General features: G+C 38.6%; 3 protein-coding genes across 7 annotated transcripts in view; 1 reads left to right on the plus strand and 2 right to left on the minus strand.

Moving 5' to 3' along the window:
* Positions 1-6446, minus strand: part of FGF6 (fibroblast growth factor 6) — a 10973-nt gene extending 4527 nt beyond the window's left edge. Inside the window, exons 1-2 of the mRNA XM_019756924.2 lie at positions 6101-6446; positions 5024-5127 (exon numbers count right to left, since the gene is read on the minus strand). Of these exons, the coding sequence (XP_019612483.1) occupies positions 5024-5127; positions 6101-6446 (450 nt within the window). The remainder of the gene's footprint in view (positions 1-5023; positions 5128-6100) is intronic.
* Positions 6447-41758: 35312 nt separating this feature from the next.
* Positions 41759-87333, minus strand: FERRY3 (FERRY endosomal RAB5 effector complex subunit 3). 3 transcript variants are annotated; one of them, XM_019756940.2, is made up of 14 exons: positions 87109-87333; positions 85546-85748; positions 84008-84153; positions 79208-79389; positions 74643-74742; positions 74420-74541; positions 69326-69432; positions 68806-69003; positions 67851-67979; positions 63220-63294; positions 59406-59608; positions 43574-43631; positions 42934-43001; positions 41759-42324 (listed from the first exon to the last, which is right to left on the minus strand). In XM_019756940.2, the coding sequence occupies exons 2-14, from the start codon at positions 85721-85723 to the stop codon at positions 42232-42234; spliced, it is 1659 nt and encodes a 552-aa protein (XP_019612499.1). In that variant the 5' UTR covers positions 85724-85748; positions 87109-87333; the 3' UTR covers positions 41759-42231. The 3 variants fall into 3 exon arrangements, with proteins under 3 accessions (XP_019612499.1, XP_019612498.1, XP_019612497.1); XM_019756939.2 differs by having other exon boundaries at positions 87043-87124; XM_019756938.2 differs by having other exon boundaries at positions 86906-87114.
* Positions 87334-87419: 86 nt separating this feature from the next.
* Positions 87420-110056, plus strand: RAD51AP1 (RAD51 associated protein 1). Of its 3 annotated transcripts, none has more exons than XM_019756922.2 (9): positions 87420-87576; positions 89813-89862; positions 91100-91241; positions 93587-93696; positions 95089-95175; positions 95687-95842; positions 102080-102244; positions 106133-106204; positions 108850-110056. In XM_019756922.2, exons 1-9 carry the CDS (start codon positions 87560-87562, stop codon positions 108981-108983), a joined length of 933 nt encoding a protein of 310 aa, XP_019612481.2. In that variant the 5' UTR covers positions 87420-87559; the 3' UTR covers positions 108984-110056. The 3 variants fall into 3 exon arrangements, with proteins under 3 accessions (XP_019612481.2, XP_019612480.2, XP_074181355.1); XM_019756921.2 differs by having other exon boundaries at positions 87421-87576; positions 106055-106204; XM_074325254.1 differs by lacking the exons at positions 87420-87576; positions 89813-89862 and having other exon boundaries at positions 91113-91248; positions 106055-106204.
* The last annotated feature ends 11840 nt before the right edge of the window (positions 110057-121896 follow it).

Raw genomic sequence — 121896 nt, forward strand, 5'->3', positions numbered from 1 at the left:
ACTCTAGAAAGGAAATCAAATCTTGGGGCAGAGAGTGGGGGAAGAGGAGGGGAAGGAGGAGGAACTGAGCGATTCTGGCAAGAAACTGACGGCATTCACTCATATCCTCTGTTCTAGAATGTTTCCAATTTCAGAATCCAGCCTTTCCTAGTGTCTGGGTCTCCTAAGACATATTTGTTTAAAAGTGCATGATGGTGGTTTATACATTTTGTGTTTTGTTCTCTGCTCATCAGATTTTGATTACTCAAATCCTCATCACCCCCTTTTTTCAAGTTTCTGAAATTGTGTTTTTTTTCCCTATTCTGTTCTTTTCATCTAGCTTATCTCATATTCCTAGCCTTCCCCAGCATTCCGTACAAATCTAAAATGAAACAAGAGAAACAGATGAAGTTTACTGTAGAAGCCCTCTCTGCCTTTCCCTTGCCCGTTCCTTTCAGCACCACGCCCCACCCTTGGTGTTCAGGGGGCTATCAGGCGAGACCTGTGGTAAGAGGCCAAGATGATTTCCCTGAACTCTTTGATGCATCCGATGCTTCAGGCTGGTGGGATTTTCCTGCTGCCCAGATTGCTGCTCAAGCTGGTATCATGACCCAGCCCCTTAATTCATGTCCAATGTTTCCCCAGCTCTGAGCTCTCATGGCTTAGGAATGTTGGCTCCTCAGCTCTAGTGAGAAAAACACTCACGCCAAATGAACGCTGTGATAATAAAAGTAGCTACCGTATATTATTACTTGAACAAATGAAAATAATTCCACTGGATCACATTTCCTGGGCCTGCCAGGACTCAAGCCCCAGCGTGAAAACGTCTTACATTCCATATAGGTCTAATCAGATTTATGTGGAACCAGACTCTAAAGCATTTAGCTCTCACTATGGAGAAGGATATTTGCAGAGGGTTAGATATGTGGGTGTTTCGGCATGAGTTACCTCTGGCAGAAATGCCCCTTAAAGTCTGGGGTGGACCAGGCATCCATCACTTGTTTGTAGGCAGAGCTGAGTCACCCAGACTGGTGGAGGTGTACTCTTACGTTTAAAGTTCTTTCTCTAGGGCTGCCCTGGGCCACTTGCCCCTATTACTCCTGGCTGTGTGTGAGCGTGGGGTAGGGGTGGTTTAAGGAGCTGGGCAGTGACGGAAAAAACAAAAACAAAAACAAAAACCAAACCCTTGTCCTGAGACCTTTCCTCTTGCAGCCTCTGACGGTTTCTTTTCCTGTTCTTAGCTGAAATGGAGAAATAACATCTCCCACCTCAGAAGAGGTCTGTATTCTCCTCCCCTTGTCCCTAACACTCAATTGCATTGACAATTTAGAAGTGTTTGAAAATGTTTTCACCAAGTCACTCATTCTTCTCATTCCTGCATAGCTTGTTGTAGCTGACAGGCCACAGACAAGGCCATTTGTGAGACTTGTCTGCAGGACCCCTCATGAGCAAGGTTTTCTCTGAACCCCAGTCCCACTTCCCAGCACTTCCACAAGGGCTAAGCTCAGGGACGCTTGCACCCATCCCTCAGGAGGCCTGTTCCCTGCCATGTGAGAGACGCCCCTAACTGAGCACTGAGTGAGTGAGAGAAAGGCTTAGTCCTCCCCTCCCCAGGTAATTCTCAAAGACCTTTCTGGATGAAGAAAATCACGTGTTTTGCACATTGTCATACTGCTATTGATTAAAATGATGCAGACACAATTACAATTAGTAAAACTAAAATCACTTAAAAGCACAACTGAATTTCTAGTACCTTTTTGTCCCCATGTATTATTCTCAGCCAAAGGATTCTAATAGAACCACTGTCGGATAGAGATCTTTGATTTTATTTTTTCAATTTTAAAAAGGAGATTAGAACTCACTGATTTCTGCCTCAGCCTAACCTGAGAGAGCAGAGGTCCAGGCCCAGAGAAGATCAGTGACATTGCAGTGACTGGAGGGTAGGCGGGGCAGGAGCTGGACCGCGGGTCCCAGTCTGCACACCAAATGCCCTTCTGCTGCAGGTCTTACACGCGTTCCCTGCAGAGAGAGCCCTCACAGGGCCACACACAGCCATGACTGACAGGAGACCTGGGAGACCCGTGTCTCAGTTGTAAAGTGAGGATGAAGGTCCAGTGCGCCTCCCAGGAGGGGTGCGGGGGGCGGGGGGGGGTAACGCTGGGAAAGCACTCCGCAGGGCACCGAACAGTAGGTGCTCAGTGTGGGGGAGCTGTGCACGGGGTCCAAGGAGGACGAGGCACCCTGCCGCGAGGCTCTGCAGCCCTCTTTCCTAGGGCGGAGACCTGTGGGGAGGACACTTTCCCTCAGGTGGGCTTTCTTGGCACCAATTCTGGGACCACAACCACGGGTTGTCCCCTATCCTCCGCCCCAGAAGGGTTCCCCTCCTCCCAGGAGGAATCCCATTTAGCGGCAGTAGCAGCTGAGCTGCAGGGAGATGAGGCAGCTCAGGGGGCTTAAAGGGAAATAGTGTGAATGAAATCATCACCCAGCAGGAGTCTTCCTGGCTCTGCGGATCAGTTGGCAATTGTTTTTTTAGACCGTGATAACAGGGCCAGAGGGTTGGCGGGGGAGGGGTGGAGGTGGTTCCGGAGCTTCTGGCGCTCAGCGGCACAAAGCCTCAGGTGCCCAGGCTTGGGGCACAGCTCAGCCCCCTCTGTACACAGGCTGTCTGGCCCTGGGCTCCAAGGAGGAGACATCCCACCTCGGAGAAGGTGCTCCTGGGCCAAATGCTTCGGGGAGGGTATGTGGCGTCTGGGAGAATGAAGAGAGGACAGTCTTCTCTCCCCACAGTCCCCCTTCTTCCTGGACTGCTCAGTAGTGAGCCCTGCTTGTCCCCTTTGCAGGGTGAGGGCCAGGGGTGTCTCTGACCGTAGGAGTCAGCCCACATTTCAGAGATGTGTCCCTTCCCTTGGTTTCTCTGAATGCTTACCCCTTTGCGGCCCGTTCTCTGATTATTAAATCTCCTGTTCCCAGCCTCCCCCAGCTTCTCCTACCAGTAGCATGACTTGAAGTGGAAAGTGGATAAGTTTACCCTGCATTTGTGGTCTTTCCCTGCCTCACAGGTGAATCCTTTCTGGGTAAGGAGAAATACTAAACAGCTTGTTTATAAAGGTGGCCAGGAGAAGGGTTTCTGTAAGGAGTGCTTCCTTCCAGGAGATTTACCTGCCAAAGAGGCTCTTGCATAGAGTCCCATAGCTAACATCCCCATTACCTGCTCTCCAACCAGTGGGACCCCAGGTGTTATGCAGGCTGGTGAGGAGGGGCTCTTGGGGTTGGCTCACTGCACAGAGGGGTGCTCACTCCACAAAACCTAGGCTGTTCCTAGCTGCCTCCTGTTCTCTCCACCACCTTTGCAGAGAATGATAAAATCTCCCAAGCCAGAGAGGCTTTCATCTCCCCAGCCCTCCAGCTTTCAGGGCTGGTGTCATTCTAGGGCAGAGCAGAGGCCATGTAGCCTGGCGTCTCCAAGCCTGCTTGTGCCCCAGAAACACCAGAGAAACTTAAAACACAAAAACAAACAAACTGATTTCCAGGTTCCCAGCCCAGTCCTACTGGATAAGCATCTCTGAGGAAGGTCCCTGGAAAGCTGTACTTTTTCACAAGTTACCAAGGTGATGTGAACAACGGTCTTCCCACAGGTCTCCACCCGAGGAAAGATCCTCACGGCAGGGTGCCTCGCCCTCCTTGGACCCCGTGCACAGCTCCCCCACACTGAGCACCTACTGTTTGGTGCCCTGCGGAGTGCTTTCCCAGCATTATCCCCCAGCACCCTGGGAGGTGCACTGGGTCTTTATCCTCACTTTACAATTGAGATGGTCTCCCAGGTCTCCTGTCAGTCATGGCTGTGTGTGGCCCTGTGAGGGCTCTCTCTGCAGGGAACGCGTGTAAGACCTGCAGCAGAAGTGCATATGGTGTGCAGACTGGGACCCGTGGTCCAGCTCCTGCCCCGCCTACCCTCCAGCTACTTGTCTTACTTCAGAGACCCACGGAATTTAATGCATGACCCATCTCCACATAAACCCTCCTGGCTGAGAGATGTTAGTGCTAAAGATGAAGGGCACAGACTACCTGAGCACCACATTCAGGTATGTAACAGAGCTCCTGTGTTGGGGTCCTCTCCCCAGAAGCTGGCACCAGTCCCAGACCTCTCTGTTCACTTGTTGATCCTCAGTCTGTCTCCAAGGAGAGGTAGAACAACCCTCCACACCCTCCCCATAAATAACTCTGGTATTCCTTGATGATTGCTCAGAGGTCTTCCTTTTTAGCCTTCTTATTTCTGTCACAAGAACTCTCAGTTTCTTCAACATCATAGGGAAAGCTTTCCTAGTCCATATTTTGGAATAAGCCAAATCATGGGCTGAGAGACCCAGGATGGAGGGGCTCAGAGATTTTGGTAAGTGTGCTCAGGAGTAGGCAAGGTGAACCTCGCAGGGGTGATCTGTGATGGAGAGGAGGAGGGGTGGCCTGGCCCACCAGGGGGACATGATGGGGAGGATGCTTCTCCAGTGCATAGGATCAGGGATCAGAGGACTTAAAACCTTGCACTAAAATTTCCATGCACCAATGACGGTGAGGGAAAGAACCTCCATTTCTCCTTCCTATGGTGCTCAGGCTCCAGACACCTCTCGGAGCGCGGGTTGTGGAGAACAGCACACTCAGGCTGAGAGATAGACTTGCTTCTGTGGGCCTCTCCAGATCAGGGAATCAAAGCTGACCCATAGCCTGCATGACAGCTGTATGCTAAAATGCAGGTTTCCCTCAGACCCAGTAGCCCTCTGAGCTATGGTTTCTGTGTAATTGCAAAGGCTCTGGCAGGTAGGATCAGAAAATCATGGCCTGATGCAGGGGCAAATACACTGTGAAGCTTACAAAGCCTGAGCTCTGAGGCCCCTCACCTGCACAGGCTCCTTCCACAGCCCCCTTCTTTTCTCATTCTAGATGAATATTCACTTCTCTCCTCAAGAGTTTGCATTATTTTCCTCATTGCGTAAGCTTCAAGCCTTGTACAGCCTGGGGCTTGCTTCCCCTGGCCTGATGAACTCACCGTGGCATATAGTCTTCCTTTACTGTTCATGGCAATGAAGAGGGCACTTTTCACTCCAAAGAGACTCACCACACCTCTCTCCACTGTGGAAATCTCCAGGAGGCCTGACAAGGAAATGGAGGCAGTGATACCTAAGGCTTGTGCAAACCAGGTGGGACATCAATCTAAAGATGACCCTGCAAGGACATCTAAGCCCATCCCCCTGCTCCTAGAAAGGCAAACCCTCCATCATCTTCATCCCCAATCTCTCTAATTTTAGGAGCTCCAGCAGCTAGATTTGGCAAGTCTTGCCACTATACTGTCAAAAATCCAGTTCCGCAGGGGACTGTTGTGACATCAGAGTTAGAGATCACAGTGGCCACTTAGGTATCTAAAGATTAGCTTTGAATCTGGGCTTTCACTGACTTAATCACATGAGGTCCTTGACTTGTGCAGCAAAAATGAATTCTGTTTAGTTTTGTTCAAAATATATACTCTACATGTTTCAACAAATCTCAGCCCATTTAATCTTCCAAACGCTGCAGCCACATAGAGGATGATGGCTTGCCTGGATCCTGTAGACCCCCAGCCCCTCTTGGATGGGATGAGCCTATCCATCCAGCAACCCATCAACTTGTAGAACGCAGATCTGGGGATGAGGGGGCAGGTTGAAATACAAAGAAGGATGTGCTTCAGCTAGAAATTTTGCAAACCACTTGCTTTTCCTTCTCAAAGGGAGAAGCTAAATAAAAATAAGCTGTGTCTCATTTGGTCCTCACTTTTCTCCCCTTCCTGGCCTCACAGCTTCCTAGGCTGAGGTTCCCTGTGGTCTTTTATGGCCATGGATGGGCCCATAATGATGAAGTAATTAGGGCTCCGTGGGATGATGGCCAAGCCCACTGGGATGCTTGGGCCTCCGCATATTGAGCCTGCCCCCTGACAGGGTCACGGCGAGTCTGTTATGGGCATCCAAGTGGAGAACACCATTTCTCCCCCCTTTATCACAGGACCCCATGCATCAGAGCAAGGCCCCTTCATTTTCTCGCCCTGCCTGAGCCCAAGCCCTCAGCTTCCCAACTGGCTGCAACGGGCACTCACTGTAGGGGTTCTCCTCGTGGCTCCCGCTGATCCGGCCGTCGGGGAGCACCTGGAGGTGAAAGCCGATGCCCACGTTGCAGTAGAGCCTCCGCTGCCGCTTGATCCCCACCAAATAGCCACTTTCCCAATTGACCCCAGCGATCTCTCCAGCTAGCCCAGCTCGGGACCTGGACAGCAGGGTGCCCCAGCCCCTCGAGTCCAGCAGTGTGCTGTTGGCACGGGTGCCCGCAGGAGAGGGCACCACCATGCCCACTAGGCTGCCCAGGAAGACCAGAGCCTGCAGCGTGCCCTGAAGACGTCCTGCTCCCCAGGACATAGTGATGAGCAGCCTCTGTCCCAGGGCCATCCACCTTGCCTCTCAGGCACGTGGTCAGAATTAATGGCCCTAAAAATACCGCCCTTCTTGTTTTTCTCCCCTCGGCATGGCGGCAGGGGCTTATTTTTGGAAGGCAGATGAAGCCTGCTGACATGAAACCAAAGCCTGCTTCGGGCACTTGGGTCGGGAGCAGAGGGACCCAGGCTGAGCCGCGGCTGGTAGGGACCATGGCTTGGGGACGCTGTCCAGTTCTCCGGCTGGCTCTGTCCTGAGTTGATTATATTTGATTTGACCTATCTTTATAGTTCAGCAACCCGGCCCTCCCCTCCACCGATCATCACCCTGACGTTAACTGCCCAGCTCACTTATCCAGGCTGTAACATTAACCTGCTCCTGGGCTGGCTGCCTCCCCAGACCCCCATCACCCTCCCCAGGCCCCAGGGATTCTGGGAGCCACTGTCATTCCAACTATGAGGCAGGAATGAAGTGAGCATCTCTGAGGGAGGGAGGGGTTGGCCAGGGGCCCAGGGGAAGCGGGAGGCGAGAAGCTACCCAGGACCCAAATTGGGCAAAAGTTCTTGGCCTGAGAGCATGGCTTCCTTATTTAGAGGGCAAAGGGTAGAGACAGAGATAGGGGAAGGCTTGGTGGCAGGTGACGACTGGGCCTAGGAGTTACCCTAGAGATCATTTCATGGAAAGAGTTCACAGTTGAGAGCAAGAGAGGCTCTGTATACACTGAAAGTCTGGACCCTTTTAGCAGGAGAGGACAGAGATTGGGTGGGTGGAGGGGTTGTTCAAGCAGCTTTAGGGTCTTAGAGGGGGAGAGGGCCGGGTCTGGCTTCTGCTCACTGTGCCGGCCGTGGCTTTCCCACACACCAGCCCCCCACCAGAGGGGTGGGAGTCGTCTCTGGCCCATGACATCGCCCACTGGCCATTTTCCCACGCGGGCTCATGCTTGGCCTCTCACCTATATTATTCCTATTTTTACAGACAAGAAAGCTGAGGCATAGAGAGCTTAAGCGACTTGCCTGAGTTACCAGAGCTAATTAGTGGCAAAGCCAGAACTTATAAAGTCAGCTTGAGTCCAGCCTTTTAACCTCTGTATGATTGCCTACAGTAGAAGTTAGATTTCCAGTCTGGCCCAGAGTCTACTGAGCTAATTACAGGCCAAGAGTCCATCATAGAACTATTTCAATAGCGCAAAATGATGAACCCATACACATAGGCTGGAGGCTGCAGGCAGCTTGGGGACAGCTCCTAGGATGAGTCCCACTGCTCAGGGAGTCTTCCAAGCACCACACTTTTCTCTCAGATTGCAAGTCTCCTGCTCTGGCCTGGGTCTCAACCTCCAGTCTGTGACTTCTGCCTTCTGCCTCTTTGCCTAGTTCACTTACAGTGGTGCTTTGGTTAGAATTTCTGCCAAGCCAAACATTCCAGTTTCGCCCGCTCAGATCTCTTGGAGCCCAGACATCTTCTGTCATTACTCTCAGCTGGTAAACTGAGTGGGGAGCAGGGTGTGTACCCCTGAGTGTGTACCCCTGCTTAGTATCATTCTCACCAGTGAACCCACAGCTTCCGACCGCCTTTCCCTTCCCTGTTACCTCCATTGCCTTATGCCCAGCCTTACCATCGCCAGCACCACCATTTCCCACAAGGAAAGACTGGCACCTTGTGGGCACAGATTGAGTCTACTATGTAGAACCTGTTGGAAAATTGATAAATGGAAGGAGAGAGAGAGAGAGAGAGAGAGAGAGAGAGAGAGAGAGAGAGAGAGAGAGAAAGAATCTCTATGTAGAGTAGGAGAGTGGTGAATAATCCAAAGACAAAATTGTCAAAAAAAAAACCAAAAAAAAAACCACAGCCCTTCACTTTGGATTTCTAGCTTGATTGCACATATTTAAGCTTTCGTGTATACAAGAGCAGTAGAGACACTCTATCTATGACATTCACTTGGGACCCTTGTGTTAATTATGCTTGCTGGACTGACTTAGGGAAAACGCATCCCAGAAGCATGTTGGATGGTCAGAAGAAGTTAGTCTGAAATGAACACTTGTCTTGGATAATTGGAGAGGCACTCATCAGCAGACGTCAGAATCTCTGTGGAATTCTTCTTGGAATCCATTCACTTTGGGACCTCCTTAGTGGAGAAATTAAACTATAACAAGGTCCATGCTACATATCAATAAAAATGGTAAATCTCTAGATTCACCCCATCCCGGATTCCTTTTTGTGCAGAGGTTGTGGTTGATGTCTTAAAAGCAATGGGCTTTGGGATGGGGGACACCTGGATTTGAATCCCAACCCTACTACTTATTAGCTGTGTGGCCTTGGGGAAATGTTAACCTCTCCAAGCCTCAGTTTTCGCTTCTGCAAAATGAGATCATTACTTCATAGGGTTCTTATAGGGATTAGCAATAATATATGCAAAGGGCCTGGCACATAGCGCAATAGAACTCTTCGCCAGTCTTTCTCCCAAGTCTCTTCTCTGAAACATGTTGCAAGTCTCTTACCCAATTAAAGGAGGACAAACCCAAAGTGAGAAGGACCCTCTCTCGTCTGAAGGGGTGGGAGAGACACATGGGCTTCCAGTTCTTAACTGCCCGTCACCAGAGCATATGTTGTGATGGCTGTTAACATATGCAGAAACAGGCAGCTCAGATTCCTAAAATATTCTGAAAACCAGCAACAGCCTTGGGATCGTCCCCTGTTAAATATAAAACTTAAGTAATTCATTCTATTAAAAAACCTGGGTCTTATTTTTATCAGGTGATGTGATGAGGCCCTGTTCTAAATGCGCCTCCTGGGCCTGTCTCTATAGCAACTCCACCGTGCTCATATAGCCATATATTTTTCCTGAAGGCTAATTAAGTTGACAACTGCTAGGGCTTCTTGGTTTACCAGATTTGCACTTGACCCTTCTCTTGGGGCTTAGGGACCCCTATGGATGTGAAGTGATAAAGAAAAGAGTAACAGGTGGAGGCCTCTCTGTGGACCCCTCTTTCAAATAGTTGCCCAGCAGCCTTTGGGGTTGTCAATCACTTTCTCTGGATGAGCCAAGAGTTAGTGGAGGTGAGTGGGAAAAATGCTAATGTTTGTTTCCTTCCATGACAGGGTCCTTGTCCCCGAGTGGGGTGCCATGCAATCTAGATTGTCAACTTGTTCTGCATGTGGAACGCCCTGTGTTGCAGCCAGGCAGGTTGCCTTCTGTGACCCATGTTTATTACATAATAAAGGTCATGCACCTCAGGAGTGACCATAAAAGAGAGCACAGGAAGCTCGCGTGGATTGTGAAAAGCTGTGTTTACTTGTACTTTTTGCATTTAATTTTGCAAAAGCAAGATTTGCCTTTTTCTATAGATAATTTGGAAAATATAAGGTAGGAAATAAAATAGCTGTTGTGTTTAATGTCTATCTTTTGTCTTGGTCTTTTTTGAGCTACCTTGGCCCAGGGGCCTGACTGCTTCCCTTAGTTTCTCCCTCCCTCTTGCTCAGACAGGCACGTGTGCACCTACAGGTATTTAGTGGTAGAGTTTGTTCAGGGGACTCGACCAGTAGGAGACAGGCGTGCACAGAAGAGGGGGACTAGGAAGAACCTCTGCGCTAGAGCTGAGCAAAGTGGGGCTTTTAGCTCGCCTAAAACTTGCTGTAAGTGGGAAGATGCAAGACAAAAATTTCTATTAGAATAGAGGGTCTCCAGGTTGGACTTCTGTAGCGAGGAGTCAGGTACCATTTTGCTAGCTCGTCCTTGGCCGAATCCATACTTTGCACTTTCTTAGCGGAGCTCAACTTTCCACATGTCTCACCTGTGTTTTAATAAGTGGGACCCCATTAGCAGTAATAATCCAAATTTCCTTAGTTCTTGCCTCTACCAGCTCATGTGGAACTTCACGCCACGACAAATTGCCCCACGTTATTTCTGAAGTTCCAGAACACGTCTTACTTGTGTTGGTGAACGTGTGACTGCTCCTGCCTGGGACTATTGCAGTGAATCTGTGTGGACCACGCTGCCCACCAGTCTTCCACCTCCTGATGGGTACCCAATGGGTGTAGTCCCCCCTCATTTGCACTTTCACTTTCTGTGATTTCAATTACCCGTGTCAATTTTGGTCCAAAAATATTAACTGGAAAATTCCAGAAATAAACAATTCATAAGTATTAAATCACACACTTGCGTGCCATTCTGAGTAGTGTGATGAAATCTGATGCCATCCACACCATTCCTGTCTCCAGATGCTCCCGCACCTTACTCACTTAGCAGCCATCTCAGTGATCAGATCAATTGTCATGGTATCACAGGGCTTGTGTTCAAGTCACCCTTATTTTACTTAATAATGGCCCCAAAGTGCAAGAGTAGTGATGCTGGCAATTCAGATATGCCAAGGAGAAGCCATAAAGGGCTTCCTTTATGTGAAAAGGTAAAAGTTCTCAATTTAATAAGGAAAGAAAAAAAAATGGTAAGCTAAGGTTGTGAAGATCTATGGTAAAAACAAATCTTCTATCCCTGAAATTGTGAAGAAGGAAAAAGAAACTCATGCTAGTTTTGCTGTAACACCTCAAATTGCAAAAGTTACGGCCACATTGTGTAATAAATGCTTAATTAGGGTGGAAAAGGAGAAAATTTGTGGGTGAAAGACATGAACAGGAAATGTGTTTGATTGACAGCAGTGTGTTTTGAGCCTATAGGAAGACTTCAGCAAGGGAGCCCCTGAAACCAGTGACGCCAGCCATTTACTGCAAGTAAGGGATGGTTACAGATTCAGGGATAGGTTTGGACTGAAAAATATCAAAATTACTGGAGAGGCTGCCCTGCTGCTGAAGAAGCTGCTGCCACATTTCCGGCAGAGTTGAAGATGTGAATTAGGGTACGGTACCATCTGTGGTTTTAGGTATCCACTGGGGCCTTAGAATGTAGCCCCCATGGATAAGGGGAGACTACTCTATTACATTTTTCATGATAGCTGAGGACGTCAAGACCTTGAGGAACCAAAGCTGCTTTATGTTGTTTCAAAGCAAAGACGAATATCTTAGTCCCCTTCCTCGTAGTGATGCTTGTCAAAGGAACGTCTGATTGGTATTCCTTGTGCCCTCGTGATTTACTCATTTGGATTTTATTTTCAGACTCTTTGCCTGCAGAGGACTAAATCTTTGTTATGGGTCAAGGTCATCAGATTGGATCCCCCTTTCTTTCAGAATGGATTATTTCTCAGGAGCTCCTCTACTTTCAGGCAAATAGACTTTGCTGGGGCCAGCCCGTCAGTTGTCTAGCTATGTCTGAATCCTGGCATAAGTGCAGGCCCTGCTCCACTCCCAGCAGTCCTTCCACTGGGGAGAACGGAGGCCCTGGACGATCGGTGCTGTGGCCTGTTTATCCAGGGATTTGCAGTATCTGCTGGGAGGAGGCCATATTCTCCTCTCCACCCCAGAAATCATCTTCTTGGGTTAAAGTTCTTCATGATCTATTTCTTCAATCTGAGCCCCCACCTTTCAGTCTCAGTGTGACTTCCTGTCTCCCAGCTATGTCTTTCTTCTCTCTCTGTCTCTCTCACTCTCTCTTCTCCCCACTCTCTCTCTCTACTATTCTCTAGCCATCTAGAAAAGCCTAGAGTAACCCTGCCAACAAGGCAGCACCTCAGGATTGGCTGACCACCATGGCCGCACATCTTAGCTGAATTTGCAAAGGGGCAGAGGAGTCAGATAACTTTCTGGAGCCTCAGAACATAAGGGGTTTTGGCTCAGCTCAGAGTTTTGCGGTTTCTCAGATTTGCCTTTCATGATCATCATCTAATAATACCTACTGCGTGCTGAGGCAGTCATGCCCCTGCCAGCCACCATGCAGAGTTATGTAAAAGACTCAGCCCTAATGGCAAGCTCCCCAGTGTGGCATGACAGGCCCTCCGCGTCCTGACCTCTGCTGGCCTCTCCAGCTCCATCCTCTGCCTCTCCCTCTCTGGGAATTTTTGCTTTAGCAACCTCACATGGCCTGTTGTTCTCAGGCATACTTTGTGCTGCTTCTGCCTTTATGTCTTTGCTTTAACAGCCTTCTCTTTGCCTGGTGAATTGCGTCCCATCTTTAAAGACTCAGCTTAAATGTCACCTCCGGAAGCAATCCCTGACAACGTTCCACCTGTCTCTAAGCTTATCTGGTGTCCCTGTCTCCTCTCCCTGCCTCATTAATGTTTTGCAAGTCTCTCTATCACTGTCCTTACCAGGTTATAAGAATCTGATAAGGAAATCCTTGAGGCAGCAATGGTGTCTTATTCATTTCTGCATGTTCAGAACCTAGCACAGTGCCTGCCACAATATAAGGTCTATGAAATGTTTGAATAAAGGTTGTTGAATTAAAGGCTTTGAATCTATGAATTTCACTAAACAAGTAATTCTCAAAGAAAGGCCAAGCGCTCTGTTAAGGGGTGATCAGAATTTTGGTGGGGCCCAGAGGTCACAGTGAGTTGAGGTCACAGAGTTTAGGGAGACTGAGGCAGCCAGATTTTGTAAGGTAGAGTACCAAAGAAGAGGGTGTATGTAGACAAAGAGCTCCAAAAATCTGTATACCTTTACCCATAAATCAATTGTTGAATACTAAGCCACACCAGTATAAGGTAAAATGCTATGAGACCAAGGAAAGCACTAGCAGGGAACTGTAAGTTCATTTCCAGAACTCGCACAGGGCTTTTGCGTTCAGACTGGTCAGAGTGGAGAGAACTAGATTTTCTCAGTAGAGAACAATCAGTAGAGATGCCAGAAGAGTTACACCTTAGTAATAGCAATATAGAAGCCCCAAAGTGAAGCTCTGGACCCTCTCCTCCCAAATTTTAAGATTTCCACTTCTGTCCAAGATGTAATAACAGGAACTAGATTTATCCTCCTGCTCGAAACAACTACACAACTGGAAAAGATATACCAAACAAATTTTCAAGACATTAGATGTCAGGTAACAAAAGACAGTGATCCCTGAGAAATGAGAAATAAACAAGGTGAATCCTATGACTGCCCCTAGCTTGCTGTCTTAAGAGAGTTTTCAGGCATGACACAGGAAAGAGAAACCTAAGTGGAGCCTGGTAAACAGCTTGAATTGAGGATAAAGCTGACTGAGGGAGACTAAGGCAAACAGAGATTTCAGGGCAAAGTACCAGAGAAGAGAGAGCTGTACAGAGAAAGAACTCAGAGATATGCAGAGGAACAGCCCCTAGTAACTGTCCCTAGAGACAGTCTAGTGACCTGAGTGGTCACTAGAGTACTGATTAGCACGTGTGCAAGTTACCTGAGCCTAGGGAAGGAGCTAACCAAAATGGTTGACAGAACGCTACTCACAAAGGACTAGAAACAGTGCCCGTTCCCACCAGACATCCTGAAAAATATAATAATTCATAAGACATTGGTTTGAGTACTTAGAAGGATCTTGCCTTAAAAGTGGGGAATAATTATTCTCAGGACAAATGCTAATTTGGTCCCTCCCAACAAATATTAAAATGAAAACCCAAAAGGATCAAATTGTTTTCAAGCAAGTCAAAGTCATTGCAGGTAAAAGCCAAGAATATTTATAAAAATACAAAAACATCCAGATCACAACAGGGCAAAATTCAAATGTCTATAAAAAATTACCAGTCATATGAAGAAAAAGTAAAATGTGAGTCATAATAAGGAGAAAAAATTTAAAAAGTGGAAACCAACCCAGAACTGACACAGATATTAGAATCATCAGACAAAGACATTAAAACAGTTACTATAATTGTATTTTATATCTTCAAAAAACAAGAGGGAATATCAATTATGTTAAGTAGAGACACAGATGATATTTAAAAGACCCAAATTAAACTTCCAGAGATGAAAACCAGAATGCCTGAGATAAACAAAACAAACAAACCAAACAAACAAACAAACAACAACAACAAAAAAAACACAACCCACTGGATAGGATTAATGACAGATTAGACACTGCAGAAGAAAAGATTAGTAAAATTGAAGACATAACAATGGAAGCTATCCAAGACAAATCACAGAGAAAGAAAAATGTTTAAAAAGTATCATTCAAGCAACTTAATATATGTGTAATTGCAATCACTGATGGAGGGGAAGGGAAAGAAAAAATGTTTGAGAAATTGATCACTGAAATTTTTCCTAATTTGAGGAAAGCTATAAAGTCAAACTCAAGAAGCTCAATAAACCCCAATATGAAGAAAACTACAAGGCAATCATAATCAAATTACGGAAAAACAGTGGCAAACAGAAAGTCTTTAAGGCAACTAAAAGAATAAAAACATTATGTACGGAGAAACAAAGGTAAGGATAAAGCAGATTTCTTTGTAGAACATATTGCAAATGAGAAGACAGTGAACCAACATCTTTAAAATACTGAAGGAGAACACTGAATCTTGAGTTCTATAGTCAGCAAAGTATCTTTTTCTTAAGGCAAAATAACATCAACTTCAGCCCAGAAAAGCTGAAAGAATTTATCACTAGCAGATCCATACTACAATAAATATTAAAGGAAGTCCTTTTGGGAAGAAAAAAAATGGTATCCTATGGAAGTATGGCTCTACATAAAGGAATGAAGAGCACCAGGAATGGTAAATATATAAGATTTTAAAAATCTATTACATAAATCTCTTTAAAAGGTAATTGACTGATAAAGCATAAGTAAAAACAATGTAGTATATACTTTATAATATATGTAGAAATAAAATGGATGACAACAATAGCAGAAAGGCCCTAGAGAAATGTTGTGAGGTTCTTATGCTGTAAATGAAGTAGTATAATATCACTTGAAAGTAGTAGACTATGTTAAGTTAAAAATGTACCCTATAGGGTGGCCAGTTGGCTCAGTGGTTGGAGCACAGTGCTCACAACACTAAGGTTGCCGGTTTGATTCCCACATGGACCAGTGAGAAGCAACAGCTTGAGCTTGGAACTGAGCCACTGGTGGGTGGGCTCAGTGGTTAGAGCACCAAGTGCTCATAACGCCAAGGTAACTGGTTCGAGTCCCACATGGGCCAGTGAGCTGTGCCCTCCACAAATAGGTTGAAAACAATGACTTGACTTGGAGCTGAGCTGTGCCCTCCACCCCCCACAACTAGATTGAAAAACAACGACTTGACATCCTGGAAAAAACATAGTGTTCCCCAATTGAAAAAAAAAAAAGTTAAAAAAAATGTATTGTATAAACCCTAGAGCAACCACTAAAAAATAATAAAAATAAATAAATAAATAAATCAAAGTTATAGCTAATAAGTTAACAAATGAGTTAAATGGAATCCTGAAAAACATTCAGTTAACCCAAAGGAAGGCAGAAAAAGGAAAAAGAGAGCAAAGAAAACAAATAGCAAGATACTAGGTTTAACTCTGTGTCAATAATCACACTAAACGCAAATAGTCTAAATATGTCAATTAGCAGGTAGAAATTGTATTGGATTAAAAAAAAAAAGCATGACTCACTGTATACTGCCTGGAAGAAAACTACTGTAAATATAAAGATACAAATACATTAAAAATAAATCAAAATAAAGCTAGAATGTCTATATTGATACTAGAAAAAGTAAATTTCAGATCAAAGAATAGTATAAACAATAAAGAAGTTCATTTCATAATGGAAAAGGGGCAACTAATTAAGAGACATAACAATCATAAATTATTATGTACCTGAAATTAGAATTTCAGAAAACATGAAGCAAAAACTGATATAACTACAAAGAAAAACAGACCAATCTATAGTTACAGTCAGAAATTTCAATACTCAACAATTCATAGAACGAGTAGACTTAAAATTAGTAAGCCTAGAGAAGACCGGAACCAACATGATGTAGTTGACATTTATAAACCTATCCATCCCAAAAGAGCAGAGTTCCCATAATTTTCAATGGTACATAGTACATCTACCAAGACAGATTATATTATGGGCCAGAAAGCAAATCATGATGGGATTCAAGTCATAGAAAGTATACTCTCTTTCCCTGCAGTGGGATCTGGTAGAGCATCTTCAAGTCCTTCCCATTCGGTGACTTTATAACTTGACTACGGTATCCTCTTTAGTCTCAGGCCTGCTTTTCTACATAAATGTGCTCAGCACAGCTTTCCTCCTGAGGGCTACTGCCTTTCCTACAGAGCCCCCCAAGTGGAATCTAAGCTTTAGTTACTGGATGCTTGGCAAACAAGACAGAAATCCTGGGGGGTACTAGCATTAGTTCTATTCTAAGCAGGAAGTGTAAGTATGCATTAGAGCAGACTACTGTCAGCTTCCATTCTCTTAACCTTCCTAATGTTAGGGAATTAAGAAACTACTGCAGGAGAATCACATTTGTAAGGGTCCAGTTTTGAGGACTCCTTTATAGCATACTTATCTGAAATGGCCTGTATTCTTCTCTTGAATGTCATTTCTGTAGCTTGTACACAGTGACTAAGCTAGTGCAACATGCTATTCTTACTGCCAGGTGGTTTGGACTACAGGGGACATGTGTTTTCTTCCGCCTTTGGTCAAAGGTAGGTCCGACCTTTTGCCTTAAGGCCACTCTTAATCTTTACACTCTGTATTTTGCCACTTCGATGGAAAGCAAAAAAAAAAAAAAAATGGTTATCTGACAACAATATAATTAGTAGTCAATAACAGAAAATATGTAGAAAACCCCCAAGTATTTGAAAACTAAATAACTCATTTCTAAATAATCCATGGGTAAAAGAGTAAATCCCAAGGGAAATTAAAAAGTGCTTTGAACTGAATGAATATGCAAAGGACCCAAATAACCAAATTTTGTTTTGAGGAAGAACAAAATTGGAGGAATTCTTGATTTTAAAACTTACCATCTTGATTACAAGATTAGCTTCTGAGTAAGTTTTTTTCCCAAGGATATAAATATGTCAATAGAATAAAATTGAGAGTCTGGAAATAAATTAGTACATTTATGGCCTGTTGATTTTAGAGTAAGGTGCCAAAGAAATTCAATGAGGGGAAAGGACTGTCTTCAACAAACGGGTCTGAGACAATTTGATGTCCACATATGGGAAAATGGATTTAGACTTTTACCTCATGTCATACACAAAAATTAACTTAAAAAATTAATTACTTGAACTTCACCAAAATTAAAAGTGTTTGTGCTTCAAAAACACCATTAAGAAAGTAAAAGGAGCCACAGACTAGAAGAAAATATTTGCAAATCATATACCTGATAAAGGACTTATGCCCAGAATATATAAAGAACTCTTACAAAAGTCAAAGACAAATAACCCAATTTAAAAAACAGTGAAAAAAAAAGGTGAAAGATTTTTGTAGGTATGTTACCAATGTAGATATAAGAATAGCCAATAAGCAAATGAAAAGATGCTCAAGATTATTGGTCATCAGGAAAATACAAATTAAAACTACAATGAGATACCCATCCACACACACCAGGATGACACTATAATAAAAAGGACAAACAACAAGGATTTGTGAGATTATGGAAAAACTGGAACCCTCATATTGTGATTTATAATAAGAAATATATATAATATATATTTATATATACTATACATTATATATAATATATAATATATAATATATAATATATAATATATAATATATAATATATTATATATATTATATATGTATTATATATATTTCTTATTATAAATCACTATATATATATATATATATATATATATATATATATATAGAGAGAGAGAGAGAGAGAGAGAGAGAGAGAGAGTCTTCTTCCTGTCTCTGGCACAGAAGCCTTTGAATTTCCTAAGTGAGGAGAACAGCAATGGTGTCTTTTGTTATGTGAATAAGGTGAGTTTGGACCCCACGTATAGATGGAGGCTGGTTGCCAGTAGAGCCAACCATGTGATACCCATGTGATAATCATATGACCTCTGAGGAGTGAAGAGAGGCTGGTGATTGAGTTCAATCACCAATGGCCAATAATTTAATCAATCATGCTTGTGTGATAAAGCCTCCATAGAAACCAATAGGACAGGGTTCAGAGAGCTTCCAGGTTGGTGAACTCTTGGAGATTCCATGAGAATGGCTCACACAGAGAAGCCATGGAAGCTCTACTCCCTTTCTCCAAACTTGCCCAGGCATCTCTTCCATCTGACCATTCCCGAGTTACATCCTTTTGTAATGAACCAGTAATCTACTTAGTAAAATATTCCTCAGAGTTCTGTGAGCCACTCAAGCAAATCAATTGAACATGGGGGTGGGGATTGTTGGGACCTCTGATTTATAGTCATTCAGTCAGAAGCCCAGGTGACAACCTGGACTTGCGATTGGCATCTGAAGTATGTGTTTGGGGGAAGGGGTGGAGGGGTGAGGGCAGTTTTTCTTGCAGGACTTAACCTGTGGTATCTGATACTAGGTAGATAGTGTCAAAATTGAATTGAACTGCAGGACAGCAAGGTGGTGTCTGAGAACTGCTTGGTGGGATGGGGAGACCACTCCACTCCACACATTGGAATTGGGAGACCAGAATTTAGACTCATACACTGCTGGTGGAAACGTAAAATGATACAGCCTTAAAAAATAGTTTGGCAGATCCTCAAATAGTTTAACATAAAGAGAAATGAAAGCATATCCATGCAAACACTTGTAAATGAATGTTCACAGCAGTATCATTCATAGTAACCCCTAAGTGGAAACAATCAAAGGCCCACCAATTAGTGAATGCATGAACAAAATGTGGTCTCTTCTTACAATGGAATACTATTTGGCACTAGTATTACAAAGAGTTACACGGTTGAAGAGCCTCAAAAACATGCTACATGAAAGAGGCCAGACAAAAGAGACCACAGATTGTACAATTCTATGTAGCAGAAATGTCTCTGAAAGGCAAATCTATAGAGACAGAAAGTAGATGAGTTGTTGCCTAGGGTGGGAGGGTGGGAAAGGGGAGTTACTGCAACTTACATTAGGGGTCTTTTTGGGATGGTGGAAATGTTCTGCAGTTGAATTGTGATTGTGGTGATGGTTGCACAATTCTGTAAGTTACCGAAATTCTTTGAATTTTATACTTATGAGTAAATGTTGTGATATGCAAATTATATTCAGTAATGCTGTCAAAAAACGGGAGGGCTTTTCATAGAAACTGATGGTTTGCCTCTAAAATTTGTAGGCAATGTAAAGGTCCTAGAATAGCCAAAATGTTTTTGAAAGAAAAGAACAAAGTTGGAAACTTCCATTATCTGACTTCAAGATTTGTGTAAAGCTGCAGAAATCAAGGGGATGTGGTCTTGATGTAAGACAGATATATAGGTTAATGGGGCTGAAGAGAGACCAGAAATAGGTTCACACATATATAAACAACTGACTTCAGCAAAGATGCCAAGGCAATTCAATAAATTGTGCTGGAACAATCCATGGGTATGGTAGGCAGACAATTTACACATACCTTGCGATCCCATATTTTAAAGGAAATGTTAGAATAGATAAAAAATAATAATCTATAATGATGGAAGGCAGATTAGTGGTGCCCTGAGCCAGAGTGATGGGGGAGTGACTATAAAGAGTGAGAGGGAACATTCTGAGGTGAGGGAAGTGCTCCCTGTCTTGACTCTGGTGATGGAGGTTGCACCTTTTTCAAAACTCATGGAACGGTGTACTTAAAATGACTACATTTTATTCTGTGTGAATTATATCTTAAGAAAGTTGATTAAAATATGACTGAAATTCTACATAAGAAAAGAATGGTCATAAAATGTTAATTCTAATTGAATAGAAGCCCTGACTCAAGATATTTGGGAAATACAGGGAAGACACATTCTGTGTCACTTCAACTCCCATATTCTCTGATTTCATGAAATAGGTTGAAAACTCAACAAAAATAGTTGTTTTAGAACAGGGACAACTTGGAGTATCTGGACTTATGGGCTGGGTACAAAGGGAAGAAAAACCTCAGTTTGAATCCTTTGTGGGAAAAATTCAATAAATCATCAAGTGGGGCTCTAAGTACTTGTAAGGAAAGCAGTTGTGACCAAGTACTGAGGAGTAGATTTCGGTCCTAACATAAAAGGACTGTCTCCCTGTGTTAGTTGTTATCTATTTCTGTGTAACAAATCAACCCAAAACTTAGTGACTGAAAAAATAAATATTTATTATCTCTCATAGTTTTTGTGAGTCAAGAAGTCAAGAATGGCTTGGTCAGGTGTTCTGGCATAAGGTGAATCAGAGGGCTGTCGGAGCTACAGTCTCTGAAGACTTGGCTGGGACTGGAGGACCCACTTTCCACACATGAATGACAAGTGGGTGCCAGCTCTTGGTGAGAAGCCTGCTACCAGGCACAGGGATTGTCCCCCAAACAGCATGATCTCAACTTTTATGTTTCTTACAGTTCTGCACTCTGACCAAAAGGCTGCATCATACATTTACAGTGCCCAAGCTGAGTTACTACAGTGAGCAGAAACCTTGGTATACGGCTAAGTTCCCTGGAGGACAGTTACGAGTACACCATTCATCGTACTCAATTTAGAGTGTCACATGTACACATATGTGATGTTTCTAAGGCAAGCACTGTTAGCTGGCTTCCTGACAGACATTCCTTTCTTTCTGCTTTGACATGCAACTGTGTAAGCATGTAATGTGGGCTGTGCCAACCATAAAAGAAGAGCCAAGAAAATTTCAGAAAGGTTGAATAAGAGCCTGATATCACTGAGCTGCTGAGTTAACCAACCCTGACACCTCCCACCTCTTGACCCTTTCGTAAGTGAAATAAATCCTATTTCACAAAAGCAGCTTTAAATTGGGCGTTGTGTTTTGTTCTCTTTCTCTAGACAGATGCATTCTAACTGATCCAAATTCCCAGGCCACCGTCATATGCAGATAGCAGACTGAACCAGACACACGTCACCTCTTCCTTTTCTTCCCTTTCTTCTCTATTCTTTCTAAGTCGGTCGTTTAGTCTTTACTCTAAAATCATCCAGATTTTTCAAAGTTAGTTCTTCGTAGTATTAAACCACTTGGTGCAGGAGTCAGCTAACTACATGCCACTGACCAAATCCAACATTCTGCTTGTCTCTGTAAATAAAGTTTTATTGGAACACAGCCATGCCCATTTGTTTACATGTAGTCTCTGATTTTGCACTGCAGAGTTCAGTAGTTGGAACAGAAACCACACGGCTCATAAAACCTAAAATATTTATTATTTGGCACATCAGAGAGAAAGTTTGCAACCTCAGACTTAGGGTTTCTAATATTTTGCATTGTGTGCTACTCTTTCCAGGGCTTCTGTGTTGCAAAACTCGAGGGGAGGGCCAGTCACATGTCTTCAGGAGGCAGCATTCATTCACCTTCACAATCTAGGGAGTCTGTTACTCTCAGGCTCTCATCTCCTGTACTGTGAACATCAGCACATCTCAGCCCACCCTACTTCAGTTTTTCTGCTCTGTTGATACTGCAGTTCTCAATCCATGTGTGCAGTTGTGGGGTGGGGGAATGGTTCTTTCTATTTCCCCCCTCCTTCCCTTTTTTCCTTCCTTCCTTCCTTCCTTCCTTCCTTCCTTCCTTCCTTCCTTCCTTCCTTCCTTCTTTCCTTCCCTCCCTCCCTCCCTCCCTCCCTCCTTCCCTCCCACCCTTCCTTCGGTAAAGATGTGTGAAATGGCAAAAACATTTTAATTTATTATATATGGATTGAAAAACCATGTACAGAGATGGGAAACTTTTGTTCTGGAAGCAGATACACACACACACACACACACACACACACACGCACACACCAAACCAGGCCAAGCAAGTTTGGCATGGAGATGTCGTACTCTGAGCCATAATCACAGAGCACTTCTCAGCTCTGGGCCCTTCACAGAGGAAGAGGAACAAGGGTAATTCCAGCTATTACAGGCTCCTGGGCACCAAATGAAACATTGCTGTAAATTGTATATAATCAGTGAGGAAGACTTTTATTTCTCCGTGGTTATGAATGGGACTTTTCCTTCCTCTTGTCTAAGACGAAAGAAACAGGTTTAGGTCAGTCTGGGGGAGTTTCATTTGGCTGAGATGACCAGAACTTTCTCTGAATCCTAAGAGAGCCCTGGTCCTATATTCAGGAACTGTGTAAACAGACATTTTTTTTCTTTTTCTTATACCAAAATGTCCCTTCTTCTTACCATACACTTTCTGTCCTTAGAACCAAGCACATCAACCGTAAGGTGGTGGAAATTTTCAGATGCTTAGAAATGATAGATACAGAGTATCAATTACTGGTCATCCTTTAACATTTTTGCAACTTTATCCACATAGTCTCTGCCCTCTGGAAACTCACAGTTTTGTTGGTGAGGCCGATTACTTTAGGCAAATGCTGAGTTCCAGAGGTCTGGGTCCTTGAGAAGCACGTGGGGAAGGGATCACCAGATACCATATACATTTTTGTCCGTTGCCAAGGCAGGTGAGACCAGTTCCTTCTACATTAAGCTTTTAGACAAGAACCTTGCAGGGGTGATTGGTGACGTCCTACAGGGTGGTCGTTGGAGTTTGGAGTGGCCCTACGATTCCCACTTCTATGCCAGGACTGTCCTTCAACAGTTTCTCTCAGCCCCACACTGCGTGGGGTAGGAAGACAGTGGAGAGCACGGGGGACCCTGTCTCCTGGGATGGAGACCAGAACGACATACACAAAGCAATGAGAAAACAAGACAGAAGAAAATACATTTCTGAATTGTAGAGAACAAAGAACAGGGAGGTCCCAAGGGGAGGAACGCGGCCTGGAAGTCCGAGAAGATGGAGCGGAGCTGCGTGCGAGTGGGGCGGGCAGAGAGGACCGGGCAGGGCGGCAGGCGGGCGGCAGGCGGACGGCAGAACCCTCCGCCCCGCAGACTAGAAGTCACTGTCCGTCCTGACGCGGTCTTCACCTCCAGCCTGTCTTTCGTCTGCCCCTTGTGCTTTTCTTTTTCCTTTCGCACGTGACACTGTTTTCTATATTTCATTCTGAGTTTGTCATCTGTCTGTATCAGTTCATCTTTCTCACTTGTATCGTTTTATGTTACTTTTTGCCACCATTTTTCTACCTCTGTTGTTCTCATTATGTCATCTATTTCTCAATCTCTTTCTATTTTCTATTATCTATCTATCTATCTATCTATCTATCTATCTATCTATCTATCTATCTATCTATCTATCTATCTTCTATTGTCTGTCAAATGATCTATTCTCTATCCCTATATATGTCTTCATCTTTTTATTTTACTGTCCTTTCTCCTTCATGTCTAAATGCTTACTTACCTGAAGTCTTTCATTCTTAGTATTGCCACTCTTCTTCATTCCCTCTACTCTTTTCCCCACACTAATTTCCACTTAGTTCCTTTCCTTTATAGGTCGACACACCTCCCTCCTCCCAACTATTTGTTTTCCTCTCTTTAATTAATAATAACGTGTACATAAGCATGTCTTACGTGCCACACAGTGTTAGAACTGTTTTATACACGTTCGTCCACTTAATCCTAACAACTCTATGAGATAGTTGAATCTCATTATCCACATTTTGAGGAAACCTAGGTACAGAGAGCGGAAGTAACACGCCCAAGCTCCTACGGCTAATAAACAGCAGAGCAAGGCTCAATCCAAGACAGTCTCTAGAATGTGTGCGACTAAGCATGATGTTACACCAGCTCACCAGAAAGCCCACAGTACTTCAACTTCTTTAAGTGTGACTCTGAGGCTGCCTAGCCGGTGGTGAAGGCAGCCTCATCATTACTGGGGCCCCCCATCCCCCAAGACAGGGCAAACTCCCAGGACTTTTATGCAGAATACAATGCTTAGGGGAGAGGCTTCAGCGCACTTAGAGCGGACATGTTTGCTGTGCCACACGTGGGTGTAGGAGTCATTCTGGGGCGTGGAGCCCTGGAGCCCTGCGGCCTGGGGTCAAACCTTCAAGAGATAGCAAGCTGCACCCATCTGAGATCCCTACTACCCTCAGGACCAGAAATCACTGGTTCTTCAAAGTTTTGGAGATCCTCCCTCCCTGCTCTGTTCTCTCCGCTCTCTCAGCTTCAGCTCCCATTGCCCCCAAAGGATCTCTTTTCTCTCTCTCTTCCCCCAACATAACCCCAACATTGAGTTCAGACCTCTTAAAGCAGAAGGGTGGTTGTCCACAGGCAACTCGCTTTTAGCCTTGCTCCCCAAATGGCTTAGGCTGGGGAACCAAACGTCTATGACCTTCTTGGGACGAAGGAGGCCAATGACAAGGAGAAACAGACATAGATGATCATCAGCAAATCATCCTGCCATGAATCCCCTATCACGGATGAAGTGGGAACGTTGTTGACAAGAGGTGCAGCGACGCCCGTCCTGGCCCAGCTCTCCAAGCCTGTGAGCCTTTCAGCTGGCCTCCGTGTCCAGTTTCTTTCCACGTAGTCCTTCCTTCTTTGGAGGCTGGGGTCATTTGCTTAAAATACAATTTTTGTCCCATGAAATACTGCTCAGAAATATTCAAAAAGGATATTGTGTGTTCTGGAATTGGGTCATGGTGATGGTTGCATAACTTTGTGAATATACTAAAAACCATTGATTTTTGTACATCAAAAGTGTGAATTTTATGGTATGTGAATAAGAGCTCAATTAAAAAAGAGAGAAGGGTATTATCAGCTCCCAGCTTAGAGTTAAATGCTCCACGGTGTTCCACAATACGATCCTTCATTGTCTCTCTAGACTTATTTCCCACTGTGCACTTCTCTGCTCCACTCTCCCTGCTCAGTTCTCCTCCCACCTCTGGTCACATTACGTCCTCTAACTGAAATCCTTTTCTCTTTCCGTTCGTTAATCTCTATCCCATACCATCCTCAAGACAAGCTCAACTTTCACCTTCTTGGTGGAACTTTCTCTGACAACGTTGCTTTTATTGATATCTTCAACTCTAAGCCCCCTTTGTGTTTATATATTCCCACTCTGGCATAAATGTTAGTAGACTGACAGTTCCCTGACTGAACTTTCCATCTTTGTGACTCAGCATCCCACACAGCGCCTGCCATTGAGTAGGCACTTTAATAAGTGAATGAGTGAATGAATCAATGCATTTTGCTAATCTCTAAATGGTTCATATGTACTGGTTTTATTAACTAGATTGTAAGGTCTTGCAGGAAGGGCTGAGGTGTTTACCTGAAATTTAGCACAAGTTCAGAACAGGATGCACGGTTGACCCTTCAGCTACTTAATGGCCTGATGGCTTGGCAGAGGAAGTGGCCCTTTCCCCATTTTATTGGTGACGGGCTGGAAAGGCAGCACACTGAATAGGCGGGGAGAATCCCAAGGATGCCTGGCTGAATGGTGGTTGCTCCACCCTTAACCACAAATGGTTTATTGTCCACCGCCTTTGGCATCTACAACAGCCTTTGGAAAGAGATGTAGCAATTTCCCCCTCGGGGCTTATTTTTAAAATCAGTGGCTCAGAATGCTTGCCGGAAGTGGGGATCAGACAGCTCTGAGCTGCCTGGTGGATGGGATGGGTGCTGCCTCAGAGGAGATACAGTGGTTGGTCCTTAATTTCGGACCTCTACTGCCCTGGAAGAAGAAGCCAGGCCAAAGGAAAGGGATGGCTTGCCCAAAACAGATCACAGCTTCCGTAGAGATACAACCACCTAGTCAGGCAGTGTTTTCCCAGTCCTAAAGTTTTAAGACTAGGGCTGGGTCAGCCAGAGAGCCTTCCATTTACTCAGTGGAAAAAATAGAAGTTTTATTGAGTGCTTATACATGCCAAGTGCTCTGCTAGGCACTAGGGATTAAAGTGTGGACATGACATAGCTTCTCCTCTCCAGAGGCTTATAGAAAAGTGGGAGGAAACAGATAAGTAAACAGGTAAATACATTAGTGTGGTAAGTGCAACAATGGAGATAGAGGAATAGAGAGTCCAAGGAAAGAGTCTTCAAAGTAGCTACACTCAGGTTGAGATCTGGTGATGAATTGAAGGTAGCCAGGCAAAGGAGAGAGGCATCCCAAACAGACAGTAGATTGTGCAATACTCAAGAGATGTAAGAAAATGCCGGGTCCACAGAATTGTAGAAAATACACTTGTGTACCCACATAATGGCCCATGGGCCATATCCAGCCAGCCACTTGTTTTTATTATCAAAGTTTTATTTGCACATAGTCCCAATATTTATTTACCTGTTGTCCGTGGTTGCTTTGTGCTACAGCTACAGAGCTGAGTAGTTGCAAGAGAGGACATACAGCCCTCAAAGACTGAAATATTTACAAGGCAGGTATAAAGAGCATACGAAGTTCAGGGGCTGGGACTGGAGATAGGCAAGAAATGAGGCTCGAGAGGTGATCAGGAGGCAGACAATGAAAGGTCTTCTAACCAGGCTACAGAGTTCACTCTATTTTAAAAGCAGTAAGGGAGTGACTGATGTGTTTTAAGCAGCAAAACAACAAGATGCTATTTGAATTGGAGTAGAATGAAGAAAGTAGAGGAGGCAGAACCAGCGCCAGGGAGACCAGTTGGGAGGATTGTATGTAGATAAGAAATGATGCCTGGACTATGAAGGCACCAATGGGATGGAGAGAAATGGACAGATTTGGAATAAATTAAGAGGATTCAACAATTGTTTAGATGTAGGAGTGTGTGGGAGGGATGGGCCATTAGGCAAAGTTTCCATTTGGAGTTTTTCTAAGGTGAGGGAGAAGCAGTCACGACCCAATGTCCTATGGTACAATTTGACTTCCTATTTACTTGAATGCATCAGACACATTTCTTGTCTCAGGAGTTTTGCTTCTTTGCTTGTTTTCACAGTGCACTTAGATTCAATATTACCACTTCAGTGGAATGCAGAAACCTATCATCATATAGGCCCCTTTATACTCCTCCCTTTGTATTGTAGCTGTTTTGTGGGCTCCATCTGCATACACTGAAAACCTCATTAGACTATGTTATAATTTTTGCTTTCAATTGTCAAATATACTTTAAAGAACTCAAAAGGAGAATAACCTATTGTATTTATTTAGACATTTACCATTTCTGCTGCTTTTCCTTCATTCTTGATATTCCAAGTTTCCTTCAAAAAGTCATTTTCCTAATGTCTAAAGAACTTCCCTTTTAAAGCATGTCTGCTGGTAACAAATTCTCTTAGTCTTTATTTCGCCTTCATTCCTGAATACATTTTCATTACATTTGATATAGAATTCTGGGTTGACAGACTTCTTTTAGCATTTTGAACAAGTTGTTCTACTTCCTTTTGCCCTCCATTTTCTGATAAGAAATCTCTGTCACTCAACGTGGTGTTCCGCTATAGGTAATGCATTGGTTTTCTCTGGCTGCTTTCAAAATTTTCTTTGTCTTTAGTTTTTAGCAGTTTGGTTATAATGTGTCTGGGTGTAGATTTTATTGAGTTTTCCTCTTTGGGATTTGCTGAACTTGACTCTATTAATTTATTATATCCCTCACTAAATTTAGGATGTTTTTAGCTCATATTTCTTCAAATATTATTTCAGTACCACATTCTTTCTTCTCTTGGGACTCCAATAACATGAATGTCAGACCTTTTGGTACTTTCCCACAGGTCCCTGAGGCTCAGCTCAATTTTTTCCCAATCTTTTTCCTCTCTGTTGTTAGCATGAAGAATTTCTATTGATCTATCTTTAAGTTCACTGACTCTTCTTTTTGTCACCTCCATTCTGCTTCTGATCCTATCCAGTAACTTTTTCTTTTTAATTTTGGTGATTGTGTTTTTTATCTCTAAAATTTCCACGTGGTTCTTTATATCTAGTTCTTTGCTATCTAGTTCATTTCAAGAGAGTTTGTACTTATTTCATGAAGTATTTTTATAATAACTATTTTAAAGTTGTTAAATAATCCCAACATTGTGCAATCTCAAAATTGGCTTCTGTTGATTGTCATTTGGCAGTTGAGATTTTTCTTGTTCTGTGTGTAATGAATATTTTTAGATTGTATCCAGGACTTAACAATCTTACATTATGATAGTCTGGGTTTTGTTTAAATCCTATGGAGAATGCTGATAATTTTCTCATAGCTGGCAATCAACCCAGTTATTTTTCAGACCATTAAGTTCAGACCAACCTTTTGTGGGTTATGATATCAATGTCAATTCCATTTTCAAAGTCTTTGCAGTGCTATTTGAATTTTTCTCACATGTGTGCTGTTCAGTGGACATCTAGAATCTGAGGGTGGTGGGGCAGTGGCGGGGGGAGGGGAGTCTATCTTGTAGTTCAATTCTCAAAGATTAATATGACATACCAACACATCTCTGGAGTAAGCTGAGGAGTTTGTAAACAACTTAATGGGGTAGTTTTCAAGCTCTCCTTTCCTATGATTTCCTTAATACTTCCCCTGTGTCTCACATATTGGTCTTCTAGCCAGAAATCTGGGGCTTTCGTTTCTCCAATGGGTTGTGTACTTTTTAAACTACTGTTTTTAAAATTTTGTTTATTTGCTTTTTGTTTTGTTTTATTTCCTCAGCCTTGGAAAACACCTTCCTCAAGCCTTTGTCTAACTAATTACAATTAATTTTTCAGGTCTTAGCGTAAATGTCATTTCCTCTTTAAAAGCCTCCATTATTTTCATATCAATTATATTCCTTTTGTTATTTCCCCATAGGAACCATCACAGTTTATAATTATATATGTATTTGTTTATTGATTTAATATATCTCCTCTACTAGGCAGGAGATGGGATCATATCTGTTTTGTTCACCATTATGTCCATTTCTAGTATCTAGTATCTATGACATAAAACAGATACTCAATAATATTTATTTAATGGATAATTCTACCTTCTATCTACCCACTCACCCATCCATGTCCTGTGTCATCCCCTCCCAACAAAAAATGAAGAACCTCATAGCCAAATATGACCCTGACTCTTAAGAATCAAATTAAATCTTATTTTTTTTACAACTTTATCATTTGTAAAGCATTCTCACAGCTAACTTTTTCTTACCTGATTCTGTGAAGTTGAGAGGAAAACTGTATTAATCATACTGTATAGACAACTAAACTGAGAGTCAAAGAAATAAAATAATTTGTCCAAGGTCACAGCTAGTTAGTAATGGAGGTGATGGGTAGGGCTGGTAATAGGATGAGGCAAATGAGTTGCCTAGGGAGCAAAATTTCAGGAGGTATTTACTGTCAGGGTTGTAAATGTTTGCACAACCCTGAGCGTAAGTATCTCCTTGAATGTCACATTCTTGGCATCTCATTTGCCTCATCTTAGGCTTGGCCCTGCTGGTGGGTCAGTTAAGATCTGTCTGACTCCACAGTCTCCTTCATTATTTTGACCGAGAGCTCTGAACAACTGTAACCACTGTGTATTAAAATCTCCCCTTCAACAGTGTTCTGATACATTTTGGAGTCACAGAGTCCTAACTCCTCTCTACTAACAATATTACCTTGGGCAAATTACTTTTCCTTAGACACAAAATGGATACAGTATCTATTTCATAGCTTTGCTGCAAAGATTAAAATGATATAGTATAGGCATGGCAATCTGCTGGTTGCCTTTAATATTTGTTCTCCTCTTTTTCTACAGACATAGGAACACCAGTTTTTAGCTGGGACATGGCACCCAAAAAAAGGGACTCCATTTCTCAGCATGTTTTGCAGCTAGGTGTGAACACATACCTATGTTCTGGTCAGTGGGGTGTGAGTGATGCTAGCGTGCACAAACTTTGGTTTGTGTCCCATTCTCACTTCCCCCTTATTGACTGGAATGCAGACATAGTGACGGGACGTCTTGGACCATGAAACGTTAGCAACACCCTAGTGACGGTCGGACAAGATAGGATCTTGGAACCCTAATACCTTTCTAGGGCAGAGCTGGCATTGTAGCTTGGACTTGAATTTTAAAATGTTATCTTGCCTTCACAAATTTAATTTTGAGACTTGGTCACAGAAACTGAACTTACATCCTAAATGTATACAGTAGGTAAAGCAGTATAGGACTTAGAAGACACTATTTAATAATTGGTAACATGTTGATAAATATTTATCTGCATGTATCTGTTAAAACCTCATTTATTAACATAAACATAGTTTGAGCTCCGTGGGTGTGTGGTAGGAAGTCCATGCCATGAGTAAGTTTAGAGTTCAAATTTACACTATCCATGTGTTTTGGGGATGACCAATTTCAATAAATTAACATAAAATTTGTTACTAAACCAAGAATACTCTTGGACAGCCAAAAAGAAACATATGTTATATCTTTCTGGAGGGACATACCTTTAACTCAGGTTATATAGATTTATTATAAAGATTAATGAAGTTAGCCTCACAATAAAAAAATTACAAAACAAACAAGAACGCAATCCATTGTGTATGAGAATGTGCAGACTCCAGAAATAGAAGAGAACTTAAATTGAATGGTTTTAAAGAACTTAATTGAATGGTTTTAAATGGCTACACTAAGAAAAAAGAAAGCGCAAACAAGCAACTGAACTTTACTCCCCAAGAAACTAGAAAAAGAAGCACAAACTAAGCCCAGAGTTAGTAGAAGGCAGGAAAAAAAGATTAGAGTGAATATAGATGAAATAGAGACTAAAAATACAATAGAAAAGATCAATGAAATAGAGCTGGTTTTTAAAAGAGATAAACATAATAGAGAAACCTTGAGCTAAACCTACCAAGAATTCCAATAAAATTAGAAATTAAGAGGAGACATTACAACTGATACCACACAAAGACAAAGGATTGTAAAAGACTACTATGAACAATTACATGTTAAAAAAATGGACAACTGAAATAAATGGTAAATTCCTAGAAACATACACACTACCAAGACTAAGTCATGAAGAAATAAAAAACCTGAACAAATTACTAGTAAGGACATTGAATCAGTAATAAAAAATCTCCCAACAAAGAAAAGTCCAGGAGCAGATGGTTTTACTAGTGAATTCTACCAAACCTTTAAAGAAGAATGAATACCAATTATTCTCAAACTCTCCCCCCCAACCCCCCCCCCAAAAAAAAAAAGAGAAGGGAACACTTTGAAACCCATGAGGCCAGAATTACCCTAATGCCAAGCCAGAAAAGGAAACTACAAAAAAAGAAAATTATAGGCCAATATCCTTGATGAACATAGATGCAAAATCCTCAACAAATTATTAGCAAACCAAATTCACAATACATTAAAAAAGTCATACACCACGATTAAGTGAGATTTATTGCAGGGATGAAAAGATGATTCAACATCCACAAATCAATTATGTGATATATGACAATAACAAAATGAAGGATAAAAATTATATGATCATCTCAATAGATACAAAGAAGGCATTTGACAAAACAAAACATTCATTCATATAAAAACTCTCAGCAAAATGGGTAGAGACAACATCCCTCAACATAATAAAGGCCATACATGACAAGTGCGTAGTAACATCATCCTCAATGGTGAAAAGCTGGAAGTTTTCCTCTAAGATCAGGAGCAAGATAAGGATGCCCAGTCATGCCGTTTTTATTCAAAATAGTACTGGAAGTCATAGTTAGAGCAATTATGCAAGAAAAAGAAATAAAAGCCATCTAAATCAGAAAAGAAGAAATAAAATTGTCTTTATTTCCAGATGACTTGGTATTATACATAGAAAACCATAAAGACTTCATAAAAAAATTGTTAGAACTAATAGATGAATTCAGTAAAGTTACAGGATACAAAATCAACATACAAAAATCAGTTGCTTCTCTATAGATTTACATCCCTATACAATAAACTGTCAGAAAGAGAAATTAAGAAAACAATCCCATTTACAATTTCATCAAAAAGAATAAAATACCTGAGAATAAATTTGACCAAGGAAATGAAAGTTCTCTACACTGAAAATGATAAGACACTGATGAGAGAAATGAAAGAAGACACAAATAAATGAAAAGCTATCCCATGCTCATGGATTGGAAGAATTAATATTGTTAAAATACCCTTACATCTGAAAGCAAATACAGATTCAGTGCAGTCCCTGTCAAATAGTACTTTTCACAGAAATATAAAAAATAATCCTAAAATTTGTGTGAAACCACAAAAGTCTCCAAATAGCAAAAGCAATCTTGAGAAAGAAGAACAAAGCTGGAGGCATCATACGTCCTAATTTCAAACTATGTTATAGAGCTACAGTAATCAAAATACTATGGCATTGCCATAAAAACAGACACATAGATCAATGGAACAAAATACAGTCCAGAAGTAGACCCATGTATAAATGATCAATTAATTTATGACCAAAGTGCCAAGAGTATACAATGGAGAAAGGATAGTCTCCTCAATAAACAGTGTTGGGAAATCTGGACAGCCACATGCAAAAGAATGAAACTGGACACCTCTTTTACACCAATCACAGAAACAACTCAAAATGGATTAAAAACTTGAATGTAAGACCTGAAACGATAACAGTCCTAGAATAAAACATAGGATGAAAGTTCCCTGAATCATGGCAAGGATTTTTTTGGATTTGACACCAGAAGCAAAGTCAACAAAAGTAAAAATCAGCAAGTAAGATTAAATCAAACCTTCTGCAGAGCAAAGGAAACCATCAACAAAATGAAAAATTTACCTACCAAATGGGAGAAAATATTTGCAAATCATATATCTAATAAGGGGATAATATCCAAAATACATAAAGAACTCATACAACTCAATGACAACAAAACAGTTTGATTAAAAAATGAGTAGAGGAAATGAACAGACATTTTCCAAAGAAGACATACAAATGGCCAACAGGTACATGAAAAGGTGCTTGACATAATTAGTCATCAGGAAAATGTGAATCAAAACCACAATGAGATATCACCTTATAGGTCTTAGAATGGCTGTCATCAAAATGGCAAGAGATAAGTGTTGGTGAAGATGTGGAAAAAGGAAACCTTGTGCACTATTAGTGAGAATGTAAATTATTGCAGCCACTATAGAAAACAACATGAAGATTCCTCAAAACATTAAAAATAGAACTATCATATGATCCAGGAATCCCACTTCTGGGTATATATACAAAGGAAATTAAAACAAAATATTGAAGAGATTTATGCACTCCCATGTTCATTGCAGCACTATTCACATTTCCAAGGTTATGGAAACCTATATATATGTTTCATTGTGTGTGTATGTATATGTAATATGTATGTATATATAATACACATACACACAATGAAATATTATTCAGTCATGAGAAATAAGGTAATCCTGCTATTTGTGACAACATGAATGGAACTTGAAGGCATTATGCTTACTGAAATAAGCGAGACTGAGAAAGACAAATACTGCATCGTATCACTTATATGTGCAATCTTAAAAAAAAGTAAGACTCATAGAAACAGAGAGTATAAAAGTGGTTGCCAGGAGCTGGGGGTTGGGGAAATAGGAAATGTTGGTAAAAGGGTACAAACTTTCAGCTATAAAATGAATAAGGTCTGAGGATGCAATGTAAAACATGGTGACTATAGTTGATAATACTGTATTATATAATTGAAATTTGCTATGACAGGAGAACTTCAATGCTATCACCAAAAACTTAAAAAGATAATTTAATGCTCTAATAGAAATATATAATAAATGATTAAAGTCAAAGGAATATAAAACAGAAGAAAAGAATAAGACACTATGGAAAAAGACCAGGAAGATTTAAAAAGAATTTCTAGAGTGAAAATAATATAGCATTTCTATAATAGAATTTCTAGATGAAAAATTTTATGATACTTGACATTGAGATAAATGGAATTGGAACAATTAAATAGCAAATTAGACACAAGTTAAGAGGAACAGTGAACTGAAGATAGATAAAGGACATTGACTTAGAATGTAGCATAGGTGGAAAATATGAAATAAATATTTAGAGACTGAGAAATTCTGATGAAGGAAATGATATCATTTTGATTTAACTAACAATGGATGTGCCAACAGAAAGATACTAGCAGACATTACATAGAGACAGGCTGCCATGTGTGCTCCATGGCTAAACACTTCAGGTATTTCAGAAAATCTATAAATAACTAAATATTTTTGTTGATGACCTGGTTAACTTTCTCTTGGTCTTTTGTTTTTTACATGAATAAAGCACATGTTCTCTCACATCTGATACATTCTCTCTTCCTTTGAGGTTAAATTTCCTTCTTCCTGAAGTACAGTAAATCTTTGGGAAGATTTTTAGTGAGCTCTGTTAGTTGAAAACTCATCCTTTAAGTTGTGTGTGTGTGTGTGTGTGTGTGTGTGTGTGTGTGTGTATAAACACAGTGTGTTTATAGCTTGAGTGATGCTTTAGTTGGGTATAAAATTTAAGTTGGCAGTTATTTTCTTTGAGCACTTTGATCGTTTTTTGGCATATGTTGTTGATGCTAAGAATTCTGCTATTTTTGAAGTTGTCATTCAAATCTCTTTTTGCTTGATTAAAAACCATTTTAAAGATTTTTAAGATTTTTATCTTTGTTTTGGGTGTTCTTCAGTTTTACCATGAAGGGTCTCAATGTTGATTTATTTTTGCTTTCCTGCTCAGATCTCAGTGATAAATTGTACTGCATGAAAATTTAATACCTCTGTGAAAAATAAAACGTAATAAAAAGTGAAAGGAAAACTATAAAGTGGGAAAAGAGACGTGCAAGAATAACTTATAAAGGTTTAATGTTCAGAATATAGAAAGAATGTCTAAAAAAATCAATATAAAAAAGACAACCCAACAGAAAAAATGGAGTAAGCCTTCAAATAGAAAATTCACGAAAAGGGAAATCAAAGCAGCCAACAAACATATTCTGTGCTTCTCAACATCACCAGTAACAACAGAAATGTGAAACAAAACAGCACTAAAATACTATTTCATATTTATCAGAATGACAAAAATTAAAATTCCTGAAAGTTCTTGCCTAATTTATATGAAAATATGGAGAAAAAGGAGTGTTCATACAGTGCCATTAGAAGGGGAAGTTGGTACAACCACTTTGCAGTTAAATTTGGAACTATCACATTCCACTTATACTCTAGAGAAACTCTAACTCATATGCACAATGATACATATATAAGAATGTGGTTGTTGTAGCACAGTATAAAATGGCACAAAAGTGAAAGTAACCTCATTGTCCACCAATAGAATAAATAAATAAAATGGACTATAAGTATATAATTCCGAGTTTCAGAGTATTCAAAATAATATTTTTAATACTTTGAATACAGCAGTTAAAGTTAATGAACTAGCTCTATCTATATCAACACAGTTAAATCTTAAAAGCATGACATTGAATTTTCAAAAAGCAAGTTGTTGAATGATATGTAGAAAATACTTTCAATATGACCCTTTGGGCACATTTCAGTATGACACTTTTTATGGCTATACTATATCGATGTGGATATACATTATATAGATATACACTGAAACTATAAATAAACCTATAAGAATGAAAAACAACAAAATTAAGATAGTGGTTACTGCTGAGAGAGACAGCATTATACATTGATTGCAAAAAATCCTCAATTTTCCCCCCCATACCATGTCCATACTTTTTTCAATGTGACTTTTGTAGCATTTCTCATTAAAATGTGGAGTCTATTACCACACTTCTTGACTATGAGGTGGCTTTGTAACTTGCTTTAACTGGGAACCGATAGTATGTCAACTCTGAGTCTAGGCCTCAAGAGGCATTGCATGATTCCACTCTCTTTTCCAATCCTGCTACATGTGAACATGCCTAGGCTAGCCTTCTGTAGCCTTCTGGAGGATGGGACCAGTGAAGGAAAGACCAGGTGTCCCAGCTGAGGTCATCTTATTCCAGGCAACCTCCAAACATATAAGAGACTAGCCAAGGTTATCAGAGCCGCCACCTTGAAGTAGGTCTTTAGAGTGGTTTGTTACTCAGAAACAGCTGATCTAAGGAGGGAGAATAGAACTGGGAAGGGGAAAAAGAGAGAAGGGTTCAAGTGCACCTTTGATGTTTTATGTCTTATAAAGAGAGACCTGAAGCAAATTAAAACTTAACAAATATAGGTAGTAGATTCATGAGCATTTGATATGTAATCCTTCTAACTTTTCTGTACATTTGAAGAATTGCACAATAAAAGAACATTTAGGTAGAAGAATAAATGCATCAATGTGCTACACTAGACAAGATAGCCAAGGTGATTTTTAAAACAGAACAAAAAGATGTACTTTTCCTATTTCCCCCTCCCCCTCACCACCACCGCCACACACAAAGTAGACTAAGTAAACAAACTAGTGATTTCTGAGTTCTAATCCTCTTCTCTTACCCCTAGGACATCTTCCCTGTACCTTCCTATTGCTAGCATTTAATCCTCTGGCCTCAGTCATTTGTAAAACATCTGACCAGCTCAGTGACAAGAGATGAACTAGGGAAGCATTATAGGGGTAAATTCTATACAGCTGCTACATGGGGTAGACGACTTTCAATTTCATAACTACTTCATGCTATTGTTATGTCTAAAATCTAAGATTCACCTGATCAAAATGTGATAGTCCTTCCCGTTCCACTCAAATCCAGGGTTAGTCGCCTACCTTGTGACTTCCTCTGACATTCTAACCTGCCCTGTCCTTTGTATCTGTAGTTGCTGCTACTGGCACAGGTGACATTCTGTCTGCCAGGAGGATTTGTGCTTGACCTACTGAGAGTGGCAAGGGCTCCCAGAGGATACCCACTCGGTGCCAGAGAAAGGCAGGGCTGAGCAGCCTGCTCTCGGGGGTTCACATCCCTCTTGGCCCAAAGCATGGCTCGTGTTTCTAGTCTGACTTCCACAGCACTCCACGCACAGCTTGTTCTGCCCTTGACTCTACGCCCTTACTGGCTGGTACTGTGAGTTGCCATGTGTTGTTTTCCCAACTCGATTAGGCTGCAAACTCCTTGAGGACACGGTGTTTCAGGCAACTTAGTATCTTTACCATCTAGTGAAAGGAAGGAAGGAAAGAAGGAGAAGGATCAGACAGGAAGGAAGAAAGGAAGAAAGGGGAGACAGGAAGGAAAGAGGGAAGGAAAGAAAATAGAGGCAAGTATTTATAGAATGAATATATGCCAGGTAGTGTGCACTTTCTTATTTAATCCTTCCAACTACTCAGTGAGCTAGATACTATTATTAATTTTTCCTAGCTTACAGATGAGGAGACATACTTAGGAGGATTAGGTAATATGCTCAAGTAACCAGCCACAAGGAGTAAATCAGGAAGGCCACACTTAACCAGGCTTGTCTAACTCTAGGGACTGTGCTCCCCATCTCTGAGACTGTACGGATTTGCTGAGAACAAACCAGGAATTCATTATAACGAAAGAAAAAGGAGAGAAGGATAGAAAGCAGGAGAACGAAAGAGGGAGAAACGCACGAATACATTCTCTTCTTGTAGATGTCATACCTAACCTGTGACAGCTTGGTTTCTGCTTACTTCCTAAACATCTCCAGGAAGGATCTGTTTGCTTCTCTGGTAACGTGTTCCAGGTTTCATTCTCCATGTGCCAAAGATATCCTCTCTATCCAGATACCTCTCTATGCTCACTTGCCTGGGAGAGAAGTGACTCATACAGTTGGTTCTCATGCTGTGAACACTGAATTAGCAAATGCTGAACGATTACTTCCAGGAGAAATACAAGGCTGGGTTCCTGCAAGCCTCTCATCACATTTCACCAGCCAAGCAACCTATAATTTTTTTTTATGGGTTTCTGTTTAAAGCACCTTATATAATAGATTGTTGATTCATTAACATTGAACTCACGACGAGCAGCACTACAACTCATGCCTGGACCAAGCTTATCTAACACATATTTTCTCCATAAGGCACATCAGTCTTCCTACATGCAGAACACTAGACAGCACTTCAGCATTGCTTGGGGGCTTGGGGACTAAAAAGCAAAATCACTAACAAAAAGTACAAAAATGCAAAAAACATGGCAGGAAATAAACTGTGAAAAGGACACTTGTTTATGTTATTAGCTGAAAGCAAAAGGCAGAGGGTCACCTGGCTTCTCTCAGCTGGGAATGTGTGTTGGGCGACTCAGTTTTCACTGCTCTGTGCATGCCCACAAATGATGCCAGAAGTGCTGCCAAAGGTCCTCCGATTCATTCTGTGGGCCAGTGACAGTATCCGCACAACTTGGATTTGATAAAACGATTGCTTTTGTAGATGACTTTATTGATTCATTTTACAGTTACAAATACATGTTAGCAAGTAGGGAATTTGCAAATATAGAGTCCACGATTGATGAGGGCTGACTCTCTAGAGCATGAAGCTCAGCCAAGACTGAGTTGGATTTGTCAGAAAGCCCGACAGAGCTTAGATTTGGGTATATCAGAAACCCAGTTTTCCTCTGTGGAAACAGGAAAAGAACAGCAGGAGAGAGGTGGAGTGTGTCACAATTTTAGCTTTGGGTATTAAATAAGGACGTCGCAAGCGCATTTGTCCTGCAGGAAACCTCAGGAGGCTCCCCAGCCACTCTCCTGCTTGTTAGGATTTTGTACTGGTCATTGGAGATTGTCAGCATCACAGATCACAGAGAAGCTTGCCGAGTCTTAATCGAATAGCTTCTCAATCCCATTGCCTTTGTATAGCCCTCTAGAGGCTGGATCTCGCTTAGCACTGTGTTGCTGTGTATGGAAGAAACTCGGCAAACACTGGTTTATTGAACAGAGTTCTCAGGGTCAATGTGCTACTTAGTTGTCCTTATCGATGCCTTTCCTTTGTGATGTACTCTCATACAAATAGTTCTGTCTTAAGCTGTGGTCCCCAGCGTGGGCTTCCTGGAATTAGTGGTCCTTAAAGTTGTCTTAACTATGTCATTGAGATATTTTAAAAATCTTTCCGGAAATACATTTCACTAGGGTGAGACCTCACAGGTTACATAAAATAGCAAGGTTTTGTTTTTGTAAATTTGCCTGGAATCATCCGAGGATAATTCTATGTGATACGATGTATCACTTGCTAATACTGTCTATCACTCAGCTCCACAGACATGTGTGTGATGAACAAAAACAGATTACTGCTCAAATGATTTCAATTGTTTACTAAGTAAAAGTTTTCAGGGAAACATGGGGAAGATAATGGAAATGGTTCTTTGGTGGTTACAGGATAGAAAATCTTTGATCTAAATGGTTCTGAATATGTGGTATTTTGTGTAAATAGGTGTTGTAAAATATTTTTAATTATTTCAAAATTATGATAATGATTTTTACACTGCTGTAACTTCTTTTGAGCAAAGCAGTCCACTTTCATCTAATTGGGAAAACTAAATAAGAGAAAAGCAATCATTTTCACCTATACACTGAAAAATAGCCCTGAAGATCCCATTTAATCTTTGTCCGTCCTTTCAACACAGCTCTGCTCCTTCTCCTTAGGGCCTCCAGAACACGAATGTTTCCGTGAATTCCTCTTTCCTTTATGGAACATTTTTTTCTTGTTGAGAATTAGCCAGGATCCAGCTGAAGTGACACAAATGACAGTGTGCCCCATGCCAGCAAAAGATCTGCCAACTCCCAGGCAAGCTGTTTCTGTTGGAATTCTTTTTCATGCATTTCTTCCATTCCAGTCACATTGTCATGCTGAGAACAGCTGGTCCCACACCTCCTGATCAATGGCAAGGATACAGACTTGTTTGGTTTTGTGCTTTGAGAAATGGGAGGAGGGGAGGAAAGGTGGAATGGAGACCTCAGGCTTAGTGCCCCTGCCTGATTTCCAATGCATATTTTTAAGGCCTTGAGGATGAGACCGTCGTGTATTAGGAGTACTGGTTTATACAAATAGAAAACTTGCTGCTCACGGAGACCTCTTCACCAGCGCCCTCCATTCCCACCCCAAAAGGCTCCTGTGGTCAGCTTCTCTCTACTTCAGACCATTCGTCACTGCCTCTCTTCATTCTATTCCTGCTCCCATCAGCACCTTATACCTAGAACGTCCCTTCTAGTCTCAGGCGACTAAGGTACCTCCTCCACGTCAGTCGCGAAGGGCCTGAAACCACACCCCTCCAAGAAACCCCCTAGAACACAATACAGAATAAGGTCGTAATCTCATCCTTCCTGGTCCAATCACAGAACTATAGACTGCCTCATCTACTGCTTCACTAAAATCCCCATTATTTAAATGCATATAATTAGTTCCTTAAATTATATATTTGTTATTAGCTTAGTTTTTGGTGTGTTTTCATATCAGTGATAGGTAACATCATAAGCACTTTTCTAATCTTCTCTGTATATCTCATAATATAGTACCATGTGAAAAATGAATATTTAATAAATTCATCTTGATTTTATAAACAGGGACTTTAAATTGCCCTGGAGGGAAAGCCTTGAGGTGACAAAGGAAGAGATTGGGCAGCCGCATTCACCAACTTTCTGTGAATGAACTTTCCTCCTATTCCCTGCCCCTGGATACAACCTCCACGCTGTTGGCTGTACACTTAGTTACAGGGATTCTGTGGAAAGATTCTTAGTACCTCTCTTTCTGAATGCCTTTCATTGATTGATCCCACTACACTCTCCTCCAACCTGACCTGTCATGTTATAAACTAAAACAGCCTCTGACAGGGCTTTAGCACACCCTGATTTTCTACTTCTGTCAACCCTGCTTTGCGTTAGAATCAGTCTTCATTATTAGCAATGATGCCTGGAAGACAGCATCTCACTCCCAGGGCAGAATACCTACCTTCTTCTTGGTGGGATTACAGGTTCCCTGAAAAAGGATTGGGAAAGTGTTAGTGTGCTATGGACTCAATCTTGAAGGGGTATTCTCCTTAATGTTGTTACTTAGACAGGCATTTCCTTGAGTAGAAAATCAAGACATTTCCTATGTTATGGGAAAGCAGTTGGCATGCCACAAGAGTTTCTATTATATAAGGTACTACATGTAGGCATATCAGCAGAGTGCTTTTTGTTTCTTTCACGATGTCAGAAGTCATCCATTTCACTCTATTAGCCAGTTACAACATCCATACGATCTGAATTTAACGAAACTATTGCTTTGTAAATGCCTTTGGGCAATGTAGTCACTGCTCATTGCAAATGTTATACATGGGACACGTCGGTGATCCACAGCATCTGAGGACAGAGTTCTACAAGGACAGACGATGGAAAAGATGAGGAAAAAGAAGAGCAGAGACAGAAATGGGACAGTTACCAGCAAAGAAATGCAGTAGGAGAATGGGTAAGGAAACTGAGAATGCAGGAAGCGGGGTGGAGCGAGAAGGATTCTCACTGTTTGACTGTCACGAAGTTGACGAGCAAGGTGCTGGTTTAAACTAACTTCCATCGGGCTTGCAAATCAGCACACTATCCTCCCAGCCCATGAAATGCTATTACCAGACAAGGGTGAGGTGACCTAGGGAAGATGGGACAGAGGTAAAGGATCCAGCCTTTTTCTGACTTTCAACTTATAAAACCTTAGAAAGAATACATTAAAAGCAAGTTTTTGAAATAGAATTTAAAACAATAAGTACATCTGTTTCATGTATTTGTGTTTTTACAAAGATTTTCACAAGACAGCCATACTTGCAATACTTTTATACTTCAGTGCTTTTTATTTTTCAAGGCAAAGAAGATAGAGGGAAGGTTTTACTTGTTTGCTTCATTAAGCCTTGCACCTGATAGGATTCAACTCTTTGGGAAAAGACAAATGTCTCCATGAAAATGTAGTGAACAATTCCCTACATCAAGTGTCCATGTGTGGTATATAGAAAGTTTTAACTTACTAATATTCAGATAGGACATTACAATAAAAAAAAAAAGTCATTTTTTTTTTTTTTCCAGAAAGAGACTTTAAGAATAACTGTATAAGGAAGGGGCTAATCACTGGCCTGTACACTAGATGAACTTTTAGAATGTTTAACAGACATCTATCATGATTTGATGTGTGGCTTGGGTCGCAAGTTCTCTTTCTGGGCATCTTCTGCTTGACCTTATCCCAGCAGAGCTTGAGTTTCTGGAGAGTTTAACAATCCTCTTCCTCCAGCATGTTGATCTATGAGGGTTTAGTGCTTGGATGTCAGAGTAAGTGTTGATGATACTCGGAAGATCTGGGGAAGCATGTTACTAAGTTGATAAAACATTTCTTCAGAAATACTCTGTAAGAGGTTAAAAAGAAGTTTGTATTTGTTACATCGTCATTGATTTTTAAACAATTTTTAAATATTTTAAATTATGGAACTAGTTCTAGATACGTCGTGCAATATGTAAAAATTATCATTCATGGCTGATTTAACTGCCCGGCTTTGGGTGGGGTGTTTTCCTGCTCTGTCCGTCCTCTGAGAACCTATGTTGTTTCTGTCAAATAAGAGGTGTGATTACCAGAAAAAACCCTAGATAACACCAGGGTAATGAATAATAAAAGTTCCACTAACTTTGCTAAGGTCTATACAGAAGACGGAATCATTCTCTGCTAATCAATGCCTTTATTTATGAACTCTTCAAGATCTATGTAACATAAATGTGGGAAGAACAGAACAAAGCAAAGATGAGTCAAGTTTGGTTTTGGAGTGAAATAAAAGATCCTGAGTGGAGAGTCTGAGATCTTGACAATAAACTAAGTGCTTTATGGCATCCAAACACTTCTCCCCTTAAAAAACAGGAAGCTGATAGCATTTTTTAAATATTAGGGGCAGTGTGCTCACTCTATCAGTGAGGAATATAATAACAGAGATTAAGTTGGGGTGAGCCCTACTCAGATAACACACCTGTGGTACCAGAAACTGCACTGTCCTAGAAATCCCTCCATCCCACGAAGCCATTTCCATCATGAAACCTAAAACAGAACAATAGACTTTGCTTAATTATGAGTGCTGGTCTTCAAACCTACAAATCCTTTACTGAAATAAACTGAATTTTCGTTGTGCATCTTCATATCTTGACTTTTGAGGTAGCCGCCTGCCTGTAGGAGAGGCTTCTGCAATCCTTGGTTCTCCATACCAAAGAGGTTTAACATGGTTTAGTCAACACACGCTTCCTTATGATTTCTCAAGTCCTGTTTAGTCTCCACACGATGAAGCCAAAACAGATTATTAAAGTCTAATTAAACACGTGGCTCATGTTTTGTTTCTTTTTAAGAAAGTAAAAGGCAATAGAGAACAAGCTATAATCAGAGCCAAATATAAATAATGTCCAAATATCCTGTATGTCAAAAGGGCAGGACACTTATTTTGCGACGAGAAAAAGGTAAGTAAAAAAGCCCGTTATGAATTATTTCCTTATTAAACCCATTTAATTGAGGCACCAGCTAGCAGGGGTAACTTTCACATTCTTTCTCCTGGGTTGCTCTGCTTTCAATATTTGGAAGAAAGACAAATAGGCCGTTGTTAAATACAACGTTATGCTCACCTTTAACACACTTAAACACAAGCTCTGCTCTCCTTAAGCACCACGGGATAGTCATTTCCTAAAAGCAGAAACAAAACAAATCTTGTTTTCAATAAATTAAAAACAATACATATAGTCAGATCTTTATTTATCTATAATGTGGGTCATCCAGTTTGTGAATAGATTTGGGCAACTATTTGCTCATTTCAGCTGGATTTCCTTGGATTTTCAGGCATATGACTTCTTCCAGCTGTTATACTATACTTGTGAAATGTTAATTTAATTAGCCTAGTAAATATAATTTTAAAAATGAACATATCTAGTATAATTCTAAACAAAAACATAAATGATGTAGATACTCCAACTACTATTATCAATATGTTAACTTGAATAATTCTATTAAATTGTACAATATTTGAATAAGCAACACATTAAAATGTTATTATCTTATTACAAAAGTAATAGAAATAAACAACCACCCCACCCCAACCACCTCACAAACCAAATGCACTTATTTTTCTATATTCCTGTCTAATCTTGACTGAGTGCCCGTGTCAGACTCTAGCCAATACATTTTATAATTTTTCCTAATTATGATCAGCAATTATGCCATTTTAAATTCTATTTCTTTTCACTATATCAGAATTATTTTCCCATGTTGCAAGTCCTCATAGTTATAACGATAAAATATGTTTACTATTTTATTACAGTGATTCTCGATCTTTTTGGGTCTTAGGATCTTTTTACACTTCTAAAAATCACTGAACACTCCGATGAGTTTATATCTCTAGATATTTATTGCATTAGAAATGAAAACTACTAAAATACTAATTTTATTTAAAGACGATAAACATGTTAACATACTTTTTTTAAATGGAAAGTAACTATATTTTCTAAAACAAAAAATTTTACCAAATGATGTCATAAAAATGGCGCCGTGAGGTGAGCCTCTGTAAATCTCCCCTGGAATTTACAACTAATCAAACAACAAAAACTCCACAAAGGATTCCCTGCACAGCAGACAGGCAAGACGAAGAGGCCCACTACCGACTGAAATCACCTACAGGTGGGAGATTCGCGCGAGCGGGGGGAGGAGGGAAGGGAGAAGCGCAGAGAAGGGAGAAGCGCAGAGATGGAGCCACACTGACGCAGGACGCAGACCCAGCTCAGTGCTCCGAGCTCGCTGCTTCCCGGAACCACCGCAGCTGTGGGAGAGGGAAGGACTTGGACTGCTAGGGCTCCGCTTATGGCCCACAGGGCAGAGGGAGCAGCATATAACACGGACGAACCCAACGCTCACGGCAGAGACCTCGGAGAAAAGACTGAGGGAAGAAGGCTGAAAACGGGGGTTTAAGCCCGCACTGCCGAGCAGAGAACGGAGCCTTAGGCACTGAGACTAGCCACCCCCTCCTACCCTCCCAGAGCTCGCCCCGCCCCCACCTGCCCGGTGCTAGAAGCAGAACAGTAACAGTGTCAGAGCAAAATAACAGAATATTTGCTGTTCTGAAAACTGGACTGCAGACACAGATTTGCAGCCCAACTAGTTCCGGCAAAGGGGAGGGAGCTGTGGAAGCAGGACCGGCTGTGGTGGTGGTCGCCGCCATTGCTCTGGGCCACCTCTCACAACGCACCCCACTCCTGTCCTCACTTATCTGGGCGGATCCCTGCAGGAGTAAACAGAGCTGCTGAAAAACACGGGCTCTGAATCTGGTGCAGGAAGAGCTTTGGAACTTCAGAAGCTCTCCACATCCCCCCATGGAGGTGGTGCCCTATGACCCAGGCGAATTGTTGACAGAGGAGAAGCCCGCCTTCCATGGAATCCCCCCATTATGTGAGAAGCCAGAATAGTGCAGAGAAAATATAACACTACAGTGTGAGAGAGAATAAAAGGCTGCAGTCGGAGAGAAAATAAAACATTCTACCAACCCTACTGGAAAACAAAAGAAAGACCTCTTTCTATCAATCTTTTGGAGAACCCACTCCTGTAGATGTCTAGGAAGAGAAATAATAAATCATTAATAGCCATGAATAACCAAGGTAATAAGACAGCTCAGAAAGAAAATGAAAAGTCTCCAGAAAATGAACTTAAAGACATGGAAATATGTGACTTAAATGACAGAGAATTCAAGATTGCAGTTCTGAAAAAACTCAAGATGCAAGGAAACACAGAAAGGAAGTTTAATGAACTCAGAAACACAATCAAAGAACAAGATGAACATTTTACAAAAGAGACTGAAAATTTTAAAAAGAACCAAATAGAATTTCTGGAGATTAAGAACTCAATAAAAGAAATGAAGAATGAAATAGCCAGCTTAGATAGTAGAGTTGACCAGATGTTGGAAAGAATCAGTGACATCTAAGATAGAAATCGGGAAATGACACGGATGGAAAAAGAAAGAGACTTGAGACTTAAAAGAAATGAAAGAACTCTACAAGAACTTTCTGATTCCATCAGAAAGAGCAATATAAGAATAATGGGCATACCAGAAGGAGAAGAAAGGGAGAAGGGAACATAGAGTATATTCAAACAAATAGTCAAAGAGAACTTCCCAAACTTGTGGAAAGAACTGGATCCTTAAACCCAACAAGCAAATAGAACACCTAATTACCTCAACCCCAACAGGCCTTCTCCAAGGCACATTGTATTGAAGCTGTCAAAAATCAACGACAAAGAAAAAATCCTCAAGGCAGCCAGGGAAAAGAAGACAGTAGCCTACAAAGGAAAGCCATTAGATTATCTCAGATCTCTCAGCAGAAACTCTACAAGCCAGGAGGGAGTGGCATCAAATATTCAAATTATTGAAAGAGAGAAATTATGAGCCAAGAATAATATATCCAGCAAAGATACCCTTTAGGTATGGAGGAGGAATAAAGACCTTTCCAGACATACAGAAGCTGAAGGAATTTTCTAACACATGACCTGCACTACAAGAAATGCTGAAGGAGGCTATTTGGCCAGCACAAATAGGGATAATTTATGACAACCAAAACATAAAAGGGGGAAGAGTAAAGGTCTGAACCGGAAAATGGGAATGGAGAAAGTAAGCGTGGTGAAGAAAATGGAATACTCTAAATACGAAATTTTCTTTTACATAAACGTAATGGTAACCACTCAAAAAAATTCAGAACTGAAATATATACTGTAATAAAAGAAGAAACAGGGAAAAATCCTAGAATACCACCACACAGAAATAATAGACAACAACAAAAAGGCAAAGAAACAATGGAGACACAGTCTTACCAGAAAACTAAAGACAAATGAGATAGAAAATCCTCACATATCAATAATCACCCTAAATGTAAATGGACTGAACTCAGCAACGAAAAGGCGCAGAGTAGCAGATTAGGTAAAAACTCTAAACCCAATCATATGCTGCCTCTGAGAGACACATCTTAGCTACCAGGACAAACATAGACTCAAAGTGAAAGGGTGGAAATTGACACTCCGAGCAAATGGTATCCAGAGAAAATCAGGTGTAGCCATACTGATATCAGATGAAACAGAATTCAGGATAAAAAAGGTAACAAGAGACAAAGATGGACATTTCATAATGGTAAAGGGGACTATACAACAAGAAGACATAACAGTCATCAATATTTATGCCCCCAATCAGGGAGCACCAAAATATACCAAGCAACTACTAACAGAACTAAAGGGAGAAATTGACCAAAACACAATTATAGTAGGGGACCTAAATACATCATTGACAGCTATGGATAGATCATCCAAACATAAAATAAATAAAGAAATAGCAGCCCTAAATGATACATTAGATAAAATGGACATAATTGACATTTATAGAGCACTTCATCCTAGAACATCAGACTATATATTTTTTTCTAGTATACATGGAACATTCTCAAGGATAGACCATATATTGGGACATAAAACTAGCCTCAGTATATTTAAGAAGACTGAAATCATACCAAGCATATTCTCTGATGACAAGGCTTTGAAATTGGATTATCAACTGCAAAGAGAAAGCAAGGAAAACCACAAATATGTGGAGATTAAACAACATACTTTTAAGGAATGAATGGGTCAAAGAAGAAACAAGAGATCAAAAAGATACATAGAAACAAATGACAATGATAATACACCCTACCAAAATTTTTAGGATGCAGCAAAAGCTGTTTTAAAAGGGAAATTTATATCATTACAGGCTTATCTCAAGAAACAAGAAAAATCCCAGACACATAACCTCACATTACACCTTAAAGAACTAGAAAAAGAAGAACAAATGAAACCCAAGGTCAGCAGAAGAAAGGAAATAATAAAAATCAGAGCAGAACTAAATGAAATAGAGAACAAAAAGACAATAGAAAAAATTAATGTGACAAAGAGCTGGTTCTTTGAAAAGATTAATAAAATTGACAAACCTTTGGCTAGACTCACTAAGATAAAAAGAGAGAAGACACTAATTAACAAAATCAGAAATGAAAAAGGGGAAGTTATCATGGACACCACAGAACTATAAAGGATCATCCAAGAATACTATGAAGGACTTTATGCCACCAAATTCAATAACCTAGAAGAAATGGACAAGTTCTTAGAAACATATAGCCTTCCTAGGCTGAATCACGAAGAATTGGAAAATCTAAACAGACTGATCACCAGTAACGAAATTGAATTAGTCCTTCAAAACCTTCCCAAAAGCAAAAGTCCGGGACCAGATGGCTTCACTAGTGAATTCTACCAAACCTTCAAAGAGGATCTAATACCAATCCTGCTCAAACTCTTCCAAAAAATTGAAGAAGAGACTATACTCCCTAACTCATTTTATGAGGCCAACATTACCCTGATACCAAAACCTGGTAAGGATAACACAATAAAATAAAACTACAACCAATATCTCTGATGAATACAGATGCAAAAATCCTAAACAAAATTCTAGCAAATCAAATGCAACAATGCATTAAAAAGATTATTCATCACGACCAAGTGGGGTTCATCCCAGGGGCACAGGGATGGTTCATCATACGCAAATCCATCAATGTGATACATCACATAAACAAAATAAAGGACAAAAATCATATGATTATTTCAATTGATGCAGAAAAAGCATTTGACAAGATACAACATCCATTTATGATTAAAACACTTAATAAAATGGGTATAGAAGGAAAATACCTTAACATAATAAAGGCCATATATGACAAGCCCTCTGCTAATCTCATAATTAATGGAGAAAAACTGAAGCCCTTTGCTCTACGTTCAGGAACACGACAGGGATGTCCCCTATCACCTCTGCTTTTCAACATAGTGTTGGAAGTCCTTGCCAGAGCAATCAGGCAAGAGAAAGAAATAAAAGGCATCCAAATTGGGAATGAAGAAGTTAAATTATCACTCTTTGCAGATGACATGATGCTATATATAGAAAACCCTAAAGACTCCACCAAAAAGCTATTAGAAACAATCAACCAATACAGTAAAGTTGCCGGCTACAAAATCAACGCACAAAAGTCCATTGCCTTCCTATATACTAACAATGAAATCTCAGAAAAAGAAATACAAAAACAATTCCTTTTGCAATTGCAGCAAAAAGAATAAAATACCTAGGAATAAACTTAACCAAGGATGTGAAAGACCTATATGCTGAAAACTATAAGACATTTTTGAAAGAAATTGAAGAAGACACAAAGAAATGGAAAGACATTCCGTGCTCATGGATTGGAAGAATCAACATAGTTAAAATGGCCATATTACCCAAAGCAATATACAGATTCAATGCAATCCCCATCAAAATCCCAATGGCATATTTTAAAGAAATAGAACAAAAAATCATCAGATTTGTTTGGAACCACAAAAGACCCTGAATAGCCAAAGCAATCTTAAGAAAAAAGAACTATAATGGAGGTATCACACTTCCTGACTTTGGCTTGTACTACAGGGCTACAATAATCAAAACAGCATGGTATTGGCAGAAAAACAGACACATAGACCAATGGAATAGAATTGAGAACCCAGAAATAAAACCACATAAATATGGACAGATAATTTTTGACAAAGAAGCTAAAAACATACAATGGCAGAGGACTTGAAGAGACATTTCTCCAAAGAGGACATACAAATGGCAAATAGACATATGAAAAAATGCTCAACATCACTAATCATCAGAGAAATGCAAATCAAAACCACAATGAGATATCACCTCACCCCAGTCAGAATGGCTATCATCAACAAGACAAATAGTAACAAGTGTTGGAGAGGCTGTGGAGAAAAAGGAACCCTCATACACTGTTGGTGGGAATGCAGACTGGTGCAGCCATTATGGAAGGCAGTATGGAGGTTCCTCAAAAATTACGAATAGAATTGCCATATGACCCAGCAATCCCTCTCCTGGGTATCTACCCAAAAAATCTGAAAACATTTATCCATAAAGACACGTGTGCTACAATGTTCACTGCAGCTTTATTCACAGTGGCCAAGACATGGAAACAACCAAAGTGTCCTTCGATAGATGAATGGATAAAGAAGTTGTGATATCTATCTATCTATCTATCTATCTATCTATCTATCTATCTATCTATCTATCTAATCTATCTATCTAATCTATCTATCTAATCTACCTATCTATCTATATATCTATCTATATCTATATCTATATATCTATATACAATGGAATACTATTCGGTGGTAAGAAAAGATGAAATAGTACCATTTGTGACAACATGGATGGATCTTGAGATTATAATGCTAACTAAATAAATCAGACAGATAAAGTAGAAAACCATATAATTTCACTGATATGTGGTATATAAAACTGAAAACAATAAAAGAACAAGACAAACAAATGAAAGAACAAAACTCATAGACATAGACAATAGTTTAGGGGCTACCAGAGGGTAAGGGAGGAGGGGGCTCTAGAAGAGGGTAAACGTGGTCTAAAAAGAGGTGATGGAAAGAGAACTGACTCTGGGTGGTGAACACACAATGTGAGATATAGATGATGTATTAGAGAATTGTACACCTGAAATATATGTAACTTTACTAACAATTTTCACCCCAATAAACTTTAATTAAAAAAAAATTTAGTGAGAAGAGTGGCAATGTTTTACATATATGAAAATCTCATTAATGCCTTTCTTAATAGAAGACATTTGGATTCTCACATCTGCCTCTGCATTGAATCTGTTGTGTTATCATATAGCATGTAGCCTCTGGAAAAACTCACTGATGCTCATGTAAGAATGAGAGTGGAAAAGGCAAATCATGTCTTACTATTGTGAAAATATTTTTAAACTTGCTGAGCCCCAGAAGGGGCTAGGATCCTGGGGAGATCATCAGAACACAATTTAAAAACTACTGTTTTGTTGAATTAATGTATCATAATTTATTTAACAGCCCCTTATAGTTAGATTTCCACTTTTTTTGTTAATAATATTGCAGTGAACATATTTATGTATATGTATGTGTATGGTGTATGTGTATGAGTCTGTCTCTTTTTTTTTAACAATTTCTTGTGATACTTATTTCTTTTGATTAGTGAAATAAAATTTAGGTTCTTCCCCAAAAGGTTAGATCACTTTACATTCGCCGTTAGCAATGTATGCACCATCCAATTTTACCATATGTTCACCAACACTTGGACATTTAAATACTACTTAAAATATTATTTAACAGTATTACAAACTTAAAAGATCCAAAATGGTACTACCCTGATTGCTTTTAAAAAAGAGACTTTACTTTTTGAAATAGTTTGATGTTGACAGAAAAGTTATGAAAACGGTACAGAGAATTTCCATATATTTCCACGCTCACTTTCCTCTATTATTAACATCTTACATTAGGATATTACTAAAATGGAGGCTGTCTATGTACCTACCAAGAAGAAAGAGAACAGACTGTATGAAACAACTGCAGGGAAAATGCTTCAGAAATTCTAATTCATGCTGGGTTTTCAATGATTTACACGTATTCATTTAAAGCAACAGCAGACTACAACTGAAGTCTTTTCTATACTGTAAAATAATAGTTGTGGAGTAACAGGAACAGTGGTCATGATATTACGGTGAAATAACCAACACACACACAGGTCATTTTAACAACTGACATGAAAAAAAATTTAACAAGAGAACCTAGAACTTCATTTTGGAAATGTTTCCCAACAAACAAGGGCTTTCACCCTATCATTTAAGGAGGCAGATGAATTAGAAGCCATAGAAAGAGGCAAATGTAGAATGTGATCTTCCAAGTACTTTTACTGCATTTAATCATAATATTGTCAAATTGCTATGATCTCACTAAAGGATTTCTTTTTGCTGTCAATGAAAAATAAAACCCCAAATATATTTTTATTCTTTGTATTATTTTTATCCTTTGTATTCTTTTATTCTATTGTCTGTTTTCTGTAAATGCTGTAAAATAAACAAATCATTTAATAACCAATGATTTAAAAAAAGCACTACCGATACATTATTAACTAAAATCCATTAATGCAGGTTTCCTTAGTTTTTACCTGATGACTTTTTCTGTTCCAGGATCACATCCAATATACTACTCCTATATTGAGTCACTGTGTCATCTTAGGTTTCTCTTGCCTGTGAGTTTCTCATAGACTTCCCTTGTTTTTGATGACCTTGACAGTTTTGAGGAACACTACTTAGGTATTTTGAGGATGCCTTCTATTGGGATTTATCTGATTTTTTTTTCATTAGACTTGAGCTATGGGTTTTGGTAGGAGGACTACAGGGGTAAAGTGTCATTTTCATAACATCATATCAAGGGTGTACACTGTCAACATGATTTATGACTGTTGATATTGAGCTGGATCACCTGGTTGAGGGTAGTGTTTTTCAGGTTTCTCCACTGTACATTTATTTCCCTCACATCTAGATCTTCCCACATTGTAATCTTTGGAAAGAAGTCACTCACTATGAACAGCACACACTTAAAAGGTGGAGATGTTTTGCTCCTTGAAAATGGAGTATCTACATGAATTATTTGGAATTCTTCTTCATGGGAGATTTGTTTCTTCTCATTCATTCATTCATTCATTCATTCGTTTATATCAGTATGGACTCATGGATCTTTACTTTAGATGTTGGGTTATAATTCAATGATTATTATTTACCAAACCGTTTCTCAGTGTTACTCTAATTGACCTTACTGGCATAATTCACATTAGTGACCACTCCTTTTTCATTAAACTTGCCAACCCCTCCAAGAGGCTGATCTGTTATTGAATATCCTAGTTCTTCACCAAACTCTGATGGTCTTTGTACCTCATGCCTAGTTATTGCTATGGCTTCCTACGTAGTTTCGTGGACTCCAATATTTCCCCTCCAAAGCACTGATTTGGCTAATTTATCTTAAGTACATTTCTGATCATATTACTATTGCTGTTTAATAACTTACAATTGTCTCCTACTGTCTCATGAATAATATCTAAGACTTTCTTTTAGTATTCAAGGCTATTTACATTAAGGCCGAAACTACTTCAGCTTCTATGATGTTTAAATAAAAAAATGAAGGTTTCACTCAAGCACATCTGTCCACCTTTGCCTAAATGTGACCTGCAATGCCTGTCATCCACTTCCTCCCACTTCTCCGTAAGCCATTTCTTCTGCCTAGAATGCCCGCCTCTTAGTTCCATCTATTGAAACCTGATCTTCATTCTTCAGTGTCCAGCTTAACTGCCATCTCCTTCATAAAGTATTTCCTATTTTCCTAGCTACGAATGGTATTGCTATCCTCTGAACTCCCAAGTATTAGTTTTTCTTTTGTCTCAATGATCACATTTTACCCTGTCTTTCTTTGGGAGGGGGTGTGGGAGAGCAATCGGTAGGGAGATGTGATTTATGTTTTCTATTCTTAAGTTGTGTGCTCTCTAAGGGCAGAAACCACTTTTTATTCACCTTTACTACCTTTTTGATGCCTTCTACAACACTGAGTGAGCACAGCGATGCTCAAAAAGACAGGCTGAGTGAATCATGGTTTTATCCATGGGAATTTAAAAAGAAAGTGCTTTTCTCTGTAGCAGAAATAGACTTTGATAGGAAACTACTTGTTATGTCCAAGATACTTTAAGACCGGTAAATAAAAGGGGTCTAGTTGCTGAGAGGGCTAAAAATAAAGAATCCTCTTTTCCAAAGTTCTGGAAGTTTATAAAGATGACTAGTAGAATTTTATGATGTTTAAATTTTGTTTCCAATACTTCTCAGCTTCAAAGTCCCCAAAGAGGAAGTGTATTCCGTGTAAGTGCAAAGCCTGTTGCAAGTGAGCCGCAGTGCCTTACGGGGATGCGCACACGCGCAGCAGGACAAGGTTTTGTCTTTTGACTCATTCTCCTGAGTTAAAAAAAAACAAAAACATTTCTTAAGGTGAGTAAGAAATATCTACCTACAGGTGAGAGAGATGCTGATAGCTCTTAAAATTACAATAATAATGTCTTATGTTTACATGGAACTTTACAATGTACATAAGTAACTTGTATCTCACAAGAAAAAAACCTTTATAAATAAATTTAAAAAAAGGACAACCAGAAAGGTACAGTGAATCACCCAAGGTCATGCGGCAGTCTGCGACTTGCATTTTCTGTCTTAAAAGCATCTTATGCTGAACAAAGGTTTTCAGTTTTAATGAAGTACAATTTATTAAGTTTTTCTTTTATAGCTTTATGTTTTTTGTATCCTAACAAATCCTTCCTTAACCTGATGTCATCAAGGTTTTCTTTTACGTTTTCTTCTAGAAGTTTTACAGTATTACCTTTTTCGTTTAAGGCTATGATCCTTTTTAAGTTAATTTTTATGCATGATGTTGGGGGAAAGTCAAGGTTGTTTTCTTCTATACCAATATCCCATTCTTCCCATACCAGCGGCTGAAACCACTACCCTTTCTCCCATTGAACTGCCTTGGCATCTTTGCTGGAAATCAAAGGGTCAGACATGCATGGATTTATTTCTGGATTCTGTACTTTGTTCCTTTGACCCATAGTCTATTCCCCTGCCAAGGTCACACTGTATTTGGTTACTGTAGCTTTACCATCAGTTTTGAAATCAATTGGTGTAACTTTGTTCTTTTTCAAAATTGTTTTGGCTGTTTTAGGTCATGTGGCTTTCACATAAATTTTAGAATTAGCTTGTCAGTAGCTTCCAAATTGCCTTATAAAGATTTTGATTAAGATTTAAATCTATATAGATCAACTTGAGGAGAACTGATATCTTAATAGTATTGAGCCTTCCAAACCATGAACACTGTATCTCTCCACTTATTCAGGTCTTAAAATTTCTTTCAGCAACTAAGCTTAGTTCTGTAGTTGCTAGGTCATTTTTCACAGCATTTTTTTACTTGAAGATATTTTAAGCTTGTCTTCAAGTTCTTTAAAGACAGTAATCAAATATTTCATGGTCTGTGTCTCAAATCTTTGTGTATCTGTTTTTATGTGTGGTTGTTTCTGCTGGTTTTGAATCATGGCATTTTATTTAGGACATACTTATCTTTCACTTATGTTAAATTTTTTATTAAAGGATCATATGTAGGAACAAATACTAACGTATAACCGAGTATCTGTATCACCTTAAAATGCTACTCTAAAACATACCACTTTCCAAAATACCATGAAAATAATCAAAATCAAGGAATTATAACTATTTATATTATTATAAATAAGGCACTCATTTTTATATATAGCAAAGCATTATCTGACAGTGTCTTATAATTATTTGAGTTATTTCAGGCTGAGGTCAAGCCTAAGCATCACTACTCACATGAATACAACTAATGTGAGCTGTAAGCGCAGAGCTTCAGCAGGGCTAGCCTTGAACTCCAACATATGGAATATATATTATCCCAATGTGTTAAAATAAGGATAATAATGGTAATGGTGAAAGACTGAAGCACAAGTTAGAGTAGGGGATAGATTTAACGGCTGACTAAAAGTAGATGGGAAAAAAAAGGATCATCACCTTTTACCCATTAATACCATGCTTTCTTGCTTTTTGTAAATGTGTGGTTAATGGTCTAGAGAAAATATCTAGTACAGAAATTGAAAACTTCGCACTCTTCAGAATGAGGTCAATGAATGCAGTTTCATCAGTGCTGTAGAGAACACACCAAGATACCAACTCATGGCAGGATCCCACGCTATCTTTGAAGTCAAAGACAATTTAATTTTCATATGATATAAACCCTCATATTCCATTTACTTTAACTTAATGCTGCTTAGCAGCACTTGAACCTGAAAGAAAACGCAGACCGTTGCAAGCACGTGCATCTGTGTGTACACGCATCCTCGTTGTTTATAAAGCCCTCATTTGCCTACACAGAGACCCCATCCCAAGCATTCTTATCATTTTTTCTCTGCTTAAAACCAGCACCTAGAAAGAATGGCTTTGTGTACTTGGAAAAGGTAAACCGTGAGCTTCAGAAGTCAATACGGTCACGAGAAGACATGACTTCATGAATGTCATCATGGGACATGGCCTGCTGTCTGGAAGCTCTCCCTGGAAACAAATCCCAGGCTACACGATACAGCAGGAGTACACGGCATAGTTGGTCAGATGTTTTTGATCATGAGTTCTAAGTAATGGCCAAGTGACGAAACCTTACTGTCACACCTGTGAGAACATACTGCCAAAGAAATCCATTGAAAAAGTGGAACGGATCACGTGGAACACTTCAGACCTTGGAGCTCAGGCAGAAAAGCGGGCCCTATGTCTGGCTATACTTTAGATGATAAGTGAGCACTGAACACACAGAATAAATTCTACACTTGTGAAATTGAAATTAAAATGTCAGTTCTGATTGTAATTGCAGATAGCACCGTCTATCGGAAGTTCATGGCCATACTTTGACTACTCAACTTGAATCTTCTGATTAGGGTAACGCTGAACTGCTGCGGTGATTAGGATTTAGTTGGTATATACTTTAGGTCTTCACTGATTGTCTTGGAAGTTAGATAGAATTATTTTCTGAGTTTATGTGCCCATGAGGGAAATTGCAAGACTAGTCTTTACTCTCAAGTATGTGCCTCTGAGCACCTACAATACTTGTACTAATACTTGAAATACTTGTATTGATCAGTTTCATAGCCATTATCAGAAGGGGAGAACTAGTATGGCTTTCTCATTTTTCATTCAAAGACAATGAGGTAAGGACAACCACTGTGGGAAACTATTTGGCTGTATCTACCAAAGCGAAACATACGCACACCCCGACACGTAACAGGTCCATCCCTAAGTACACACCCGATAGAAATGCCAACACATATGTAGTAGAATGTTCACAGCAACATTTATGATAATAGTCAAAACCTGGAAATATAATCCATAATAATCAAAGCTTAGGCAAATGTCCATAAATAGTAAAATGGTAAATAATTGTGGTCTAGTCACACAATGGAATGATATATAGCAATGAGAATGAACAATTTACAACCACAAACAATAATATAAATGAATTTCACAAACATAGTATTGACTGAAAGAAGCCAGATACAGGAGTATGTACTATATGACTCATTCCACTTATATACACTACAAAAACACATCTAACTAATCTGTGCTTTTCAAAGTGAAAATCCTGGTTACCCTTTTGGAGGGACTGCAGCTTACGTGACTGGAAGGGAGTATAAGGGTGGCTTCTGGGTAAGGTTCAGTTTCATAATCTGGGTACTGGTTACATTGGTGCTCAGTTTGTGAAAATTTGGGCTATATATTTATGATATATGTATTTTTCTATATGGGTATTATACTCTAATAAAAAGTTAAAAACAAACATCTTCACCAACCACGACAATTACAACTAAAACCAGTAAATCACAAATTATTCAACAAGTTAATAGTAAAAATAAAAGTCAGGAACTCAGGATTCTTGACTTGCAGGTTCATTCCGTATCTATCAGGTTAGACTGACTCCAGTAAGACAGTATCTTAAGATCACAAAGATCTATAAAGATAAAACTGGTGATATTAGTTATCTTTCTTCTTGATTATTGTTTCCTTTCCTTTCTATTTTTTTTAAACTGCCATTAATTTTTACAGTCCTTTTTCTTTACTACAGGACATAGACTGTTTCAGACATTTTTATCATTTTGCCCACACTAAGATGTGGTAAATGAGTGTCTAGCAATTGTCTATTAGAGAAAGAAAGCAACATCTGAAAATGCTTTGGGATCCTTGCAGGAAGCCTGAGACAAATATTACCGCTATATCCTGTAGAGTGTTGTCTGAGTTTGTAGAGTAAACTTCTTGACCTGAATGGATGTTTAAATACAACAAACTGTAAGATCGTGGCTCAATATACTTTTGTGAATTAAAATGGACACTTGGGAAACAACTTAATGTTCTGCAGCTGGCTGTCCCAATTTAAAACATGTAACTTTTGTAACCTTGTGGGAGAGGGAATGCTGGTCATATCAGATGTCTGGAAGTAAATCCGAACTTAGCGACTTTTGGAAACACTGTTTTTTGAGGTTGTTTCCCACCTACATATGACCATTTTTATAAACTGGTTAACCAGGAGTCCAGCTGCAGGAATGTTTGGATGTTTCCTTGTGGCTGGAATTCATCACAAACTTTCTTTGTTACTCCCCAAAGACTCTCTTATAGATGGCCTAGGATGATAACTTAACAATGGCTATAAATTCCAGATGGAACTAAGACATTATAAAGCTACAGTGGAGAAAAATAAAGCATGTTTATGTCAATCTCTCCTGATACCATATTAGGTAGGACTGAGGCTACAGAAGCCAATGGAATGAGAGACTAACAAGTCTGATGCTGCTTTCATAGGATGGAGCCAGAACGCTCTGAAAACGATAATGTGTCTGGTGAAAACACAAATGGATTACAAGTGGGAAACCATTTAAAATCTTCTTGTCTTACATGGCATTTTTTATGTGTGTGTTTATATAGGGGATTGCATTTAAAAATGAGGCCCTTTATAATCAGTCTCAGTAAACACTTAGTCACTCTAAAAAGTAAAACATAAAATCTTTTACACTGTACTTTGTAATATAGCATTAACACACACCTTTTATTGTGCAAAACAACTTTTAAGGATCAAACGTCCCTCCTGCCAGTCACAACCTGCACTTACTAGTTAGCATTTTGCTTTTTAAAACAACACCAGCAGGTACCAAGCTGCTGACATGGGCCCTGCACCACCAGGCTGACCCTGGCTGTCCCAGGACCTGTGTGCCCCATTGGCTGTGAGACTGCTCTGTTCCTCCAGACTATTGGAAGCTCAATTTTTAGTCTTTGTGTTATTTCCACAACTATTATTTCCCCTAACCAGTTTTTATGTGGGTGAGGGAAGAAAGCAGGAGAGAAAGCAGTCATAAAAAGAGATTTAAAAAAAAGTAAAATAAAAATAGTACTTAATAAAATGAATGCATGATTATGTCAAATTTTAATTGTAGAAGCCAATACTTGTATTGTCCAAAGAGCATCCTTGAGAAAATGTTAAAATGAGGCTGGCTTTTTCCTGTCATCTAGCATCTCTTTCCGTTGCCTATCAAAGCACACACAGCAAATGCAAACTAATTTTAATGTTAGCCTAAGCCAAATATAAACGTGGAGGCAGATCTAATGCTACTTAAGACAAAAATGAAGGCGAAAAGGAGGAGAGAGAGAGGGGGAGGAGTAGGAGCATATACCTTATCCAAAGCTATAGATAACTTTGATTTTCTAGTTTACCTACCACAGAATAATGTTACAATTCTCTGAACATAACGATTAAGGATTATTCACTGTTTTGTATTATATGCCACTCAATTCTACTAACCAGATAAGAGATACGAAGGTCCATTAGTAAAAAAAAAAAAAAGTGCTTTTAAAATGTAGATTATTATTAGTGTACAACAGAGGATTAACATATTCATAAAATTATGCTATTTTTCGATGTACTCACCTCTGACATATCATGCACCAGCAAGAGTGGAATGCTTATGGTTGTGACGTCATGGGTACAGCAGACCTTGAGGATGTTTCGCAATCCCATAATGGCAGGGTCGCGAGCAGTGATGTTCCCGGATTTCACATTGTCATCCACACAGAGATGGAAAGCAACATGGATTTCTGAGAGATTAGAATGCCGTGTAATATAAAATTCTCCTGTGAACAACAAATACAATTGTGATTTTCAAATGCATAAATCACAGTCATCAGTGGACTTTATAAATAACGGAAGGGACAGTCAAGGTGTTGAAATAGTAGAGGTGTATCAGGAACCTATGTTGGCCGGGAAGAATATGATTACTGCTTCTTACTTCTTGGAAAGAAGGCGATGAAAAAGAGGTGATAGCCAATTTTGCATTAGGTTCACAAACTAATCATCGAGCAGTAAGTAAATCCAATGAGTACTCATCATCTGTATTTTGATGTAGATGCTTAACTCAAATTTAACATGTAAAAACGGGTTACTTGATTATTTGTCACCCCCACACCCTAAATCTGCTCTTCTTCTCCATCTCAATTTATGGGTCCAATCTCTGTCCAGTTAGTTCCTTAGGACAGAAACATAGACGTTTGCTCTTCATTACTGTTTTTCTGTCAATGCTCCCTTCCCCAATCCCCAATCCAATTCTCCACCAACTATTTTCAGTAACATCTCCAACAAACATCTCAAATCTGAGCACTCCATTTTTATTGCTATTATCCTAGTTCATGCCACCATCATCCGTCACCTAGGTTTTTGTGACAGGTTTTCTTAATTAACCTCTCTGCTCCCATTCTTGCCCACCTACAAACCATTTCCACATTGTAAACCAAATGATTTATATGCATATATAAATCAGATTACATCAGTCCCCTACTTAAAATCGTCTAACAGGCTCGCACTATATTCAGGAAAAGGCCAAACTTTTGACTGTGGTGTACAAGGCCTGTAAGATCCAGACACTGACTATCGATCTGTTCCAGCCTCTCCTCCCGCCCAGACACACAGGCGTTTGCTCAGTTCTTCAAACACGCAGAGCTCGTTCCCAAGTCAGGGCTGCATCCTGAAAGGCTTCCCCAAGATTCCTGTATGGCTGACTTCTTTTCATCAGTCATGCCTCTTATCAAAGGTCTTCCTTGACTGTCCCATTTGAGAGAGGACTCCCTCACCCCTCTTATTCTCTTTTACATTGTTCTGTTTTATTTTATTCTCAGCATTACAATTATTTTATTTCATTATGAGATTAGTTTAAAGAGACCATTGTTTACATTCCACACCTGTAGGAATTTTGTCTACCTTGATGAATGTTCTATCTCTAACACATAGAACAGTACCTGGTACACAGAAGGTAGTCAATAAACATTTGTTAAATGAATGAATGAACAGATGTTTTAGACTGAATGTTAGAACAGTGTTTGTCAAACCTTAAAATCCATGCTTGCTACAACCATTCCATTTTCTATGTAGCCAATTAGGCAAAAAAACTCCAACAGAACCAAAAAAACTCATCCGCTTCTATATCCTGCAGTTTCTCTCAGTATAGATAAGTAAAATACAAAACATATAAAGAATATGTTTTTACAAATACACATTGCTCCCTGGAAATTCTGATAAGTCCTTCTAGGAAAGCTTTGTTCTTCTTAGAAATACTTTTATCACTAACCCCTGCCCTTACAAATTCTTTTCACCTTTTCTTCAAAGTCATTACCTTAGGATTTTACTCATATTTACTGATAAACATATAGTATAGTTAAAAGTACTTAGTATACCTTAGCACAATGTTTAACTCTTTCTAGTTACCAGTGTGCATAAGCCGTACTCATGGATGCCACTGACAGGCCCCAGGCAAAGGTCTTTTGTTTCTAACTTAAGATAAAAGAAGTACACAAGCAGAAAAAGAAATTAAAAAAAGGATAGTGCCTGAAATATCAACGTAAGCTAGACAAAGAAAATTGTCTGATGAGAAATAGTACAGTTACAATTTCCCTGGAAGGCAATAAAAGACACAGACAGCTTGTCAGAAACCTAGTACACTCTATGAGATAATGTCCTTTTGGGCCCAGTGAAGTGTATTAGCTCCTAAAATCCTACTGATAATTTAGGTGATGGAAGTTGTAGCATTAAACCCAGGCTATGGTCCAGTGGGGAGGCAGATGACTTAGTGAACGGTTCAGGTGTTCCTAATCCCCAAACTGGCACTGCTTGGTTTGACCTTAGATGACTTCTCTCTTGGCCTCATTTTACCCATTAATAAAATGGGCGTCCTGGTTGGCAGTAGTAATCAAAATACTATAGTAGAAACAGAATTAGATTGGGATAGGATAGCTGGTCTCTAGCATTTACTGGCTGAGTGACCTTGGGAAAATCAATCCAACTTATAGATCCTGTGTACTTTGTGTATGAAATGGGAAAATAATGCCTGACTGCTTTCCTTACAAAGGTGTTGTGAGAATTAGCTGATATAAACTGTAACTATTTAGATGATAACAAAGCAAAACTATCGGTTAATAATTATATATTGGGTTTTTCTGCAACTTAAAAATTTGTGATTTGAATCTTTTCTCCTGTCCTGTTTACTTCCTAGCTGTGCAGGCATCCTTTAATGAAATGGAAATTCAGCTGCTACCAGCATATCCAACTGAATAGTTTAACATCCCTTTTTAAATGCAGACTTATGATATATCTTCCTGACTTGGTGGTGATAACAAGATACTAACCCTACAGGCTTTTCCCAAAATGGAACAAGGAAGGTAATAAATATAGCAATAAAGAGTTAAGTTTAAAAAGAAAAATCAGACATCTGTACTTCCGGAATAGATAATAAGATTGACACATTTTAAGAAAGCCACAAAATATAGATGATTTAAATTATGGATCTATGAAGAGAAATACAATAAATCCTGTCTCAATGAAGGTATTTTTAGATGGAGAGGAGGACAGTTTCCTGTTCCACAAAGTGAAGGAAACAGCCTGTGGTGACACAATCCTGCCTCTAACATTATCCACGAAGGTAGGAGATCTGAAGGTGGAAGATAATTTGGAAGCTGATGACCACAAGCTAACTGACTGGGCCTGACAAGATGAACACCAGAAATGGGTATGCCATTTGCTAGATTAAATGGAATGTGATCTATGTGTAGAAAATCTGGGGAAGGAAATGTGAGGAAACAACCATGGTTATTTAGGAACGGGCAAAATTTACCATTTAGTTGAAAAGATGTTACACTTAAAAAGTAAACAAATAGCCCTTCCTTGTATACCCTGTCATACAAACGCTACTAATGAATTCAATATAGAAGAGGATGAAGAGACTGAATTTCTGATTTCTAAACAATGTATCCAAAAATAAAGGAAATTAAAGAAATGGAAAACAGGAAAATTCATGGGGGAATGAAAGTAAGAAAGGTTCTAAATCAAGTGACCTATGTTCTTTCTACACGTTCAACTGTTTACATCTGTATGTACCATTGCTTATATTTTAGAGTAAAAACTATTTCTTGGTTAATTTAAGAAACTAAGAACAATGTATAAAAAAGGAAATCTGAAATAGCAAATAACAAAACATATGCAACAGCTTGAGCCATTTTTCTTCTACGGATTTAGAAAAAAGTCAGTATTCGTACAAGATTTAACTTGCAGAACATCTGTGAAAGTGTATTATATAGATACAATATTGTTTCAAAGTGATACACTGAAAAACTTTTTATAAAGTACACCATAAGAACTTAGATTTAAAATCTATGATTTCAATGTGCATAAGAAAATTGCAATTTAAAATAATACTTACCAGGTAAAATATTTAAATAGTTTCTATCAGCATTTTTAGTCTTATCGTCACTTTCTCCACTTGGGTTTCCAGAATCTATTAATAAGATAATGCAACATGAAAGAACATAACAACATATGAAAACACTCCTCAAGCAACCACAACAGTAAAAATTTACTAAGGGTCTCTAGGTGCCAGGCATTCTGATGCATGACACATGCTTTTACATGGATGATCTCATTTAATACTTACAAAACACCTATAACCACAATCTTATGAGGCAAGTACTATTACTACTTCTTCATTTATATATGAGGAAACTGAGGCTTAGGTAGGTTAATTAACTTTACCAATGGTGCACAGGTAAGTGGTAGAACCAGGTCTTGAACCCAAATACTCAGATTTCAAATCCTATGATCCTAACCACATTAGACTTGCCAATACCCTATTTTTCACCTGGGAGGTTCAAGGCACTAAGTTAACGACACATAACTTCATTAGATAGTTGTCGTGTGGCCATATTTATATTTAGAATGGAGTCACTGTTGTTGATATAACTGTTCAGGACTACAAATGGTTAGTAGCACCAGGAATCACTTGATATTCAACCCATCCCTAAAATGTGTTATTTATCTGACATTATACTCAATTTCAAACAGATAATGTGAGATTGTTCTAAATGCAGTATTTTAAAATTCAGAGTCACTAGTTGTTGTTTTTTTTCTTTTTAGAAGACATGATATTACTTAAAAGGATAAATGTTGGTAAAATAAGATACGTCACAATTGACCACATATTACTATGTTTGCACACTAATTATTCTACATGCATACAAATATTTTTAATAAAAGACACATCTGAATTTTATAAGAATCCTATCAGAACTCAAAAACGCAGAATGAATATTAGCATTCAACGTAGCTCTCTTTAAGAGGCTGAATATTTATTTCAGTTAAATACAAAACTATTTGGAATGGCCTCCAGCATTAGAAAAGCACTTGAAAAGAGTCAGAACTTCAAATGAGTAAACTGCAAATACCAAGGGAATATTGTGGTTTCAAGAATGTTCTAAATAAAAGTAATTTAATATTTTCACCTATTGACTACTTTGATGAATTGATTTATAACACTATCCCTTGTAAATGCATACATTTTATAAGTGAAGAGAAAGAGGGAGAGAGGGGCACAAAGAGGAGCTCTGTGTTGCCAGAACCCACATTTGATGTAATAGTTCCTCATACAGAGCCATTGATTGATAAGCTTTAAATGTTTGATCATAGTACAGAAAACAAAAGACAATAAGGACTCTAATTTTTTTCACAGGGGTTTTAACCAACAGAATCCCTATTAAGTAAACAAAAGAGAACAGTTCATAGTCCATTTCCCTTTCCATGTTTTAATGGTAATACTTTGTAATAAGAAAATGGCTATTTTTCATTTTTAAAAAGTGTATATATATATATATATATATATATATATATATATATATATATGGATGGATGGACCTAGAAAACATCATGCTAAGTGAAATAAGTCAGACGGAGAAAGACAAATATCATATGATCTCACTTATACGCGGAATCTAAAGAATAATGAACAAACTAATCAGAAACAGTCTCAGAGATATAAAGGAAAAACTAAAGTTGCTAGGTGGAAAGGGGGTGGGGATGAGGGAGAAGGTGAGGGGATTAGAAAGCACAACCGGTAACTACAATATTGCCATGGGGATATGAAAGTCAGTTTGGGGAATACAATCAATAATGTTGTAAAGATTTTGTAGGGTATTTGATGGACACTTGTCTTATTAGGGAGACCACTTCATGGACGGTATGGGTACCTGATTGCTGTGGGTACCTGAAGCTGAAGCTGAATAATAATGAATGTCAACTATAATTTTATATATATATATATATATATATATATATATATATATAGTCACAGGGTGTGGAGCACAGCATAGGGAATAGAGTCAGTGGAATTGTAACAGCTACATACGATGTCAGAGGGGTAGTGGATTATCACTTTGTGAGGGGTGTAAATGTCTTAACTATTACATTTTGTACACATGAAACTAATGAAAAAATGTATACAAAATGTGCACAAAACCAAACTGTTTTTGTAGGACTATAAAGATGCTTATATAATAAACACAGTAAGGAAAACAATGGAATGCCTTAGAACAAACAGGCACTTGTGCATCAGGATATAAACATGTAGAACAAACACGTGGGAACGCACAGAAAAGGAAAAGACGGAGAAAGTATTTTCACAAAACTCTCTGTAACAACATGCTGGTTCCTTTAAGAAAGTTGTCTTTTATAAACCTACTTGTTTCACTGACTCATTTAACCACAAAATAGTTGCTTGAACAAGAACAAAATAATACCATGATGTACACACATTGCCTTAACCGTATGTGGTTTAAAAACTTCCTGTCATTTACTGCAGACTTTCTATCGCTCGTAAATATACTTAGAATCCTCCTCCCACACCTGTCATGATCTCAGTCTTCACGCTTTAGTCACTACTAAGAATAATAGTAAAATGTTACTGATCACATCATTGCTAGTTTGAATGAGATGGAGGAAGACGATGGTAGGCAAATAAGAGGACACAGTGGAATTTTCAAATGGCCGTTTGTTGGGCTATACTTTCCTGATTTCCTAGAACTCAGCCTGGTTCTGTCAAGTATAACACATCCAGCCACAGCAAAGCCACCGTCACCTTTAGTGAGACTATAAACTGGTGGAACTGCTACAGACAGCAATTGCTGCACTATTAAATTATAAATGTATGTGTCCTTTAGCCCAGAAATTTCTCTTTAGGAATCTATTCTACAGATGTGGTCATGCACACAATGATATATGTGCAAGGTTATTCATGCATTATAATTTATAATAGGAAAAACTTTGGGAACAGATTAAATATCTATCAATAAGGAACTGACCAATAATAGCTTATCCTGCAATGGACTACTATGCAGCAGTAAGAAGTATGAGGATGCTCTTTATGTACTGACATGAAATGATGTCCAAGAGAAATTATTCAGAGCAAAAAGCAGAGCACATAAACATGTGCAGAGAAAGCTGCCATTTGTGTAAAAGGGATAATAAATACACAGATACACGTGCTCGTATATACCTAAACACATGTCTGGGAAGTACATGTGAGGTAGCATTGGCTGCCTCTGGAGTAGGAAACTGGGTGGCTGGTGGGCAGGTTTACAAAGACCTTCACTGTATGTTCTTTTGTACAGTCTGAATTGTGAATCTTGAGATTCTTTTACCTATTTAAGAAATGATTAAAAATAAGTATCATTTAAAATCTGTTGAAGAAGGAAACTATAGTCAATGCTAATCAAGCTGTCTAGATAGCTACAGTCTAGCATCAGAAGGAGGAGTTATACAATTTATATGGGAGAGAGGAACCAAGACACCAAGCAAAGATATAACAATACGAACCAAAAGTACTATAATGCTTTCTTTTAAACATTGCAGTTGCAAAACAAACGAACAAAAAAGATATCTGAACTACCAGAAGCAAATTTAAAGGTCTGATCAGCCACAACTTAAAGACCTGTCATATTTTATTTCCTGGGCAAGACATCAAGTTTTTATATGAAATAATTAAATACTAAGTATGCATTCAAGCCAGAGAGGAACATGCATTATGATTTTATGCCTGTGACATAACATAAAATGTCAGAAAACGAAGAAAATCACATGTTACATATATTTTTGAATAAATATTACCCTATGTTTTGATCCAACTAAACAAATTTATGGTACCAATTTAATTTTTAAAAAAACTTAAAAATTTTCATTTTTCCAAATATATGGTGATGCAAGAACTGACTCTAGGTGGTAAAAACACAATGGGATTTATAGATGATGTAATATGGAATTGTACACCTGAAATCTATGTAAATTTACTAATAATTGTCATCCCAATAAACTTCAATTAAAACAAAATTTTCATTTTTCAATTAAAAAAATAGCAGAATTAATCTGTAATTTAAGACAGTTTTTTCTTTTATCTATGTCTTCCCTTAAGTTTCTCTATGAATAGATAGAAATCTTCTGAAGAAAGAAGCCATGAACTTTTTCTGTAGCTTTAAAATCGTTTTCTGGCAAATCTCCTAAATAGTTAGAAAGGATGTCCGTGTCATGGATAGATATAGAAAAAGCAGGACATAGTTCTGGACATAGCAATTTTTTAAAAGAACACCTGAAAACAATTCTGGTAATTGACTTCATGTTACCTAATGAGTCAAAGATATAAAAAGTATATATTTGTGTGACTGTTTACTCTGTGATTTCAATGCCTCCTATAGTAATAATTATGTCCATTTTAGAGGTACAGAACTTGGGTCAAAAGATCACCTACTTTCCACTGAATGCCTATGTCAAATATAACTATAAAATCGACATTTAAAAACAGTTTTTGCTAAGGATCTTAAATAAGATCATGCATAAAAGGGAAACTGAGAACAGAGTCCAAGCTTCTAAAGATCTTGAATTTTGTTCATTTCTTCCTTCCACCCTTCCACCAACCCAACTTAATATATTTCAATGATGGCCCATATGCTATTAGAATGCTTAGGGACAGAACATACTGAAAGCGAAATTTTAAGAAATTTGAGTTTTACTGACCATGTGATTCTTTCAATTTACTCCTGCGCTGCGTTCTGGCATAAAGTACCACCTGCTGGACAATTTCCAGTTGCTCTTCAATTCGGGGAAAATGGAAGTCAGTGCATTCTTGGCAAACTGTGGCAAAATCTAAGGAATCCAAAACATTGACAATCTTCTAAAGGTGAACTATCAAATGTTTAGTATTTACTTATAAATAAGGAGATCTGGTGAGATAGAATAGAAAATTCAGAAGTATGACTGCTTATACTTGTCCTTTCAATAATTGTCTTATTGTTAGGGTACAACAATTTTGTTTTGATCAGAAATAATCTCTCAAGCACGCAAAAGAGTAAACAACAAAGAAAATGTAATATAATTCCAAGGCTTCTTTAAATAAGGTACTTTAATCATAATACAGTCCCAAAAAGTGCTAAAAAATACAAGAAGTGTCTTATATTTATGATAGGAAACAGACTCTATTCATGCTTCTTTTAAAAAAGTTATACACTTTAAATATTTAAAAAGTTTTAAATAATCATAAATGTGATTTGTACTATGAGGGAAGGTAGAATTTTACCTAGTATATTTAAGAAATAGGATGTTTAAAAAAACATAAAAGGATAAATGGATGAATTAAAATTCACCGAGCCAGGATCTGTTTCTAAATTGAAAACTACATTTATATCTTGATTATTCTTTTTGTTATACCTTGAAACAAGAATGCTGTAAGAGTATTATTTATAATATAATAGAATTTTAAGAAAAAATTAAATATCCTGAAGCATTCTACCCATGCCAAAGTAAGAAACACAAATCTAAAATGGCCATGGCTGGGCATGTGTATTTTTTCATTTACTTGAATATTGGGGTAACTAAATTTTTTTTCAAGTTTTCCATAATTTAATTCCTTTCTTTGTAAGAATGGTAATAAAGGAGAAATTTAATAAAATAAATATGCATAATGTTAACCTACCTCTTTTAATACCACTGTATGAATTGATTCGATTATCTACTAGTAAAACCAGGCCACAGAGAGATGTGGAGTAAAGTGACAGAGCTGTCTGGAGCCGATGGAGTTTCACACCACTTCTATGATTTCTTTTGTGCTTACAGAAATCCAGCATGTCTGCTCTCAGCAATCTCAAATTATGCATGGTCTTCAACTGGGCTCCTGGGGGCAGGCAACAATCCCAGAAAGATACTTAGCTGCAAAATCCAGTATAACAGGATGAAATCTCTATGACAAGAATCCAGATCAATCTGTACTATAAATAATTAAAAACGGCCTTGCCATTTCCCATTTTCATAACTGTTAATACTTCATCTTTCTGTTTGCAAAAGTAATATTTAAACTAGAACAGAAGGAGCAGGATATACTTTGTAATTAAAAATAATTGGTATATTCTACTCATGCTAGTAATTTTTCTCTTATAGCATAAAAAATGTTTCACAATTTACAATAAATTACGACTGCAAAAAATTAATACACTTACCTAAGTGAATGGTAAAACTTTCTTCTAACTTTCTCTGTTCCTCGTAAATCCTTCCATTTGCTTCTACAGATTCTCTGAACTGACTTGGTTGAACTTTAATTTCTTCACTGAAATTAATAAAAGTACTGATTTTTTTTGAAATGACTGTCAAGAACTTTTTTTTAAAGGAAAGAAAGCTTTATAATGAAATGACACAAAAGTAACAGCTGAAAGTAGAACTTAATTTATTCCTAAACTTCTCTTAAATCCATGGTGACAAGTAAGATCTAAGTACCAAGAGGTTCGAAAATCCTACTTGTTCTTTCATTTCCTCACAGTAAGTAATACATGTTTTTCATCTTCAATCTCTACAATATCAATTCATATATTATCATTTAATATTTCCCAGTGGCCTAAGAGAATGATTAAATGAAGTTACTAACTTACTACTTTAAAATGACATTTTAAAAAATACCTCCTTTATCAGGGCTGGCTGCAGGCAAAACTAGAAAATAGGTAAAATGACTGAAACAAAAATTAAAAAGTAAAATGTCAAACAAGGAACAATAAAAAAAGATGAAGTTCATTTTGATGTGTTCACATCCTCTTTTCTTTTTCTTACCATTTCCTGCCCCCGTCCCCCACAACATTCTCCTCCCATTAAAAAAAACACAAAAAAATACTTCTCTCTGCTCTACTCTGTTCTTGTATTTGCTGAAAAGGTTTCCATGGAGGCACTATAATTATACAGCTGTTCAATTCAAATTTCATGGTTTGCTGAAGATGATAAAAGCTGTAATAGTCATCCATTCCCCTGACTACATTTTGGGGGTTAATCCAAGCAATCTCATTAATCTCACTGACTTTGTTAGTAAATATGGCAAATTTAAACCTAAAAATAAATTTGTATTAGTAAAACATCCTCATCTTAGGTTGTAGAAAGACACAAAAGAATGTTGTTCCCACTCTAACAAGAAAAAGCCAGATCATCTATAAAATCATAATTTTTCTGGAGCCCATCAGAGATTTGAGGTAACAAGGCAACCATGTAAACTAAATTCTAAAGTGTGACACACCTCTCCCAGGAGAGGAAGGACACAGTTTTCACTTTTGGCAGAGCATGGCAGAAATGCATTGGTGTAACATAAGGGGATAACAGGAAATCAGCCAAATTTTCAACCAATTCTTAATGGTCAAGTATGGGCTAGTGTGGAAACTTAGAAGAGCTGCGAGTGCCAAGCACGAGGGCAGTTTGCATACATTTGCAAACTCTTTTCGACTGGTGTCCACCAGGTGCTTCCAAGAACACAGTGAGGGCAGGGCAGGAGGCATGGCTAGAAATGCTGTAAATGCCCCAAGCCCAAGACCCACATATACAGCGTTTGCCCCAGACTGAAGCTGGACAAACACAACGGACAGCTGTCTCCCACCCTCAATGATAAGCCTAGCACCCAGTGACAAATGACAGTCTACTGTTGGGGGTGAGCAACAGCAGAGGCAGCGACTTCGTGTTGTGGCCAGGCCTGCAAAGACTTCCAAAGGCGGAGGATGGAGCAGAATGACTGAGAAACCCCTCTAGAACCCAAAGCCCCACTCTAAACATGAAGTGTTAGCAGCTTACTACTGCAGAAAATGAAGCTTGTGCTGTACTGAAGGAATAAAACCAAACTCAGCTCAACTGCCACTGGATTTGCATGACCTTCCCATGAATGGCCTGTTCATTTCTGCACATAAATATCAATCACCTCAGTGTCTACTTTTCTAATATATGCAATATCCAGCATTCAGTTAGAAAAAAAGAGAGACACCAAAAAAAGGCAGGCAAACAAACAACCCCATTGTAAAGAGACAGATAAAGCAATCAACAGAAACAGACTTAGACAGAAACAGATTATCGGGACTATAAGAAAGGGACTTTCAAATAACTGATTAATATGCGAAAAGATCTAGTGTAAAACAACACAAGGACAGATAAGAATTTCAGCAAAGAGACAAAACAAATGGAAGCACTAGAAATAAAACATGATATCAAATCAATGGCAACAGTTATCAATCCCTTTGACAGAATCATAGGTAGACCAACCACTCACATTATGATGCCACCATTACCCTGATAGCAAAACCAAATGAAGATATTATAAGAAAAATAAACTGTAGACCAACACACACACACACACACACACACACACACACACGGCATATTTATTTATTTATTATTTTATAGTCAATAATTTATTTGTATTTATATTTTATACATGTGACATAATACATTATTACTTATATATGTAAGTTTTAACTATAAAACTTCTAGAAGGAAACAGGAGAAAAATCTTTGTAATCTTGGATTAGGCAAAGGTATCTTAGATAAGACACAAACAATTTAATAATTGATAAATTGCACTTAATTAAAACTTTGCTCCTCAAAAGACACTATTAAGAAAATAAAAAGACAAGCTAGAGGGTGAGAGACAATATTTGCAAAACACTTATCTGATGATGGACTTGTATCTAGAATATACAAAGAACTCTCACACCTCAATTAAAACAAACAAAAAACAAAGGAGACATATGGATGGAAGATCAGCATATGAAAAAACTGTTTGACGTGACTAGCCATTTAGGAAATGCAAAGTAAAACCATGATGAGACATCACTACAAAACCTACCAGAACGACCAAATATCAAGACCAAGTGTTGACAAGGAGGTGGAGCATCTAAAATCCTCACACATTGGTGGTCAGAACGGAAACATGGACAGGCACTTAGGCAAACAGTCTGGCAGTTTCTCATAAGGTTAAGACATTTACAATGTGATTCAGCAATTCCATTTCTAGGTATTCATATATGAGAAACAAAAACATATCTATATACAAAGACCTGTTTATAGCGGCTTTATTTATAGTTGCCAAAATCTGGAAATACCTCAAATGTCTATCATCAAGTGAATGGATCAACAATAACAGAATATTAATGATCAATAAAAAGGAAAGAACCACTCATAAATGGAACAACATGAATGAGTCTCAAAAGCATTACTCTAAGAGAAAGATGCAAGACACAAACTGCTACATACAGTTTGATTCCATGTATATGACATTCTGGAAAAATCAAAACTATAGGGACAGAAATCAGACCAGATTGCCAAGAGCTGGGCAACAGGAAAGGAGATTAACTGTAAAGGTAGAAAAGGAAAAAAAAGGTGTAAAGGAGAAATCCTGTATCTTGATTGCTGTAATGGTTTCATTACTAATTAACTTTGTCAAACTCATCAAAATGTAAATCTAAAACAGATGATTTTTACTTTATGTAATTTATCCTCCAATAGATCTGACTTTAAAAAAGGCAAAATTAAATGAATAAAAATAAAATACAATTTTTATCTATCTCATATAGGAGTTCTATATGTCTTTGTCTTGAAAACAGATTTCTGTTGCCCAAGGAAACCCCTACCAAAAAAAGGAAAGCAAACCAAACAAAGTCATAGTAAAAACATTCCTTCCAGTGAACATTTGGTTTTCAAAAGCAGCAGCAGCTAGAGGCCAATATTTACACAGTAGAACTGATACTATACATTGAATTTCTGAAACTGTAGCAGCACGGTGAGAGAGAATTTTTACAGCAAGGGGTTTTCTCAGCTTCCCTAAATTAGTTACTTTCCACATTTTTGACCACGAAATACAGCATATATTTTACATTTTGGCTCAATACACACATTCACTTATAGAAAGCTTCAGGCATGATATGCTCTGATATTTATTTTTCCCTATTCTACTCTACTCTGTTCCATTCATTCCATTCCATTTTTTCGTTATTTTACAAGTCTGACTGGAAAGTAAAAGATCTAGAATGATCCCTAGCTGATGGCAACCAGCAGTTTGAGAAACACCACTGTACATTATAGCATATGGATGTTCCCAACACATCTTTCCCTACAGCTCTCCCTCATCACTATTTTCATTTGAAATAAGGAGTATAGTCAGCAATTTAAAAAACACCATTGTGTAGTATAGCATACAGACATTGGCAGTCCATCTTTCCCCTTTTCATCACTACTTTCATTTGAAATGAGGAGTACAGTCAAACATGTTATCATCAAGAATGTTACCCATCTCAATATAAAAGAACATTGTTTAAATATTTCTAAGGTGTTGACTTGGGGAAAAAATAAGGCAAATGGGAGATTATAATACTTAGATAAGAGGTGACAAATATCAGGTAAACAGTTAAATGATCATCCACTTGCCCGTTTGTCCACCCAGCCCATATTTACTGAGTATGTCTTATGTGCCAGTGTCAAGAGCCGGACACTTGGCAAGGGTCAGGGTATACAACAGCAGAAAAAACAAATATGGTTTTTGTTTTCAAGGCAAGACTAGTGGGGGAGACTGACATGATATAAATAAGACGCTATTTCTAAATGTTTATAGCACATATCTGAAAATGCTGGAAGTAGGATTATTATACTGTATTAAATATATTTCCAATTGAATATACTTTAGGATTTGAAAGAAGAAAAAAATTCTCCAACGTGTGAATATACAGCCAGGAAATAACACAGGCACTGTCAAGCTCTAGGGCAATATATGAAACATAATGTATTTAGGCCCTAAGGCATCATACAAGTTATGGGTGATGGAAAGTCCTCTGTATTATTTTTGTACCTTGTACATGCTTCTATTACTGCACATATAACTCTATACAGTATTGTTTTACTTACAGGTCAGTCTCTAGAATATAATCTCCATGTGGGCAGATGTCATTTTTATTTTTTTGCTTAGAGAGTGCTTAGCATTTAAGATGCAGTCAACCAATGCTTATTGCACTGACGGAAACTAATTCAAAGAAACAAGAGATAGTACATGGGGTATTTAGGTATAAGAGATTTATAAAACTACGTTCTAGAGGAGAAATCACTATTTAAAACCAACCAATTAACCCCCCTCTCAAGTAATCCACATAAAATCCATAAAACAAAAGATTTTAAAAGAAGTATAAAACTATCTTGAATTTTCATCGGTAACTTAAAAATATCTACAAAAAGGTTCAATTTTACAATAAGCACAAATTATTAATAACACTGAATTTTCATCAAATAAGAATACATATGATTAATACCTGAGGGAGCTGTTGTTGGGGTTTTTCAGGTCTTGATGAAGTTTTATCACCCATTCTTGATACTCTTGCTTTTGGATGGCAGTTGATTGTTTTAATTCATTTGACCATTTATTTTCTAAGACCTAAGAAGAGACAATATACCAACTGGTTATTTTTTTTTACAAAAATAAATAAGTGAAAAAAAATGTAACTACATTTCTAAACATCGTTGTACTTCACTTACCTGCTGGGATTCAAAATGCTGAGCAGCCAGTGAATTTACATCTTGATCTGTCCGTGACTTTCCCAATTCCTGCATCACTTTTTCCATTTCAATGCCTTGTCTGAAACATAAATCAGCAGATCAGATATAGTCATCAAAATTTTAAGATATACGACCATTCCAGATTCATTAAACAATCTCTGAAAAGTGGACGTAAAATTTTTTTTATATTATTGGAACATGTCTAACAATGGCAATTATAATACCCGGAAAGCACTTTGAAGCCTTGGAAATGGAGATGTGGAAAAAACACTGATAATTTCATTTAGCATCAACAACATCATTTATACAGCTAAATTTTAATCTAAGTTTAATATGTGAGTGAAAGCAGTCAAAATCTGGGTGATCTTTCAATTTCCATGGCAGATGTTTACAAGTGCAGACCCCTTTTCATCTGCAGATTTCCCTAAAGAAGATACTCTGCAATTCCAGCTTAAATATATTTTCCATTTACTTGTACATGAATTAAAGTGACTTCAACTTTTGAAAGTTAGTTTATATTATAACCAGAAGCTGCCAGTTAGGTTCTAAGAATCAAAGTGACAAAAGTCACAAAGTTCCCTTTACAGAGGAACATACTATTAGGTTGGTGCAAAAGTAATTGCGGGGTTTGCAATTTTTAACCTTTTAAACCGCAATTACTTTTGCACCAACGCAATACTTCTGAAGATAAGCTTTCGTCTTACCTTCTTCATTTATTCAAATAAATAACGTGCATGAAATAAAAAATGGTTTTCCTTCCAGGAAAAACTCATCGTATTAGAAGTTTCTATTTTAGTTATTTATGAGAGAAATGGGTAGTGATAGATGGGCCTGGGGGAGCCTTCATCAGTGCTGGAAATATCCTATTTCTTGCTCCGGGTGGTAATTACATGGGTGTGCTTACTTTGTGAAAATTTATTGATGTGTACATCTACAGTTTGTTGCCTATTTTGTATGTATGTTATATTTTAATAAATTAAGTTCATTAAAAATTTTCAAATTGAAAATTATCTTCTAAAACAAATGTGTTAAAGATGTTTGTTCTAAAACATATTTTTAACACACTTAGAATGAAACAGACATCTACTTAAAAAATTTCACTATCATTTTGGTTAAGTAAACTGCTCTTAGAAGCAAATTTACACTTCTTTATAACAACTGATTAAGATATGTATATGAGTAATGAAACTCATTCACATGTTATACATTTACACATTTCTATACACACCTTCTAGGATTAAATATTCAATACCATTTAGTCCCCACTTAATTCTAATGTAGGTGACTCACATTAACTTTTTAATAACTATTAGAGGTCAGGTGAAGATTATGCTTGCAAGTAAGATTTTTATTTAAAACAGGATAACTGCTAAATATTTATACATACAAACTTTGATATGAATATATTCATATTTTACATTACACATGTTCCCTCTAGTGGATAAAAGGTATCATTGCCATTTTTAAGTTTAAAAAAAAAAATAACTTCAATCTGGTTTGCTAAAAGGAGCAAATTTCCAGTGAGACAAAGAAAGGCTAATAAATAAGAAATCTACAAATAAAATTTCATGAACATGTATTTTACCCTAAATGTGTAAGAAGTGAAAGTAGCTAATGATATAGTGAATAATACAGTATATATTTTTGATGATTAAGATAAAAGGAAATTGTGTTATATTTCAGATGAACTACTAACTATGCATTGACTTAGTGTGTCAGGCATGACAATTCTGACAACCTGTACATTGTTTTGAAGACACTTTGGGAAAAAGATCATTATAACTTTATTGATGCTGTGCTGAGAAACTGCCTTTAAAGATGTAAAATGAAATTTAAAGGAAAGGAGAAATAAGGAATTGTGTCACTTCTGCTCATGAACTGGATAAATGAATTAAGCACCAAAATTTTGGGTGAAATTCCTCAGATACCAGTGAATTCCAACTTACTTTAAGTTACACTGTTCAACTTTACAATACTGGTAAATGTTATCTACCTTAAGACAAACAGCTATTTTTCCTTTTCAAGCTAACAGTTTGGATATGTGAAAGATAAACTAAAACACTGGTTTTTAAATAAATGTTTTCAAATATTGTTTATATGTTTAGAAAGAAAAAAAAAAGCAAAGCCCCTTCAAGAAGTCTGGCCAAAGGACATTTCAAAAAATACCATAAACCAAAAAAAACCTCTACTAAAAAATATTCTACGAAAGAAAAAAAAAGCATAAATTAGCAGTAAATGCAAAAATTAGTGAATTCAGCTTCCCAAAAGGTCCAAAGAATCATGTGGATAGGAATCTGTTTCAATCAGAGAAAATAGAACCATTACAGAATATTGATATGAAATTTTCTGGGCGGTGTAGTGAGTAGGCAGTAAAGTAGACCACAATTTAGAGCAGCTCAGCAGCTGAAAGAAAGGACTAGTAACAGTATTAATATGAACTAGATGGCCAAGCTAGGAAGTTTTTCATATCCCTAACTATAGGCAGAATGAGTGCAGTCCCAGAAAACGTGAGCTCCAAGAACAGATTCAGAATGAGTTTAAGGTTATATAGTTAAAGCCCTACTAGGAAAATGAAGTTCAACAGAAGGTAATTAATTTGTATTAGGTAATTATATTTTTATGTATTTTTTAAAAATAAAATCTTTATTTTGTTCTTATTTTTAAAATATATTCATAATTTTATTGGCTACATAATAAAGAACTAGAAAAAAATGGAGTTTTTGTCTCCCCCAGGGACACAACTTCGACTATTTACCCGGTGGCACCTATCCATACTGCGTGTATCCCACCCTAGAAAGGAATAAACTGCCTCAATACAGGTAATGAGCAAACCCAAGCCCATGAAGAATGACAAATATCTCAAAACATCATGTTCTTTTTGACACAGAGACAGCTCTAATATCTTGTTAAATATGAGAATAAAAGGTCCAGAGGAATAGCATTATTATGAAAATTTACGAATCTATGCAATATAATAAAAATGCTGATCTGGTACACAAGAAAGTAGCCCTCAGGAAAAATGATTAAATCTATTTACTTACGATTTTTGTGTTTTAAGTGTTCTTAACTATGACAACCCTCAAAACAACACGCTATTCTCATCTTGCTAGTGCAATGTTTTCTAATGCAAAGCTAACGAGGGCCAGGAGCAAACCAGTACCTCATTTTAAATTTACTTCTTTGGGACTGATTTAATAATCAGTCCCAAAGAATAAGTGTGATTTGCTGCTAATGCATTTTCACAATCAACGAAATTTTACATCAGCAACACCAAAAAAATTATCTTAATGCTATGTAGACCTAAGTCTTAAGTAACTGTTTTTAAGGTAATAAATGTTATTAGATTCAGCTAGATTAAAATGGATTATCTGGAAAGAGGAGAGTGTCCTGAATTATTACTATAATTATGAAATTATTAGGAAGCTTTCTGGAAAGTCATGCTTTAAGATAAAAAATGCTAGCAATTTTTTACTTACTCTGAAGGAAAAAAACAGGTCATAAGAGCATCGTTTGCATACTATTTTAAGTAATTCATACAAAATGAATTCAAATTAATTAATATTTCTTGGAATAATGCCAGTGTTTTTTGTCCTAATGCAAATAAGCTTATAATATGCACTGAAAGAGACCATGGACTGAGCCTCAGCAGAGTTTTAAACAGGTTCTGAACAGGGAGGCAGTGTGGTATAGCGGTAAGAACTTTGGAGTCCCCTTCTGGTTTCAAATTCAGTTTGTCCTTAGACAAGTTACTTAAGCCTCAGCTTTCTCATCTGTACAATGGGGATAATGAAATGACAGTAGGGTTGTGGTAAGGATCAAATGAGGAAAGGCATCTGGTATGAATTGCATGTTTGTATCCCTTCCAAATTCATATGTTGAAAGCTAACCCTCAGTGTGATGGTATTTGGAGGTAAAGCCTTTGGGAGGTAATTATGTTTAGAAGAGGCCATGAGGTTGGTGCCCTCATGATGGAATTAGTGCTTAGAGGAAGAAATGTTAGCGCTCTCTCCCTAGAAGAGATGCACTGGAAGTGCGCACTGAGGAAAGGCCACACGAACGCACTGCAAGAAGGCACTGTCTATAAGCCAGGAAACGGGTCCTCCCCGACACTAAATCTGTTGGCACCTTCATCTGGGACGACCCAGGCTCCAGGACTGTGAGAAGTCAACTTCTGTGGTTTTACCTATCCGGTCTATGGTTTTGTCATCGCAGCCCGAGCTGACTAAGACAGCATCCAAAGCACTTTGCACAGTGCTTGGAACAATGTAAACCTTCAGCAGAGGTAAGCTATTCCTTTTTTAGAAATAAGAGTAGATAAGGCCACTGGAATTTACTTAGGTAATTTTTGAGAAGTTTTCTAAATCTACAAGGACTTACTTCCCAGTTGAAATTACAGATTTAAACACACAAGAAAATTAATTTCTAATATCAAAGAATTTTTTCTATTTTATTCAATTTTACAACAATAAGAACAAGTTATTCTGCAGGCCGTCATATCTGACAATATAACATTTAATTATGATAATGCGAGAAATTTGAAATACCTCTCTTGTAATTTTTTCAGCTCCACATCTCTTTCACCAATCAGTTCTGAGATACTAACAAAGTAATTATGTTCCAGATTTAGGAGCGTTTCAGAGGCAGGAGAATGGATTAGGTCATGGTACACATCTGCAAAATCTTCATCCCAGCTGGGCTCTTCAGGCCTTGCATGCTCTAATGTGGTCTACAAGATAATACACAGACATTCTTAAATCATGACACAGAATTTTTATTTAACACACTACTAGAAATGTACGTATACAGTGATTATATTTCTGTACATCAGACAAGGACAGAAAACCCCTCTATTTATATGTGTGTATATATTGGTTATATAGGATTATCTGAGTACCTCCCAAAATAGAAAGATACAAACGGTGTTATTTATATGGTTTACCTGGTGGCAGGGATGGGGAAGGGGCAATGTGGAGGCAGGCACAGAAGTGTCCACAATAGAAAAAAACAAAACAAGTATGCTATGATCCAATTTCTGTAAAACAATATATACATACATGAAGGGATGTTCAATAAAATGCTAATGGTGGCTATTTCATGACAGTGAGGTTTCTGATGACCTTTACTTTCTTTATAATATACTGTATAATACAATAGTCTGGATGTATTAATTATGTAATCAGAAAAACTTTTCATTATTAAAAAATATATTGCTAAAAAATGTTTTGTAGGCTATATATTTAGCAAATGAGGTTACCTAAGTGGTCACCTGTGTGGTGATGAAATGACCTTGAAAACCCAATTCATGCATAGGATTTTATATCATGATAAACATATGCAATTTTCATATTTTGATCTTTTCTAGTATTCTGCTTTCTTCTTAAAAATGCAAGTATGCTTTTAGGTATATGAGAAGAGTAGCTATCCAAATAATAAAGGGACTGAGTAAACACTGATTAAGAAAAACAGCAACACTGAGAGATGCGAAACAAGGACACCCGCAGCACACAAATCCACTCAGGGCTGCCTGTCCCACGGACGTGTGAGGGGGCGACTCAGACCGACACCGTGCTTTACAAGTGAGGACACCGATACGCTAAGTCCCTTGTCAAGGATCATACAATTTGATGGCAAAAGTGGAAATAACACAAAGATTGGTATGTTTTTTCCATTACTGTTCTTTGTTAACAGATCACCTATAAAAAAAAGGACAATCTGAATTTTCTCCTTTTCTTACCAATGAAAATATTAAAAGCTGCAATCTATAACATAACTGAGTAATAATTTACCTTAAAAATAAAACGAATGGATAAATCACAGAAACAGCTATCTTGAACTTGGTCAATCAATAGGTGAACTTTCCCCCTTGTTTCCTTCCTTTCACTTTAGTCACTTGCCAGATCAGGAGGGAAGAGTTTAAAATGACTAGCTGACCCTAGAACACGGACTTCATCTACTCTGTGCCTCTGAAAACCTGAAACCACATGCTGATACCTGCTCCCTATCATAAGACCTGGCACTGCTCTAGGAATTAAAACCAGCCCATGTAACTTAACCTTGGTTCAAAATTCACTTCAGGCTCAGGCTAAAATTTTGTAGGAAAGAGCCAGTGCCAGGTAATAGGGATATGCCCGGCCACACACACATATGCTTGGCCAGACGTTCAGTAACCCCACGAGCCATATCAGCTGTCTATAATAATTTGCAGCGTCAATTGAAAACTCAGCCTAGCTTTGTGAATGGGCAGAGGCTACCTACGTGAGAAGCACGAAACAGTTTCTCCTTGACCTAACTGCCCCGTGGCCTCAGGAAAGATGAAACTAGAACGGGCGTTGTGAGCGCTGAGAGCAATGGGGCGGAGGGAAGGCCTGCTGAGAGAATAGTACTCAGTGCCCAGGCCATTCTTTCTCCACTGCCACATCCAGGCATAAAACTCTGTTTGGGGCTCAAACCATTTGGCACCCCCGATTTTTCTTGGCCATCATTATCTAACAGCCTACCCATCACTCACCCTCATTCATTTAAAGCTTTGGCACTGAGTTCACACCCTTCCTCAGATGTGTGATGACACACATCCTTCATCAAGCCCGGTCACTTTGATGTCCATGTGGATAACCCACAATGCCTTGCCTTCTTACTTCCCTGAACTCCATATCTTTAATAAGTCCTCCACTCCACCTCAGTTACCCATTCTGTATCATCACCAGCAACAGCTCAACTTGGAAAATTCAAACATTCGGTCTCTGACTATAACCTTCAACCAAGATTTCTCATTCAATGACTCCCAGGTAATTGTTTCTTCCACCTCGGCAGGACCTCCGCTCCACAGATCCTCTACTTTTTCATTGTTTCTCAGCCATGGGCTCCCACCTAGCTTCACCTCCTTTCCTATGCAGCTTCCATTCCACAGACCAGCTTTCAACCACTATCTTGCCAAAAGCCTCCACTCTCCTTACTGATGTTCTTTCTCTTGCCCACCTATAAGAACTCTAATCTTACAGTCAGGTTGTAGAGGGCTACAGCAGAGTAACTGCAAACCTCGGAAGTTTATGGCGGCAGATTGGTGTGACTAAACTTTCCCCTCAGTGATGCCTGGCAAGCCTATCTTTCTCTGGTCAGTTCTCTCCTCAAACATCCAACTATCTCATTAGCCCCCCACTTCATCCAAACAAATGACCTGTCTTTATTACTTCTCAGATAAAGTAGAAGCAGTTCTTTTACCATAACGTCTGCTACTCAAGTAGTAAAATTGTCTTAATTTATGTCCATCCTTTTCTTTTTCCTTTATGCTAAAATGGAAGAAGTGTCCCTCTGCCCAGTTAAGGTTACTTTCCTACTTGAGCTCTGGATTCCATCCCTTCTGGTCTTCATCTCTACCATCTGAAAAGAACAAACCTCTGACCCTGTGTTCCCAATCTGAAAGTGCCTCATCCTTCTCCTCTGTAGAGCCAAACTTCTTGAGTTATCTATTCTCATTCTCTCTACTTCCACATTCCCACACATTCTTAAAGTCACGGAAATCTAATTTCTGCCCCTAATCATTTAAAGTGATCTTGCCATACGAAGATTACTTGATAAACCCAATGGATATTTTCTGAGTCTTTCCTCGCTTGACCTTCTTTGCAGCATTTGACACTGTTGACCATTCCCTCCTTCCTGGTGACTCTTGTTTTCTTAATTTTCATGAAACCATAACCATTTGCCTTCTTTCTACGTCTTTAGCAAGTTCCTCTCTTTCCTTTGCAGGTTCTTTTTCCTCTGTTAATACCTTATGCACTAGTATTTGTTCATTCATTTGTGTATTCTCTCATCCGTTTATTTGCCACCCATCTCCCCAACACATACCAAAGCCCTATTATTTGCAGGCACTGTACTAGATACCAGAGCTGTAATAAAGTAGACATTTCCAGGTGGATATCCACAAGTAGGAGATACAGGTAAGCCAATACACAATTATAATACAGAGTTTTGTCAGGATTCTGTCTAGGCATCTACTCTTCTCATTCTACATAGTCACCATGTACAATTTCATTCATTCCATGACTTTGAAATTTATCGATTGCAGTGTTATAACAGTCTGTGTCTTCCTACTAGATTGTAAGCTTCCTGAAGGCAAAGACTCATCCTCAACTGCATACCCAATCCATTTTAGAGGTACAAAGAATACTGGTTAAATAAATTAGTGGAATTATTATTTTAATGAATCTTACAGCTTTATTCTTTTTTATCAGCAGAAAGATCAGGTTTCTTTAATTGTAATTATCACAGATATATCTTTTTTATGCAAATATTTAAAATAATATCTGTAAATACTGTCATCTTTTAAATAAACTAGGAAACCTTTCTTGGCACAGTGCAAACTACTTTGATTAACAAATATGACCCCATAAAATGGATTTCTTTCAAATTCCCATAGACTGAACTGCTTAAAATAGGATGTAATTCACTCATTAAAGCTTGCAATTATTGAATTTATTTGTCTGTTTACATAGTTCTGTATCTGGCTCTCTAACTAAAATGTAAATTTCAGTTTTTTGTCTGTCTTACTTCTATTTTACACCCAACACCTAGTACAGTACATGGCATATAACAGATTCTCAACATACTGTATCCATCATAGTTTAATTGGTGGGGGTATTTATGATCAAGGGCATCTTAGACTTTATGAAATAAGGTATAGTATTTAAATGGAAAAATGATGATGTTATATAACTATGTAACAGCAGTGAAGATAAGTGATAGGACAAAAGTAAACCAGACTAAAATGAACTACTACTGTTAGTTAAGGTTGCCAGATAAAATACAGTAAGTATACAATAAGTATACTTCTTATGCTAAAAAATTATTCATTGTTTACCTGAAATTCGAATTTAACTGGTGTCCTTTATTATTAATTACTAAATCTGGCAACCCAAGGCTGGTTAGAAACACAAAAGTAACCTCTCGTTTTATAAAGGCATTACACAAAATATTGTCTTATATGCTAACCCTCATACAGGAAGGAAGCACTCAAGCATCGATATAGAGTGTATATTATGGAATACATTTTTGTATGTAAAGAAAAAAGGATTCTACAATTGTTCAAGTGTTATCTTATAAATTTAAAAATCCTCATCAACTATATGGTGATGGAAGGAGAACTGACTCTGGGTGGTGAACACATAATGGGATTTATAGATGATGTAATACAGAATTGTACACCTGAAATCTATGTAATTTTACTAACAATTGTCACCCCAATAAATTTAAAAAATAAATTTAAAAAAAAGAAAAAGAAAAAAGAAAAAAAAAATCCTCATCAAAGTCCAGAATATCCTTGAAATTTACAATCTGATCTGTTTTCTTACCTCAGCATAAGCTTTGGCCCATGTACTTGCCAGCTGATGTAAATCTACTTCACCTGACTTCACAGATTCCAGCGAGGCTTCAGCATCTCTATCATAATCTCTGAGAGATTCTCCTTCTATAAACTGGCTCAGAGCCTCTTTTAAGTCTGTAACAGGGACAAGAAACGCCATCATCAGCGAAATCCAGACATAAATAGGGAACATCTTACCTGACCAAGCATTCCAATGTGAAATTTTATTTCATCAAGCTTATACTCTTCATACAATGTCTAAATAAATAAAACAAATGTAGGGGATCATTTAACTAATTTCACAACTATTTTCCTTTACTATTACAGGTTATTGCATGGACAATGGTCAAAATTCTTAACTCTTATGTACAACCTTGATACTAATTTGAAAGGTTAATTTCTTAAGCCTGATGCTTCAGTTTGAAACTGAGTAGGTAAAAAAACGTAAAGAAAAATCATCTACAGATTTCAAGGGTTAAAAGGTTACTATATTTAAGTGAAAGTTTCCTATATACGTATTGTTATCTTTTGAATTTGAAAGAGAAATTGAATAATTAATATATTAAAACTGATTTAATTCAGATGATCAATAATTCAATTTTAGAGACACAACTTAGAGGCTGATATAATGGAAAGAACAGAGACAGAAGTCAGGATACATGTTCTGATCTTGGGAGGTTCATAACGTTTGTCACATTAGACCAGAGGTTCTCAGTCTTTAGCATGCATCAGAATTTAGCATGCCTAGAGGGCTTACAGAAATAGATTGCTGCATGCTACCCTCAGTTTCTGATTCAGCTGAAATGGGGTGGGGCCCAAGAATTTGCATTTCTAATAAGTTTCTAGATGATGAGATTGCTTCTGATCAGGGAACAACTTCTGAGAACCACTGCCTCAGGCAAATAATTTAACCCTTTATTTATAGGTTTCCTTATTTGTACAATGAGGTTGTGCTAGAAAGATTCTAGGTTCTCTTGCAACTTTATCTTTCTATGATCCAACAGTCTCAACTGAAAATATTTCCCTTATCTGTGAGATAGAACATAGACTTTTAAAAATGGTTTAATACACATCACATCATGGAATTAATTTAGGTAAGCAAAAATTCTGCAAAAATTAGTATTCCTTCTCCTCCATGACATCTTAGGAATTGAGAATCAGATTATTAAAGGGGCAATACATTTAGCAACATAATTCAATAATATAGAAAGTGATAGCTGAAATGCCTTATGAATGCACCAACTGAATTAAGAGGTTAAAAGTTCTAATCCAGATTTTGTAACTAATTTATCATTATATAATTTACTTTTTATACTAAACTGCCTTATAAACAATACAAGGGTTATAAGAAAAAGCACTAAATAAAACAAAGGTCTGGGGAACCTTTTCATTCTTAAAAGCAGTTAAACACTTCACATTTTATGGCTGTTTCTAATGCTTGCTGGGTTTATGCTTTCTAATGTGAAACTTCTAATGACAGAGACTATAGGAAAATAATAAAGTGGTATTAAAAAAATCAGTCCTCACCTTTTTCTATAAAGCATGGTAAACTGTGCAGCAGCATCAGACGTCCATGTAAATAAGTGGCATCCTCTTGAACAGGAAATTTGAGGGGTACCCTCAGTTCAAAGCACTGACTTCCTACTTTGAATTTATACACAAATTCCCTCTCTCTGTTGCAGAATCTTTCTCTGTTTTTCTTCATCTTTTTTGGCAGGATATCTATAGAACTAGAAAATAAAAGCAGCAGGTTACAAGTCCATAAAAACATGATGTTTTCATTGTTCCTGTTACCACTTCTAAGAAAATGGCCCATCACTCAGAGATTTTATTTGTGTGACTCTGAGCATGTTTTCCTACATTTATCCCTGCATTTTCATTTTCATAGTGAAAATGAAGGGCTTCTTTTGAAAATGAAAAGTTTCTTTTAAGCCTTATTGAAGAAAAAAATTATGCCCATGGAGTTTGCATTCCTAGGCAGGGTTCTCAAAAACAGGGAAAGATTACATGGCGAAAAGAGCAGAGAGAATTCTTCGGAAGAGCTACATAGGTGGACAGATACAGAGCTTATGAAACAGCTGACGAATACAAAGTCAAAGAAATAGATCAGGGACCAAGAAGTGATCTTGGAGATCTTAGATGTGCTAGATGGGATTGGGGGTAGATGAAAGGGAGATGGCGCTGGAAAGGTTTCCATGTGGGGAGAAGATATACAGAAAACAAAGTACGAGATACTCCACAAGGCAAACTGGGTGATATTCAGAAAGAAGAAAATCTGGTCAACAATAGAGAGAAATAACATCATATAAAGATTTATTTATCAGCCTCCTTACTAGACTTCCTGTCAATAGGCGCCCCCCGCCCCCGCATTAAACCCCGTCTTATGGGACCTGAGACAGAATAGACTCCAACACTGAAGTCACAGTAATCTTTCCAAAGTTCATACCTGATGGTGCTCATCTGCTTAAAACCTTTCTATCACATTCTATTGGTCTCCGGGTAACAGTCAAACTCCTTAACCCAGCTTACAATGCCGCTGCTTACATCTTCAGACTTTTTTTTCCAGCACCTGCACCCCTCTTCCCCAAGACACAAATTCGCAAACTTTTATCTTCCAGCCATACTGAACTCGTTTCTAAACCAAACCTCTTTTTCCACTCCCAACCTTTCCGAATGCTTTTCCTTTGCTTAAAACACTCTTACTGTTCTTCTTGGCGAAATATTTTACCTTTGGTTTCAATCGGTTCAACATTTAGACTTATTATGTTTCAACAAATTGATTCTTTAGTTCCCTCCCCCCCCCCCCTTTTTTTAAGCAGGGGTGAAATCAAGGAAGGATCTCATGCAAAAACGGGATAGGAGGAGGAGTGCTGTGCAGAACTCACACCGCCAACACAGTGAGGATCCTGAGGCTCAAATTAGTCACGCAAAGGAAGGGCAGAAGCTCCAGCCGAGAGAGGGGACAGTCCCTCCTTCAGGGGTTTCATTCTAAAGGGGTGTCCTCACTCTTGGTTCTGGGCTCACCTCCTCGAGTTCCGCACCCTCAAAGCTGTCAACGAGCCGCCGCTTAGGGACCATCAGCTGACTTACCGACTTGTTTTCACAGCCAGCAGATCCGCTTCAGCAGATTCGCGCACCCCTTTTCCTCTTTCCTGCCACCCCGGAGAAAATTCCTCGGTCTAAGTGCCCTCTTGTTCTACCCTGCCTCAATTTAATCATTCAAAAGTGTAAGAAGGTATATTTCTACTGTTACTGTATTTCAGACACGGCACAAAAACCATTGTCGTGACGAACATGCAGCGGCAAAATACAAACTCGGCTCCGGTGGACCGGAAGCGGAAGGGCAATGTCTTGGGGGAAGGGAGTGAACAAATTAGCTCTTCTCAGAACGCATGCGCGCCGGTAAGGATGGCTGGTAATCATTGGAGGACTGATGGCAGGGGGCGGAGAGCTCCGGTGTCTGTTTTTGGGCGGGAATTGAAACCGCCACTGCTGCCAACTAGAACATCAGAGCTGCAAGTATCCAGGCTTGAAGGGAGCCATGGTGCGGCCTGTGAGGTGAGTAATTCAAGACATCAGGCGGGGATGTGGAGGAAAGAGGAGGAAGACGCTGTAGTCAGCCTCACCTACACACGATTGAGGGGAAAGGGACGAGTAGGACGGAGGGTAGCGATGGTGCGGTGGGATGGACGGTAACTGGGAAACTGTCCAGTTTCCACTGAGGGCCATCCATTCTCCAGAAGTATCCTAGCATTCTAGCCTTTCCCTTCTCTTTTCCTCCCTCCGCAGCGATTGCCGTTTCTTTACCCACCCCATTCAGATAAGACCTTGTATAGTAGCGTACGAACAGCACTTTACGTTGCACCAAGCTCCTACTTATGTAGTTATTTGATAACAGCAGTGTAGGTATCCCTATCTTATCTATTTAAACTTCTAGGCCTAAAGTCCAATTTACCTGAGTCACAAAGCTGGTGAGTGGCAGGATAATACTCAAACCTCAGCCACCTGGCTCCAAATCCTCTGTGCTTCCATTATACTATTTGAAGCTATTCCTCTACTTAACCACAGTTGAGTGCTATGGAGGTGTAGGGTCAGCCATTCATTTAGTAAAGTGATGGAATATAATATAGGTTACATTCTAGTCACGGGGGGAGGTTAGGGGACCAAAAATAAACATCGGAATGTGAGAGAGAGTAAGAAGGAAGAAAACCTTAGTTTAAATAGGTGTTGCCTCTCTGAGGAGATAACACATGAGCTGAAGCATGAATGACAAGAAGGAACTAGCCAATGAAAATCTGGGGGAATCCTGGTAAAGTAAAGGGAACAAGAGCCACGGCCTTGAGCTTGACCATGTTCGAGGGACAGAAAGAAAACCACGAAAGCTGTAGCATTTCCAAGCAGTGGGGAGAATTGTGGGGGATTGGGTTACAGAAATAGGCAAAAACCAGAGCAGAGAGGGCTTGTAGGCTTTAGATAGAAAGGAGTTTGGATTTTATTCTATGTTCAGTGGGAAGTCAGGGGAGAGTTTTTAATAGAGGAGAGAAATCTAATTTTGGTTTTATAAAGTTTGCTTGCAGCTATTGGTGGAGAATGAATGGCAGACGGGATAACCAGAAGGGGAGCAGGAAAACCAATTAGACTATTGTATCATTGGGTAATGTTTGGAGTGGACATGGAATGGGACACATGAATTTGGGATATATTTTGGAGGAACTGCTTACAAAACTTGCTGATGCAGTAGATGTGGAAGCAAGGGAAAAAAAGAATCAAGAATGACTTCACAGTACTTTAGCCTCAGCTACTGAATGGATGATCTTTCTACTAACTGAAGTGTGGCAGACTAGTTAAAGGAACAAGTCCAGAGGGGGATCAAGAGTTCCGTTTTGAGCATGTTAATTTTGAAATGGGTATTGAACATCCAAGCAGCGAATACATAATACCTTTGTCTGGAATAGCTTGTCAAAGTATGGTTTGCAGACCCCTACAGGTCACTGAGACCCTCTTGGGAGGTTCATGTGGTCAAAACTATTTTCATTATAATACTAAGGCATTACTTGCTTTTTTTATTGTTCTGTTATTGGCACAGCAGTGATGGTCAAATGACTGGCACCTTAGCACGAAACAAGGCAGGTGGCACCGAACTGTACAAGTAGTCGTATTCTTTATTGCTACAATTCAGAGTGAAAAAGAGAGAATGTGCTTGATAAACAGTAAGAATTATATCATTATAGCTTAATCGTTGAGCATATTTTTTTTAAAGAGTTTTGATTTTATTTTACTATTATTCAATCTCAGAATTTCTTCTAGTGTCCTCTAAAGTAGTATAAAGATTTGTTTCAGGTGGCAAATACAAAGTCACTCGCCATTTTTTAAATGCCCATTGCATACAGAACATTATTTAGTATTGTGGTGAGATTTAAAAAAAGAAAAGAAAATGGCTTTTAGTGTCAAGTTTATAATAAGGAAGACAGAATGCGCATATAAAACAAAAGAATACGTACAATAGAAACTTTTAAATGCCCAACAGCAATTAAACAGTATATAAATTGTAAGTGTTTAACTATATTGATTATTTTAACTTTGTGGGTTATCTGAATTAATTTTTTTCTTATCAGGCATATCAAATAACTATTTCAGCTAATGTTAAATCCCTGTAAAATCCAAATCGTGTTTTAAGTTTAAGTATTCTCAAGAGAATACAAACACATTTTTCTTTACTCAAGACAATGGTTTTAAGGATTGGGGTGAGAAAATTGATGTTTGTATAAATGAAAAATTTCTGTTTTGATCATAGGCATAGAAAACCGGTCAATTACTCACAGTTTGAGGACTCCGACAGTGATGGTAAATAGAGATTCTTATTTTTACTTTAAAGATTTGCAAATTTGTTTCCTCAGAAATGTATATGAGACATATATATATTTATATTTTATATTTATTTATTACATATTTACATATTATATATATGTGTGTGTGTATATATATATATTTGAACATATTACCCAATTGCATAAGAGGTAGGTCTGCAAAAATAATTTTTAAGCATTTGGGATAATTACGCTGATAATTATACTGACAAGAAGTATGTAGGTAAGTAATAAATGAATAGATCCAGGTGAAATGTTTCCTTAGGTCAAAATTACTCTAGGACCATGTTTCTCAAGGTGAGGTTTGTCTCCTCTCCCTTCCCCTAGGAAGGGACACACTTTTTTGAGGCACAAATGTGTTACAGAATATAATGTGAAATCCCCATTAATTATACACTAAGACCTTGAAGAAAGGTTAGGCTTAAACTGTGTATACCCTATTGGGTTATATATTTATATATATATATATATATATATAGGTTATTAAGACAACTTTGGTCAAAAAGCTTAAGAAACATTGGGCTAGATTACATTCACTTTGAAGTAGGTTTTGTATTTCTCAGACCACCAGAGCTTTCTGTGAGTCAAATGCTTAGGAACTCTGAGGTTTGAAGGAATCTGTTTTCTGCCTTGGGCACAGCCTTAATGTGTGTAAGACTTAGGAGAAAATACTATAAAATATAATTTGCAGCTTTTTATCACTGTCATCCATCTGTCACCGAATATTTATAAATTGCCAGTTGTGTTATAGACACTGGGGTAGAGACTGAGGCAATCACAAGTTATATTTCTCCATGAGGAAGCATAAAAGAGACAACATGTACTAATAAATGCTAAAGTATGTGATTAGTACTACATGTATCCTGAAAGTATGCATACCTGTGTCATGCATACATGATACATGCTGCTTTTAGCTTTAAAAGCTAAAGCAGTAGTTTTATGTTGAGTATGAACAGAACTATATCAGTGACTTCGTTTTTGATATGTTGATATTTTAATAAATAAGGCCACTAAAACAAAGTTGAAAAACATGAGTGAGAATAAAGACAGTATACCAACATTTTTTAAATTATGGAAATTAAACAATTTGCTTAATCTTTAAAACTTGAACACCCACTGTAATGAATTTCAACTGCTAAAAAAAATTGTATTTATTTATTACTTAGAAGAAGGAATTTCATATATTCTTTTATTTTTAATTCACACATAAATAGATGATTTTGTTTCTGCAACTGGACATTTAACTAAGAAATCTAGAACAGCACCAAAGGAGTTAAAACTAGAAGAACCAACACCTAAACTGAAGAATCTCCAGAAAGAAGATATCCCATTGCAAGAGAAAACCCCTAAAAAAAGGTGAGAGGTAAGACATACAGTGAATACCTGACATTAGATGTGTTAAAAGAGAGACAGATGCGGCTTCTGGTTTAAATTAGAGCTCGAGCAGAGCCATAGGTGTTATTTTATTTAGTGCCTGTAGGAGACTGAGGATGTACCATTAATCCTCTTCTGACTTTCTGACTTAAAGAAATTCATAAACATGTAAGGAAATACCCATTTAAATATTAAGACAATCATACTTGTAAAGTTCTGAAGTTATAACTTACTTTTACACGACCCCATACCTGTTTCTGAAGTCAAGTCTCACAAAACTACTTTGTTAAAAATTACATTTGTAAGGACAGTTTTATAAAATTTAAAACCATGTGTTTTTCTGCAGAACAAAAATATTTTCTCTTTATATTGTTGAGACTTGTCCAGCAATGAGAAGATCTTGTAATATTTAGACTAACTTTGGGATTCCATTAGTTAACACCAACAGAGAAGAGAGTGAGGGAAGGAAGCCCTGAGAGGCCCAAAACTTGTCGTGTGGAGAGGAGATGGGCAGAAGAGGGATATTAACAAATGGATCATGGGTCATGTGATGGTTTACTGCTACAAGTATGAGAAAAGTTAATTAACATAGAGAAACTTAGTCCATGTCATTCTCTTTACTTTTCTCTCTCTATTTTGTTTTTAATTTCTGTTTTTGATCATTTCACTATATTTCAAATATAGTGAAAATACCCACATATGGGATAAAATATTTGCAAATCATATAATTGAGGGACTTGTATCCAGAATATTTAAAGAACTCTTACAACTCAACAATAAAGACTAATAATGCAATTTTTAAAATGGGCAAAAGATTTGAGTAGACATTTCTCCAAAAAAGATATACAAATGGCCAATAAGCACATGAAAAGATGCTCAACATCCATAGCCATCGAGGAAATGCAAATCAAAACCACAGTGAGGTAATACTTCATACCCACTAGGATGGCCATAATAAAAAAGACAGACAATAACAAGTGCTGTGGAGGGTGTGGAGAAATTGGAGATTCTTCATGCATTCCTTCTGCAAATGTAAAATGGAACAGCTACACTGGAAGACAGAGTAGCAGTTTCTCAAAATGTTAAACACAGAGTTATTGTATGACCCAGCCTAGGCATATAGCCAAGAGAAATGAAAACATATGCCCACACAAATATCTGTACATGAATGTAGCAGCATTACTCATAATAGTCAAAAGGTGGAAGCAATCCAAATGTCTGTCAGCTGATGAAAGGATAATGTGGTCTATCCATACAATGGAGTATTATTCAGCAATAAAGAGACATGAAGTACTGATAGAACTGTAACATGGATGAACCTTGAGGGCATTATGCCAATGGAAAGAAGCCAGGTACAGAAGACCACATACTGGACGATTCCATTACTGTGAAGTGTCCAGAGTAGACAAGTCCATAGAAACAGGAAGTAGTTTAGTGGTTGCCAGATGCTGGGGAGTGAGTGCTAATGGATACAGGATTTCTTTTTTGGGGTGTTGAAAGTGTTCTGAAATTATGTAATGGTGATGGTTTCATAACTCTGTGAATATACTAAAAACTGCTGAATTGTATGCTTTAAAAGGATGAATTTAATGCTATATGAATTATATCTCAGTAAAATTGCTGTTTTAGAAAAATAAGAAATCCTTCAAGGTACATCTCAGTATTTCCTCCTTCATGCAACCTTCTCTATTTTTGATTTCTCTTCCTCTTACACACCATAGCACTTTTGACCACCTTGAACAGGAGACATAATCTGCTTATATGGGATAATTATTAGTCTGTCTTATTTCTCTACCCGCCTCATTAATGGCAGACTCCTTGATGGACCTTCGTGTCCTATGTAGTGCAGTGCCTCATACACAGTAAGTACCTGGTGAACTATTTGCTGAAGTCTAGATTGGAAGAAACAGATGTAAAAACATTTTTTTAAATTAAATATAAGACCTATAATAGCTGTCTGAGGAGGTGTGAGAGGTCATTTCTAAGTGAAAAAAAAAAAAGTGACCTGTGAGCCAAGTCTTATTCCAGGTTGAGCAGGTAGGTGCTTCCCACATGGGTGAGCTGGTGGTAAGGACAGACATTACAATGAAAGGAAACAGTAAGTGCAACAGCACGTATGTCAAATCTCTTATGCTAGATACAACATGACATTGCTACCTTTTAGAAGTCTCATCCTTAAAAGTCAATGAGGATCATGATTATCATTTAAAAACATTTTTGTGAGGTTAGCAACTCTTAAATGGTAATGCAGGAAAATCTCAAATTTTTCTGTTTAGTTGAGATTGATCATTTAAAAAAACTCACTATTATTTGTGTATCTACTCCAGGATGGCTTTAGATGACAAGCTCTACCAGAGAGACTTGGAAGTCGCACTGGCATTATCAGTGAAGGAACTTCCGACAGTCATCATTGATGTGGAGGAGTCTCAAGATAAAAGTAACTTTATTTTCTATATATTTATCTTTCTAACTTTCTTATTGCTTTTATAATTTCTTTGGATGAGACTTCCCAGAGGAAAGAGTACAATTTTAATACTTTGGACCATAAATGGCACAATTTGCAGAGGGTATGATTGGATTCAGTTTATTCTGCTGCATAAATCACGTACATACATACATACATCTCTGCTTAACACCCAAAGTGAGCTTGAGGATGGACCTGGCCTGTGAGCTTGGGGATATTCAGATTACATTTTTGTATACAGTGAAAATTTAATTTCTTGATCAAATGCATTAATCTGTACAATCGTAACAATCCACCTCCGTTCTCTCAAAATTCAAGTTAAACATGACCTAATGATGGTAATTTTTATTATTTACAAAGGTTAAAGGTAGTAATTTGGTTGGCAAGCTCAGTAGACTTAAGGGATATATGATTTTTGGATTTCTCTATGGGTTTTTCTCCTTTGATTTTTCTGGTGACTGCGGCAGATGTCAATACTTATTTATATTCTGGATATGCAGAAGTTATTCCTGGAAAAGACATCCAAACTGCTAAAATGCTTTCTGAATTAAATTGTTTTGGTTTAACTTCCTTTATGTTGGAGATATTTTTAGCCCATTAGTTTATTTAGGTGTATAGATATTTAAATCAGTATTGCCTCCTATTTGAAAATAAATGAGACAGTGTTGATTAGGGGACCTTTTGGTAATGAGGAATCAAAGAAACTTAAAAAGTGAATTGTCATAAATTATATCTAAAATTGAGAAAATGAAATCCATCTCTTGCCCGTAAGAGGCTGTGGAATGTATAGCAGGATTTCCTTGGAAGTAACACTTCTCACAGAATAAAGCACTTTGTAACACTGGGACTTAACAGTACCAATTATCATGACTTAAAGCCTTCTTAAAACACTTTAGATCATTTTAAGATTATTATACTGATTGAAGAGCCTTTATGTTAGTAAAAGCATGGTCCTGCCTACACAGAAATAATAGTCAATACTTATTGACTTCCTATGTGCTGGGTACTACAATAAGCAATTTCCATATCCCACAATAACCCCACTTAATCCCCACACTATTTTTATTTCCGTATTATAGACAAGGAAATTAAGTCTTAGAGAGGATAAGCAACTTTCCCATAGTCATATAAGCCAGTTTAAGCAGTAGAGCCTGAATTTGAACTTAAGTCTGATTAACTGTTTCATTTCAGAGCCCAAACTCCTAAAAATATGCTAGCCTCTCCAAGTAAAGTCACTGTCCTAGTTTGAGTTTAAATCATTTATCTGTATCTGGATGCTATTACATTTTAGCACTAATCTTCCTACTTCTAGACATTGGTTGATTAATGAACACCTGTTCCTTCTTACCTCTTCCTTATATTTAGGCACTGAAAAATGCAGCAATAGTAAAATAGAAACAATGGATAAGTCTCCCCATATCTCCAATTGCAGTGTAGCCAGTGATTATTTAGGTAAGTTTTTTATAGTAATAATAATATTTATTTATTACAACAATGCTGTTTTTCAAATTTGTATTTAAATTTCTAAAACTGTGGCTAGAACCAAGATCTTTACATTTGTCAAGGTGCCCTTCATCTCTCGCCTTTGTTTCTTTCTGTTTTAGTTTTCTTTTACTGTAGACCCAGTTTCTTCCCTGGTGAAGGGTCGTGACTACCCATGGCTTATAATCGACAGCAGTTGACCACTGAAGAAAGGGGCTGTGTCTTCCCAGCTCCAGTTTGAAAATTCTTGGGGAGAGACTCTCATTTTGGGTCTTGGACTTATCCTTCAACTAGACTGTGTTGCCAGGAGACTGATGTATTATAGTTGGCCCAGGTTGGGCTATGTGGTCTATTACTAGAAGCCGGGGAGGGATGAAGCTGGGCCAATAAAAACAGCAGACTGAATAGGAGTCTACTCTCAGCTCTTTAAATATTGCCTGTCACAAAAAGTTTTCCATTGATTTTTATACCTCCCCTGAAGATTTGGATAAGATTACTGAGGAAGATGATTTGCATGGTGCTCGAGGGAAAAGAAAAAGAAAAGCAGCATCTAAAGCTGGGGTACAACAAAGGAAGATTCTTCTGGAAGGCAGTGATGGCGATAGTGCTGATGACTCCAAACCAGACTTTGGAACTAGTAAGTGATATCCTACCTCAAAATTAATCCTATGGAAATTCAGTGAAATGTTCTAAGAGACATTAATGTATTCAGAGCACTCTGCTAAATATGTGGTGTGTGCAAGTTGGAGGAACACACAGGATGGTTAAATTGCATTTGGGGAAAAGCTTTATCTGGAGGTGACCTTTAAGTCATGCCTTGGAAAATGAGTAGCATTTAGGCAAACTACAGGGAAAAGCAGCATTTCTGACTGATAGGCATGAACAGTGGAACAGGCAAGTACCCGGGTGAGAGTTCAGTGAGCCCCGCAGGGAAGAATGTTGTAGGAGCCGCTCACGAGGCAGGCTGGCACTGAACCATGGGGGTCTCCGGCCCATTCTAAGAAGTGTACACTTTTTCTGTAAGTAGTAGAAAACCACGAAAATATTTTGGATAGAAGTGATAGGAAACCTTTATTGTGACAGTTGTTTTCAGACTCAGAACTTAGGACAAATAGGAAGCATAGTGACCTTGACAGTACATCATGACATATTAATTAAAAATTAAAATGAATAAATGCAAAAATTTATGCCAAATCAGATGCTATATTTTGATAGATTATAACATGCTGTCAACAAACAATAACAGATTTCTTCATCAGCATTTGTTCCACAAGTATTTGAGTACCTGTTATGTGCACTGTATTCTGGACACTAGGAATACAGCAGTGAGCAAATCAGCTCCCTCCAGGAGCTTAAATTTGAGTGAGAGGACATGGACAATAATCAAATTGGTAAGTTCTCACGTAGCGTCGTTGACAGGTTCTATGACTTTAAGTGAAACGCTATATAACAAAACCAATTTTACCATAGGCTAATTGTTGATATAAACAAGAATTAAGTTCCTACGGCATCTAATCAACCTTATAACGAAATAACGTTGAACAGACTGACATTATTCGAGGACCTGTTGTACATAATTTGTCAAGTGTCATAGAAGAGCTACGAAGACGGGGAAAGCAGGATAGAGCCTAAAAGTCTGCTTTTTAACCCAGACCTGCCCCTCTACGTGATGCAGGTGATCCCAAGGCAGTTGGTCAATGGATCTTACTTTGAAAAACACTAATGTAAGTGGAGCACAAAAAGCAGGAGCCAGTGAAAGAGAATACCCTCAAGAAGCATAGCAAAGCATGGACTAAATGCTTCCCAACTTAGGGTTACTTAATATAATACCAAAAACAACACAAAAGAAACAGTGTAGTCAAAATAACTCCTTGGCAGTTTCAGTGTCTTTTCTAGGCATAATTGTAGCACCCCCAGCATGGTAGTATCATTATTTGATGCATGCCTGTCAGAGAAATCAGTAAGCAATTCTAAAGTTATTGACAGACTACTTAGCACACTAATGAAATTAATTTATCTTTAATAAAGGATCAGAATGTTTGCTATCTAAGTGGAAGTGAAATCACGTGTTTATTTGCTGGGTTTATGGAATTCATGGGTTATGTTTAGAGGTATAGATATTTAAAAAGAATAGCATTGTGTTATTTGCATTCCCATGTCCGGTAATGTCTCCTGAACCATTTTATAATAGGAAGTTTTATGAAAATCATGATTTGGATACTGACTTTAAAATTGCCCATTTGCTCTTAAAAGTACTTGAATAGACATTTCTCCAAAGATGATACACAAATGGCCAAAAAGCGTGTGAGAAGATGCTCAATATCACTGATCATTAGAGAAAGGTAAATCCAAACCACAATGAAATATCACTTCACACCCATTAGGATGTCAAAAAAACAAAATAATAAGTGTTGGTGAGGATGTAGAGAAATTAGAATCCTTGTGCGCTGTTGGTGGAATTGTAAAATGATGCACCCGCTATTGGAAATCAGTATGGCAGTTACTCAAACAATTAAAAATAGATCTACCATATGATCCAGCATTGAAAGCAGCGTCTCAGATATTTGCACACCCACATTCATAGCAGCATTGTTAACAGTAGCCCAGAGGTGGAAGCAACCCAAATATCCATGGACGGATGAATGGATAAGTAAAACGTGATCTATATATACAGTAGAGTATTAATTCAATGTTAAAAAGGAAGGAAATTCTGTCACATGTTACACCTTGGACGAACCTTGAGGACCTTATGTTAAGTGAAATAAGCCAGCTACAAGAGAAATACTGTGTGATTCCACTTATATGAGGATCTAAAATAGTCAAATTCATAGAAACAGAAAGAAGAATGGTTGTTAGCAAAGACTGGGGGGGGAAGAATGGTAAAGTAAGTTGTTTAATGGGTGCAGAATCACTGTTTTGCAAGCTGTAAAAGTTCTGAAGGTCTATTGCACAGCAATTTAAATATACCGTGTCTCCCCGAAAATAAGACCTAGCCAGACCATCAGCTCTAATGCATCTTTTGGAGCAAAAATTAATATAAGACTCGGTATAATATATAATACCAGATCTTATGTAAGACCGGGTATAATATAATATAATATAATATAATACCAGGTCTTATATTAATTTTTGCTCCAAAAGATGCATTAGAGCTGATGGTTTGGCTAGGTCTTATTTTTGGGGAAACACGGTACGTATTTAACACTACTGATCTGTACACTTAAAAATGGTTAAGATAGGGCCGGCCTGGTGGCTCAGGCGGTTGGAGCTCCATGCTCCTAACGCTGAAGGCTGCCTATTCCCACATGAGCCAGTGGGCTCTCAACCACAAGGTTGCCAGTTCGACTCCTCGACTCCTGCAAGGGATGGTGGGCTGTGCCCCCTGCAACTAAGATTGAAAGGACAACGACTTGACTTGGAAAAAGTCCTGGAAGTACACACTGTTCCCCAATAAACTCCTGTTCCTCTTCCCCAATAAAATCTTTAAAAAAAAAAAGGTTAAAATGGTAAATTTTATATTATGTGTTTTACCAAAATTCAAAAGCTTTTTAAAGGAAATCATTTTTCAAAAGTAAATAGCTTGGTTCCAGGTTGTTACTCAATTCTACATAAGGAAATATTTTTGAGATGAAATACGAGCCAGAGGTTTGAGAGAAGTATAGTTTTTTAAGTTTTGTACAGGTGAACAATGATTTATGATATGGAAAACACAAGTAGGAAGGAAAACATTTATTGAAATATGAGTGCTCTGAAGTTATGATGGATATGAGGACTGCAAAAATTATTTCTAACTGGAAATTATTCTTCCTTTAGACAGATTCAGGACCTATAGTTGTTTGGGGGAAATGTGGTTGTCAAATGGTGATTTTATCGTGAATTCTGATAATGAGGGTTGCTATTGTAATTAGGACAGTAATCACAACAGGAAGCCATTGTGGTAAAAATAATTTATCAATAAATGGAATGTCTGAATTCTTGGACGTTAGACCGGATAGGACATTGGGAGAAAGTAATGCTGGTGGTTTATGTTGTAGTAGATACTTAAACATTCTTAGGTTCTGTTGTGCAAGATGCAGTAGTTCTCACCTTCGTGTCACTTGTGGACTAAAATGACTGCTTCTCCTCTAGCTCTTTCACAGCTGATTTGGTTTTCTTCCATAGTACATTATTATGGTTTGCACTAAACTCCAAGTATGGCTATTCTCCCTATAAAATACATATGGTCCAGCCCTGAGAAGCAGTCCTTCAACCCTTACAGGGAGCTAGCTCATTAGCTGAGAGAGTGAGAACTGCCATCTAGCCTCCACTGTGGATATACAAACTAAGCTTTAAGCAAAAACTTTGCCTTGCCTCTCTAACTTTCTGACTCCTTTTCTGTCCCCCACCCCAGAAGTACAAAAGCCTTACACTGTCTTCCGGCCGTGTAAACCTCCTTAATCTACTCCAGCCAATCCTGCTTTACCTTAAATTGAAAGACAGACATATTCCTCCGTGCTTAGTGAACTTTAAGGAGCAACAGTTTATTTTCATTCACCCTAAGCCCAGAATGACTAACAACTCTCCAATCCCCTCAAAGGTGATTGTTTATTATACTTGAATGTGCTACTATCATTTCACACAACCTCAAGTTTGGAGCAGGCTCCTTTTCTTTAGGTAACATGTCAGAGCTTTCCCCCAGCATCAGCTCAACCTAGATAAGAAGAGAAAGGGTCATCTGTGACCTTCATTTGGGAAAAAAAAAGTGAAAATTGCAGAGAACATTAGACTTTTGTTAAGGACATCTAAATATTCCCAGAATCTATAACCTAAGTGTTTGGGCCTTCCAGATTTTCCAATACGGTATGCTGATGACTTGGGATTCTGGGGGGTCCATCTTCCCACCTCCAGATTATTTAGACTGCTTTCTCCATTAACTCATAAAGCTCAGTTGGACCCCATCTTTAGATAAACGTGTTCAGTAGAGTTTTGCCCAGTTCCTACTATTTATCCTCTCAAGCCAAAAACACATGCAATACCAGAACTGTCCTAGATTTTATATTCCGAAATTTTGGAGACACTTCCCTACTACTTGCCGTCCCTGAACCTAGATCCTCTTAGGACTCCAGAAATAATTACTTGATTTTGCAAGGTACCATTTGTAACAGTCTTTGTGTGATCTGCTGGCCTTATTCTATATAACATAGTAATCGTTATGTGAATATGTGGGTTGATTACTCTTTTGTTTTTTAAAAATTTTATTTGTGGAAAAAATGATAGAATAAGGAAATTACAATTTGAAGATCATAATGACCATCGTTAATTTAGGCAAAGATCATCAATGGAAGGCTGATGAGCATCTTTACAATGGAGAATTCAGGCTGGCATCAGCTGAACCAACACAGAGTGGGACAACCGTACATTATGTGCTTTCTGATATGATATAATACGAAGTACAGAGCATCACCAGGAAGTGTATTCTTGTCCCCCCTAAATAATAAGAAGGTGAGCCTGATTCTAATTGAGTCTTCAGAAAATTCCAGCTCACAGAAAATGCAAGAGTAAATTAAATGACACCATGAGGAAGTAAACAGACAAATCCAGAATGTGGGACATTTTATAGAACAACTGACTTGGTTATTTCAACAAGTCAAGGACATGGTTGGGGATATTGCTCTACATTGAAAGTGATTAATATGGACTGGATAGATGACACACCAAAACACTTGTTAACATTGTTAGGTATGATAATGACATTGTTTTCTTTAAAGAAGTCCATGTTTCTTAGAGATGCATTCTGAAGAATCTAGGAGTGTAATGACACGATACCTCAGATGTATTTTAACATACTCCAAGCCAGACAGGGAAGAGAAAAGAAGAAAAGAGAGAGAGATGAAACAAAAGCACCAAAATACTGAGATTGTTGAATAGTTATTATCTACTATTATGTACGTTTAAAATTTTTCATATATGTATTTTTATATAAAATATATTTCATATAGATGAATAGGAAGATATTATATATGGTGGGCATAACAGTGGTTATCTCTGAGTGGTAAAATCAGGGCGCAGGCCTTCTTTTTCCTTAATACTTTTCATTGTGGTCTATATCTTCTGCAATAAGCATGTCCTGCTTATCTATCAGGTATTCTCCATCCTTTTTTCCAGAGCAGGTGTGCCTACTGAACATATTACTTCACTGGCTTACATCACCCCATGGAGGCCAGAAAAGAGTTTGTGGGAAATTAGAGGTGTGTCCCAAATGAAATCATATAGGATTATCATTTTTTTAAAAAATATTTTATGTTGTTTAGTCTGTTAAGGTTGTTGTATGGTTAGTCCCTGCTCCTCAATTCCCAATGTTTTTCTATTCTAGAATGTTGAAGTTTATGTGATTAAGGAAGGTATACCGTTATTATTATCATCAAGGTCATCATTTTGAAAGAGTAGCTAATGTTATACCCTACCATTCGTTTCAAAAGTTACTGAATTAAACTGGTAAAATCGGAAATAAAGATTACTGATAGGAAATTACAATGACGATAGTAATAGCAAACAATTCTACTTTGCTTGCGGTATGCCAGGTGTTATTCTACATGCCTGACCTGTGTTAACTCAGTTAATCCGCACATGTAGGTTTTCTGGTTACCTCCATTTTATACAGAGGAAACTGAGGCACAGTGCCGTGGGTGAGCGACCTGTCGGAGGTCACACAACCTGTAAGTGGACGGGCCAGGATTCACACCCAGGCAGCCTGCTGTCCATCATGGCAGTGTTTTGCCGCTGGCAATGGCTCAGCACAGAGGTGCACAAGAGTGTGCCAAAGCCAGAGAAAAGTCAAGGCCATAGAAGCCTTGCTTCTTAAAACAAAGGTGAAGTGTGTACTCTTCTGTTTTAGGTGAAGATTCTGAGAATGATTCTGATTTTAGTGAGAGCGAAGATGATGATGCAGACGTCACTGTAACAAAAAGTAAAGTTAAAGAAATTAAAAAGAAAGGAGTGAAGATTAAATCCCCAGTTGAAAAGAAAGAGAAGAAACCTAAATCCAGATGTAATACTTTGGGTAAGCTTAGTCCAAACCACTTTATAAAGGAAATGTATTTGGTTTATTTAATAGGTGTTTCTTGTATTTGCCTTTGTTCTCCTTAACAGTTTGTGAGTGTTCCTTTCTAGTTAAGATGTGTAAAGAAAGCAGGGTGGGTGGAGAAAGCAGATGAGGGGAGTGAGCTCCACTACCTGTCTAGCGCTTCCTGTGTATCACCTCCCTTTAGCACTGACAGCCCCCTCTGAGATAGCTGTTGTCACCTGCATTATACTGTGAGGAAACTGAGGCTCAGAGAGCCTAAATAATCTGTTGGAATTCTTACAGCTAGGAGTAAGGGAGGGGCTAGAATTTGCACCCAGGTTTGTCCATCCAGAGCCTACGCCCTATCCACTGGACCACATTTTCTCCAGACCATTAAACAGGGAACTTTGACGATTCTACTTTCTTGATTTCATGCTTGACTTAATCTTCCACTTCAGAACTCTTTTGCCACGTTTCGAGCCTTTTGGTTTTTTTCAAAACAACTTCTGTTAGAAACCATTTTTGCAAACTTTTGGAATTTGTGACGACTTGAGCATGGAATACCTGTTTCCTTTGTAAAAGAAGTTAGGATGCTTTTGAGTTCACAATATATGGTAAATTATTATAACATAACTTTCATTAACGTTATTTGTTTTACTTATTGATATATATCTATATATATATTTATGTCTTAGTTGTTTAATATATATGCTTTTTGAAACTAAAATTTCCATTACTCAGACTCCATTTATGAATAGTAGCAGTTGCCCTCGCCCTGATAGCATGGTCCTGAGTACTTGCTAAGCAGTAAGAAGTAACTGCTGATTCAGTTATATTCCTCTCCACTGTATTCTGAATAAAAGAGGTTTTAGTTAGTGTTTTTTTAATTGACAAATTGATCTCATCTCCAGAAATTACATTTCACATGCAGGGCTTTTTAGAGATAAAGCTGTATATTAGTTTCCAGTTGCTGCTGTAAAAAATTTCCAGGAACTTAGTGGCTTAAAACACTACAGATGTATATTTACAATTCTGCATATCACAAGTTCAAAATGGTTCTCACTGGGCTGAAATCAAGCTATCAGCAGGGCTGTGTTCCTTTGTGAAGGCTCTAGGGGAAAATCCATTTTCCGGCCTCTTCCAGCTGCTCGAGGCCGCCTGTGTTTGACTGCGGCCCACTTCCGTGTTCACAGCCAGGAATGTCAGAGGCTTTCTCACATCACATCATTCTTACCCCCACCCCTGCTTCTCACTGTCACTTGTAAGGACCCTGGTGAGTGAGTACATCGGGCCCATCCAGAGCATTCAGGCTAATCTCCCCACCTCAAGACCCTTAGTGACGTTGGCTATGTCCCGTTGCTACACACGTTTGGGGAATCAGGATGTAGACATTTGTGCAGGGCCTACCACAAACTGTGATATGAAAACAATCATTAACAATATGAATATATTTTATGTTTTCTTTAAATGTTTGTTTATGCTTCCTCCCTAAGACACACTAAAAACTGGAAATAAAATTTCAGTTTCCAAGTTGGAATTTACCATATAAAGTCTTCTGTATACCTTGGAGCAAGTTGCTTCACAAAGAAGTTTAATATATAATATTGGAAGTAAAATTTGTCTCCTAAACAATGGGATTAAGAATTAGGCAAGATGGATTATATTTCTAGTTCCACTAATAATGTAATGTCTTTCATTTGCCCATGTTATAATTTTTCCCTTGACAGAGAAAATTTCAAGGTCTGTGCTGTCCGATGTGGTAGCCACTAACCACATGTAGCTATATTCCATTTAAGTTAATTAAATGTAAATAAAATGTAAGCGTCAGTCCTTTGGTTTTGCCAGCCACACTTCAAGTGCTGGAGAACAACAGGAGGCTAGTGGCTATGGAATTGCAGATTGCGTAGCACAGAATGTAGAGCATTTCCATCAGCGCAGAAAAGCTGCCGAACAGTGCTGATGTAGGGAAGAGGAATGTTAACATTAAAAAGGATATAGTGAAAACGTTCCTGTTCATATGCATTCAGATAACCCTAGGGATCGCAAAGCAAGCATTATCTGAAAGGGAATTTATAGTCCACCTCTCTTCCCATCATTCCCTTCACCCCACCCCCCAAAAAAACCAACACCTACTCCCATTCTTGTGTTTATTCTCTGGGTTAATGTCACCATCCAGCAGGTGTGCACAGCAGGAGCTGGCAAGTCCTGATTGCTTCATCTTCACCACTGCTTTCCCCCATCTGAGTACTAAAAGAGATCCAATCCCTCTATGCTCCCCCGTAGTGCAGGCCCTTACCACCTCTCCCAGATTACCATAGAGCCTGCTAGTGGTCTACTTGCCATTACTTCTGTCAGAAAGATGTTTTCTAAATGCAGGTCCTCCTGAGAAAAATTACGTGGCTCCTTCACTTCCTCAGTGATCTGCACCCTGTCTGTATCTCTTCCCTTTCCTACCCTTGCCATTCCTGCTCCAGCCTTACTGGCCAAGTAGCTCGCCCTGGAACTTGCATCGGCCAGTTTTGCATGCTCTGCTCTGTCTGAGAAACTTCCTCTAACTCATCTTTACCTTCCAGGCTTGACTTGGCTCAAATTATCCTCACCCACCTACCTCCCTATGACTTCTAAATCTATGTAGATAATATACACAGATTATGGGTTCCCTCCTACTGTGATACCTCTAGAGTCTGTCATAGCTCTTTCCATACTGCATGGCGCACATCTTTACTGTGCTGCCCTTTCTACGAGAGTCTAGTGACTGGACCATAGGAATTCCTTGGGAGCAGGATTCATGAATTATATTCTTTGTAACCCTAGAGCCTAATATACGAGGTCTGACAATTAAGTTCACAAAATTGTTACAACAATGTTGCTAACCTTTTTTGATATCAGAGGGATTATTCATTATGAATTTGTACCAACTGGACAAGCAGTTAACCAAGTTTACTATTTGGAAGTGCTGAAAAGGCTGTGTGAAAAAGTTAGACGACCTGAACTTTTTGCCAACAATTCATGGCTCTTGTATCATGACAATGCACCAGCTCACACGGCACTGTCTGTGAGGGAGTTTTTAGCCAGTAAACACATAACTGTATTGGAACACCCTCCCTACTCACCTGATCTGGCTCCCAATGACTTCTTTCTTTACCCGAAGATAAAGGAAATATTGAAAGGAAGACATTTTGATGACATTCAGGACATCAAGGGTAATATAACGACAGCTCTGATGGGTATTCCAGAAAAAGAGTTCCAAAATTGCTTTGAAGGATGTACTAGGTGCTGGTGTTGGTGCATAGCTTCCCAGGGGGAGTACTTTGAAGGTGACCGTAGTGATATTCAACAAGGAGGTATGTAGCACTTTTTCTAGGATGAATTTGCAAACTTAATTGTCAGACCTCGTATTGTCTCACTGACACACTGAGACACTGTTGTGTAATGTTTAGAAAAATGAACTTGGGCTTGGGAGTCAGACCTGGTTCCTAATCCTGGTTCAAACATTTACTAGCAATCAAACTACAGGCAGATTGCTGAACCTCTGTGTTTCCTTGTCTGACAGTGGTGATGGTAGTATCTGTATCAGAGTTGCTCTAAGGGTTAAAGGTAACATATATGATTGCATGTTACACTGCCTAGCACATAAATGCTCTTAAAAGGTGACTGTTTTAGTCTTTCAATAAATGTTGATTAAAAAGTTTTTCAAAATGATACTGCCTTTTTAATTTTTAGAAGATTATGTTACTATAATTTTTACAGATATATACTAGGCTTAATCTTCCTGACAAACTTTTTTATGGATATTTTTCAAATAAGTGACTTCAGTAGACTCTGCTCCAGCTGCTGTCAAATCAGAATCTCAGCCCTCACCGAAAAAAGTTTCTCTTTCTTCAGAGGCCACTAGGAAACCATTACAAATATGCAGTCCTTCAGCTGAAAGCAAGAGACCTAAGTGGGTCCCACCAGGTATGGTATATTTATTGATCAAGGGCTCGGGCTTGGAGAACTACCACTGGTAGATGGTTTTCCTAGTTGTCAATGTTACACATATCATTACATATTCTCCAAAACAAAGGTTTTGCATTCATTCATCATTTATCATTCCCTCATATTGAGCATCCAGGTTGTTTAGTATTTTTTTGAATGTTATAAAGTTGTAATAAGCACAAACATCCTTATTTTAGAAATGTATGGGCACATCCCTGATTATTTTCTTAGGATGAATTCCTAGTAGTAGAATTACAGTGACAAAGGCAAGTAACATTTAAGGTTCCTGATACGTGATTTTGGCAACAAATCTGTTTGCTCGCGACCCGCTGACCTCCACAGCCTGAAGTGTCAGGGCCTGTACATGGGAATCCCGGCAGGTAACAAGTGCCCTAGCAAACGCAACCTCCAGCTCTTACAAACTTGACTTCTTTTTGTTTTCTTTTGCTCCACAACAAGTCTCATTGATGCTTCAAGAATTCTTTGACCTTCACCCTTCTTGACATTACTAAACCCGAATCCAGGCCCTGTTCATTTCATGCCCCAACTACTGGTGGCTTCCTAAATAGTCCTGGCTCTGTCTACACTTTCCCTGTCCAACCACATGAATCTTCTCTTCCAGTGAAACTGATACATCTTTGTGTTCCCTAAACAGAGTGTATGTCTTCTTCTGTCAGAGCCTCTCTATCCAGGCTCCTCTTTCTGATTATGTCTTTTTTCATCTGTCCCCTCTCCTTTTCTAAGTCATTCCAAGTCTACTCAGGTTTACTTTACTTCTTCTTTTCAGTGACATTTCTTGATTGGTCCACAGTGGTCATTCTCCTAGTAATAACTATGTATTAGTAGACAGATTCAGGCCTGAGACTGCATGATTACTTAATTTCGGAGTCTTCATTTCATCATTTGAAACATTAAGCACTACATAATATTTAAAGTCCTTTCTGGTTTAAAAATTCTAGGATTTTAACGAGCACTTAAAAGCTTTTTGGAGAAGGAAAGGAAGAAGATTAGTTACTGATATGATGATGCCATTATCACTTAAAGGATAATCCTTAGTGTATTTCTTCTGAGAATAATTAGTAATTTCCCAACAAAAGAAATCGAAAACAAATGATATAATGACTGTAGAAATTTAAAGGTAGCATTATCAAAAAGACAAAAAAGGAAATAATGGAATGATGGATAAAGAGTTAATATCATAAAGCGCACAGTACTTACAGATTGTGTGAATGGGTAGGGCAAGTGATGTCTCTGAGGGAATGGGGGCGTGTGATAAACTTGAGGGAGCGGGGATTGTCAGACTTGACAGCTCAGGCCTTTTTGGAAGGAAACAGTTGCTGCTCAGCTCTTTCTAATTGTTCACATGCAGGATTATGGGCCTGGTATTTCCAGATCTGAGTTTTTCAAAAGAAGCCAGAAATCCAGATTTTAATATGAAATCTCATATTTTTTTTAAAGTTGACTTTTTCTTTAGTTTTTTAAAACCCAGTATAGATATATCTGCGAGCTAGATTTGACCCTCAGGTAGGCAGTCAGTTACCTGTTTTATACAAATATGAGACCACCAAGCCCCCAATGGGAAAGTTAGCCAAGGACATAAACATACTAATGCCCTCAAGAAATACAACTAGAAGTGAGTATGAAAAGAATTTCAGTCTCACTGATAATTAGAGAAATAATAAAATACTACTTTATACCTCTCAAACTAGAAAATAATAAAACAGTATAACTCAGTACACTCTGGATTGTGGGGTAGCAGGCATAATTATTTTCTATGAATTTATAATCCCTTTATAGGACAGCTTGACAGGAGCTATAAAAATAAACCTGTGCTTTGGCCTACAAACTAGTCTTGGGAATTTATTCTTAAAAAATAATTAAAAAGAAGAAAAAGTAATAAGTGGTGAGCTTCTCATAACTATTTATAGAAAAATTGTGAGAAACTAGAAACAGCCTAAAAGTTTGTTGAAAGAATTTGATATATGGCACATACATTCAATTAAGAATGATAAATCGGATGGTTAGAATCATGGGAATGTTTATAAATCTTTCCTTGAAAAAAGTACACACAGTTGTACTATGACTACAGGCATAATCAACTATGAACACTTATGTGGATAAATTTTGAAATTTCGTACTTGATGGAAATAATTATTACGTTAGAGTGGGAGCATAAATGAAGCCAGTGTAAATAAATAAAAAACAGTATTTGTCCTGTTTAAAGTTATTTAATATTTTAAAAAATAGATCCTTTCAAAGGAGTACGTGTAAAAATTGCAGGAGTTTTAAAAATGTATTAGATTTTTCTACTACTTTAGAAATTACAATTGCATTCATTTCTTTATCCCTTTACAATCAATGTTATTTGTTCCCAACTTAAGCCATTTCAGTTTTCATGCTTAAAGTTTTGGTATCTTTACCTTGCCTTCTGGGGATGTTTGAAGATAGGTGATACTGTATTTTTTCTGTCGTTTACTACTTTCCTTTTTTTTTTTTAATCTTGTTTATAACTCCATAGAGCCTGCATAGCAGAATAAGCCTTAGCTGCTTTTTTTGCTGTATACATTTATGTTTGTTAGGAGGTTTCTAATATTATCAGCATCAGGTGGTATGTTTTCTTTCAGCGGTATCTGGAAGCAGCAGCAGCAGCAGCCCACAGGCAGGGGTGTCTGTTAAGTCTCCGAATCAGAGTCTCCGCCTTGGCTTATCCAGATTAGCACGAGTTAAACCTTTGCATCCAAACGTCGCTAGTAGCTGAGTGTGGTCTCAAAGAAACGTTTAATTAACAGAATCACAATTTTACAAGTGTGTTTATATTTGATTTGTGTTTGTATTTGAAAAGGGTATTGTAATATAAAGGAATTCTTTAATGTCATATAAATTATCTCTGCCCATTTTGTGATTATGTTCTCTGAAGAGCTATTGAAACTTCAATAAGAGGTTGGTTTGTAAGAATTACCTTGTAATGTCATTTCCTTCTGAAGAGCATATTCTATTTTCCTTACGTATAAGAATTTACTGTCATTAGTGGTCGTCAGTTTGACGTGGAGGAAGTGTACATTACATGCTGTTCTTTTCTATTAACAGAAGGTTTCTTTCTAGTTTCGTCTAATTTATGGCACCTTAACTTTGTTCAGAGTTTATCTGGCAAAAGGAAACATTCCCATTTTTCCCAGGAGACATTTCTCAAATCTTGTACTTAAGCTACATTGTCAGTTTTATTGCAAAGATGTTTTGTATTTTAGCCAAATATTTTTATAATGAGAATTCAGAATTATTTTACACATTGAAACAGTTTCTATATGGCATATGTCTCCTACTTAGAAATAACTGGTTATTGTACAGCAAATAGAATTTCTTGACATTTTATGAAGCCCTCATTGTCAAAACCTTTAATAAAAACGAAAGGTTTTGATCTGCTCTTTTCCTTGATACAATTACATCCGTCTCTGTCTACATTTCATGATAAAATGAATGCTTGGCAAAAAAAAAATTAGGCTTCTGATGTAAAAATAAAGGGTTGGCTGTTAAAGTAATCACTTTGTTTATGGTCAGTGCTTTAGAGGGTGTCTGTCCAGTACCTCGTCATCCCTATTATGATATTAGATACTACAGCTTTTCAGGGAACCTAGATCTGAATTTGTTGTGAATCAAAATAGTAATAGACATTTTATATTTATGGTGACAATTTCAACCAGCTCCTGATAACTTTTTAATAAAATTCTTTAAAAAATGTACTATACTTAGCTCAGTTCTTTGTGGTTTATAGAAATATCTGTTAATGTGAAAATAAGTAATTTAGAATTATGATTAAAGTGAGTGTTGGCTTACTGCTATTGTACATTTTTTTCTTATCTAGTGTATATTTATATACTGTCATATACCGACCGCCTCATCTATCCCGCCCCATTCCCTTTTTAAAACATGTTTTCCAGTTACACAATATTGAGATACCATATATGGTGCAGTTCAATAGTAAACATTTATTAAGAGCTTACCCTGTATTAGGTACTGATATCATTGATTAATCATCTAGCACCAGCTTGATGAACCTGTTTTCTCCGTGTTATATAGTTTCTATTGAAAATTACCATAAAGTTTGTTAAAACTGGCCTTGCAGAAAGCACTAGTGACCTTACTGTTTCCAAATCCAGTGTGTATTTTTCTCACCTCATCTTATAGACCCTGTTCTTCATACTCTGCTTAATACATTTAATTTCCTGGGCTCACATAACACTAGTCTTTCATAATTTTCTCCCCATGTCCCTCTCTGCTCTTCACTGTTTTGCAGCTTTCTAATCTTTTGTGTCACCTACATCCACTCCTCCCACCATAGTGTCATATTCTGTCACGTCATTCCCCCCCAACCCCACCCTCCTTTTTTAAAGCTTAGGTGACTTCAAGCCCCAGTGGTCACCTATGTGACAGTTACTGCCATGTTAGAATCTTTAGCCTGCATCTTACTCTGCACAAGACCTGTTGCCTGGTCCATTGATATTTGACGTAGGAACTCATCACTAAATCAGTAACACCACCCCCACCCCCAGTGTTTCCCCCTGCTATGTTTCCTGTTAGTAAATGGCACAACCGCAAACTCAGTACCTGAGGCATTGCCACCCTCACATCCAATCACCAAGCTCTGTTCCATTTCCTCGGTTCAAAACCGTCCTCTCCTTCGACTTGCTGTCCGTTACTCCGAAACATCACACTTACTGCTTCTAACAGGTACTCTTGCCCTGATTCTTAACCCACTCTGGCTTACCCTCTATACTATTGTTGCCAGAGGGAGTTTTCTAAAATAAAATCTGAGCTTGAAGACCCCTCTGCTGAAAATCCACCACGCAAACCTTCATCTATTTTGTTCACAAGGTATCTCAAATCTGGCCGACCCTGTCTGGCACCCATGGTGGAGTGCAGTCCCCGCGCCCTGGGCCTTCAGACTGGCTCTTACCTGCCTTCTTTACGTTGCTAATTCCTACTTGTCCTCGAACACATGGCTCTTTTCAAAAAGCATTATTTCCATGTCTGTTTCCTCCATGGCCAGATGTGTACCTCCAGGCCACGCTACTGTAATTCAACTATAACTTTCCTTGGTTTTCCTGCTTTTAAAACCAAGTGTTCAAAAGGTGTTCATCTGATGAATACATTATATCCAGAACTTTTGCTATGAGCTTCTGCTAACCACGAAGTTTGAAGAGGAGGTGGGTAAGGACAATTTCAGAATCTGGTCTGCTTTGTCATCTCTCTGCCCTCTGGAAATCCTTCAATTCTTGTTCCAAACTTGAAAGAACTGGAGCAAGAGAATGGGAGTAGGAAGAAAAGAGATGTGTTTTTTAGATTGATGTGAAAGGTGGTTTGGGCCTTAAGTCCTTTCAGCTCCCGAGTCACAAAAAGGGCGGAAATGGTTTCTATAGCGACGGGAGGAGGGTGTGGTCCTCCACCTGAACCTGGCGGATTAGTGGTCCCAGCCCCCGCAGGGGCCGAGCAGACCGCCAGCCTGATGCAGCCCCTCACACCGGAACAAAGTAAGGGCGAGGAGGCCGCTGGGGCTCGCGGTCTCGAGAGGCCGAACCAGCCAGGTGGGGGCGGCCCTCCCAGGGGAAGAAGCTTCTGGGGCAATGGGGGAAGGAGGTGGGGGGAGCGGGGAGAATGAAAGGGGTACAGAATACAAAAAAGAAAGGGGCCTGTGGGTCGGCGGAGAGGAAGGGGCAGGTGTTTAGATCTTGTTCTGAACAGATGCAGAACAACATCGATAAACTTTGTTAATGGAACGTCGCATCGCTGACTTCGGGCTGAGTGGGGGGCGGGGAGAGATGGGTTTTTGCGAACTCACAAGACCTCCCCTGAAACTGCTTTCAGCCTTGACTCCGACAACTTGGGGCACAAGACTTGCTTCCCCCTGTCTTTGTCTTTGCTGCATGCCCTGTCCCCTTGATCAGAAAGGAGTCCCCGGCCACTGGCTTCATGTTGAGGAGGATCTGGCTGGTACCAGCCCGTTCCGACCCAGCCCTTAGTCCTGCAAGCTCGGAGCCCACCCGGAGCCCGCTCCGTGACGCGAGTTAAGGCATGCGTGGATCCAAGCAACTTGCCTCTTAGGTAGCACCTGCCGCTCTGGGGTGATTCCCCGTGTTAGCAATTTGTTTTCCTTAAAACGAGTATGAATGACGCAAGATTTGGGATTTTTTAAAAGTCTGTAGTTAATTTGTGGTATTTGCTATGTTTGAAAAGTCCAAAAGCCAGTTCAGGGCTTAAGAAACTTGTGACCCCTCTGACATGTTTTAAATGACTGACGGGCAACAATTTTAATTCAAGCTTCACTGTTCAGGATTCAGTGGATTTGGCAAAAGTATGGGGCCATTTAAATGGCAAATTCAAACTATGAAATGACAAATCATTTTGTGACCAGTCTTGCTGGAGGGATTTAATCCCCTGCATGTGGTAGGTATGTAAAATCTAGGAGTTCTAAGGAATTCTTCAAACATGGACTGTGCCTGACTGTTTCTGTGATTTGAGTCTTACTTGCCTTCCTTATTTTAGTCCTTATCAAGAGGGTAATGAGAAACCTGAAAGGAGTCTAGCAATGTGCCAGCCACTCTTCCCGGATGTTTTTCTCTCCAATTCCATATTGTCAGCAACTTAGCTAGAATGCTGCTTCTCCGATTTGGGAGGACTCAGTGCTGGGAGTAAGGGGTTTAGCTGACCTCAAACTCAACATGAGTGTGTTGTGATAGCTAAAAAGATAGCAAATACTGGTCTAGGCTGCTTTAATAGAAATATAGTGACCAGATGAGAGGTATAAAGGTCTCACTGCCTGACTTAGCATTGATTACAACATAGTCTAGACTAGAAAACTAGTCACTTTAAGAGAGGTCATAAAAAATTAGAAAACAGAGGGATAATCACAATACTCTCTAGTATGTGCTTGGATGCTCCATCATATGAGGAGGGTTTGAAATGAATGCCTGGAGATGAGTAGGTGCTGGGAAGGCAAAAAGCCACTGTTTTCAATATTCAAGAACTCTTGAGTAGTAGAGAGGGTAGGTGTTTTCTTTGTTGCTTTGCAGAGGATTGCACATGTCAGTGGAGGATATGTTGCTCAATATTATCTCTTCCAACCAACATTTACCAAGCACCAGCCATATATAAATTAACAGCTGGGTGTGAAATAGGGTGCCTGGATAAACAGTGAGCTCTGTCACAGAAATATGTTCGTGAACTCATCCTAGAAAAAGTGCTACATACCTCATTGCTGAATGTCACTATGGTCACTTTCGAAGTACTCCCCTTGGGAAGCTGTGCACCAACGCCAGCACGTAGTCTACCCTTCAAAGCAATTTTGGAACTCTTTTCCTGGAATGGCCATCAGATCTGTCATATTACCCTTGACCGGAATGTCATCAAAATGTCTTCCTTTCAATATTTCCTTTATCTTTGGGCAAAGAAAGAAGTCATTTGGGGCCAGATCAGGTGAGTAGGGAGGGTGTTCCAATACTATTATTTGTTTACTGGCTAAAAGCTCCCTCACAGACAGTGCCGTGTGAGCTGGTGCATTGTGATGCAAGAGTCATGAGTTGCTGGCAAAAAGTTGAGGTCATTTAACTTTTTCACGCAGCCTTTTCAGCACTTCCAAATAGTAAACTTGGTTAACTGTTTGTCCAGTTGGTACAAATTCATAATGAATAATCCCTTTGATCTCAAAAAAGGATAGCAACATCGTTTTGACTCTTGATTTGGACTGATGTAACTTTTTTGGTCATGGAGAATTGGCTGACTTTCACTGTGCACTTTGACGCTTTGTTTCAGGGTCATATCAGTACAATCATGTTTCATGACCAGTGATAACACAGCCCAAAGCATCGTCTTGCTGCTCCAAAAGGTCTTGGCAAACTTTGCCTCTCCTTTGCTTTTGTTCATCAGTGAGCTCCTTCAGGACCGTTTTTGCACACACCTTTCTCATGCCAAAATTTTCATTTAAGATTTCCCTAACTGTTTCTCTATCAACGTTTACTTGGTCTGCTATGTTTCTCGCAGTCAGCCCATGATTTTGAAGCACAGTTTGACGAATTTTTGCAACGTTTCCGTCAGTTCTGCTCGTTACCAGCCACCCTGACCTCTCTTCATCAGTGATGTGTTCTCTCCCCTCAGAAAAACTAATCCATTTGTACACTGCTGTTTTCTTCATGGCATTAACCCAATAAACTTGGACTAACCATGTCCCTGATTTCACTTCCATTCTTGCCAAGTTTAACAAGAAATTTAATGTTTGTCTGTTGCTCTAATTTAAGCTCAGACGTTCTCGCAACGGCACACAAAAACACACAACAATAATGAATGCCAGTCAGCAAGAGACCGCCACACATCAACACAAACACAGCTGTGAGACACCGATATACCAAGGTTATGAAACCTTACTGAGCTGTTTGTACAATGCTGGCCATGTAAGTGCACAGTGGCAAGTTCGCAGACTTAATTGTCACACCTCGTATTTAAGCAAAGATAGACTGATCACTGTGGATACTCTAATCTGAAGAGGATTCCTACCAGGAGGTGGGAAAAATGGGCAAGAACCTCTTCCAGCTCTGAAGAGTCTGTGATTCTTTGGACCATTAAGAGTTTCAGGGAGAACTGCAGAGGCCGAGGAGTTCTCTTTGGCACAAGTGAGAGTAACTTAAGTACATTACGTACATCATCTCCTCATCACAAATGCAAAGGGAATCCCTGCACATCCTACTTGGCCATAATTTCTGCCCCAAAGGTCGTCAGCCCCACAAGGGCATAAAGATCAAGCTACTGACAAGTGCAGTGGGAATACTGAAATCATAACAGGACCATCTCAGAACAGATCTTTCCTTTCTGGGCAGTTCAGTATACATGGATAATGCATTATGCATAAAATACTGATCATGCGGTAACACTGGCACCACTGTTTATGGGGCTGTCTTGCCCCCCAGACTTTGAACTTGTGAAAACAATGATTCTGTTTTATTTATTTTTGAATACTTCATGCTTAGCACAGTATCTGGCTTGTAGTTGGTGTTCTAAAATTTTTTGATGAATTGATCTAAACTATCTTAGATTTCTCTTTCTTCAGAAAATTTGTACCAAGTGCTTTCAATAGGCAAGCCATTGTCCTCAACCCTATGCTGAATAGAAAAAAATAAAATAAAATACAAGCTCATCATCCCCATTCCCAAAAGACTCACAATCAAGATGAGATGAAAATATACAGAGGGTGCCAAAAAAAATGTATACCCATTTTAAAAAAGGAAAAAACTGTATTAAAATTGTAATACAATGAATGATGCTAGCATTCATTTGCTTAACTCCATCTTTTGAGCGAACATCATACTACACATTGTTATGTAATTCAATTCAACTTCGAAAAGTAACACATAGATAATATCTCTTAAAATGTGTACATTTTTTTGGCACCCCTGGTATACGCCTAAGGTAATTAATGCTAAAGCTGTTGACCAAGTGACAAAATGGTCCCCACAGACAAAAGTGTTGAAATCCAGAGGGAGGAAATTGGTATAGGCTTGTATAGATTGGTAGGGAAACTCTGATCTTCATGTAAAACAATAGGAGGAATTTTTAAATTTTGGTTTCAGTTCTCAAAGCCATATTCACTCTAGCTCTAAGCAGAGTTTATTCATTGTCTTTAATCCTTTCCATAACAAGTACAAACAATATATAAAACATTTTAATTCCTTCCTACGTAGCTCACCACAGGTTTTGAGGACAAAAAGTAGATTTGTGAAGTTTTGAGTGTAGGTTAAGTGTAATGGATTAGGTGGAAGCCAGATGTACCTTAAGAAAGAAAGGCACAATACAGTCTGTGGTAACCACAGAATTTTCCAAAGGACGAAACACATGGAATCAGTCAAAACAGAACTTTGTTTCCCAATCTGGCAGTATTTTACAGAGTTATAGAATCAAAGAAGCTTAGAACTGGAAGGAAAATTAGAGGTCATGTAGTTGTTTCATCATTTTACAAATGGGGGCACTGAGTATAGAGAAGATAAGTGATTTGCTCAAAATCTATGTATAGCAACACTGAGACGAGACTCCAAGATTCCTCAGCATTTTCTTTGGGTTCCAGGTTCTCTTTACGTACAGTGCTATCAAAACCAAACAGAAGAAAGAGCTCCACTTGGTTGGAAAGATGTAAATTGACTTTTATTGTCTCCTACTTTCCTGTAAAGTAGATGGAGGGAGCATTTGATACAGAGCTTGGGCAGGAAAAATTGTACTCATTCTTTCCCAGTATTTGGATTTTGGCCACATTGAGTTGATGGCCAAATTTCTACCAGTTCTGTCTCCCAAAGTATCCCCAAGTTCATCCTTCTACTCTACTCACATTGTCATTGCCTTGGTGGAGGCCTTCATCATGTCTTGCCTAGATGCTCAAGATGGCTTCCTACCCGAGCTCCATGGTATTGTCAGAGAGTGGTCCCCAAATACAAATCGAGTCTTATTACCCTTAGAATAGCCACATAGGCCCCAATGCCCTACATCGCCCTCCACTAGAAACGTCCCATGATTATACTCAAAATTTCTGGAAAAGGCAATGCTCTTTCATACTTTTGTGTCTTGCACAATCTCCTTCATCTACCTTTGACTCTGTTCCTATCCTTTTTATTCTTCAAGGACGGTTCTACTCTGCTCAGGTGTGAAGGCTTCCTCAGCTCTTCCAACAGACTTAGTCACCCTCTTGAAGTGCTCTCCGTTAGCTCTTCGCACAGGCCTGTGTTACCCCTGATCATGCGCACACTGAGGACCTGCGCCCAGGAGTCTCCTCTCTTAGACAATGAGCCCTGCTTCAGGGCAGAGGCCAGGTCTGCTTCATTGTAGGAATTGTCTCGGCAAATGTCTGTAGAAAGGAAGGAAAGGAAAGAAGAAGTAAAACCAGGATCATTTGCAGAGAACTATTTTTGTTTGCCTTTGCATAGGATTTTTTCACTTTGTTGTGCGTGTGTGTTAAAATTAATGTTCCCACTCACCTCCCCCAGCCCCACTTCTCAATAAACTTTTTACAGTTTATTTTTTCTAGAGCCTTCAATATGCCTGATAAAGATCATGTAAACATTATGTGTTTTCTTAAATAAATACGAATTATACATATTTTTCTGTTTTTACTTAATGTATTCCGGACATACATAAAGATTTGCCTCATTTTAAAAAATGAGTGTATCACATTCCATAATACATATGTGCCATATTTTTATTTTAAAAATATTTTTATTAAAATATAGCTAACATTTAATATTATATTAGTTTCAGATGTACACCATAGTTATTCAACGTCTATATACCTAAAGTGATCCCCATGATAAGTCCAGCAACCATCTGACACAGTACTATGCTATCACAATATTACTGACTACATTCCCTATGCTGAATGTTACATCCTCATGACTTATTTGTTGTTTTATACCTGGAAATTTGGACCTCTAATTCCCCTTCACCTTTTTTTCTCCCCTTTTTCAAATTTTTAATTACAGTTGACATTCAATAGTATTTTATGTTAATTTCAGGTGTACAGCATAGTGGTTAGACATTTATACAGAGGGTGTCAAAAAGATGTATACACATTTTAAGAAAGGAAAACTATCAAAATTGTAACGCTCAATATATACTGATAACAAAAGATGAATACAAGTCACGTTTGGCTTATGCAATTACAAGAGGTGCTCAAAGTGGTTACCATCAGTGCCCAGACACTTCTGATTATAGTGAACTACTGCTTGAGCAACGTTGACCAGTGTCCACTCGTATATATTTTTTGGGCACCCTTGGTATAATTTAAGAAGTGATTCACCTTGACTAGTACCCACTTGGCACTAGACATATTTATTACCATATTATTGACGATATTCCCTATGCTTTAATTTACATTTCCATGAATATTTTATGACTACCAATTTGTACTTCTTAATCCCTTCAACTTTTTCACCCTGCCTCCAAGTCCCTCTCCCAACTATCACACTGATAAACCTAGTACCCATCTGAAACCATACATAATTATTACAATATTATTGGCTATATTCCTTATGCTCTACCCTACATCCCCATGACTTTGTAACAACCAATTTGTACTTCTTCATCCCTTTTCTTTTTTCACCGAACCCCCAACCCCTCTCCCACCTGGCAACCACCAAAATGTTTTCTGTATCTATGAGTTTGTTTTTGTTTTGTTTGTTTATTTTGTTCTTTAGATCCCACATGTAAGTGAAATCACATTGCGTCTATCTTTATCTGAAATACTCCACTCATCACACGACCCTTCAGGTCCATCCACGCCACCACAGATGGCAAGAACCTATTCCCTTCCCTGGCCAAGCAATATTCCATTGCACATAAGTACCACCTCTTCTTTATCCATTCATCCATTAACAGACACCCAGGCTGCCTCCATATCTTGGCCATTGTAAACAATGCTGAAATGGACATATGGATGCACACGTCCCCTCGCAGTAGTATTTTGGGTTTCTTCAGATAAAAACCCTGAAGTGGGATTACTGGGTCTTTCTTTGTCTTTTGTTATTGCCTTTGTTTTAAAGTCTATTTTGTCTGGTATAAATATTGCTATCCCAGCTTTTTTTAAATTTCCATTTTCATAAAATATCTTTTTACATCCCTTTCCTTTCAGTCTGTGTGTCTTTTGATCTCACATGAGTCTCTTTTAAGCAGCATATGTGAGGGTCTTATTTTCTTACCCATTCAGCCCCCTATGTCTTTTGATTGGAGCATTAATCCATTTACATTTAAAGTAATTGTTGATAGATATGTAGCTATTGCCATTTTATTATTAATATGTTTTATCTTTCCTCCTCCTCCTTCTCTTTCTCTTCCTTCTTAGAATTCCCTCTAACATTCCTTTTAATACTGGTTTAGTGGTGATAAACTCCTTTCACTTTTTCTTGTTTGGGAAGCTCTTTGTCTGTTCTTTGATTCTAAATGATAGCTTTGCTGGGTAGAGTAATCTTGGTTTTAGGTCCTTGCTTTTCATCACTTTGAATATTTCCTGCCAATCCCTTCTGGCCTGTAAAGTTTCTGTTGAGAAATCAGCTGATAGTCTGATGGGAGCTCCCTTGTAGATAACTAACTGCTTTTCTCTTGCTGCTTTTTGGATTCCCTCTTTGTCTTTAACCTTTGCCATTTTAATTATAATGTTTTTTGATGGAGGCCTGTTTGGGTTCATCTTGTTTGGAACTCTCTTTGCTTCCTGGGCTTGTATGTCGATTTCCTTTACCAGGTTAGGGAAGTTTTTCATCATAATTTCTTCAAATAGGCTTTCAATTCCCTGCTCTCTCTCTTTTCCTTCTGATACCTCTGTGATGGGAATATTGGTACGCTTGATGTTGTCCCGGAGGCTTCTTAAACTCTCCTCAATTTTTTGGATTCTTTCTTCTTTTTGTTGTTCTGATTGGGTGTGTTATACTACCTTATCTTCTAAATCACTGATTAGATCCTCTGCTTCATCTAATCTACTGTTTATTCACTCTAATGTATTTATCATTTCAGTTATTGTAGCCTTCATTTCTGAGTGATTCTTTTCTATGTTTTCTATCTCCATTTTTATGTTTCCTATCTCTTTGTTGAAGTTCTCCCTGAGATCACTGAGCATCATTATAACCAGTGTTTGAACGTCTGTGTCTGGTAGATTTCTTGTCTTCATTTTGTTTAATTCTTTTTCTGGAGCTTTGTTCTGTTTTTTTATTTGGGACATGTTTCTTTGTGTCCCCATTTTGACTGCCTCCCTATTTTTACTTCTGTGTATTAAGTAGGGCTGCTATGTTTCCCATTCTTAGTAAAATGCCCTATTGTAGTAGGTGTGCTGTGGGGCCCAGTGGTGCAATCTCCTTGGTTACCTGAGCCAGGAGCTCCAGGTGTGTCCCTTGTGTGGGTTATGTGTGCCCTCCTGTTGTATTTGAGGCTTGGTTGCTCTTTGCATATTAGTAGGAGGGATTGACCTTTGGGCTGATTGGCTGTGACTACAGTGGAGGAACAGTTGTGCAAAGGTTGACCCTATGGAGCAAGATGTGCTTTAGCAGGGCTCTGGTTCCTGCCCAGTGTGCTCTTTGAGTGTGTTGTCCTTTGAGGTGGCCAGGTGATGCTCCAGCAAAGTTTGAATCTGGAAATCAGGTGTACCAGCCCTAGAGCCCCTTTGGGAGGGGCGCTTCCACAGGCCAAGTTACGCTGTGGCCTGTGCCCTGCCCAGGGCCATCTGTCATGAGCCACAAAGAGGTCAAGCCATGAACCAATGCCCATTGCCACTAGTGCCCCACTTGGGGCTGCTCAGCAAGAGGTACAGTACACACCAAAGCCAGATGCTGCTTGTTTGGGTTTTGTGAACCTAGGAGAGATTTTAGGAAAGTTTGTAGCATGAACAAGAAAGGCCATTTGTATGGAAAAGACACTGGAATCAGCTTGGGTGGGTCCAAAAATTGGGTGGGGCAGTGTCTCAGTGAATTACCAGGGCAGGATGAATGGTGTTAGTCAGGCTGATGGAGACTCAGATACAGTGGCTGCCTACGTCTGCAGGCCCGGAGTGGGGAGGGCTCAACAATGAAATGATAGATTCTGCCAGCACTTTTCCCTGGGAGAAACATGTGCCTCTGCACCTCACCCTTGAAGCCAGACAATTCAGTTTCTTCATGTACATCCCTGGCACCTTTTGACCTGCTTCCCCTGTGCTGGAGCTCAGAGCAAGAGAGTCCATCAGCGAGTAAGTCTGTGTGCGGGCCCTTTAAGAGGATCACCTGGGACTCTAGCTGCCCTCTATCTCACCCAGCCACAATCCACACTGGCTTTCACAGCCAGATGTTATGGGGACTTCTCTTCTCAGCACTGGAACCCTGGGCTCGGGAGCCTGTTGTGGGTCTGGGATCTCTCGCTCTTTCGGGAAGGGACTTGTGCAGTTAAGATATCCCTCCTGATTTTTATCGTCATACAGGGGTGTGAGACCAGCCTGTTCCACATCTCTGCCCCTCCTACCAGTCTAGAGATGTCTTCTTCTGTATGTCTTTAGTTGTAGGATTTCTGTTCAGTTAGACCAGGTTGGTTGTTCTCAGTGATGGTTGTTCTGCAGTTTAGTTGTAATTTTGATGTGGTCCTGAGAGGAGGCGAGCACAGCATTTACCTACTCCACCATCTTGATGAGAAATATATGTGTAATATTTTTAAACTTGTCATTATATATAGTAATGTCTGATGTTTCAACATCATGCTGCAATAATTATTGGTGTGACTTGTCTCCAATCCTATGAATAACTTCAAAATTGTGAGGATGCTGTCACTATTTATTATAGTGTCTGCAAGAACCTACCAATGGAGTGATTATTAAAAGTCATGATAACATTTGCATTGGTTCCTATTCTGTCCCTTTTTCGTGTATTCTTAATTTCCTTGGTTCTTTCTAGTGATAGGGGCTGAAAAGGGACTTCCAAGAGACTCAAAGTGGAGTTTCAGTAGTGGTCTGCTACTGCAACAGGAGTATACCGGTGGCATGAGAGCCCCACAAGACTCTACCTTCCACTTGCATAAATCACCACTTTAGCTAGATTCCATACACATACGTGAGTTATCTTTTCATCTTGCAATGAGTTAATTATTTGTAGAACTGTACTCTGAATGAAGAAGGTACAAAAATGGCCAAAATGAGATGC

This window comes from Rhinolophus sinicus, linkage group LG02, assembly GCF_036562045.2.
Source record: "Rhinolophus sinicus isolate RSC01 linkage group LG02, ASM3656204v1, whole genome shotgun sequence".
Classification (NCBI taxonomy): Eukaryota; Metazoa; Chordata; class Mammalia; order Chiroptera; family Rhinolophidae; genus Rhinolophus; species Rhinolophus sinicus.

Excerpts from the sequence above, each read along its gene's own strand:
- FERRY3 (XM_019756940.2), bottom strand. The coding sequence starts at position 85,723 with ATGAAGAAAAACAGAGAAAGATTCTGCAACAGAGAGAGGGAATTTGTG. Across the intron at positions 84,154-85,545 it reads ACCATGCTTTATAGAAAAAG|ACTTAAAAGAGGCTCTGAGC; the intron begins GTGAGGACTGAT and ends TCCCTGTTACAG. Across the intron at positions 42,325-42,933 it reads TGCAGTTTCTGGTACCACAG|AGTATTTCTGAAGAAATGTT; the intron begins GTGTGTTATCTG and ends AACCTCTTACAG.
- RAD51AP1 (XM_019756921.2), top strand. Across the intron at positions 102,245-106,054 it reads ATCCAGATGTAATACTTTGG|TGACTTCAGTAGACTCTGCT; the intron begins GTAAGCTTAGTC and ends TTTTCAAATAAG. Across the intron at positions 106,205-108,849 it reads ACCTAAGTGGGTCCCACCAG|CGGTATCTGGAAGCAGCAGC; the intron begins GTATGGTATATT and ends GTTTTCTTTCAG.